Source organism: Urtica dioica, chromosome 5, assembly GCF_054948205.1.
Source record: "Urtica dioica subsp. dioica isolate 48M chromosome 5, U.dioica_male_clone48M_v1_H2, whole genome shotgun sequence".
Classification (NCBI taxonomy): Eukaryota; Viridiplantae; Streptophyta; class Magnoliopsida; order Rosales; family Urticaceae; genus Urtica; species Urtica dioica.
In genome coordinates, this window is record NC_142760.1 from 36,348,330 (window position 1) to 36,492,508 (window position 144,179).

A 144,179-nucleotide genomic window follows, 5' to 3' on the forward strand; every position below is an offset into this window, starting at 1 on the left:
GCCACACATGGTCGAATTTGAAGCCCCTCTTGTATTTGGCATCCTCTACCAATAACATCTTCGCTTGAGTTAACTATTACATATTGATAAAAGAATGATGATAAAAAGTTAGTTGGTACAAATAAAAAAATAAATATAATGTATACATTTATCGACAAAATAAATACTTACAATGTCTTGTTCCGAAGCACCGCTGGGATTCTTATTTTCAATCTGGTTAATACATCCCCTTAGTTTCGAAACAGCAGAAAGAATGGTTGCCATTCTAGTTTCTAAAGATCTTCTTGGTCTAACTTTTTGGATTCCATTTGGTGATACTCTGTTTCAATTCTTGCCCAAAATTGATCTTTTTTTTGGGAAATCCCTATGATTGGGTTTTGAGAAATATCAATATAGGTTAGACACAAGAGTATATCTTCTTGAACTGAAGAACTGCGACTTGAAGTCATGTTTGAAGAAATGAGGTGAAGAATGAATTTGTGAGGAAATGGGTTGAGGAGTAAGTCTTATTTATAGAAATTGAACGGCTAGATTGTAGAAATGCAACAGCTAGATGTTTGTTTTCGATAATGGTAGGAGAGAAGATGTGACAGAAATTGAACGGCTAGATTTTAGATCTAAATTCAATGGTCTGGATCTATTTGTTTGTTTCTGATAATGGTAAGAGAGAAGATGTGACAGAAATTGAACGGCTAGATTTTAGATCTAAAATTCAATGGTCCGGATCTATTTTAGAAAGGATGTGGAGCGTGCATTTGGAGTATTGAAGTCAAGATTTGCAATTGTGGCCGGACCATCCCGCTTTTGGAGTAAGAAGGTGTTACATGATATCATGACTTCTTGTATTATTACATAATATGATAATAGAAGATGAACGCGATGTTAATCCAACCATTGAAGAACGAGCCGAAGTTCCAAATGCTGAAGTTGAGATGGCAGGCGATAAAGATGCTCGATTTCAACAATTCTTAGGTCGACACCGATAAATCAAGAACAGAGACGATCATATTGAACTTCGAAATGCATTAATTGAACACTTGTGGAATGAATATACTAATTCTGATAATTAGTACGATGTAATCTATCTTTCAAATGTATGTTTTTATGTTGAATTATTTAAATGTAATATTTTTAGTAATGTTATTTTTATTTATCTTTTTTTTATTTATCTTAATTTTTGTTAAATATTGGTAAGTACTAAATTTTTTTAATCACTTAATTAAAAAAATATCACCATTATAATTATTTATTGAAATATTTATTAATAAAGAGATTGTTTTATTTTAATAATATAATAGGGGTGAATAGTATTTTTAGTGTGAAATTTGATGTTGTGGTTGGAGTTGGAAAAAATTTTGGTGCTAAATCAACACAAAAGTTGTGTTGAATTAACACCAAATATAAGAAATGGGTTGGAGTTGCCCTAACACTAAGTGGCTTTAAAAACAAAAACAAAAAACCAAAAGGAATCACCTAAACCAATATATTCCTGACTTGAATTTCCCGCAGGAAAAAGAATAGAAAAAAAAAATAGAGGCAACACAGGGACAATTTTCTGGTCTTGTATTTCTGTCGAACGCTTGGAGTGCGTTACAATTTTCAGAACATAAGCAGCGAAATTTAAACTACAAAATTTAACCCACAATAATACCAGGACATACAAAACGTGGTTTTAGAAGAAAACAAACAAAAACGAATAATAAAACGCACCTCAACTAAGTCAAGGTTACAACTCACAATAATAACGAAAATGACCAAGTCAAGGCTCATTTAGCTCTTCTGTTTCACTCAATAATAATTTTTGAAGATATGTTAGCGACCTCTTTCAATTTTGGACATTTCTTTACCTTACCATAAGACAAGGAATCTGCGACGAACTGAGCGCTCTTCAATTCGGGTAAAAAGGTCAAACTGATGCTGCTCAGATTGGGAAGGTTCATTATTATTGCGTCCTCGTTTTCATATGATATTATTTCCTCCAACTCCTCGCAATTCCATATGTCGATCTTTTCCAGACACGGGAACGATGCCTCTTTGCCAACAACAAACAATGTCTTCAATTTAGGACAGCCGTGAATCTTTAGTTTCTTGAGAGAGGAGAATGACCCGAGTGGCAACGCTGGAGAAGCCGTTCCATCGCTCTCTTGACCGAATAACGCTCGCAGGTCTAGCAGCCATTCAAGTTCCAACTCCTTGATGTTTTGAAGCAGCGGAAACACGGTCGGAGAATCATATAACATGTACTCCATCTTCTCACAATATTCAATTTTGAGTATCTGCAAGTTTTTTATGTTTTCGACAGATACGAAACGCCACAAACTTTTTTCAACATTGAAAGACGACACCTTGAGGTTCTCAGTATTATTGGGTACCATGATCGGACCCTCGAGAGAGACTTCGTCTTTGTCTTCGTCATTGTAGTATATGTGCATGGTGTTTGGGGTTTCAATAACATCGACACCTTCATCTATATAGTACTTATAAAGTCCCATTGCAAATCTGAAATCACACCATTGTGTCGTCGTTGCTGCTTTGCTAGGAATCATCCGAAGATACGCTTTGGAGAGGCTGAAATCCATAATATTCACTTTTAAAGTCTCCAGATTCTGCAGAGCTGCCAACTCTTCTGCGCTCTCTATTCCAGCTCCATCAGGAAAAATAATCGAGAGGTAGATTAGGTTGGAGAGCTCGGAGAGAAGCCCTTTGGGATAATTGTCAACCCAGATACCACCTAAGTCAAGGTGCGTCAATTTTAACAACTTTTCTAACCCTTTAGGATATTCTTCCACGCGTGAATTGCACAAATCCAGCCTTATCAAGTTCCTCAAGTTTGACAGATCTGGCGCGCACGTGAGTCCACTATAACTGAGCAACAACACGGTAATATTTTCCAGACCAAGTATGGAACCAGGAAGGGTTCTGATACTCGTGTAGGATAGATCGAGAACACACAGTCCCTTCATCCATGTAAAGAAATCTTCAGAGATAATTTCCAGCTCTCTTGCATTGACGAATAACAATGTTGATAGTTTTGGACACTTTGAGGGCTCGGCAACTGTGATTATTCTGTTTTTTCCCGTGAATGAAACTTTGTCGAGTTCCTCGTCCCATTTCTCTTCCCCTGTCGCCTCCACTAAGAATCGAGATGGAGTCTCGCACATGATCTGTATCGCCATGTCTCTCACCGAGTCGTGGAGCTTCACACATTTCTCCTGGATGTTGTTTACCGCTTCAATCAAAAGGCAATCACGCACGAGCTCATTCAACATAACATGACATCTGTCCTTCCTTACTTTCACCGTCCTGCCGTGATCAACACTTCCTTGAGCTATCAACTGGTCTATCAAAGAACTTCTATTGATGAGATGGTCTTCAGGGTACAACGCGCAATGCAGAACACACTCTTTCATTTTCTCCTCCTTTAACCGTTCGTAACTAAACCTCAAAACTGTAGTAATTTCTTTCAGTGCAGAAAATTCAACATTCTTGAGCTCAGTTAGCGCGACTTTCCACTCTTTTACGTCCGTTTTGTCTCTCATGCTTCCAGCTACAACGACAATCGCTAGAGGAAGACCTGCACATTCTCTAGCGAATTGCTTTGCCATTTCACTAAGTGTCGGGTCACGAGCCACGTGTTTTCCAACCTTATCCAAGAACAACGTATCCGCCTCTTGCACCGACAGAAGCCCCATTGGTATTATCTCATCGCATTCCATCTTGTTGCAAACGTCGAGTGACCGAGTCGTGAGTACCAATGTGACGACCCGACTTTTCGGACCATCTTACTTATCTTACTTTTTAAACTTTAGAAAATTCTTTAGAAAACTTGGAGTAGTTTTTTTTTAAAAACACATCGAAACAAGACGAACTAAAATTTTGAAGATCTTAAAAAGAAACAAAAGCATTTAAGAAAAATATGAAGATTGCATATTGAACACTTCATAAGAAATACTTAAGCAAAATTGAAAATACGAATTTAAAACAAAACATAACAGCAAATATACTAAAACATAATCCATAATCTAAATCTCAACCAAAATATAAAACTCTTTGAAACTTCGAAGTAAATGAAAATAAAAACCTTTAAAAATTATTTCTTAAAAATCGTAGCGGAAGACTTATTTCTTAATAACGAAAACAAAACTTCAAACCTTATTTCTTAATAACTTGTAGCGGAAGACTTAATTCGTGAATGGAATCCATGACCCAACCCTCTCGCTATCGACGCCGCTAGTCCGCCCTGCTCAGTTCCTTGTAGATGTTTACCTACAACACAGACGTATATTTTTTTTCGAAGAGATGAGCTTACGCTCAGCGAGAATAATATAAAGCTCACAAAAAAAAGGGTAATGCAATGCATGAACCGGTTATTAGTATTTTAAACTAATTGATGACTTGATCTTTCTTTTCTTGTTTCTATCAACTTTTAGTTCGGGGTGCCCCTAGGGTAGTCATACCTATTTCAGTGATCACTTTAGAGACGAAGATATGGGGTTGCAAAGCCCACACTTCGCTCAATCTAGCTAATAAACTTATTAGGGCCTCGGCCCGAGAAATTTCCCCATTTGAGCCTCGGCCCGAGAAATTCTCCATAATACCTCTGTAGCTCGAGGCGGTATGACTCCCTTGCTTAACTTTATCTTTTCACTTTGAATCTTACGTTACATACTGATATGAGATGAGCATAAAAAATTTTATATATATTCTCATACCAAAAACATGACTAGAATAAAACATATATCTCAAATATACTTTAACATAACACCACATGGCATACAACACATAAGTCACAAACTACTTCAACTAGTCACGCAATCAAATAACAAATCACATACTCAAACATATAAATCTATAAACAAGTCATATCATGAATAAACACTCATCAAATTTATTTTGAACTAATCTGTGTTGCAGTGAGATTATTCTCACCTGGATATCGAAGGTTACGATCGTAGATCGTCGAAGGAAAAAAGGCGCTCAAAACGACTCGGAACCTAATTGGGATAAAAAGCTACTGGGGATCAGCTAAGAAAAGGATTCAAGACATACTGTAGGTTCTGGAAATTTTCAGAAACGACATTCAACGTGAAATTACGAAAATACCCTTGGCTATTAGGGTTTCGGTGAAAAATTAAAACTCTGAGAAAAATTCTGTAAAAATTCCAGTACGTATAAAACATAACTTGGATCACTTTTTGTAAAGGCATCACGGCCAAAATAATTATTTAACTATTTATTAAAAATAGAAGAAGTGCTAAAATCTAACTTTAAAATTTTTGTCAAAAACTGTTTGCGCACCGTTTTGAAAATAATCAGAAAATATTCTGTATTTGATAAAAATATTTTTCGATTAAAGGGTTATATAGAAGACATTTAAAACTAACTTTTTCAAAAAGAATCAACGCAAAAGCAAATTTGTTGAATCCACGGTAAGCATTTAAAGTCTGAAAATCGGGAATAGATTTCAGGTCTGTGCACTGATTTGAAAATAATCATAAAATATTCTGTATTTCATAAAAATATTTTTCGATTAAAGATTTAGATAGAAGAGACATAAACCTAACTTTTCCAAAAAGAATCAACGAATAAACAATTTTTTTGAAACCAGCACAAGCGTTTTAAGAAATCGTTTTCAAGAAATCCGAACCAGATAGAAAAGGAAGCATACCTAAAAAGAGCTGCGAATTTCTAAACCAACAGAGGGATAAGAGAGATAGAGCAGAGAAAGAGCGTTAAAAGAAGAGGAGGGGATGCTTAAATATGACTTAAATAAACCCTAAAAGCCCAAATCATAAAAGCCCAAACCCTAATCCTACTTTTATTCATAAAAAATTAATTATTATAATAATAATAATTATTATTATTATTATTTGAAAACACACGCTGGTATATAAAAATAAGTAACTATGTATAACTAACTTGAATACATAGTACATACACGCTATATATATATATATATAAGTATATATACAATAACTATATATAATTGTCTTTAGTTACTATTATTACTTTTATTATATATATATATATATATATATATATATATATATATATATATATATATATATATAAACGTATGCACAAATCTTACGTGACTACCAATTATAATATAATATTACCTTATATAATATAATATACTATATTACATAATCATATATATATATATCCATATAATAATTATATATATACATATACGTACAAAAAAAATAATTAATATATATAATCATACTATATATATAACATATATATATATACATAACTTAATTATAATATATAACTTGTATACAATGTATATATATCCATAATTTATATTTCAAAGAGTATACTAAATTAAAAAAAATACCTAAAGCATACATAAAAGAAAAACTTCAAAAACTACAACATAAATAAAATCATTCACTACTACTTTATTAAAAAAAAATACTAACGTCACTCGGACACCAAAATTTTAGCTTTTTATGAAAGCTTAAAATTTGGGATTTCACAACCAACTTGCATCCATTTTCGGGAGTTGGGTTGAGGACTCCGACCTTTTCCAGAGGATAATGTTCCCACAGATCATCGATGATGAGCAGGAACCTCTTGTTTTTTAATCCACTTAACAACTCCACAGCCCTTCCTTCTTCATCGTCGCCGACTAAATCCAAACCAAACTCACGCGCGACTTTATCCTGTAAACCTCTTACACCGGATGCCTTTGACGCAGTGATCCAGACCACCTTGTCGAACTTGTTTCCAATCTTGTCGCCGGCGTTCAAAAGGTCGTTATTGAGATGTTCGAGCACGGTTGTCTTACCAGACCCACCCATCCCATGGACTCCAATCCTCGTAACTTTACCGTCTGCCAAGCAACGCAAGATCTCTTGTTTTGTCTTCTCCGCCGGCGTATCGCCTCCAAACAGCCCTGTTGTCGTCGGCCTCTCTTTCCCACGCTGCTCTAGTGTTCTGACCAAACTGCGTTCTTGTAACTTAGCACCTTCGTCGTATAGAATATTGACTTTGGTTATCATTTCTTCAACTCTTCTCCCCAGCCTTGCCCGTGATAAGCATTTGACTTTGGTCTGTCCAGGAATAACCTCGGTTTCGAATCTCGTTTTTATGTCTGCATATTGACGACTGAGTTTCTCTGATAACTCTTTGAGAGAGTCCATATTCTTTTCTATGTCTCTGTGTTGTTCCCATCGCTTGGTTACGTGAGGCGATACACATCCCACAATAGCGCCAACTGCTGCGGCAAGAATCTCCATTCCTGCGTCATTGAAATTTACTTTTACTGTTACTGTGATTTACTTTTTAAATGTAACAATACATAAACGAAAGATGCATGACAACGACAAAAGAGCTACTGTATCAATGTTTCATATGCTCTATATGCAGTTTTATGAATGTATCATTATATTTTAATTCAAATAATACTTAAAATTTTTGAAATTGCTCAACTCTAATTTATGTTTTTAGGGTCAAAATGTAATTTAATCAGTTTCTTTCAAGATATTTTTTTTTTTAAGGCAGCTTTTTGCTGCAGTGGGAATTGAACCCACGACCTCCACACAGGAGGTGGTGTGGAATTAAAATGACTATCCTAGGTACCACAGTTTCTTTCAAGATATTTTGGCTTGTAAAATATGTTTTTGGTGCTGACTTTCATAAATAAATAAAAATTAAAATGACTAAAATTCTACAAAATTAATGACTTATGTACCAATATTTTTAAGAAAAATTATGGACAGAATGTCACAATCATAAAAATTCAAGGACTATATGTTTAAAGGAATAAGATTAAATAATAAGTTAAAGAACTTACGACACAAATATAAGTCAAGTGCTTGCTTGATGATTCTAAGAAGAACTTTGTATCGCGTTCAGTTCTCTAGATTCATAGTAGATTTCACCAAAGTATACATGTGAGGATCATTGCAAATAGAAAAAAAAAAAAAAAAAAAAAAAAAAAAAAAAAAAAAAAACAATACATTTAAGTTAATATTTTAATGTAGCAGGCATAGCTTTAGGTAAGGGCTAACTGGGGCACGTCCAAAATAAACAAATAAAATGGAGAAAGAATGAATTTATAAGTTAATACACATATATGTGACCAATCAAATATTGTTAACAATCAGATTGTTTTGCTGTATACTTAATTTTAAAAATGTATCATTATATTTAAATTAAAATAATACCTTATACCTTTGAAATTGATTAACATTAATTTATGTTTTTAGAGTCACAATGTAATTTAATTAGTGTCTTTCAAGATATTTTGGTTTGTAAAATATGTTTCTGGTGTTGCATTTCATAAACAAATAAAAACTAAATGACTAATGCTACAAAATCAATGAGTTTTGCACCAACATTCTTAAGAAAAATTAAGGACAGAATTTTGTGAGATTTGCTAGATTAAAATATTTATACATTAAATCATATGAATTTTTTGAGATTCGTGCTAGATTGAAATTCTAAATTACGATTACACTAAAAATTATTTTAAATGGTACCTATGTTGTCAATTATAACTATATATTGTTATGGGCAAGTTCGAAGTTCTCTTTTCTATGGATAAATATCAGTTGGTTTATTTAATTTCAGTATATAATATAGTTTTTTGTTTATACTGTAGTTACATTGGTAATTGGTGAGTTAAAAAAAACCTATATTATTGAAGATGGATAAAGCCACACAAATCCAGTCGGGTTGGCTCTAAATAGATGATTACTTCAATAAATAAATTAAAAAAATTAACGATAACGCCAATAAATTTGAGTAGAATTTTAATAAATACTAGTATTCATGATGCCGTTCCCTTGTGGCACGGAAAATATTTGAATTCGGTATAAATATAACGAAAAAGTATAAGATACACATTTATTTGTTTATTTTGTAAAAATATTTAAAATTAGAAAATCATAATAACTAGATGTATCATATATGTCATAGGTAGAAAGATAAAGGCGTAAATTAACTAAAAAAAATAAGTTGTTGTAATGTTTTTTTTTTTTTTTTTGTTATTAAACATGATTTATTTGATTAAAAAACATAATTTATTTAATAACTTAAATGTTGATTTTTTAATCCAAATGAGGTAATCACCATATACTACATTTTTTTTTTTGGAAAGAGACGGGTTTAATGTGTTGTCTCTCTTTTGATCTATAATAATACTTATGTCATGGTTTATTTTTTGTGCATTGTACACAAAAAACCAAAAGTGATATCAAATTCATTACTCAAACACATAATCCTAAGAGACTGTTATCCATGTGTTAAATACAATATATTTCTAAATTGTACATATATTAGCTAATAATAAAGTACCATAAGAATATATTTTAAAATATTGAAAAATAGCATGACAGAAGAGACTTTATATAGGTGTGACAATTTTGAACACCTTAAAGATATTGCTTGTTAAATAATATAAATTATTAATAATCTAACATTCAAAGCTAAATTAACAAAAGATATTTTTTATTCGTTGTCATAATGATATTATTTTAAATATAAAGTTAATAAGGATACAAAAATAAACGTAAAAATTAAATTTAAATAAAAAATGGGACAAGTATTTTTTCTATGAAGTTTTAAACACTTTATTAATGAATATATGCGAATAAATTATCAAAATAATGTTGTTTAAAGAAACTTTTAGTAATATGCAATGCAATAATATTTTTGAAAACAAAATTTACAAATATAACTATCGTATGATGTATAAAGAATATACCCACACAAAAAACTGTATGAACTTTTTTTTGAAAATGTCACATGAACTAAAACAAAACTTATATATGATAGAAAAATAAAGACAAAATTGAATTTAAAAAATATTCCATAGATATATGTATTCAATAAATTAAATATTTAAGTTCTTTTTATCACAATTTACAAATATAACTATTGTATTATGTATGAAGAATATACCCACAAAAAAATTGTATGACTTTTTTTTTTTTTTAAATGTCACATAAACTAAAACAAACTTATATATGATAGAAGAATAAAAGACAAAATTGAATTTAAAAAATTATTCCATAGATATCTGTATTCAATAATTAAATATTTAAGTTGTATTATCACAATTTACAATTCCAAAATAAACATTTTATGGATAGTTATTATGTAGCATAAATATATGATAGTATTACATACCTCTATACTCTATAGTATTAGTATATTATTGGTTCATATAGTATTAGTATATGAACGTGTGTGTGTATATATTAATACATGTATATATATATATATGTATATATATGAAATATGAGAGAGAGAGAGAGGTCTGTGCATTATGTATTTTATTGAAAAAATAAATAAATAAATAAATAAGATAAGAAAAACCTTAAGTTGCCACGTGGCAAGCCAAGAGGTCTTTTAGGGTATGTAACAGATACAAGGAAATGAAAATGTTGGATAGAGTAATGCTCATTAAAGATCCAACAAAACATCTGCTATATTATATATAGTGAAGGATATACTATATATGCATAAATTTACTGATATGCGTAAATTATATTCGCATATATGCACATATATTTTGTGTGCATAACACAGCATACAATGATATAAATAATTATAGCCTCATCATTAATAATGATTTAATGTATTATAGTATCCGATACAATTTTTTTAATAAAATTTGCTAGACTTCAAATAGTGTTTAAAAAGAAAGAAAAAAAATATTGTTTAAAAAAGAAAATTTTATATATCAAAAGAAGTTAAAAGGGAAATTGACCACAATAATACCAATTGTTCATCACTTATCAAATCAAATCGGTCACGAACTGAGTTGATTTCGTGACATATTGGTCACGAACTGGTTGCAGTTCGTTACGGATTTGATACTAAATATGTTAATATTTAAGTTTTGGTTGATTTTTGGTAAGTGACAAGCAAATTATATTATTGCTGTCAATTTCTCAAGCTAAAATAAGAAGGAAAGCAAATAGTTTATTTTTTAGATTCACAAAATTGTCAAAAACTATTTATAACAAAGTTTAAAAAGATCTATAATAACAATAACAGTAGAAGCCATTTGTTTTATTTTGTTTACAAAATATTCATATGGTTCGAATATGTTATATATTACAACATAATCAGCATTCATCCTTAATTTTTTTTTTTTACAATGAGCTACATGAGGGTTGTAATATGGTTACTCACCTTAGTGAAAAGGGGTGATCCTGATTTTTTTTTTGTCAATGATATTCTATTATTAAAAAAATTAAATACACACCTATAAATTATAGAAGTTAATAAGATAAAAATAAAACATCAAATGAGTCATATGTCCTAAACTTAAACATTTTTAAAATTAAATTAGATTTCTATCAGAATCATAACTAATGAGTCTGGTAACATTGGTTGTTATATATATATGACTATATTAGTTTCAACAATGCGCAACGCGCGAGTCAACAAAATTATTATTGTTTTTAAACAAAAAAATGGAAAATAAAAATAAGGAAAAATAGAGTAAGTTGAAGACTTTTAATTTTATTAAATTAAATTTAGCAAAATCGTTGTCAATGATTTTTAAAAAGTAACAAAAGGTAAAAAAAAAACTCTTTTATAAATCAAAGTTTTTCAAAATATTGCATGTTTTCCTATCTGTCAGATTTCTTATAAGTATTACGAACAAAAAAAAATAGGAAAAATGAAAATTGAAGTTAAATTTTGATAAAAGAAATTAAAATAAAAAATATATAGAGAAATAGAAAGTAAGAAAAGTTTCTTATATTTATATTAATAACATATATATTGTTATGTTAAATTGTAAAAGTGTATTATTATATCAAACAATAACATATAAAATCTACTTGTAATATTAAAACTACATAGTTTTTCCAATAATATATATATATATATATATATATATATACTCAAAATAATGTATGTTATTGATATAATATAATATAATATTAGTAATTATGATTATAATATACATTAAAAATTATACAAAATGTATTGATGAGAGAAGGAAAAAAAAATTTAAGGCTGAAAAAAAAAAATTAAAGGTTGACACGTGTCGCCGCTTGGCGAAACCACGTGACGACCTCTGGATGAAAATGGGAGTGGAAGTCCTCTTTATTATCTATGTTATAGATCTATAGGAAATAGACACAATTTTTTTAAAAAATTGAAAAAGAAAATAGACATAAAAAAGAATTGCAACGAGAGAGAAGTGGGTCCCACACAAAAAAAAAAACCATTATATTATATCTATATACTAAAAGAGAGTTCCACATAAACAATGATCTTTTTTGTCGCCATTTGTTAAAAAATATATATTCAACATTAACCGCGTCTTTGCTCTTTTACATTTGTTGCTAAGAATAACATATGTTTAGTTAGTAATATAAAAATGAGATTACCAAAAAAATAACAGGGGAAGAAACATGAATATTAACGACATTATTTGTAATCAGATACGAAAATAATATAATTTGAAGTTCATTAAAAATAATAGTTAGTAAACTAATAATAGGTGAAAACCTATTATCTGCCAAGGTAAATATATGTCCACTATCTTACTATATGCCAATATAAATATGTCCATTAACCCATTAGGTGAAAACCTATTATCTGCCAAGGTAAATAAATATATATATATATATATATATATATATATATATATATATATATATATATATCAATTAATCTCGAACATTAGCTTATGAGCAAATAGAAATTGTGAACTTCATACTTAGCAGAAACAAACAGAAAGTACCAATTAATTAATATATATAATTGAATCCCATACATCTTAATATAAAAAAATTTAAGACCGTAGGTTAAAATAGGAAAAAAGGCATGTTTTCTTTTTTAACAATTGGGAGAACAAAAAAAATGACACACTGGAATTTTTTTTTTAAAATTAGATAAATGCATATCAAGGATAAATTTTATAAACAAAAAATTGGCTACGTAAGCCACCTAAACTATAGGAATTGTAAATTGGCCAACCTTTAGTAAATACTTGGTAAATAGCCAACTTGCATACGTAGCAGCCTATTAACTACCTTTTTTATATGTTTGGCTGGATTAAATAAGTCTTTTATTAATCTGTTAATAAGTTAACTTGGCTATTTACAAGAAATTAACGAAAAGTGGGCTATATCCCAATTCACTATAACCGTGTGGTTATATAACTTAATAACCCTTTTATAAATAACATGTGAAGGTAGGAAAATGGTTGGCCACATTAGTAATTCAAAGTTTGATTTTATATTGCTTTGAATGTAAGAGTCCATAATTATAATAATAAAAATAGCCGACATATATTTAAAGAAATTGGACAATAAATTACTTACGTGATTTTAAGAGTCTCCTCGGCACTTAATAAGACCTCAGCTTAGAGCTCAAGTATGCTGGAAAAAAAAAAAGAAACGAAAAATTACACATAAATGAAGGTGTTTTATATAGTTATTGTGTATATAAGCTCTTTTTATTTACAACTTTGCTGATATGAAAGTTAGATCAAGACTAATTAAATATACCTTCGACAAATTCAAGCTTAATTAAATATAAGAAATTAATTATGTTTATTTTATTTAGTTTAATGAAAATTAGTATAACATAAGGAAAAAAATCTCTTCAAACAAACAAGTAAAATTATCATCTCATTTATCAAGAAGACACTAAATTTCTATTCTAATACATAAATTTAACGGTATTGACAATCCGAGTCAAGGTGAATTTTCGGTTAACTTCGGTTAATTGTTAGCTGAAATAAACGGTTATAGGTTAACTATTAACCTAAAAAAATCTAATTCAATTATTTGAAATTAACCGATCAAACAAACGTTCAAGTATAAATGTTTGCTTACATCTATTGAAAGGCTTTCTATTGTTTGATCAAAAGAAAAAAAAAAAAGAGGGGGGGGGGGGGGGGGGGGACAATGTCACTGTAGTTTGTAACATTGAAAAGAAAAATTGATAAAAATAAAAAATAAAAAACGGCTAGAAAGAATTGAAAAGGGACGGTTAAACTAAGTTAATTGAAATCACTCGATTAAAATTAACCTGACGGTTAATTTTAACCGAAATTTTGGTTAAAATTAATTGCACAATTAATTTTATCCGGATAATTTCAATTAAAAAATAAATCAAAATAAAATCTTAAACCGAATTTTCTGCTTTAAATCCGCGGCAACAAGCAGGCAAGTGACTCGTTAAAGATAATTGAGTGTATCAACGTGGGATCAAATAGAAACGAAAGGTGGGCCATGCATGTGTCATATTTTTGTAATATCATGTCTATGTAAGAGAGAGAAAAATGACAAGTAGGTGTAAAAATGCCAAAAATAAAAAACTCACGAAACATATTTTGAAATTGTGATTGCCTCTTTTAAGATATCTTAACGATACACAAATATGTTTCCGATCAAAAGCAGCTCATTAGCCGTTCTTTATTTACTTAGTAAGCCACTTGGCAGAGTTTTTTTTTATAATTTAACAACCCTTATTTTTATTAGTTAAGTAAATAATATTTTCAAAATTAAAATATATCCGATTTATTATTCAAATTTCCCTAATTAATGGAATCTATCTCTCTCTCTTTCCAAAATCGCAGTTTTCTCCCTCCCAAATCGCAATCTCTCTTTATCTCTATCTCTCTCCAAAATCGGTCTCTTTCTCATCTCTCTCTTATGCGTTACCGTAACACGAAGTCAGAATTTCAAAAATCAGTACAGATCTTTGCGAATTAGTCGAAATGTCTCCGTTTCGGACTCCAAAACTGTGTTTTTCGTTTTTATCCGATTTCATATTTGAAAAATTAGGACTTTTGATTTCCTTATTTTTTTTTCATGGATTGCTTGTAGGACTCACAACCGAAGATCGAGGCTAGGGTCAAGGTTTGAAGATCCACGCAAAGATCATCAACAACAATTCCGAATTTTTCTTTTAAATCGCGTTCAGTTAATTATTGGTAATAACTATTAGTAGGGTTCGGTGTATGAACTTTCTCCCTCTCACTCATATTTTTCCCTCTCTGAATCGTTTCGGGCCAACGGTATCCCAATCATTTCATACTTGTAACCCTAATTGTTTTATATAAATACTAATGTAGTTGTCATTAATGGTGTGTGAAAAAATGTAGAGAGAAAATAGGTATAGAGAGAGTGAGAGAGAGAATGTGTAAACACCTTTCCATTCTAGTTCATAGTGAAATTTGCAATGACAAAATGGACGTAAAGCTCATGTTGAGGTTGAACGACTATAAATCTTGTGTCTTGTTATTTGCATTTGTTCTTGCTTTTCTGGGTTTGATAAGGATTTGGAGCTCAAATTCTAACAATTGGTATCATAGTTCCTCATGTGCAAGAAGAAGGCACATGGGAGGCGAAAAAGGCACCTCGCACGAGATAGGCAAGTTTGATCTCTGAGCAAGAAGTCAGAGGACATGGACAAGGTGAAGGGGATCTCCTTGTTAGAAAGGTGCTTTTGAGTCAAACGGCTGACATTGAACGTCACGCACAATGTGGCGAAGCAGAAGACCATTGCGAGTATGATGAAGGTTCGTTCTGATATGTATGGGAAACTTTCAGCAAACAACAAGGTCATTCTCAAGAAGAAACATTTCCACCTAAAGATGAAGGAAGGCGCTTGGGTGGCTGCACACGTAAACGAGTTACACATGATCGTCAACCAACTATCATAAGTTCATATCGAGCTTAAGGACGAAGTGCAAGCTCTTATCCTAATCGCCTCTCTACCTAACAGCTGGGAACCAATGCGACTGTTAGCAACTCGGTTGGAAGTGCGAAGTTGAAGTTTAACAACGTACGATATCGTATTCTTGCCGAAGAGGTGCATAGGATAGATTTTGGAAAGTTCACTGTCGAGATAGGCCTTGCACATGGAGAACAAGGGGACAAACCGCGATAGAAACCACAACCAAAGTAAAGGCATGTCGAAGTCACGCAATGGCCGAAGTTACACAGTTTCCAACCTTTCGAGTGTCGGAACTGTAGCCAGTCTGATCACATCAGGAAGTACTGAAAGGCACCACCTAATGAGAAAAGTTGGTGTCAATTCCACCATGGAAGACTTAACCAATGCCTTGCTGCTATCGGTTGAACATTCTCGACTTTTGAGCATTTTTTCACACCACAACCCAACGTGACATTATGGAGAACTGCTTCGCCAAAGACCACGACAAAATATACTTGACTGATGGCGAGCCTCTAGACATCGTTGGTGTCAGTCAGAGGGGTCAAGTTGAAGATGTCAAACGAGCAAGTCTGAAAGATCACCAAGGTCACACATGTGCCAAAGTTAATGAGGAACTTGATCTTGGTCGGACACCTCGACAATGACGGTATCACCACAATTTTTGGGAGCAGCTCGTTGAATGTGATGAAGGGGGCTATGATAGTAGCCCAAAGTCATAAGTTTGGCACACTCTACATGAAGTCGAGCTGCCAAGACATGGTCCATTGATCAACGACGCGGAGAAGATTGAGTTGTGGTATTGTCGGCTTGGTCACATGAGCGAAAAGAGAATGAAGATGCTGAAGAAAAAAAACATGATTCCCAAGTTAAAGTCAGTGGAACATCACACATGAGATAGCTTCATTCTCGAAAAACATAAGCGATTTAGGTTTTCGAAGACGAACAAAAAGTTGAATGCAGATAAGCTAGAGCTGGTACATATCGATGTGCGGAGACTAACTCATGTTCCTTCACTCGGTGGATCTCACTATTGTGTAACATTCATTAATGACTAATAAAAAAAAATTGGGTTTATTTCTTGAAGAATAAATCTGGTTTTCTCTACCTTCAAGAAGTGGAAGGTAATGGCGAGCTGGAGACGAACTCGAAAGTAAAGTGCTTGAAGTTGAAAAACGGAAGAGAGTATGTCAACTCCAACTTCAGGAACTATTGTGATGAGAACAAGATCAAAATGGTGAGGACAATTTCAAGAATTCCTCAACAAAACAAAGTAGCAGAGAAAATAAACCAAACTCTGAACGAGCGATCTTGGAGTATGCACATCCACTTCAACATTCCCAAGATGTTATGGGAAGATATAATCAATATGGAAGCCTGCTTGATAAAACCGAGATTGTTTGTCCCTTTGGGTTTTGAAATTATAGAAGAGGCATGGGTTTTGAAAACATTTCCTATTTTAAGTGTTTGATTGTTTATCGTATGTTCATATTCACGTTTCAGTTTGAAGTAAGCTCGACCCGAAATATAAAATTATTATTTTATTAGTTATGGTGACATTGAGTTTGGTTATCAATTTTGAGATCCCGAAGGAAGAAATATTATTTAGAGTAGGAACGCTGTCTTCAACGAGCATACCATGTACAAAAACGAACTAAAGGGGAGCTTTGAAAAAAGTCTTCCGAGAGCGAGAAATCAATAGTCGATATAAGGATTTTTCAAGGGCCTAACTGAATCAAGACATTTTGATGACCGAACAGAGATCATCTTGAGTTGAACACGTTCAAAGATGAAGATGACGAGAACACCGAGCTCGATGCGTATCAACAAACTCTGATCACCGAGTTTCAGAGATCGACCAGAGTCAGTAAACCGGAGCACAAGTTTCCTTTTTCTCTCAACTACATCCTCATTACTGACATATGAGAGCCAGAGTGCTACGAAAAGGCAATGCAGATCGATGCCTCGACCAAGTGAGAACTCACCATGAAAGATGAGATGGATACGAACAACTAGGAGCTAACCGAGTTGTATAATAAAAGAGCGCTATGCACAACAAGTGGGTGTACTGAATAGAGGAACAAGATGGAAGTCAACACTTCAAGACAAAGTTGGTTGTGAAAGGCTTCAAGCAGAAGGAAGGAAATAACTTCATACAGATCTTATCTTATGTAGCCAAGTTCATGACGATCAAAACTATCCTCGGATTGGTTGTTAAGGACGGCCTCCATCTCCAACAGATAGATGTGAAGACTTTTTTTCTTCACAAAGTACTCGACCAAGAGATCTACATGAAGCAAATTGAAGGATTCAATGTGAAAGAGAAATAGGAGCTCGTGTGCAAGTGCTAGAAGAGTCTGTTCAAGCTGAAACAGGCTCCAAGGCAGTATGTACAAGAAGTTCGACAATTTTATGAAGAAAGCTGAGTTTGACAGGTGCGAGGCAGACCATTATTATTACTTCAAGAGGTTTAAAGACTTCTATGTGATTCTTCTTCTCTAAGTCGATGACATGCTGATCGTAGGTGCCGACCTGTGCAAACTCGATGAGCCAAAGAAAATACTGTCCAAAGAGTTCACGATGAAATATTCGGAAGATGTGAAGAAGATTGTCGGGATGAGCATCATCGACCAGAGAGGGCCTTGAGTTCTAACTAGAGGATTGCGTTAGAAAGGTACTCAGGCGCTTTAACGTGGAGGAGGCGAGGTCGATCATCATGCTTCTAGCAATCCACTTCAAGTTGTCCAAAGAGCACTTGCCAGTGACAGAGGATGAGCTGGCGTACGTGGACAACCACCCTTATGCTTTGGCCATAAAAAAATTTATGTACGCAATAATGTGTACGAGGCTGGACACTGCTCATACAGTGGGAGTCATGAGCATGTTTATTGAGACAAGTGATGAGATTAGTTTTCAAGTAGGAAATTGTTGAGTTGTGGAGCCTAATCAAGGCCGACCTAGCGAGATAAAGGCCGAAGTTGACCTAATGAGTTAAAGACCAATGTCGAGCTACCAAACTAAAGTTAGTAGTCAACCTGACAAGTTGGCGACATCGAGCTGGATACCAAACGAGAATAATGGATGTCATTTCAAGCCAAGGGTATCCATGTCATTTCATATTTGCATTTTTCAGCATGCTTTTCTAGGTTAGACAAGGATTTGGAGCTCAAATCTTAACAATTTATGGAATTTAGGCCTGGCCAATTAAGCTTAGTGAAAGATTTATAAAGCTCCATTTTTTAGATCAATCACCAAAATTTTAGTATCTCACAAAGAAGGGAAGACTAAGCTTAGTGAAAGATTAAAGCTCCATTTTTTAGATCGAATCCCGGGTTGTATCAATTTTGGTATTAGAGCCGAATTTGAAGATGAGGGAAACAATGGAGGAATTTATGGAGCAGATGAAGATGTTCATGGAAGCGCTAACTCAGCAAGCCGAAGGCTAAGCAACCTCCATTGTCTTGCTGAAAGAAGCTTTGAGCGCTCCATATGAACTTGGAGAACCAAGGCGCAACCATGGCACCAGAGAACAACAAGCTTGTTAGCATGGGAGTAGACACATAGGCAAAATCTTGAATTAAACAACTAGTCATATCTAAGGTAGTAAACCTATGTGATTATTTATATACTAATAAAAAATATATTTAACATAATATATATATATATATATATATATATATTTGAAATAATATGTAACATAATATTGAAATTGTAGAACTCACAACACATGTAATAAGACAATTGCTTAATGATTCTCAGAGGGACATTTACTTAAAATTTACTAAAAGTTAAGTATATGGCAAAATTTGAGTTTTTATATAGTTATATATCTATAAAGCCCCAAAAAGTATCATAATATTTAAAATAAAATAATACTAAAAAATTATGAAATTACTTTATTTATGTTTTTAGGGTCAAAATGTTAATTTAATTAGTTTCTTTCAAGATACTTTGGTTTGTAAAATATATTTCTGGTGTGAATTTCATAAATAAATTACTAAAATTCTACAAAATTAATGAGTTTTGTACCAATATGCTCAAGAAAAATTAAAGACGGAATACCGCAATAAAAAAAAAATTCAAGGACTATATGCCTAAAGGAAAAATGTTAAATAATAAGCTCGGGAACTTACTGCACAAATATAAGTCGCCTGATGATTCTAAGGACTTTGGATCACGTTCACAGTAGATTTCACTGCTAATAGAGAAAAAATATGACATTTATGTTCATATGCAAATGTATGTACAATTTATTTAACAAAATAATCAAGTTAGTTCCATATTTATTACTGAACTAGTTCTGAAACGATTGTGAACTATTTTGCAAAATCTTGAATTTTAGACAAGCTAGTCATATCTAACATAATAAGCGTCATAATAATACTTGTTGTCGAACGAAAATGAACAACGATTTAAAGCTTCAGGCGGTTCGACCCAAAGCCGGATCAAGTGGCAGCACCCGCATCAAGTGTGGGAACTCGAAAGTCTCGAGTTGTAGTTCCTCCCGTCGGAGACGTTCTCTGAGGAGAGAATAAGTGAATGAAGGGTGTGACTGCGCTTCTTATAAGCTATCTACGTACATGAGTCCAGCAGGATCAAGTCATAACGTAGTTCAATGTGTGTGTATACACTATTTGAGGCGTGGAGTCTGGAGGGTGTGCTCGACATAGGAAATTATTTAAGAAGACAGTCTTGTACTTACAAATACACAATAATATTTTTAGACCCTCGCAAACAAACCAATGAAACACAATCACATCGCATACCAAACACCGTAGCCATGTACCGCGTGGCACCGAATCACGACTCAAACCTCGATCGCCGTGACCTAATTCCCGTCTCTGATTCCACCAAACCTTTTTTTAGTTTCTTTTATGTCAAGAAAGAATTATGTGGATTTGATTGGAACAAAAAAATGTGGGATGAAATGTGGTGAAGTGGAATGATATTATTTGATCTTGTGTGGTTTCAAATGGAATAAAATTAAAGTATAGCTATAAAAAAAAAGTGGAATAAAAGTGAAGACCTCGGTCTTCAGCATTCCACCTCGTTAGCTCGACGCCGGTCTTCAGCTCGGCAACTAGATTATGCTGTAGACCCCAATAATCTCCCACTTGGAGACTAATCATATCATTTGTCTCCTATTTGCAGCGACGACTCAATACACCAGGCGAGGAGTCCGACTGAGGTTGAGCACAAGCTCAGTTTGTCATTCGGCACAAACTTCATCAACATGTCATTTGGATTCTGTCTTCCCGCAATCTTCTCAAGTACCAACACTCAATCTTATAGTGTTGATCTGATGAAGTGGTATCTCAATTGTATATGCTTCGTCCTAGCAAGATACACCGGGTTCTTCGACAACTGAATGGCACTCTAGCTGTCACTGTACAGCACACTCTCGTCATGGTCTTGATCCAGCTCCCGCAGAAATGTCTGCGGCCATATCATTCCATTTGTGGCCTTGGTGATGGCCACGTGCTCCCTGAGTGGCCCGTTAGCTGTGAGTGCTTAAAAGCAATTGCTACACTTCCACATTGACATAAAATCTAAATTTTAATGTGGATGATGTTGGAATCGATCTAGGGTTTGAGAAAATAATTAACGCTTCGGTAAGCGGCGGAATTTTAAAAATTTTCTTTTACAAGTAAAACAGTTTTTACTAACCTAGACAAGTGCAAGTACATGTAATTAAAAACCAATATGAGCTAGAAGTTTACTAACCTTTCTTGAAGCTTGAACTTTGAAGAAGCTTGTGGAAAGTTTGCAACGCTCGTCTCCCCTCGCATCACATCTCTCTTTCTTTCCTCGGCACCTCGAGCAACCACGAAAGTTTCTATCACTAAATCACTCGAAAAGAAGGAATCAGTGAGTGGGCACTTTTAAACACTACGACTTAAGAACAAGTCTCGAAGTCGCAGAGCTAAACACTAGGTCGAGTGAGGACCTAGGTGCCAAGACAAGAAAAAATCGAAAATAAACTAGAGAGAGAGAGAGAGGAGTTCGGCCAACAATGTCTAGAGAGAGAGTCTCTCAATCTCTAACTTATGTTGGATGAGAAAAATGAGAAGAATGAGGCTCCTATTTATAGGAGAGGTCTCACCTTCAATAAGGTAGTTTCCTCTTCTATAGAATATCACATATTCATGAGCCAATTTCCTCTTTTCCTCTATAATGCACTCGGCCAAGGTAGGCTTCATTAAGCCTTGGATTTGTTTCCTTTTTTTGTTCCTTGCCTTGCTTCTTTCTCAACTTGGGCGCCTACCTCTTGTTTCCCTTAGAGGAAATTTGTTTCCTCTTTTTCTTTTGGCAAGTATCTTCATACATTTATGCACAAAATATTCTCTCTATCTCTTGGGTATGTTGGGCGCCTATAGCCTTCTAGAAAAGGCTTCTAGAAGCTTTTCCATTTGTTCATGACAACATGAAAAAGGCCCAATAAGAATTTTCAATAAAATTCTTATGAAATGAAATTAATTTCATCCTTTGTCTCAAAAGACAAAAATACCCTTTCGACAATTTTCGTTCTTGTTTTGACTTAGCTTCCAGTTTAACAATTCCTATCGATGTGATTCGTGACAGTGACCTCATGGACCCAAATGAACAAAGCTTGAGCTAAACACTTGGACTCAAAAGTTCACAAACCTTTTCCAAGTTTAGCTTAATGCCAACTGACTCCACTAAATAGCTGACACTGAAAATCTCTCGGTTCAAATGAATTTATTTTCTACTCAAGAATTCACCTAATTATAATGAGCGGATCCACTGAATATTATCTATGTTTACCCTTCATGAATGTCATCAGCTAGTCGGGATTTACTAAATTACCATTTTACCCTTCTAGCTGTTATTTCCTCAACTCCTTTGTCGCTTGTGAATAAGTTAGAAACAATGTATTGACGAGGAGCTAACAAGTCACATTGTTTCATCCAAAAGAGTCAGGACTCAATTTGGACACTGGCCAGTTCATTTATTCACACTCCAAGGAACAAAGCATGAGGTGACATACATTGCATTTCAGCAATCTTGTACATGAATTCCATATCTATGAGAACTTCACAAAGTTACTCATGACAGACTCACAACTTAGTACTTCACCAATAGGCCTTGTTCGGAATCACATAGTGAGTCCGAACTTTGACTTTCTCAAATGAGAATACTAAGGTGTGAAATGGCATGTCTCATTTCAGGATTAAGGTAAGCATGATGCAATTCATACATAGTGACTTCGAGACATAAGAGGTTAAATGGTTTGTTCTTATATTGTCTCTAGAAGTGCACTGGTCAATTCAGTATCTTCGGAAGATACCTAGAAGAACTATAGAGTCCCCAACTCTCAATGCCTCATAACCAGACATCATAGATTCTTCTAACAATCATACTGAGGTCAATAGTCCTTTGACCCTAAGATTGCGAATATATCGTTTTAAGCAAACTACGAAGAGTTTGTTCATGCAAATCTACATTTGTCTCTTCGTAAGTTGTTAAGTTTGTTTATGGACTAAAAGACTAAGGTTTTATCATAAAGCTTCAAACAAAGAAAGAATGAATGAACGTTTCAACTTTATTAATGAATAAGCAATTACAAGCAAGAGTCTTCGTAAGACTATATGACATCAAATGTACATAAATAGACACTACTACTCTTCTTGTGGGCACCATTGACAAAAAACTCCCACTTGACTCAAAGAAGATGTGAGTAGTCCTACATGCCTAATCCCTCTCGAAGTTGGTCGAAGACCATGTTCGCTAGGGCCTTGGTGAATGGATCTTCCAGAGATCTACTTCACCTCCACGTCTCCGCGTTGCGCGATCTCTCGAATCAAATGGTATTTCTTCTCAATATGTTTAGAGTGCTTATGGCTTCGAGGTTCCTTTGAGTTAGCGACAGCCCCACTATTATCACAATAAAGGGTCATGGGCTCGTCGACGTTTGGAACAACTTCCAAATACTTAAGGAATTTTCTAAGCCATACAGCCTCTTTGGATGCTTCAGAAGCAGCCACATATTCTGCTTCCATTGTGGAGTCAGCAATGCAAGATTGCTTAATACTTCTCCACACAACAGCTCCACCATTAAGGATGAACACAGATCCCGAAGTGGATTTCCTGGAATCCTTATCCGCTTGAAAATCGGAGTCGGTATATCCCGTCATAGTCAGGTCAGTACCTGAGTATGTAAGCATCAAGTTCCTAGTTCTTCGAAGATACTTAAGAACATGCTTAACAGCAATCTAGTGCTCGGGTCCAGGGTTGGATTGGAAACGGCTAACTACGCCAACGGCGAAACAGATGTCAGGTCTAGCGCAAAGCATGGAATACATGAGGCTTCCTACGGCAGAGGCGAAAGGAATTTTCCTCATGTCTTCAATCTCTTGTGCAGTCTTGGGAGACTGGTCCTTAGAGAGCGAAACTCCATGCCTAAAGGGTGTTTGACCCCTCTTGCAGTCTTGCATTGAGAAGCGATCCATCACCTTATCAATATAAGATGCTTGAGAGAGCGACAGGGTCCGGTTTTTCCTATCTCGAAAGATTTGGATTCCCAGAATGTACGCGGCTTCTCCTAGATCCTTCATATCGAATTGCTTTGCTAGCCAGACCTTAACCTCAGATAACTTACCCACGTCATTACCAATGAGTAGTATATCATCGACATATAGTACCAGAAACACAACTTTGCCTTCGTGTATTAACTTGTAAACACAAGGCTCATCTATTGACTGTTCAAAGCCGAAGCTCTTTACAGTTTCATCGAATCTAATATTCCATGACCTAGATGCTTGCTTGAGTCCATAAATGGATTTAAGCAACTCACAAACCTTGGTCTCTTGACCTTTATCCACGAAACCGTCTGGTTGAGCCATGTAAATGCGCTCGTCAAGATTGCTATTCAGAAAGGCTGTCTTGACATCCATTTGCCAGATCTCATAGTCGAGAGCTGCAGCTATGGATAGGAGTATGCGGATGGATTTAAGCATTGTGACTGGCGAGAAGGTTTCTTTATAGTCAATCCCTTCTTGTTGGGTATAACCCTTTGCCACAAGTCGTGCTTTGAACGTCTCGACGTTCCCATCAGGACCCCTTTTCTTCTTGTATATCCACTTACACCCTACGGGTTTAATCCCTTCAGGAAGGTTTACAAGTTTCCAGACTTTGTTGACATACATCGAGTGCATTTCAACTTTCATGGCGTCAAGCCAAAGGTTTGATTCAGAACAAGCCATTGCTTGGCTATAGGAAACAGGGTCATCCATGTCGGAGACGGCTACAAGAGAGTCTCCATAAGACGTGTACCTGTCAGGCTTTTGAGTAGCCCTCCCACTACGTCGAAGTACTACTTGACGAGATTCTGATGAGTTAGGTTGTGTTTCAGTTGGGGTAAGAACAGTTCTTACAGATGAGGTAGAAGCTTCCTCACCCAACTTTTCTTCAAGCACAATTTTGCTTCTAGGTTTCGCATCCTTCATAAAGTCCTCCTCAAGGAAACGAGCATTCGTGCTAACGAAAGTCTTATCGTCCTCGGGACTATAGAAAGTAAAACCTTTGGTTTCCTTCGGATATCCTACAAACAGGCACAATTCTGACCTACTGCTAGTCTTTTGCCTCAGCACGTGTGCAGGGCAACCCCAAATTCGGATGCGGCCAAGATTCACTTTACGGCCAGTCCATCGTTCATAAGGAGTACCAGGAACCATTTTGGACGGAACTTGGTTCAGAATGTAGGCGGCTGTTTCGAGGGCATATCCCCAAAAGGAAAGCGGGAGTGATGAGTAACTCATCATTGATCTAACCATCTCCATAAGAGTTCGGTTTCTTCTCTCTGACACTCCGTTTTGTTGAGGTGTGCCAGGTGCGGTAAGCTGAGAAGCGATACCTTCTTCTTTAAGAAAGTCATCGAACTCTCCAGACATATACTCACCACCTCGATCAGATCGAAGGGTTTTGATCACTTTGCCAGTTTGCTTTTCCACTAAAGCCCTAAAGACCTTAAGTACGTTAAAGGTCTCGGATTTGTGTTTGAGCAAATAGACAAACCCATATCGTGAGTAGTCATCAGTGAAGGTAACGAAGTATTCGTATCCTCCACGTGCCTGTTGGCTGAGCGGACCACATACATCAGAATGTATTAGTTCCAGCAACTCAGTGGCTCTTCGACCCTTATCGGAGAAAGGTCGCTTAGTCATTTTTCCTTCTATGCAGGATTCACAAGTAGGTAGTGAACCTATTGCAGAGGCTTGGAGTGGACCATCCCTCACAAGTCTCTTAATCCTATCTAGACTGATATGACCAAGTCTTAAGTGCCAGAGGTATGTTGATTTTGTTAGATCGGAGGATTCAGAAAGTTTGATCCTCTTTGGCTCCCTAATTAGATCGTTATCTATTTCGGTGTCTAAAAGAGAAGGTTGAGTGGGATAGATGTAGAAAAGAGCATTCTTCATACATGCATCAGTGATAAAAGAATTATCAGGAAATGAAATACGAATTCCATTCTTAATAAACTTTAAACAATAATCTTGCTCACGAAGACGAGCAACGGATATTAAGTTCTTCCCAAAGGTAGGAACAAAATAAACATTATTCAAGTTTAAAGTGCGGTCTTCAAAAGACAGCGTCACGGATCCCACAGCCTTTGCAGACACCAGGCTCCCATCACCCCATTTGAAACAGAACTCGCCTTCCTCTAAGCTTTTGGTTTTCTTGAAACCATTCAAGGAACAACAAATATGGTTAGTAGCAGCGGAGTCAAGAATCCACGTTGATACATTATCAGCTACTAAGCATGCTTCGGTAACTAGTACAATACTATGTTCCTTTGCTTTGAGATAGGCAGGACAGTTCTTTTTATCGGCTTTGTAAGGTCTGTTCTTAGTTCCAGAGGCGGAGGCCTTTTGCTCAGTAGCATGTGCCTCTCCTTGATTCCTCTTTCTCTTAGTGAGACCTACAGCAGTGTGAAGTTCCTTCATAAGCTTGGTAACAATGTACTCTAGCTTGTTTATGGAGTAGTTCATCTTGGAGGTATCAAGAGATGCGGGGAGAGTTTCTAAGATCATATCTATGACATTCTTCCCATCAGTCTCAGATCCTAGGATTTCCATTTTATTTAGAAAACTAATGATCAGTATCGTAAAGTCTCTAACAGGAGTCCTAGCCTTCATATGACAGTTCATAAACTGTCGGACTGCTTTTTGCCTTGCTTGACGCCTTTGCCCCCCAAATATCTCAAGGAGATTGTAGAGCATTTCGGCGGCAGTCTCGATGTCACGATGTTGCTCTATCAGCATATTGTTCATAGATGCCAAGATATAGCACCTCACAATCTCATCGGATCGAAGCCAGGCCGCTAAGGCGTCATTGTCCTCTTGAGTCGAATCATCATTCGTCAGAGGAGGACACGGGGTGGTGAGTACCCATTTGTGCTTGTTAACGGTAGGTATTATGTCGAGGTTACGTTTCGAGTCTATGTAGTTTTTGTTTTCGAGTTTGTTCGAGGAAAGAATGAAAGAGAGAGAGTTGGGAGACATATTGCCTATAAAAGTTGAAACAAGTTTATGATTAGTCTTTGGTTTAGGATTTAAGTTTGATTAAGACTTTTATAAAATCCAAAGGTGTTATAAACCAAACGATAATTTACTCCCTCAAGAGAAGGCCGCAAAAAATCTCCTTTTATAAGTAAATGACACATCATTAATGCTAAGCCAAGATGTCAATACATCTATTTTGACTAGCCACCTTGTAAATTGGTTTGATCACTCACATCCTTTCGCAGGGCCTCGAGGGAGGATTACTAGGGATTGAGCCTAAGTGTGCAACCAACCACTTAGTCCAAAAGATCAACTTTGAAAAACAATCCCCCAAGGGGAGGCCTTGCCATCATTGTCTCACTCTCGGACGTAGCTCATTGAGCAATGATCAGAGCAAAGCGCCCTTGAGTACTCTCATTTAAGAGAGGGCCACGAGGGTGACTCTTAGTCCGGCGACACTTGCACTTTTCATTAGTGTTGGGGATCGTGGGTTATAAACAACAAGTATAACCCTCCCACTTAGTTTTTGGAGTTGGTTCATCGACTCTTATAAGTTCGGAAACAGATTTCCTAGTTAGAGAGCGACAGAGCGGACAACTAGAAGAGAATCCTAGATCGACATGTTCAGAGTAGTATTAGTGCATAAAGGCACAAGGTACATACTCGATCTTTTCCTATTTTCTATTTCGGGAAAGTGCGTGAGGGAAGTGTGAACTTCAACTCACTCGAACACTTGAAAGTTTGAGATTACACATCTATTTATTTTTCGGCTTGTCTACAAAGAGACCTCCCACTCAAATTTTCAAGAGCATATAGATTTTGAACATATGTGATATAGATATAGTTTTGAAAACATTTTGAAAACTTATTTGATTTGGATGACAAAATATTTTCAAGTTTGAAAGTGAAAACGGTTTTTCAAAATTCAAACAAGTTTTGTAAAAATTCAATTTCAATTAATCTTTCAAAAATCAAAACTTTTAATCTTACACATCATGTTTATAATCATATGAAAAACATTTTTGCTCAAGAAAATTTTCTCATTAGAGTTCTATAACTCATGGTAGTGGGGTTTGAAAATCCGGATTTCTAAAAAACTGGAGTTTCAGACAGCCACGCACCTCGGAGTAAAATCGCCATATCTGGCGGCTCCGATGTCCTTTTGAGCCGAAACCGGTGGCATTGGACAGAGGACAGACAGAGCTTTAATTTGATTCAAGAATCATTAAATTTCGATTTCTGAGCAGAGAGTTATGCCACTTTTAATTCGGGTTTACTCCAGCTCGAAGAAAAAGAAATAAATTAAAGCTTGGTCCTTTTTAAGTGCGAAAAAGAATCGAGTGTAACGGAACGTTTTAAGATGTTGTTTAAAGCTTTTATTTGTGTTTTATTAGCAGGGTAATAACATAGAATAAAAGAAATAACAACATGCAAAAAACGATTCAAGTAAAAATAAGAAACTAGCAAGATATCAAAACTAGTCACAAAATTTTACTCGAAATTTCTCAAACCTTTAAAACACGTTTTTCAATATAAAAAATTAAAAAATTTTAGAACTGATTCTAATGTGTTTTAAAAACATCCCAAACTCATAGAAAATCAACATGCTTTTTAATTTAAAGACAAGAGCATTAAATTAAAAAAAAATCTAAGATTACAATTCTAACTTGTCACAAAATTAGTAAACTTTCGAAAACGATTTTCAAGCTCATAATTTTAAAAACATGTACATGCATATCTTTGACCATAGCTCTGATACCATTTGTTGGAATCGATCTAGGGTTTGAGAAAATAATTAACGCTTCGGTAAGCGGCGGAATTTTAAAAATTTTCTTTTACAAGTAAAACAGTTTTTACTAATCTAGACAAGTGCAAGTACATGTAATTAAAAACCAATATGAGCTAGAAGTTTACTAACCTTTCTTGAAGCTTGAACTTTGAAGAAGCTTGTGGAAAGTTTGCAACGCTCGTCTCCCCTCGCAGCACGTCTCTCTTTCTTTCCTCGGCACCTCGAGCAACCACGAAAGTTTCTATCACTAAATCACTCGAAAAGAAGGAATCAGTGAGTGGGCACTTTTAAACACTACGACTTAAGAACAAGTCTCGAAGTCGCAGAGCTAAACACTAGGTCGAGTGAGGACCTAGGTGCCAAGACAAGAAAAAATCGAAAATAAACTAGAGAGAGAGAGAGAGAGGAGTTCGGCCAACAATGTCTAGAGAGAGAGTCTCTCAATCTCTAACTTATGTTGGATGAGAAAAATGAGAAGAATGAGGCTCCTATTTATAGGAGAGGTCTCACCTTCAATAAGGTAGTTTCCTCTTCTATAGAATATCACATATTCATGAGCCAATTTCCTCTTTTCCTCTATAATGCACTCGGCCAAGGTAGGCTTCATTAAGCCTTGGATTTGTTTCCTTTTTTTGTTCCTTGCCTTGCTTCTTTCTCAACTTGGGCGCCTACCTCTTGTTTCCCTTAGAGGAAATTTGTTTCCTCTTTTTCTTTTGGCAAGTATCTTCATACATTTATGCACAAAATATTCTCTCTATCTCTTGGGTATGTTGGGCGCCTATAGCCTTCTAGAAAAGGCTTCTAGAAGCTTTTCCATTTGTTCATGACAACATGAAAAAGGCCCAATAAGAATTTTCAATAAAATTCTTATGAAATGAAATTAATTCACAAGGCCCAATGATCAAGTCATGGCCGAGTGAAACATGTCATAAAATGACCTTGTCAAAAATTTATTGACATTCATTTCATCCTTTGTCTCAAAAGACAAAAATACCCTTTCGACAATTTTCGTTCTTGTTTTGACTTAGCTTCCAGTTTAACAATTCCTATCGATGTGATTCGTGACAGTGACCTCATGGACCCAAATGAACAAAGCTTGAGCTAAACACTTAGACTCAAAAGTTCACAAACCTTTTCCAAGTTTAGCTTAATGCCAACTGACTCCACTAAAGAGCTGACACTGAAAATCTCTCGGTTCAAATGAATTTATTTTCTACTCAAGAATTCACCTAATTATAATGAGCGGATCCACTGAATATTATCTATGTTTACCCTTCATGAATGTCATCAGCTAGTCGGGATTTACTAAATTACCATTTTACCCTTCTAGCTGTTATTTCCTCAACTCCTTTGTCGCTTGTGAATAAGTTAGAAACAATGTATTGACGAGGAGCTAACAAGTCACATTGTTTCATCCAAAAGAGTCAGGACTCAATTTGGACACTGGCCAGTTCATTTATTCACACTCCAAGGAACAAAGCATGAGGTGACATACATTGCATTTCAGCAATCTTGTACATGAATTCCATATCTATGAGAACTTCACAAAGTTACTCATGACAGACTCACAACTTAGTACTTCACCAATAGGCCTTGTTCGGAATCACATAGTGAGTCCGAACTTTGACTTTCTCAAATGAGAATACTAAGGTGTGAAATGGCATGTCTCATTTCAGGATTAAGGTAAGCATGATGCAATTCATACATAGTGACTTCGAGACATAAGAGGTTAAATGGTTTGTTCTTATATTGTCTCTAGAAGTGCACTGGTCAATTCAGTATCTTCGGAAGATACCTAGAAGAACTATAGAGTCCCCAACTCTCAATGCCTCATAACCAGACATCATAGATTCTTCTAACAATCATACTGAGGTCAATAGTCCTTTGACCCTAAGATTGCGAATATATCGTTTTAAGCAAACTACGAAGAGTTTGTTCATGCAAATCTACATTTGTCTCTTCGTAAGTTGTTAAGTTTGTTTATGGACTAAAAGACTAAGGTTTTATCATAAAGCTTCAAACAAAGAAAGAATGAATGAACGTTTCAACTTTATTAATGAATAAGCAATTACAAGCAAGAGTCTTCGTAAGACTATATGACATCAAATGTACATAAATAGACACTACTACTCTTCTTGTGGGCACCATTGACAACAGATGACCTGAAGGTGAGGTCTCTAATTCCATAATGATTTGGTACATTTTGTGAACGTCTTGACTTTTGAATGCCATACTTGTAATTTGTTGTGGAAGTTTTGGAATTTGTTGTGTGTTTGACATACTTGTAATGAAATGAGATTTATGATTGATTTATTGAAATATGAGTTTTTTTTTTTTGGAAATTATTAGGTGTTTTTTGGATATTTATTTATTATAAATGTATTTTATTTATATTTATTTAAATATATGTTTTTAGAAAAAAAAATTCTCTACATAAATAAGATGTAGTCTATATTGTTAAAATATAACTTCATGAATATAAACTACACGTAAAAGATGTAGTCTGTCAAATTCAATTAATTAAAACTACTTTCTAAAGCTGTAGTGTTTATACACTCTTAACTTCAACAACTACATTTTAAAGATGTAGTCTTCTACAGAAAAGACTGGAGTCATAGGCAAAGAGATAAGACTCCAGTGCAATAGATGCCACAAAAACGCCGTAGTCTGTCTAATTGACTCAATTAAGACTACTTGTTAAAACTGTAGTTTTTTTTATCTTATGTAATTGAGTTCTATATAACTACAGCATAACGTTGTAGTATTTATAGATGCCACTAGTAAGACTACATCTAAACAATGTAGTTATATATTTTAACTACAGTCTTATAAAACAGATACACTACGGCCAAACACTGGAGTCATAATCAAAGAGATAAGACTCCAGTGCAATAGATGACAGTCAGTAAACTGTAGTGGATTTAAAATGACTACAGCGTTCGGCAGTAGTTAGAGGCCAAATTTCTGGTAGTGTGGGCTGCGTTGACGAAGACATTCGTGTATTGGTGTCTTCTCGGATACTGCGTCTGTGATTGAGATGTTTGTGCTCGGTATTGCGGTAGGAGTTTCGCCTCGTATACCTTGAAAAGATCAAAAAAAGCTTCCACGATCCTCGAGAGATCAAGTGCAATGTAATCTTGGTCCACAAAATGGTTTCTAATGTACTTCGGAAACTTTTTTAAACCACCAATTTTACATCGGACGTCTAGAATGGCTCCAAAACCGTATAATAATGGAGCCTTTCCAGCCCCCCAATATTTTAAAAACTTGGCTGTCATTGCTTGAATAGAATCTTGAAAAATTGTTACGTTTTTATATTTATCAAGATGCACAGCAATTGCGGTCATAGTATGAAGACCGAGAAAAGAAGTAGGAGTGTAAACAGCAGAGAGATAACAAGTTTCTTTGTAAAAAATGTCGAGAAAAGAAACAAATGATTCAGCCATCCTAATATCATATTCGGATATAGCGTTTTCGCCATGTTCGCTGTTAATGTAAGAAACAATAACATTGACGTAATGCTCGGATAAGAAGTTGGTCAACATGAGAAAGGTAGAATTCCACCTAATTTTGTTATCTAGGTGAAAGGTGCGTTCTTGGAGACCGTTTAGTCTAAGGCGTCTCTTAAGCTCATCTACTCTAGAGGTTGAACTATTTATCCAACTAATGTAATTCCTAATCTTGTTGATCGAAGGGTCATAACTAGCGGCTCCGGCTTGAACTATGAGGTTTATGATATGGGTAGCACAACGTTGATGCAAAAGGGTATCGTCAACGTTAAGTTTCTCCTTTAACTCCCTAATCATGGCGTTGTTGCTTGTGGCATTATCTAAGGTTACAGATATAATCCTATTGTTCAAACCCCACTCACCTATAACACTAACTATGATGTCTAAGATGTTTTCACCAGTGTGAGAACCTTCTATCCTCCTAAAGGCAATGATACGTTTGTTTAGGTTCCAATCGTCATCTATATTGTGCACTACAACGCTCATGAAATCCATCTTAGATTGACCAGTCCATATATCCGAGGTTAAGGCAACGCTATATCTACCAGATGATATTGTGTCTTTCATTTGTTCCTTTTCTCCTAAAAACCATTTTAGGATATCGGATCTCAAGGCTTTCCTAGACATAATTTGAACATTTGGAATTATAGAACTAATGAATCTAACGAAGCCTTGAGATTCGATATGACTAAAAGATTGATCGGTGGAAAAAAAATATTCTACTAAATCACGTCTAAAACTTACGGGATCGATGTGACTTACCTGGCTTGACGAGGCTCCAGATGGTGTCCCCTGGCAGTGCCTGTGATGACTCCACAATAGCGACGTCCCGACTCTTGTGTTGTGAGCGCTGAATATTTTGCCACAACTGTGACATTTTCCGGCTTTTTCGCCATTCGCAATCACCTCTTCAAAGAAGGTCCACACAACGGACCTAGCACGACGTCGTGGTGGTTGTTGTTGTTAAGGTGGTTGTTGTTGTTGTTGAGGTGCTTCACGTTGTTGTTGTTGTTCTTGTTGTTCTCGTCGTTGTCGTCGTTGTCGGGTCTCCTCTTGTTGTTCACGTTGTCGAGGTCGTGGAACTTGAGTTCGAGGTTGAGGTGGTGGTGGCGGTGGTGGTGGTGGTAGGTCTTGTTCTTCTTCCTCCTCCTCCTCCTCCTCTTCTTCATTTGGATTTTGGGTTTCATCGTCATCTTCTTCTTCATTTGGATTTTGGGATTCACGATAATGTTGCTCGAATACTTGAAATTCTTGAAAAGCCACTTCGGATAGCGGAATTTGAGCTTGATAGGCTTGCTCGGGATCCATTTGAGGGTAGTATGGCACTTGGGTGTTTGGAATTTCGGTGAATTCTGAATGGTTGAAAGTAGGAGCAACGTAATTTGGATCGAAAGAGTATTGGGTGTTTGGGTCGGGGGCGTTTTGAGATAAGTGCAACCAATTTTCTTCAAAACGGTGCATTTGTTGACCTCGGGAAGCTCTTCCCCTTCGACCTCCTTGGTTGCGGGATGATGAGGCCATGAAAAAATGAAAGCGTTAGAGAGAATTTGAGATTAAAATCGAGGGAGTGTGAGAGAATTTGAGATTGAGATTGAGATTGAGAGAGTTTGAGAGAGTTTGAAGGAAAGGTGTGAAGAAAATGAATGAAATGGGGGGGTATTTATAGATTTTAGAAATAAGTGGGTAAAAATAAAAAATAAAAAATTCGGCCGAAAGTCTTTAAACGGCTCTATTTTAAACGGTAAAAAAAAACGGCTCTTTTTTTTGGGCCGTTGGATCAAAGATCCAACGGCCGAGATTAAAAAAAAAATAATAATAGCGGGACTAACGGGATCACCGGATCCCGTTAGCCAAAGTAACGGGACGGGAGTCCCGATATTCACCAGCGTCTAATCGCTGTCAGCAGTCAATGTACAAGGGACAAAAATGTAAATGTTAGTAATAAACTAGGGCCCAGAAATAATGTGTGTGTTGGTTGGTAAATGGTTACGAAAATCAATGATCTCTCACATTGATGTTTGTGTGCCAAAAAACAAAAATCACGTTTATGTTGTTAACCTCGTTGAATCTTCAGACTTCCTCAAATTATTGTAGAAAGCAATCATGTACTGACAGATACACGATAATATTTTTTAGACCCTCGCAAACAAACCAATGAAACACAATCACATCGCATACCAAACACCGCAGCCATGTACCGCGTGGCACTGAATCACAACTCAAACCTCGATCGCCATGACCTAATTCCTGTCTCCGATTTCACCCTGTGGATTCGATTGGAAGAAAAAAATATGTGGTGAAGTGGAATATCGAGATATTATGTATTTAGTGTTTCAGCAGTTGGTTGAGTGAGCTTGCGTGTTGTGCAAGTCACTACCTTGGTTGATGTCGTTTTGTTTCTTGGTCCGTCGTTTAGTCGTTTAGTCTCTTATCAGCGTGTGTTGCAGACTGTACAGAGTCGTGCCTTGCTGGCATGACTATATATCTTGTACCTTGTTTTCTTTTCTGAATAATCAGTCAATCAAATCATTCTTTTCAGAGAATATTCCTTCATTATCTCGTTTGTTCCTTTCTCCACAATTCGCCCCAATTCCTAGGTCAGTGGAACTCGATATGGTATCAGAGCGCTGACTTTGCGCACCTCTTGTGAAATCAGCTGATCGTTTTTCCTTCGCATCACCATGGATCCTAAGATAGAAGAATCGAAGCAACTTGCAGAATCCGAATCCAACGCCGAAGGAATCATCGCAGAAAGAACTCAGATGGAAGATCCGATCGAGAATCCGTACTATCTTCACCACAGCGACAACCCTGGGGCAATCCTCGTCTCACAGCTGCTCACCGGCGATAACTATGCATCGTGGAGTAGATCGATGCTCATCGCGCTGTCCGTGAAGAACAAGCTCGCCTTCATCGACGGAACCATCAAGAAACCCAAACCTGATAATCCAAGGTTGAATGCGTGGAAAAAAAGCAACAACATTGTTGTTTCATGGATCCTCAATGCCGTCTCAAAAGAAATAGCCTCCGATATTCAGTTTGGTGACTCTGCAGAGGCGGTGTGGAAGGATCTTCAAGAAAGCTTCCAGCAAAGTAATGGTCCGCGTATCTTTCAAGTTCTAAAAGAGTTGGTGAATCTGACTCAAGATTCAAGGTCCATAGCCTCTCACTTCACCAGGATCAAGTCTCTATGGGAAGACTTCCAGAACTTCAAGCCTAGCTGCTCGTGTGGAGGATGCAAATGTGGAGCCGCTAAAGATCTTGCTGCGTTTAACGACAACATATATGTGATGATCTTTCTTATGGGGCTGAATGACTCTTATGCCAGTTCTAGAGGCCAAATTCTTCTCATGGATCCGATTCCCCCAATCAACAAAGTGTTTTCTCTCATCACTCAAGAAGAGAAGCACATAGCAGTGGGATTAGGGTCAGCAGCGCAAGATCAATCAAACACTATGGCGATGACGGTGAAAGAGGAGTCCAACTACAAGAAAACCTCCAATAAAGATCGTCCATACTGCACTCACTGTAAGATCTTGGGCCACACAATGGAAAAATGCTTCAAAATCCATGGGTACCCCCTGGATATGTGCCAAAATCCAAGAATCCCAGCAATGAGCAAGAAGGGAAACAAGAAAATGCCTACAGTGCATCAATCAATGCTCTGACCAATGAGCAATGCCATCAGCTCATAGAGATGCTGTCCACGAAGCTCACCACCTCCACATCCAGTTCTGCCAAACCAAACACGGATGTCAATCAGGCATCTCATCACATAGGTTTTTGTTGTTTAGTTAAGGATTTGCATTCATCTAGTAGTTTCAAGAGTTGTTTCACATGGATTCTTGATTCTGGTGCCTCAAAACACATCTGCAATAAAAAAATCCATGTTCCATTCTCTGACTCCTACATATAGATCCACTGTGACTTTACCAAACAACAGCACTATCCCTGTTCATTTCTTTGGAGACATTAAAGTAAACTCTTACCTTACTCTTTGTGATGTCCTATATGTCCCCTCTTTCAAGTATAACCTGTTGTCTGTTAGTGCTTTAACTAAAGGCAACAAAATTGGAATAGGCTTCACTGACAAAGGCTTTGTTATCCAGGATTTGCAGAGCAAGAGGATGATTGGGAAGGGTGAACAAGTCAATGACCTATATGTGCTGACTGAGGGCACAAACGAAGCTGTCAACTCAGTATCAGCCACAGTTTGGCACAGTAGGCTTGGACATCCCTCTAACAAGAAGATCTTATCTCTAAAAGAAGTCCTGAATCTCCCATCTTCTAGTTACCCTTCTCAACCCTGTAATGTGTGCCCTCTGGAAAAACAACACAGGTTACCTTTTCCTATATCTACAACTACTAGTAAGACTTGTTTAGACCTCATACATGCAGATATATGGGGTCCTTTTCATACTACTTCTTACAATGGTTACAGATTTTTCTTGACTTTGGTGGATGACTTTAGTAGATTCACTTGGGTATATCTCTTAAGAAATAAATCTGATGTTCTTGATATTGTGCCCAAATTCATTACTTTTATTGAAAATCAGCTTGATAAATCTGTTAAGTGTTTCAGATCTGACAACGCAAAGGAACTTATGTTCACTAACTTCTTTGCAAGTAAAGGTATTATGCACCAATACTCGTGTGTTGAGACCCCACAACAGAACTCTGTTGTGGAGAGAAAACACCAGCACCTCTTAAATGTGGGATGTGCTATTCTCTTTCAGTCTCATTTGCCCATTACATACTGGTCTGAAAGTATACTAACTTATGCTTACTTAATCAATCGTACTCCCTGCATGTGCTTCACAACAAACCACCATATTCAGTTTTGTTTGACAGAGATGTTGATTACTCCAATCTAAGAGTGTTTGGTTGTCTTGCCTTTGCATCTACTCTTCACAACAGGAGAACCAAATTTGAGCCTCGAGCACGAAAGTGTGCTTTCATTGGCTATCCCTATGGTGTAAAAGGGTATAAACTCCTAGACTTAACCACTCAGGAAGTGGTTATCTCAAGGAATGTTGTCTTTCATGAAATGGTTTTTCCTTTCATTCACACTAACTCTAATTCTCAGTCTCAGCTCAATGACCCCTTCAGCGAGGTTATCCCATCTAGTACTACTGACATGGTCAATATACCTGTTAGTATGTCATCTAGTATTCATCATGATAATGCAGCTAATGATCATCAAGAGCAATCACACCAAGGAGATGATGAAGATACCATGAAGGCTATTGTTATTGTTGAACCAGAATGCAGTCCCAACTCACAGGAAGGTGAAGAAGAGCCTGCCAGAGATCAAGACACTATTCATCTCAGAAAGTCTTCAAGGGCTACCAAACCTCCAACATACCTTCAAGATTACCATTGTGATCTTGTTCAAGCTAACAAATTACCAACTTCTCCACATCATCTCAATCTTGTGCTATCTTATGAGAGATTATCTCCATCTTTTAGAGCCTTCACCTTAACTGTTGCATCTACCTTTGAACCAGAATACTATCACCAAGCAGTGAAATACAAAGAGTGGAGGTCAGCCATGGAAGAAGAATTGAATGCCATGCTTGCCAACAAGACATGGTCCATTGTACCATTACCAAAAGGAAAGAAGGTAGTTGGATGCAGATGGCTATACAAGAACAAATTACATGCCGATGGGACCCTAGCTCGAAGGAAAGCTCGATTGGTGGCAAAGGGGTACACTCAGCAAGAAGGACTTGAGTATACTGAGACTTTTTCACCAGTGGCCAAATTAGTCACAGTGAAAATGCTCTTGGACTGGAGTCTTGCTCAGATGGACGTGGACAACGCTTTCCTCAATGGAGAGCTCGATGAAGAAGTCTACATGACCCTGCCCCCAGGCCTTCATACTCAGGGGGAGCCACATCAACAAAACCTGGTCCGTCGGCTCCATAAGTCCATCTATGGCCTCAAGCAGGCTTCTCGTCAGTGGAACCTGAAGTTCACTGCAGTTCTCCTCGATTTTGGCTTCACTCAGTCAAAGGCAGATTACTCTCTATTCACCAGGGGCATGGATAAACAATTTGTTGCGATTGTTCTATACGTCGACGACATTGTCATAGCTAGTCCAACCCCGCAGGTCGTTGATGAAGTCAAGTGTTATTTGAAGACCAAGTTCAAAGTCAAAGACCTTGGTTGTCTCAAATATTTCCTTGGACTGGAAATAGCAAGATCAAAATCAGGCATGTTAGTCACACAGCGACAATATGCCCTTAACATCCTCAGTGATGCAGGATTTTTGGAGTCCAAACCTGCTAAGACACCTATGGATCCCAAACTGGTTCTTACTGCCACAGATGGAGAGCTACTCAAAGATGCCACTCCATACAGGAGACTAGTTGGGAGACTCCTTTATCTCACCATCACACGTCCTGACATCATGTATGCTGTTCATCAGCTCAGTTAGTTTGTCTCAGCACCGCGTCTCCCTCACCAGCAAGCAGCTCATCACTTGTTGCGATACTTGAAAAGTCAACCTGCCCTAGGACTGTTTTACTCTGCAGCTTCATCGATACAACTGCGAGCCTTCTCTGATGCGGACTGGGGTACGTGTGGTGACACTCGAAGGTCCATAACTGGATATTGTGTTTTCTTGGGTGATTCTCTAGTTGCTTGGAAATCCAAGAAACAAGTCACAGTTTCTCGCTCCTCTGCTGAATCTGAGTATAGAGCGATAGGGTCAGCTACAAGTGAACTGTTGTGGCTACAACAAATTTTGCGTGACTTGGGGTTCAAGCAACGAGTTCCCACCGTGCTGTACTGTGATAATCAAGCAGCAATGCACATTGCCTCAAATCCCACGTTTCATGAGAGAACTAAACATTTGGAAATAGATTGTCACTTCATTCGAGATCATCTCAAGAGAGGAGACTTGAAGTTGCTACAGGTTCGCTCTGCTCTGCAATTAGCTGAAATTTTTACAAAACCCTTATCTTCTCCTATTCTGCATGGTTTGCTGAGCAAGATGGCTCTTAAGAATGTTTATTTGCCATCTTGAGGGGGAGTATCAAGATATTATGTATTTAGTGTTTCAGCAGTTGGTTGAGTGAGCTTGCGTGTTGTGCAAGTCACTACCTTGATTGATGTCGTTTTGTTTCTTGGTCCGTCGTTTAGTCGTTTAGTCGCTTATCAGCGTGTGTTGCTGACTGTACAGAGTCGTGCCTTGCTGGCATGACTATATATCGTGTACCTTGTTTTCTTTTCTGAATAATCAGTCAATCAAATCATTCTTTTCAAAGAATATTCCTTCATTCTCTCGTTTGTTCCTTTCTCCACAATTCGCCCTAATTCCTAGGTCAGTGGAACTCGATATGGAATGATATTATTTGATCTTGTTTGGTTACAAATGGAATAAAATTAAAATATAGTTATAAAAAAAGTGGAATAAAAGTGGTGATTTGCAACGCAATTTGGAACATATTATGTTATGGATAATGTGCAATCCTTGTTTCTTATTTTGAAGATTAAAGCAGCTGCTTGTTAAAACGGGGTGATAGAGGATTTCTTTATTAAATAACTACTACAAATGTTGGATTGTACAACCCATTTTCTACAACGCTTAAAATAAGTGTTGTAGAAACTAGGGATTCTACAACGCTTAACATAAGTGTTGTAGAAAGTTGGTGTTTCTACAACGCTTATGGCTAAGCGTTGTAGAAACTGGGTGTTTCTACAACGCTTACGACTAAGCGTTGTAGAAATTTGGTGTTTCTACAACGTTTATTGCAAGAGTTGTAAAATTTCACCATGTTTTAGATCTCCCACAACGCTTAGCCGATCCGTTGTAGAATCTTCGCTGCAGCGACGTGTTTTTTTCGCCGCGGCGAGATCTTTCTACAACGGATCAGCTAAACGTTGTAAAAGTATTGACATTTTGTGAACCTCGCCGCGGCAAGAATCCTTCTTTGCCGCGGCGAGAATGTCCTACAACGGATAGGATATCCGTTGTAGGAGTATTGACATTTGGTGAACCTCGCCGCGGCAAGAATCCTTCTTTGCCGCGGCGAGAATGTCCTACAACGGATATGATATCCGTTGTAGGAGTATTGACATTTGGTGAACCTCGCCGCGGCAAGAATCCTTCTTCGCCGCGGTGAGAATGTCCTACAACGGATAGGATATCCGTTGTAGGAGTTTATGAAATCGTGGTTATTAATATTAGTTTTTCCTGAAGCAATTACGCGAATTCGGCCGAGAGAGAAAGAGAGATAATGAGGACAACGCTGGGGTTCGTCTCCATCTCGCGAGGTTCCGAGGTGAGTCCTTGGGGAAGACACGGGATTTGCTTCTCTTCAAGGTTTCAGCGTGTGTTTGTGGGAAAGAACGAGCTGAGCGTCACAGGAGTTTCGTTCGTCAACAAGGTATGAGACTCGACCTGTTCTTCCTCTTCCAGATTTTTGAATTTAGGGCTTGCTGATTTGTGATTTTTGTTTTGTTGACAGTTTCCGTGGTTTGTGGTCAGTTTGTGCTCGTTTTGGGTTGGAATTGTACGCTAGGGTTTGAATTTCTGATGTTTCTTAACTTTGGCTGAAAATATGAGATATAATTTGGGGGTTTTCAATTGATATCTGGGTCTTGGATTTTCAGTGTTACATTGATGAATGGGTTTTCAATTGATATCTGTGTCGAATTCTCTTCGCCGCGAGAACGACGCTCTCCGATCGAATATCTGGCCCTAATCCAGTCCATTCTCCACCAGAAACGCCTCGATTCTTGAGAATCCGAGTGATTCGTGTTTCCAAAGAGCATCTCCTTCAAGACTGACGAGTACGTGAAGACTGAGAATGGTCATCGGACTCGCACGAAGAGCAATTCCCGAACCGATAACGCATATCACATTATCAAAGTAATTTCAAGCTCGTCATTCATATTTTTTCAAATCTTAAATTCAGTGAATCCACAGCTCACAAAGCCAATTAATCCTTCTTTCTTCTATCAGCGCAATAATTTATAGATTGATTTGTTGATTTATCCATCAAACTCTTATTTATTTATCTTGTTCAGAAAAAAAAAATTCAATCCATAGCTGTAGAAACTTACGACAAAAGGTTTGATAATTTCGAGCTCTTACAAATAGTATATTTTTTTTCGTTTAAAAAAAAGAGGTCAGATCTCAGTGGTCGCTCTTTGGGTCTCCCGCTGTCACTAAGCATCCAGGTTGTTCCCGAGAAAAGGTAAATCCTTCTAATTCGTTGACATTTTAGAGCTTGAGTTGCTTTTTCTGTTGTTTCTCTTAGCTTAGCTCCAAGTTTCTCTCAAACAACTAGGTGTTATGTGTCCTCTGATATTCCATTCTGTTATTGGTGTCTCATTCTGAACTTACTCTGATGTTTATTGTTGGATTTCAATACGTTGATTTTTATTATCTGAGTGTGAGGTATTCTGGTATTGATTTGCATAATGTTCAAAGTCTGATGTCATTTTCACAGGCTCAATGAAATAGATAGTACATTCCCTAGCTTCGGTTTCAGACCCAATTGTTCCGGTTATAGGCTAGAAAAATTGGAAAACCGAACTGATAAAGTTTCAACCCTAAAAAATAACATATGAATCAAACATTGGTCATCTTCAACCCTAAACACTTAATCTAATTTCTCAATTTTTAATGTTGCCGACCAAGTGTTTGATGAATTAACGGAGTGAGATTGACAGTAAAAAGTGTACGTGAAGCGAAGGAAGAGCGAGGAGAGATCGACGGTGGAGAGGCAGGGCTCGACCTAGACGGAGCTTTGCGAGAAGTGGCAGCAGAGCGGCGAGTGTCCGTACGGAATGCGTTGCCGGTGTGAAACTCCGAAGTCTAGACATTACGGAATGATAAATTTTATGATGTGAGTTTTAAGACGAAATTCTTTGTTATGTGCTAGGAAGGGTTTATTCTTTCTTTCGGTGATTTGTGTTGTCGCTGTTTTTCGGACAACTATTTAGGAGCCAAAGACGGTTAGACCCAAGGCCGGACCAAGTGGTCTCGTCTTGACTCGAGCGTGTCGGACCCGGTATCCCGAGTCGTCCCTTAGCTGTGGATGTCCCTTGAGTTCGTCGGAGTACCTGAAAAGAAGTAGAGAACACGTGAACTACAAAGGGGAAACAGGGGGGGTGCCCCTGTTTACCTCTCCGACGCTCAACATTAGTGGGATTGAGGTGGAGTATAGAGGTTTTAGGGGTGGTGAGAGGCCAAAGATGAGCGAAACGAGCGAAGTACGAGTTCGGCAGCGTTTCGGGACTCAAAAATGGATTACCTGGGTCAAGGGACCCTTGTATTTATAGGCAGCCAAGGGGTGGTTGGGAGCCCCCTTGGCCGAGTGAACTTGCTTGGTTCGGCCATTGAGTGGCTGGGTCGGCCAATGGCCGAGTGAACATGGTGGTGAGGTTCACTCGGCCATTGGCCGAGTGAAAAGCTTGGGCCGGCTGAGGTTCACTCGGCCATTGGCCGAGTGAACTGCTGGAAGGTTCACTCGGCCAATGGCCGAGTGAACTGCAGGGGCGGCTGGAAGGTTCACTCGGCCATTGGCCGAGTGAACTGCTGGAAGGTTCACTCGGCCAATGGCCGAGTGAATTGCAGGGGCAGCTGGATGGTTCACTCGGCCATTGGCCGAGTGAACTGCTGGAAGGTTCACTCGGCCAATGGCCGAGTGAACTGCCTTGGCGGCTGGAGGGTTCACTCGGCCATTGGCCGAGTGAACTGCTGGAAGGTTCACTCGGCCAATGGCCGAGTGAACTGCAGGGGCAGCTGGATGGTTCACTCGGCCATTGGCCGAGTGAACTGCTGGAAGGTTCACTCGGCCAATGGCCGAGTGAACTGCCTTGGCGGCTGGAGGGTTCACTCGGCCATTGGCCGAGTGAACTGCTGGAAGGTTCACTCGGCCAATGGCCGAGTGAACTGCCTTGGTGGCTGAAGGGTTCACTCGGCCATTGGCCGAGTGAACTGTCCAATGGCCGGGTGAGCCATTTGACCCAGCCAATGGCCGAGTGAGCCATTGACTCGGCCCATGGCTGGGCTTTGACTTGGCCATTGGTTTGGGCCGGCTCCTGGTTGAGTCGGGGTTTCGCCGCCCAAGACCTCGTACTAGCCATGTGGGTCGAATAGATGCCCTTGTTCCCGTTGGCCCTAGACGGGCCAACAACATTAGCCCCCCGAGTTTCCGGTCGAGCGTAGGTCGAGTGGAAACTCAAAATCTACACTTTTATGCGGACGCGGGATGAATGCTCTCGGGTTTGCATCATGAGGAATGGCCTTCGCGCGTCGCGAGGGACGACTTTTTGTTTCGGGTTGATCGTGCGTGGCTCATTTTCTCGATCTACCAATGAGGGCGTGATCGATTAGCACGGCTTTATTGTGTTGTGCGCGTCTTATTTTCTCGACTTGCCAACGAAGGCATAACCGATTTGCACGTCTTTGTTATCTTGTGCGCGTCTTGTTTTCTCGATTTGCCCACGAAGGCATAATCGATTTGCGCGTCTTTGTTGTTTTGTGCGCGTCTTGTTTTCTCGATTTGCCACCGAAGGCATAATCGATTTGCACGTCTTTGTTGTATTGTGTGCGTCTTGTTTTCTCGACTTGCCACCGAAGGCATAATCGATTTGCACGTCTTTTTTGTATTGTGCGCGTCTTATTTTCTCGATTTGCCAACGAAGGCATAATCGATTTGCACGTCTTTTTTTTTCTTGGACGCAAACCTTGAACCCATTTGTAACTCGTTGCCTGTCGGCCGACGAGCTGGGCGGCGAGCGCGATGCCACATTTGTGTGGCGAGGTTTCCCGTGGACGCTGGCTAGACCAGATACGCCCTGCGGACGCAGACCTTAAACCCATTTGTAACTCGTTGCCTATCGGCCGACGAGCTGGGCGGCGAGCGCGATGCCACATTTGTGTGGCGAATTTTCCCGTGGACGCTGGCTAGATCAGATACGCCCTGCGGACGCAGACCTTGAACCCATTTGCAACTCGTTGCCTTTCGGCCGACGAGCTGGGCGGCGAGCGCGATGCCACATTTGTGTGGCGAGGTTTCCCGTGGACGCTGGCTAGACCAGATACGCCCTGCGGACGCAGACCTTGAACCCATTTGTAACTCGTTGCCTGTCGGCCGACGAGGTGGGCGGCGAGCGCGATTCCACATTTGTGTGGCGAGGTTTCCCGTGGACGCTGGCTAGACCAGATACGCCCTGCGGACGCAGACCTTGAACCCATTTGTAACTCGTTGCCTTTCGGCCGACGAGCAGGGCGGCGAGCGCGATGCCACATTTGTGTGGCGAGGTTTCCCGTGGGCGCTGGCTAGACCAGATACGCCCTGCGGACGCAGACCTTGAACCCATTTGTAACTCGTTGCCTATCGGCCGACGAGCTGGGCGGCGAGCGCGATGCCACATTTGTGTGGCGAGGTTTCCCGTGGGCGCTGGCTAGACCAGATACGCCCTGCGGACGCAGACCTTGAACCCATTTGTAACTCGTTGCCTATCGGCTGACGAGCTGGGCGGCGAGCGCGGACTCAAGACTCAACTCGAGGGCTCATGTAGAGCCTGCACGAGGAATAGTTAGTTGACTTGTGGACTTGGGACTCAACTCGAGAACTCACGTAAAGCCTGCAAGAGGAGTGGTTAGTTGGCTTGTGGACTTGGGACTCAACTCGAGGGCTCTTGTAGAGCCTGCACGAGGAGTTTCGTGAAGAGTCGTCGCGAGGAGTATCGGTCGACTCGCGGACTCGGAGCTCGACTTGAGGAATGAATTCATCTCGAGGAGACATGCGAAGAGTCGGCACGAGGAGTATTGGTCGACTCGTGGACTCGAACTCGACTCGAGGACTCACGTAGAGCTTGCACGAGGAGTTTTGTGAAGAGTCGGCGCGAGGAGTATCGGTCGACGCGCGGACTCGTAGTTCGACTCGAGGAATGAATTCATCTCGAGGAGACATGTGAAGAGTTAGCACGAGGAGTTTCAGTCGACTCGTGGACTCGAACTCGACTCGAGGACTCACGTGGAGCTTGCACGAGGAGTCTTGTGAAGAGTCGGCGCGAGGAGCATCGGTCGACTCGCGGACTCGTAGCTCGACTCGAGGAATGAATTCATCTCGAGGAGACATGTGAAGAGTTGGCACGAGGAGTATCAGTCGACTCGTGGATTCGAACTCGACTCGAGGACTCACGTAGAGCCTGCATGAGGAGTCTTGTGAAGAGTCGGCGCGAGGAGCATCGGTCGACTCGCGGACTCGTAGCTCGACTCGAGGAATGAATTCATCTCGAGGAGACATGTGAAGAGTTGGCACGAGGAGTATCAGTCGACTCGTGGATTCGAACTCGACTCGAGGACTCACGTAGAGCCTGCACGAGGAGTTTCGTGAAGAGTCGGCGCGAGGAGTATCGGTCGACTCGCGGACTCGTAGCTCGGCTCGAGGAACGAATTCATCTCGAGGAGACATGTGAAGAGTCTCTCTTATTTTTATTTTTTGAGTTGTTGTTGAATTGTTTTTTGATTGAGCGTTGGTCCCTGTTAGCCCCCCGAGTTTCTTGCGTTTGTGAGACAAAGGTTGAGAAACTCTCGTGTTAGAGGTATACAATAGTATGCGTTACATTTTTTCATTTGTGAAATAACTCTTTATTGCAATAAGGGGGTCATTACAGTTTGTCATGGCACTTGGCCTTCTTTGAAAAAAGGAAATTACATTTTTGAAATGAAAGTGACCACGAAGCCGATCGAGTTCGGGCGTGAATGTCGAAGTCGCGACCATCATGGCTTGCTAGTAGACGCGACGAATTCCCTGAGATTCCCAACTCGAATTAGGGAATCAATTCGCTTCTTAAGCTGCTTGCATTCGATCGTCACGTGCCCGTGATCTTTGTGGTATTCGCAGAATCTGCTTCGATCTCGCTTTGCGGGGTCCTTTGTGAGTGGAGCGGGGCTTCCCAGCTTATCGCGGCGTAAGCTCAGGATCCGGTCGGGCGTTGTGTTGAGCGGGACGAAGGATCGCTTCGGAGCTGGAGAAGGGTGGTCGTTAGGGACTTGACCCTTCCGGCGCCTTTTCCTTCGTGACTCGGGACCACCGGCCGGCATCACAAGCGTGGCTGCGCGCTCTTGGTCGAGTGCTCGATCAGTGTTGGGTGGTTGCTGCCCCAAGATGATCGCGGTCTCGCGTCGGGCGTTGAGCTTTTCTCTCAAGTCGAACTCGGGATCCTCTCTTTGAGAGTTGAGGCGGTCTCTCAAGTCTCCGGAGGCCGTCCCTATCACCCTTGTTAAGGGCGCATCATTCAGGCGACGCCTTTGGCGGAGGCCGAGACCATCGACGTTGTCACCTTCACAAGGGTTTTGGACGCGGATGGTGAGCTTGGAGCGTCCCTTTCGGGACCTCGAGGCCGAGCGTCCTCGGGCATTGTGCGAGCTTTGATGCCTTGACGTGGTCGCCCGAGGGTGTCCCCTCGAGGGCGCGTGTGCGTGCTCACCAGAAAGTTGACGTTTTGACGCGGCCGCCCGAGGGTGTCCCCTTGGAGGCGTGCGCGCGTGTCCACTTTCGTGAATAGCGTGGTCGAGGTTGGTCTCGTGGTTGATGTCATCGACATTGTTGGAGTCGAGGAGGTCGGCGACGAGCGCGCCGGTGACGCCGGGGCGGTCTAGGAGCTCGGCGAGCCTTCGAGCCGTGTCCTCTCGGACTGCGGCCTCGGGGTCATTCGCCGGGTCTCGGGGCTGGCTCTCGTTATCACGAGGTTGCCCTTCAAGACGGTGCGCAGAGCCTTGGAGGTCGCGCCTCGAGCTAGTCGCTCGGGCACCCATGGAGGTGGCGGGGCTACGACTCATCTCTCGAGAGTCGTAGAAGTGAGAAGAAGACTGGTAGAGGGGATGTGTTGCCAAGGTCGAGAGATCCCCTCCTTCTAGCGCCAAAATGTTGTCGCTGTTTTTCGGACAACTATTTAGGAGCCAAAGACGGTTAGACCCAAGGCCGAACCAAGTGGTCTCGTCTTGACTCGAGCGAGTCGGACCCGGTATCCCGAGTCGTCCCTTAGCTGTGGATGTCCCTTGAGTTCGTCGGAGTACCTGAAAAGGAGTAGAGAACACGTGAACTACAAAGGGGAAACAGGGGGGGTGCCCCTGTTTACCTCTCCGACGCTCAACATTAGTGGGATTGAGGTGGAGTATAGAGGTTTTAGGGGTGGTGAGAGGCCAAAGATGAGCGAAACGAGCGAAGTACGAGTTCGGCAGCGTTTCGGGACTCAAAAATGGATTACCTGAGTCAAGGGAAGGACCCTTGTATTTATAGGCAGCCAAGGGGTGGTTGGGAGCCCCCTTGGCCGAGTGAACTTGCTTGGTTCGGCCATTGAGTGGCTGGGTCGGCCAATGGCCGAGTGAACATGGTGGTGAGGTTCACTCGGCCATTGGCCGAGTGAAAAGCTTGGGCCGGCTGAGGTTCACTCGGCCATTGGCCGAGTGAACTGCTGGAAGGTTCACTCGGCCAATGGCCGAGTGAACTGCAGGGGCGGCTGGAAGGTTCACTCGGCCATTGGCCGAGCGAACTGCTGGAAGGTTCACTCGGCCAATGGCCGAGTGAACTGCAGGGGCGGCTGGAAGGTTCACTCGGCCAATGGCCGAGTGAACTGCAGGGGCAGCTGGATGGTTCACTCGGCCATTGGCCGAGTGAACTGCTGGAAGGTTCACTCGGCCAATGGCCGAGTGAACTGCCTTGGCGGCTGGAGGGTTCACTCGGCCATTGGCCGAGTGAACTGCTGGAAGGTTCACTCGGCCAATGGCCGAGTGAACTGCAGGGGCAGCTGGATGGTTCACTCGGCCATTGGCCGAGTGAACTGCTGGAAGGTTCACTCGGCCAATGGCCGAGTGAACTGCCTTGGCGGCTGGAGGGTTCACTCGGCCATTGGCCGAGTGAACTGCTGGAAGGTTCACTCGGCCAATGGCCGAGTGAACTGCCTTGGTGGCTGAAGGGTTCACTCGGCCATTGGCCGAGTGAACTGTCCAATGGCCGAGTGAGCCATTTGACCCAGCCAATGGCCGAGTGAGCCATTGACTCGGCCCATGGCTGGGCTTTGACTTGGCCATTGGTTTGGGCCGGCTCCTGGTTGAGTCGGGGTTTCGCCGCCCAAGACCTCGTACTAGCCATGTGGGTCGAATAGATGCCCTTGTTCCCGTTGGTCCTAGACGGGCCAACAACAATTTGAATAGATTCTTTTTAATTATTTTTTTCAAGGCAAAGTTGTGAGAATTATCACCCAATATATTACAAAAAAAAAAAAAATCTTAATATAGATTTATATCATATGAATATTATTAAGATGGTTTATGGTGTAGCATATAAATACCAGGGATACCAGGGATACGTTTAATATCTTAATATAGATTTATATCATATGAACTTTTAACTTAATACCAGGGATACGTTTAATAGCTTAGGAAAAATATATATATATATATATATATATATATATATATATATATATATATATATATATATATATATATCAATCAGAGATTGACATTGGCGTCAAAAAGTTAATAATTCATCAAGTCCTATATATTGTTTAAAGCATAACTTTTTAAGCTACCAAAATAGGCAATAAATTTTTATATATTATGTAGTTCTTTAAGGGAAAACAAATCTTCCTGATTCTTTTGGTGACTAAAATATTTTGATAAGATAAAAGTTGACGTTTGGTTTTAATCCCTTTACATTTATAGCACGGTAATATTTTTTTTTATTAAGGAATAATAAAAAGTCTCGTGCATTCATGGAATTCTTTTGTGTGAATGCCTTTACTACAAACATGTATTAGAGAATAAATATATACAAATATAGCTTTTACTTTAAAAAAAAAATTTAAGATGCGTTTAAGGTGGGTGGGCTGGCAGTTTTTAATAAAAGGAAAGTAATAGATCAGAATAAGTTAGAGTGTTTTAATTTTTATACGTGATTGTTTAGGAGATATTTTCAAAACTGTCTACGAATGTTCATTTCAATAGGGATGAATTCAGAGGTGTTCTTTGTGGATATTTCTTATACGATATCTCCATCTTTCTAGCCTAAAGAAAAGAAACAAAAAAAAAAAAATAGTAATAAAGAGAACTTTTTCTCATAACTTTCATCATCCTTTTCTCTCTATCTATCCCCCACACTCATATCCCAAAGAAAATTTTATAAACACCAAAGCTTTCCAATCCCTTGACTGTCGGTGTTCTAAGTAGCACGCGAGTTTTCTTTTCCAACCATTTCAAAGGTATTCTTTTCGTTAGTAATTCATGGTCTGCAATTGCAAAATGTTCATGACCATAATATTATTTATATATGTTTTTATGGAAACCAAAAATCTAATATTTTATTTTGATTTCCCTAATGTATGAATGACGAGTAAAACAATATTATTTTGAGATCAACAACCTTCGTGTTTTAAGTTTTTCAAATTTTGTTATTATTTTTTTGGGTTGTCAATTGTTCATTTAGAATGATACAAGTTTATGTTTAAAAGGAAAAAAAATATTTTGTTTCTTCTACTATTTGTAAAACCGTTTGTAACCTAATTATAGAGCATTTAAAATTAAATATAGTTGATTTTAACCTTTTGTAGGTTTTTGAAATGTATAACTTTAAATGGACTGTTTTATGAATATGAGTTTTAAGAAATAGTAAAACGCTGTTTTTGAGAGCGTCGCTTTAGGAAAAAAAATGTTCAAAAGCTTATTTTATATTTTCTAGAATTTTTCCAGAATTTATCGCAACGGTTTTATTTCAGCGAGATTTCATAACTAAGAGCATTTTAGTAGTTTCTCCAAGCTATGAATCCTGTTTTTTTTTCACATACTTTTCATGTCCAAAATAGTATTTTTTTTTTAGTGGGTATTAAGTGTTGTACTAATTATTAATTATTCCTTCTAGGCTTTTGAACTGAGTAGAGCGTTTAAGCTGTTCACGATCAAAGATCGTAATTTTCAACTTCAGATGAGAATAATCTCACTACAATACGGATTAGTTTAAAATTAATTGACGATGAGTGTGTGATCTGAATTGGTTAATATGTGTTATATGATTGATTGTGTGATATCTCTTATGTGCATGTATATGTTATTGAGTGAATTGTGATTTTTGTGTTATGTCTTATTACGATGAGTTTATGTGTATGAGTTTAGTACAATTTTGGCATAACATGTTCTATTTATTAGCATGTTTCATTTATGTTTATGTCATATGTCATCTTTGTATGTAACGCAAATAATCAAGTGATAAGATAAGTAAGAGAGTCGTACCGCCTCGAGCTACGGAGGTATTAAGAGAATTCTCTCGAGCCGACCTACGGGCTCATAAAGGGAGTTTTCTCATATGATATGTTTATTAGATGGTGTGAACTATGGGAGGTCGCAGCCCCGTAGTTCGTTTCCAAAGTGTACACTGAAATTGGTACGACTACTCTAGGGGAACCCCGAATAAAACATGATAAGATTTATTATACGAAAGACCATGACACCGTTAGAACTAAAACACTAATAATCGGTTCATGCATTGCATTACTCATATTTTTGTGAGTTATAGTTATTCTCGCTGAGCGTTAGCTCATATTATGTGTATTCGTCCGTATTGTAGGTAAGCAACAAATAAACAAGTGAGGAGGGTGGATCAGCGGCGTTCGATGGCTAAAGGGTTGGGTTGTGGTTCCACTCGCTTATTTAAAAGACTTCCGCTACGAAATTTTCTAAACACTCGGTTTGAGATTTTTTATGCTTAAGGTATTTTTGAAGTTTAATTAGTTTTTCAAAATTGAAGTTGAATTTTTATGGTTTTATTTCCGTTGAATATTCCAACCATCTAATTTAGTTTAGTATTCCGAATTAACTATTTCTCTTATTTTCATCAAATGTTTTTATAAGATTTCAAATGTTGGTTATCTTCAATTTATTTTATTTTAAAGTCTAAACTTTATAATTAAATGAAATGATGTTTAAAAAAAAAATTATCCACTTTTTTTTTCGAAGTAAAAGAATTAAGCTTAGCATGACGGTCCGAAAAGTCGGGTCGTCACAGTTGGTATCAGAGCAATGAACCTGCGACCCCCCTTTGCTATTCGATCGCACGGTTGTCCCCCCTACTCAAGTAAGTTTAATATGTTGTAGTTACATTTTTTTTATTATTGAATTTAAATTAGTAGTTTAGTTTACGGAAGATCTAGAAGTCAAGATGTTTTTCGTTATTTTATTGACAAATAAAGAGTTGTCTATTTTATGGATGATTGGATCGTGGTCCTTACCAAACAAAACCCCACTCTTTTTTTCCTTATTTATAAGATGTTATTACCTTCGTTCCGATTGTATTACAAGATGCCATCTTACGTTATGATTATGTCTTATTTCATGTTCAAATGAAATCTTCTACGGCAATATGTGAACAACTTTTTTTTTAAGTGTAAATAGAAATACCAGTAGTGTGTCTCAGTTGAGTTGGTACTTCTAAATGATTACTAAGAGCACTATCTAAGTTTCATGCCTTGATAGCTCGACCAAAGCTAGTGGTTCTAGACACCACTTTACTCAATCGGTTCAAAGCTCAAGAAACTAAGATATAGGAATCGAGGAACAAAATACACCAAGGGAAGAAGATGCAAAAGGATGATGGTGTTTTTAGTTGATTCGGATAAATCCAATGTTAAAGGGAAGTAACCCATCTTCCACCATCTTAGATTTTATCAAATCCTATGAGTACCGAATACCACATGATCCAAGTAAAGGATGAACGAGCTCAGTTTTACAAAGCTCGAAAAGAGGAGAAAAGTCAAAACAAGGGTCCCGACATCAATAAAAAGCCAAATCGACCAAGTAACCACAAACCTAACTGCAACAATTACGGCTTCAGGGCGCAACCCCATGGATATGCGAATGGAAAGAAAGAGACCATCTAAAAAAAATGAGAGTAACGCCGACATCAAGGTCAAGATGGAGGGAGATATTTTTTTTCTTCTTGTATGCAGAACTTATGGAAAGTTGCATCCTGGAGAGTGCCAGAAGGGAACCTTTACCTGCTTCAAGTATGGTCAACCTGGTCACTATCTCGGAGATTATTAGAAATCGAATTTTGTTCAGAGTGGACAGTACCAGCTTCAGAATCAGAACGGGCGACTCAACTATATGTCGACCGCACTAGAAGGGCCACTAATCTCTTTGGGTCGTTTGGAAGCACCTACATCCACCCAAATGCCACTACCAGCTCAAGCTTGTATCTACGCCTACACCAACGTCGATGCCTTAGCCAACTCTTCGAATGTAGTAACAGGTCAGCTTCCTATAGCTCATCTCGATGCTTTGGTTTTATTTGACTCTGGTGCTACGCATTGCTTCATTTCGCTAGAACTGGCTAGGAGATTAGGCGATAGTGTAGTGAAGACCAATAAGGTTTTCAGGACAGCTTTGCCGTCTGGCGATGTGTTGTTATCAGAATACTGTCTCAAGGGAGTATCGATAATTATATGTGGGCAAGAGCTAACAAGTGACTTCATCGTCTTAGAAATGAAAGACTTTGATGCCATCTTGGGTATGGACTTCCTAGTGGAGAATAATGCAGTGATTGATTGTCGGCGAAAAAGAGTAACCTTCAAACCGGTAATGGGGAAAAGGTTCACCTTTATAGGACGACCACTCAAGAAACCAAAGATGATGGTGTCAGCATTGCAAGCTAAGAGGTTGATAAGTAAAAGGTGTTACAGATATCTAGCGTCAGTGGTGGACAAGACGAAGAAGGCCGAAGCAAACCCACAAGATGTGCTAGTGGTGAGGGAATATGTTGATGTTTTTTCCGAAGACCTCCTTGGTTTAGCGCCCGAACGGGAAATTCCTTTCGCCATCGAGTTTCTACCTGGAATAGGTCCAATTTCCAAAGCACCATATCGTATGGTTCCCGCCGAGCTCAAAGAGTTACAATCACAACTCAAAGAGTTGTTAGATAAAGGATTTATCCTCCCTAGTCATCCACCTTGGGGAACACCCGTTCTATTTGTGAAAAAGAAGGATGGGTCTTTCCGCATGTGTATTGACTACCGAGAGCTAAATAAGGTAACAGTCAAGAACGAGTATCCTCCTCCAAGGATTGATGACTTGTTTGACCAACTCAAGGGGCGAAGGTATTTTCAAAGATAGACTTGCGATCCGGCTAACATCAATTACGGGTCAAGGAGGACGATATCCCGAAGACAGCTTTTCGCACCCACTATGGTCATTACGAATTCACTGTCATGCTTTTTGGACTCACTAACGCTCTAGCAGCATTCATGGATATGATGAATAGGATCTTTAGCGACGTCTTGGATAAGTTTGTTATCGTCTTCATCGATGACATACTGATTTACTCTAAGAGCGCTGAAGACCACGGGGGTCATTTACGAGTTGCACTCCAGACGCTAAGACAACATCAGCTGTATGACAAATTCTCGAAGTGTGAATTTTGGTTGGATAAAGTGCATTTTCTCGGACACGTGGTTTCTAAAGACGGGATCTCCGTCGATCCTTCTAAGATAGAATCTGTGAATGATTGGAAGCAACCTCGAAGTGTGACAGAGATAAGGAGTTTTCTCGGTCTAGCAGGTTACTATAGAAGATTTGTGGAAAGATTTTCTACGTTATCTGCTCCACTCACCGCCCTCACCAAGAAAGATAAGAAGTACGAGTGGACCGAGAAGTGTGAAGAAAGTTTACACGAGTTGAAGAGAAGACTCACCACCGCGCCAATCCTCATAGTCCCTGAAAGTGGAGAACCTTTGTCTATCTACAGTGATGCATCGAAAACAGGTCTTGGTGCAGTGTTAATGCAAAATGGAAGAGTAGTGGCTTATGCGTCACGACAACTCAAGAATCACGAGAGGAATTATCCTACTCACGATTTGGAATTAGCGACAGTGGTTTTTGCTCTCAAGATGTGGAGACACTACTTGTATGGAGTTCGATGCGAGATATTCACCGATCATAAGAGTTTAAAGTACATTTTTACTCAGAAAGAGTTGAACATGAGACAAAGAAGGTGGCTAGAATTGGTTAAGGATTACGATTGTGGTATCCATTACCATCCCGGAAAGGCGAACGTGGTAGCTGATGCGTTAAGTAGGAAAGATGAGACTTGGCTATCGATGATGCATGCATTATCTCCTCGAATCGTTGATGAAATCAACAACATGGAAGTTGAAATTGTCACCCGGTGACTAGCCAACATGACCTTAAAATCAGATCTGTTCGAGAGAATCAAAGAAGCGCAAGGACGTAATCCTGAGATGTCAAGGCTGAAGGACAGTGAACTGGATGGTCAGGAGTCAAAATTTTCTCTTACGGAGAATGATGTACTCTTTTTCGATGGAAGGATCTGTGTACCCAACGAAAATGAGTTACGAAGACAGATTTTGACCGAAGCACATGAGACTCCCTATTCAGTCCACCCAGGGTCCACGAAGATGTATCAAGGCCTTCGAGAACACTTCTGGTGGAATGGAATAAAGGGCGACGTTGCAAAGTTTGTCAGTAAATGCTTTACATGCCAGAAAGTGAAGGCCGAACATCAACGACCAGCTGGAGAATTACAACCAATCGAAGTTCCTGAATGGAAGTGGGAACAAATCACAATGGACTTTGTGGGTGGGTTACCTAAGACAAATGACGGTTATGATGCTATATGGGTAGTGGTGGACCGTTTGACCAAATCTGCTAGATTCTTACCGATGAAAGTCACGTACTCCGTGGAGAAGTTGGCAGAACTATACGTTAATAACGTAGTGAGACTGCATGGCGTTCCTTTGTCCATCATCTCAGATCGTGACGGTCGTTTCACTTCTAATTTCTGGAGGTGTGTGCAAAAGTCTATGGGATCGCAACTGAAGTTCAGTACTGCTTTTCACCCCCAGACGGATGGCCAATCCGAAAGGACTATTCAGACCTTAGAGGATATGGTACGAGCATGTGTCATGGATTTTGGTGGGAGTTGGAATAAGAGGCTACCACTTATTGAATTCTCATACAACAATAGCTACCAAGCTTCAATCGGCATTGCCCCATAAGAAGCTCTTTATGGTAAAAAGTGTCGATCTCCGATTCACTCGTTCGAATCCGAAGAAAATAGCCTCGAGAAAACATATTTTATTCGAGATACCACTGAAGCCATCAAGAAGATACGAGATCAAATGGGAACTGCCCAAAGCCGACAGAAAAGCTACGCTGACAAGAGGAGGCGACCACTGGAATTTCAAGTAGGAGACTTCGTATTTTTGAAGGTAGCACCTCTCAAGGGTGTGATGAGATTCGGCAAGAAGGGAAAATCGAGCCCGAGGTACATTGGCCCTTTCAAAATCATAGAAAGAATCGGATAGGTAGCCTACCGTCTAGCTCTGAATCCCGAGTTAGCATCGGTGCACAATGTGTTTCACGTCTCGATGCTCAAAAAGTACCTACCCAATCCAAATCATGAACTAATTCAAGAGCCTATCGAAGTACACGAAGACCTGACCTATGAGGAAAAGCCGGTTCAAATTCTTGATCGTGAAGAAAAGATCATTAGGAACAAGGTGATTCCATTGGTCAAGATACTTTGGCGGAATCATAAAATCGAAGAAGCCACTTGGGAGCGCGAGGATGATATGAGATTGCGTTTTTCCGACCTTTTCCTAGAAGTTTAGTGTTGTCAAGTAAGAATTTTTATTTCTTTCGTTTTTTTTTCTCTCTTCACTTATATTAATTTTCGGGACGAAAATTTCATAAGTAGTGGAGATTGTGAAACTCCGAAGTCTAGACATTACGGAATGATAAATTTTATGATGTGAGTTTTAAGACGAATTTGTTATGTGCTAGGAAGGGTTTATTCTTTCTTTCGGTGATTTGAATAGATTCTTTTTAATTATTTTTTTCAAGGCAAAGTTGTGAGAATTATCACCCAATATATTACAAAAAAAAAAAAAATCTTAATATAGATTTATATCATATGAATATTATTAAGATGGTTTATGGTGTAGCATATAAATACCAGGGATACGTTTAATATCTTAATATAGATTTATATCATATGAACTTTTAACTTAATACCAGGGATACGTTTAATAGCTTAGGAAAATTATATATATATATATATATATATATATATATATATATATATATATATATATATCAATCAGAGATTGACATTGGCGTCAAAAAGTTAATAATTCATCAAGTCCTATATATTGTTTAAAGCATAACTTTTTACGCTACCAAAATAGGCAATAAATTTTTATATATTATGTAGTTCTTTAAGGGAAAACAAATCTTCCTGATTCTTTTGGTGACTAAAATATTTTGATAAGATAAAAGTTGACGTTTGGCTAAGGGGTTGGGTTGTGGTTCCACGCGCTTATTTAAAAGACTTCCGCTACGAAATTTTCTAAACACTCGGTTTGAGATTTTTTATGCTTAAGGTATTTTTGAAGTTTAATTAGTTTTTCAAAATTGAAGTTGAATTTTTATGGTTTTATTTCCGTTGAATATTCCAACCATCTACTTTAGTTTAGTATTCCGAATTAACTATTTCTCTTATTTTCATCAAATGTTTTTATAAGATTTCAAATGTTGGTTATCTTCAATTTATTTTATTTTAAAGTCTAAACTTTATAATTAAATGAAATGATGTTTAAAAAAAAATTATCCACTTTTTTTTTCGAAGTAAAAGAATTAAGCTTAGCATGACGGTCCGAAAAGTCGGGTCGTCACAGCCGGTTCACCCACGGCGTGACGTCGGAGCTCCGTCCGGTGATCCTAGCTTCCTGGCACGCTTTAGTTTTTGTGGATAACAAGCAGGTATGTTTCACTAAATGTGTCTTTTTAGCAATAATAATAAATAAAAAAATAGATGTACTAGACAGTGCTATGTACTTATACGGTGTCACTTTGAAAGAGTAAGATCTAAGTTTATCTACTTCCAGTTCTGATTCATCTTTAGGGGAGAGTCTATGGCAATATGTATCCAGTCAAAAATTAAATTTATTTTTCCTTGCGATTATTTCCCGATTTTGTAATTGATGAATGATATATTTTCAAGTTGGCTACTTTTGGTTGATCAACATGTAAAGAGCATTTTTTGTGCACTGACCTCTCAAATGTCCGATGTCGAGTTTTGTACTTCTTTTTTTGTTTATAATTCAGATCAATTTATAAAAATACGAGTTCGTATCAACATGGGATTCATAATAATTAGTACAGAATTAGGAGTCGAATAATAGAATAGTTGAAAGAATAATTGAATTTTTTGTTTTGTTTTGGAGAGAGCGGACTTCCCGAAAGTCTGGAACCTATCTTTGTTTATTGTTTATCCTATTTTTTTTATTTATTATTAGTTTGCATAAACTATGTGTGACTAAATTATATGACGGTTTTGTACATTATATATTCTTAGCGTTTTTGAAGCAAACTGCAGTGAACCGACGCACAAAAAACGAGATATTGAGAAGACTTTGCTCTTTCAGAAGCTCGAAACTTGCCTGAGGATGTGAATACTGGTGAACGAATTTACACGTACGGGATTTGATCGAACTGATTCTATAATTTTTATCTACAGTTGTTTTAGACTGGTTAATTAAACATCAGGGACCTCCATCATTAATTGCTCGAGTATCGCAAGCGTAAAACACCGAAATAAAAAAACAACAAAGTCGGTTTCAAGCTCTCCAGTCAGAACCCTTCTCCCATTGTATGAGCTTTCGCTTATCTTCACATAGAAGAGCTTGGATTCGAGTACGATGAAGATGTTGATGTGAGTTTGCAGTCGGTGAGCGAGCTTCTTCAGCGGGGCAACAAGCGGCCGAGGCGCTAATTCATGAACTTCGTTTCCTTCATGCAATGCTAACTGGTAAGTTTTAGTCTATAGAGGATCGAGCAATATAAAAAAAGACCCGGAATTTCTCTCAAGAGATTTTAACCTTTATATGTTGTTATCTGGCGAATACAGAAATTACAGAGCACATTTCTTCAAGATCTCAACTTGTGAAAAAAAAATGTTAGCTTTAGTATAGGACTGTTGGAAAGAGAGTGTGTGTATAAGAAGATTATGGAAATTTGTTGAATAAGCTATATAGATTTTGATTGCATCCTAGTAGTACTTGACTGCTGTAATTGCTACCTGAACTTAATGCGAAAAGAGGAAAGGAAAATGACACATATATACTTTGTATTTTAGTGAAATATCGAGTTTAACTTTTGGTATTCAAAAATATCGAGTTCATATCCTCAGTTGAATTAAAATGACGAAATTATACGTTGAAATAGACAACAGTACCACAAATTTTCTTTTTATTGAATTTTTGTTGACTTTTCATTATCGTTGACTATAATATTTATATGTAAACATTAATTATCTTTATTCATTCACGCCATATATGTAATTTATTTAAAAACTAAAAAATAAACGACAGTCTATTAATCGTGAATAACACAGAAAGAGACAAAGAGATATAAATCGATATTTGAACAGAGAATCCATGATTTAGAGTTGCAATTCGAACACGGACTGAAGTCATCCATTGAGAGATATGAATTCAATTTAAGGCTATTTTTATTTCAAATTGGGAATTTGGACGTTAGGGTACTTGTTTGGATTTGATTCGGTTTTTCTTATATAAGAGTTAATATCAATGAAATGGAGATTCGTGACACTGTTATCAATTTCATGGTATAAATTCGTCATTATAATTAAATAGAATGTATGAACTCGACATTTTTTATAACTAAAATTAAACTCAACATTTCACTAAAATATAGTATATATGTGTTATTTTCCCAAAAAGAAATGAGCTCTTCCACTATGAAAATTAAGACATACAGCTAAATGTTACAAGATAAAGTTAAAATAAATTCTAATGGCTAACCTATTTTTCATCTTCGAAATATTCATATATTTTGGTAACCAATCACATTATGTTATGTTGTAGACCTCGAAATCTTATGGTGTTTCGTTAACTTTTCCAAATTTATTTTTTGCTTTCTGATTCTAAATTCTAGAAAACAGTTTAGAAAACTTGTTTGCTTATGAATTTAGAAAACAGATTTAGAATCATGTTTCTGTTTTCTTTGAAATGTGTTTAGAAAACGTAAAACAATGAAAAAGTGTTTTCTATTTTATCTTTCTTATATTTTAAAACAATTGAATGGAAAACATAACCAAACAACATTTAAAATATTCTGAAACTATTCTGAAACGTAATTCTAAATCTATTTTTTAAATTTAAAAATTAGAATTAGAAAACATAATCTAGAGTTTAAAAAACTAAACCAAACACCACCTTAACTCGCTTTCTTTTTCGCTAGAACGTTGAATCTCGAGTCCTCCTCAAATTATCTCCATTCTCAAGTCTTTCTCAAACTATTGAAGTAAACAATCCTGTACTCAGAGACACAGAGCAAACAAACCAATGAAACACAATATCATCGCATATATACCAAACGCCGTAGCCATTTACCGCGTGGCACCGAATCAAAACTCAAACCTCGCACGCGTAAATCCGACTCCTGTAATCCGAGCCTCAATCAACCATTCCGTCTCGATTCCGCCAAAATTGCCGTCGATTTCTCGCCACGGCGAAGGAAAGCTCCGACGCGACGATGCTCATCTTCGCTGGAAGCTTGCGAGGACATTGATGCGCTTGAGTAATTCTTATTTGGGATTTTGGGAACTTTTTTAGTTTCTTGCGATAGAGAAATTATGTTTGTTTGATTGGAAAATAAATTAGGATCGAAGCGAGACTCTTTCATCTTAGTTAGATATTTAATTTCTAGTTTTGTAAGACGAAAAGTGGAACGAAATGAAATGGGGTGAAATGGAAAGACATTATATAATCTTGTCCGGTTTCAAATGGAATAAAATCTACGTATAGCTCTAAAAAAAAAAAAAAAAGGTGGAATGAAAGTGGCTATTTGTTGCAACGCAGTTTGGAAAATTTTATGGTGATGTGCAATCCTTGTTACAAGAATGACTTTGAAGATTAAATCAGCTCAATATAACTAGTTCAACCGAGAAGACATAAGATTTTGTCATTAAAAGTTCTGGTTATTTTGAGTTCTGTTTCTTGGTTATGAAGTCTAAGCAAAAATAGAATATTTTTCAATTTGTTTGAAGTTTAAATAAAGCAGTCAAAGCTATATTGAGTCCACTATATATCTTATTTTTTTTATCGCTAAAATCTCAATAAGTATAACAGAACTGGTGTTTTGATTCTCCACATCAGTTACACTAGAAGTTGATTAAACTACATATCGATATTAATCTTCTTTTTTGCTTTGCCGAGTTGGACTCTTTTGTCGAGATATTAATTTATGTACCGCAACTCGACTGGACTGCTTATGAAGAAGCTCGCAAAACCAAACCAATTTCGTCCGAAACTGTGATCAGTGGAGTTGTGTAGTCATAAAAGATTGGATAGCACAGGTCTTTAATACCCCCAACTTATCTTATTTCTGGGAAATTCTTAACTGGAATACATTTGTGTTATCATTTTTTTTTTTGGCAGTGTTATGAAGGAACCCCATCTTTTGAGTTCGACTGTGCAAGAGTGTTCATATCAGGTCTCATTGGGTTTACTCTGCCAGTTCTACGAGGTAATCGTTGTGGTTTATGCTATGCCTTTCACAAATTACTAATTCCTTATCCAATTCATATCTTATCAAACGTCCAGGCACTATATCCTTTTCAAGACTTGTGGGCGGTTCCTGTAAAGTTAGAATATTACCAACCTTTTTGAGGTAATATTGATTCAGGTGCGTATTGATTCTGTTGCATTTGATCATATTAACTCGGGATTAGTCTTTGCAATTAGATCAAGGGGGTTGAAAGGGAAAAGCGCAGATCTTTGCATATTTTTGCATTTCTAGATTTTGACTGTTGGATCATGTTGTAAGTAACTTGGTGTGTAAGTCACCGATCCACGAGTCTATTTAAAGGACCATTGAGAGTTAGGTTAGACACAAGAACATCGAGAGAAACTTGTATGACCCAGAAACATTCTGACTGAGAGATAATTAGAGAGAATTCTGGGATTGGAGTGGTTAGGTGAAATTTGTAATCGGTTCTCGTAGAGCATTGCTCATTGATAGTGGATTGGCTTCTAAGGCTGGTCGTAGATCAATCTAGATCGAACCTGGATAAATCGCCCGTCTCTTTCATAATCTCTTTCAACGTTTGATCTTGATTAAACGATTCGATCTTGGTTTGGTTTATCAGGGTTTGCAGAAAGCAATTGTGACAACAGATTCAGGTGTTCCAGTATTAAGCTACCATCAACCATTTCTTCAAATTCTTTTAAATAGACAATAAATTCAATATAGAGCAAAGTTCACTCCTCCACACAGTGAGTATTTGTTCTTACAAAGAAAATATATCCAAATGAATGTACGCTATCGTTTACAGGGTAAATATTCACATTGTGTACACTGTCATTACAGAAATGCTTATTACTCCTAAATAAACGAAAAATAAATACGCATAAACTAATGCCTTTTTATTGGAACTACTTCGATATGATAGCACAAATTATTGTCTTCGATATTTCAATTTAATGATTAGGGTGAAAAATTGAGAGCAAAATAATGATTTCAATAAGAAAACAGGAAAGAAGAAGAAAAGAAAAGAAAAAAACAAAAACAAAAACAAACTTTAAATCATGCAAAACAATATATATATATATATATATATATATATATATATATATATATATATATATATATATATATATATAAAGCATGCAAAACAATAGGACGTTTTAAAGCCGTAGGATAACATATGCTCTACAATTCCAACCACTTTCAAGGCTCTGAGTTGATATTGACGTAAATTGCAGAGAAGGGTTAACATCTTTTAACTCTTCTAGGCAACGAACAAAGCTGAAACATTCTTAATGAAATCGGCGGTGAGAATCATCGAGAGGTCCCTTCAATCAGACCGAGCAGGTTTGGAAAAGCATGTGGACTCTGAAGATTCGTGAAAGCAAAATTTTGTCGTCGTGGAAATTGGCTCAGAATGGCTTTCCATTGAAACAAACTCTCGTTATGCCCTTAATCGTGTGCGCACTTGTTTGGATCTGAGGTGGGTTTGGGATAAGGATGTGGATGGAAAAATAATTGTGAATACCATCAATGCAGCTCACATCGCAGCTTGAGGTACCAAAGGAATTCCTTATTTGACGTGTAAATGGGCGACGAGTGACAATAAGCTTCGGGATTTGTAAATATAGCTTCGATGAGTGACAATAGCTTCGGGGTTTGAGTAGAACCTTATTATATCGGAAGCTAGTTAAAACGATGCAACGGCCACTCTAAATGAGTACCGTTTTCTCTTCAAAAATAGAAGCCATGACTTCAGAGTCACCACTTGAACTCAATTCATGTTCCTTAGCTCAAATCTGAATCTTCCCAAGGTATGTATGTCCAACAACTTATGACTCACTCAGTACGTGTAGTTTGTGTATGATGTTGAGTGATGTTATTGCCATTGACTCAATATTTTTTTTCGTTCACGATCATCAGGAGTAATTCTCTTTGACAAATATTATGTCATCCGTATTAGCTTCGTTCTTTCTCTATTATGTACTAGATCAGAAAAAAAGTTGATTACTCTCTTTTCCTCGGTAAATTTAAAGAATCTACTGGCTACAATTGAAATCAAAATATCTGTTATTATTGTTTTATTAAACAGGGATAAAAGTACCCTCCAAATTAATTTTCAGTGTTTACAACTCTCAAACTCCATCGAAGAAGAGAGAAAATGATGCCATCAGAAATTTTTTATTTTATCAAAATAAAAACCTGTTTATATCAGTGAATGTTATTATTATAAATTACACGGAAAATAAGTAAAGGTAAAATAATAATCCCAGTAAGAGTACAGGTAGAAACACTACTACAAATGTTGGATTATACAACCCACTTTCTACAACGCTTAAAATAAGTGTTGTAGAAACTAGGGATTTTACAACGCTTAACATAAGCGTTGTAGAAACTTGGTGTTTCTACAACGCTTATGACTAAGCGTTGTAGATCCGGGTGTTTCTACAACTCTTATGGCTAAGCGTTGTAGAAACTTGGTGTTTCTACGACGCTTGTGGTTAAACGTTGTAAATTTTCACTATATTTCAGGTTTCCCACAACGTTTAGCTGATCCGTTGTAGAATTCTCGCTGCAGCACCGTGTTTTTGTCGCTGCGGCGAGATCTTTCCACAACGGATCAACTAAACGTTGTGGGAGTATTGATATTTGGTGAACCTCGCCGCGGCAAGATTACTTCTTTGCCGCGGCGAGAATGTCCTACAACGGATAGGATATCCGTTGTAGGAGTTTATGAAATCGTCGTTATTATTAGAGTCTTCTCCTTATGCTTAATAATACTTCCAAAGACTCCAAACTTCTCAAAGTCATGGGTAAGCAAAAAAAAGAAAGAAAGCAAGTTACGCGAATCCGACCGAGAGAGAAAAAGAGATAATGTGGACAACGTTGGGTTTTGTCTCCGTCTCGCGAGGTTTCGGCATGAGTCCAGACACGGGATTTGCTTCTCTTCAAGGTTTTAGCATGTGTTTGTGGGAAAGAACGAGCTGAGTGTCACCGGAGTTTCGTTCTCAACAAGGTATGAGGCTCGACTTATTCTTCCTCTTCCAGATTTTTGAACTTAGGGCTTGCAGATTTGTGATTTTGGTTTTGTTGATAGTTTCCGTGGTCTATGGGTCAGTTTGTGCTTGTTTTTGGTTGGAATTGTACGCTAGGGTTTGAATTTCTGATTTTTCTTAACTTTGGCTGAAAATATGTGATATAATTTAGGGGTATTCAGTGTTAAATTGATGATTTACACTTAATTTTGGATTGTGTTGGTTCAGAATATTTGCTCGGCTTAGTAACAATTCTGATTGGATATTGGTTCTGTTGAGTTGTGGTTTAGGGTTCTAAGCAACTGAACATCAAGCGAAGGAGACGGCATGAGAAGAAGAAGACAGTGAGGACGACGGCCGGCGCTTGTCCAAGGTGAGGAAAATTTTCTTCTCCTGCCTTCGCCTTCTCCAAAACCTTCTGATTCACGTCACTCTCAGGCACTTCTCCATATGCCCCCAACATACCCAGGAACTCCACTTTAACTTCTCCGAGCGAGCCAACGAGTTCGTCGATTTCCGCTCGCCGGAGAATCCAGACCGCTTCGTCAGAAGAATCCCGACATTGCTCTTCACGGAGACTGAGAAGACGTCGCCACAAGGTTGTTCCAGAGAAGGTCCTTCTCTGATAAGATTTTTCCACAAGATAACATCATATTCTCGAGTTACTTTTACTCTTGCTCTGCGTGTCGATTTTGATTTCACACAATCTGGGTTATCGCTGTAGGTGTGTTGATGGGATTCAGGAGCCTTCCACAATTGTTTGACGATACACCTTTTTGAGCTTACACTACCTAGTAACATTCTCAACTCAATTTACCCCTTTTTAATTACGCTTTGTAATGTCTGGCATGTACCCTGTGATATTGTTTATTTTTACTTGCATAATCATGGGCTAAAGAAAAATAAAGTTTCATTTTTCTTATTTTTCATAATACTAATTAAATTCATGCCCACTTTCATCTCAAAAGAATGAAAAGGCCTCTGAGATCTTCACAAAAACTTCATTGCTGGTTGTCTATAATAAAAAAGCTTACTGCTAGAAAAAAAATGTTTCATATTGAACAAAACACACTGCCTTATAAACTTTTGACACTCAACCACTATATTACGATTGACTTAATCATGGTATTGTTCTTTTTTCTGATATGGTAGGCCGTGGTATGTGTTTGAAATTATATATGCGTGATTTTTATTTGATTATATTTTTTTTGCTCAAACAAAAATCTTCAATAGTAGAGTCTGAGTTGTGTGGATGTATTTAGGTCTTCTTCTGTGGAACCAGTCAAGGCAGCAATGGCATTCTTTCTATCTAGTTATAAGTCAAATTTTTTAATTTAGGTTCTGTCCCATATCAAGAATGGGGTACCTCTCTTATTTAACTTACTAGCTAATTATTATTTTGGCCATTATTCCATCCGCCATCTTACGATTGGCGATGAATCCTAGTCTTTTGTGCATTTTTGGTTGTTTTGTTTTGTCTAGTAATTTGACTAAAATTTTCTTAACGTTGTGCAGTTAGAAAATTATGCAAAAACATAAGAAGCTAAGGTTGTGGAGCTCATCAAAGCAGCTGCAAATTCAGTGTCTGCTTGTTATTTTTTTTTTAATATATGTGGATAACATCGCTAAACCAACGGCTAGACCAATAACACTCTTGAAGAGCATCTAAACAAGGCGATTCACTGGTTGAGGAGGCTCCTACTGATATTACATCTCTCTTGGTCAATTATATGTCTCTGGTTACTACTATGAACCATATGATAAGGTACACGGCTTTGTGTGGAACCTTCATATTTTAGATATTTCATTAGATATTTTAGGAAATTGGATATCTGTTAGTCAACTTTGTACCGCTCATTGGCTTTGTTTCCAAAACAATATATCAACTGATGTCGATTGTTTTAAATTAACCTTTCAGGTACCATTCACACAAAAACGATTATCTTGAATTTTGCCAATGCTACAAGGCAATATACTATATTCCAGCCATCAAAGAAAACCCGTCAGTGTGGATACCGGTAACATCTTGTTCAGCCTCTTTCATGTGACGATTCTTTTGTGTAAAATTTTCTCTGACAATTCTCAATGTATGTATTCTTTTCCACGTTGTTGGTGTAATATAAAATGTATTCTTTTAATTGCTGTGACATTCTTGAAAATATTGGGGTTGAAATAAAAGCAAAATTAAGTTTGTAAAACAAATATTTCAAGTCGTTCTATTAAAAAGCGACATCTAATCCTCGCCGCGGTGATGTACAACTCTCGCCACAGCGAGACTTTCTACAACGGATCAGGTGTAGAACAGCTCGCCGCGGCGAGAAATGTACATCGCCGCGGCGAGATATTTTGGACTTTTTGGGAATTGAACAATGGAACTCTACTGTTGTAGAAGCTTCTACAACGGATCCGTAAGCGTTGTAGAAGCCTTGAAGCTTCTACAACGGATCCCTAAGCGTTGTAGAAGCTTTGAAGCTTCTACAACGGATCCCTAAGCGTTGTAGAAGCTTCTACAACGCTGGATTCTACAACGCTTAATAAGCATTGTAGGATCATTCTACAACTGTTTTTAAGTGTTGTAGGAGCCCAGTTTTGTAGTAGTTTAGAGCATTAGCGATTAATTTATGGGTAACCAATATTAGTATTTTATTATTATATACCTTCGCTTTAAAATATTAGTAGTTGACATGCAAGCTCTTTTTTCGATCTCCAATGCATCTCTATTTTAGGGATAGGGGCGGATATGGTGTTTCAATGCATCTTCATTTGCATTTTGAAGATGAAATAAATAGATTTTCTTTAAATTTTAAGATGCACTATTCATGATATATAAATTTTTATAAAATATTATTGTTATGTGTGTTGTTGGCTTATTTTTTACTGCAAATTTGTTCGGTAAGATATCTTGCAACGTGTTCTGGGATATGTTGAGACATCTTGATCGTTGTGTGTAGAACTGTAATTTCGAAAAGTTTCATTTTTCGCGAAAATTGTCAAATGAAGACTTTCTTCATATATTTTATCCGCGTGAATAAGTAAAGAAATTATATTTCTACTTCCAGAGATGTAAGACCACTATAAAAGATAGTCTCTGTCCTTAGTGATCATTTGAAGCATTCATTCATACTATTAGAGTTCTTAGACGTGCAAGACCATTTAGTAGCGAGGAAACAAAATGTCATTTGTTTTACTTCAATTACTATTTCTAGAGGGCTGTCTGATAACTAAGTGCTTAACCATTTATTAATTTGTCACATCATTTTAAGTATTTCCCTATAAATTATAAACTAAGGGTCATTGAATCCAAAAATATGAGAGAAAATGAAAATTTGAAGAAAAATAAAAAAATAATAAGGAGAAAGCATGAAAAAATAAAAACTATTTGTTATGTTTGGAAAATCAAATTTTTCCCTTATTTTTCTCAAATCAAATAAAACTAGAAAAACACAACGTATTCTCATATTTTTCCCTCACATTTTTCGGGTTTCAAGCGGACCTTAAATGCTTGGTATATTCAAAACGTTGGTACTAAAATTTCTAGATAATATACCTTTAAACAAACAAGATATAAAATTCTTTTTGAATGATTATCTTTAATGCTCTCAAATGATCGGTTTAAATTTAATCGATTTTAAAACATAACAGGATTATGTTGTCATTTTAGGGTCAAGACTTAAGCGTGGAGTTAATTATGATATGGTTTAAGCTCTCATCGTACATCATTTCTTCGTGTGAAAAGTCTTTCCATATCATGGATGATTTTTTTTTTCTCATCCTCTGTTTAAATAATTCAAAATTAGATGTAAATGTACCGTCAAATATTTATTTTGCATTATTTTATTATCATTCTCTAGATATGAGTCTCAAAATTTGAGTAGTATTTTTTTTCTTTTTCTTATATGTGCGTTAATCTCATTCGGAAATGCTATGGGAATGAATGTCTATGAGAATGCAATAATCTGCGACATAAAAAGGTAAAAAGATTTTTTTTGGTTGTTTGTGCTAATTGGAAAAGGTAAAAAGATTTTGTTGGTTGTTTGATTGTTTGTGGTAATTGTTACAATTTTGTTTGTGAACTCAATTTTCATATTATTTTAAGAATTTTTGACGTTATCTTAAAGTTTATTATTGTTTTATACAAAGCTTCGCACATAAATATATTGATAAAAATTATAAAGATTTAAATTATAAAAAGTAAGCTCAACGGAAAATTTCAAACTCCTTATTAAAAAGAAGAGAAAAAATAAATCACAAACGCAACCATAATAATACAACAAGAATAATAAGTTATCAGTCTCTTGTAACACGTATCACCACTTGTTGTCCGGTTGCGTTTTAGATCTATATGCCCAAAAAAACAAACCATCTCAGATTTAAGGTTCAGATCTAAATAATCGAAATTAAACCCACATTGATCGAAAATACAGTGATAAAAATTCCAGATTCATGTTTGGATTATTGTAACAAATAAATATTTAAATTTATTTTTTAAACCAAGTCTTTTTGAATTTTATCAATATATATATATATATATATATATATATATATATATATATATATATACTTTTTGATGAGTCTTTTCATTAAAAAAAAATACTTAAAAAAACTTTTAGAATTTTTTATTTTAATTTTTAATATGTCATCCGTTTTACGTAATGTAGTACATATACAATCAACACTTAATTATATTATATTGGATATTGAAATATAAAGTATAAGGATAATCAATAAATTTCACAATATGAACGCAATTTTACATTTGTGTGATTTATACTCACACTTTCAAAGACCTCGCAAAAGAATAATAAAAATAAATCGAAACACACTTTGTGAAAATAAACTTTTAGACTTGGAAAGCTAACAACTCCCCCGGAATACTAGGGCAAAGTAATAATTATCATACTATATAGTTTTAAATATCATTACCCTTGTGACGACCCGACTTTTCGGACCGTCATACTAACCTTAATTCTTTTACTTAGAAAAAAAATAGTGGATAATTTTTTTTTTAAACATCGTTTCATATATTTATAAAGTTTAGACTTTAAAATAAAACAAATTTAAAAATAACCAACATCTGAAACCTTACAAAAACATTTGATGAAAATAAGAGAAGTACTTAATTCGGAATCTCAAACTAAAGTAGATGGTTTGAATATTCGACGGAAATAAAACCATAAAAATTCAACTTCAGTTTTGCGAAACTAATTAAACTTGAAAAAATATCTTAAGCATAAAAAAAAAATCTCAAACCGAGTGGTTAGAAAATTTCGTAGCGGAAGTCTTTTAAATAAGTGAGCGGAACCACAACCCAACCCCTTAGCCATCGAACGCCGCTGATCCACCTCCTCACTTGTTCATCTGTTGCTTACCTACAATACGGACGAATACACATAATATGAGCTAACGCTCAGCGAGAATAACTATGACTCACAAAAAGATGAGTAATGCAATGCATGATCCGGTTATTAGTGTTTTAAATTCTAATAGTGTCATGGTCTTTCGTATAATAAATCTTATCATATTTTATTCGGGGTGCCCCTAGAGTAGTCGTACCAATTTCAGTGTACACTTTGGAAACGAACTACGGGGCTGCGACCTCCCATAGTTCGCACCATCTAATAACATATCATATGAGAAAACTCCCTTTATGAGCCCGTAGGTCGGCTCGAGAGAATTCTCTTAATACCTCCGTAGCTCGAGGCGGTACGACTCTCTTACTTATCTTATCACTTGATTAGTTGCGTTACATACAAAGATGACATATGACATAAACACAAATAAAACATGCTAATAATTAGAACATGTTATGCCAAAGTTGTACTAAACTCATACATAAACTTATCATAACCAAACATGAAATAATAATCACAAATCACTCATTAACATATACAAGCACATATGAAATATCAAACAATCAATCATATAACACATATTAACCAAATCAGATCACACACTCATCGTAATTAATTTTAAGCTAATCCGTATTGTAGTGAGATTATTCTCACCTTATTGAGCCGGGGAAAAGTTCTTAGACTCTCGAACGATTGGAAAAGCTATTCGGCTCGGTACCTATTCGAACGGGTAGGAATTAGGTTCTTAGAAGACACTTCTAGACTAACAAAGTTTCTGGAAAAAAATCAGAGAAGGAACAGGGACGTCAAAAGACGAAAATACCCTTCGTCCTCGGGTTCCGGAAAAAAAAAAAAATATAATCTCAGAGAAAAATTCTGGAAAAATTCCAGAGACTATAAAACATAAATTTGAACATATTAGTCTTCAGTGATAAGACCAAAATCGGGCTCCAACATGAAGAAAACTAATTTAAACATATATTGTCTAAAAATTGGGTTTTAGAGAAAACGAGACGGATCTGCGCACTTGTTAAAATAAAATACTAACAAAAATACTTCCGGTAATTTAAACCTCATACTTATTTTTCTATGTAACAACAACATATATAGGTATCTCGTATACAAAATTCCAGCCAAAATACGATTTGCAAGTATTTTAAAAAAATATAAAATCTCGCTGTTTGAAACAGGAATAAAACTTCGCGCAATAATTTTAATTTATTTTTTTGAAATTAGATCGTTAATCCAAAAATTATAAGATTTTTATGACATACTATAAACATTCTGAATATATGGGTATAAAAAAAACAAGTCACCATTCCTTTGTTAGCTATTTTTTTTTAAATCAAAACCTTGCTGTTTTGAAACTGAAAACAAAAATATGCGCGCTGATCATAATTGAATTTTAGTAAAAAAACTGTTTGTCCAAAAATTATGAAATTTAATATACATATTATGAACATCTTGATTATTTCGGTATAAAAAAATCAGACTAAAATAAAATCGCAAGCCTATTAGAACTGATAAACACGTTACTTTTCAAAGACTCACGCATAACAGAAAAACATTTCAATAATATAGTGCATAAGAAAAATCGTAACAAGCAAAGTCATGACAGACTAATGAAAAGATATCTTAAATAGAGAAGTACCTCAGAAAGAATGAAAAGAAAAACTCCTTAGTGTGGAATAGGACTCCCGAAAAATAAAGAAAATTCTAAAGAGGTTTATGTGTTTCTTTTGTTTTGTTTGAAAAAGGGAGAAGATGATGGAGTTGAAAAGATATCAGATCAAGAGTGTGCGATAGACAAAAAAAATTAAGCACGTCCATTCAAAGTCATAGAGCTATAGAGAGAAAGCATTTTTAATGAAAATAAATATTAGACTGTTATAAACGTCCAATATATAATGCCATTTACTCACCTCTTTATTTCTTTCAAAAAGTAAGCATCCAAAAGAATTGCTATGCACACACTTATTGCATGTATCCGGATACACATATTCATTTCTATATGAATCCACAGATACCACAATAAAAATATACTACTCTTTTTTTTATCATTATTACTTTTATATGCATCTATTATCAGATCTCTTTTTATGCCTTATATATATACCTATATATATTTATATAATATTCGTATGATTAGATGTATAAGTAACATTATACACAAGGGATAAAAATTAGATATGATGATACTGCTACTATTGATTAAAAATTATTATTAAAAAAAATAATTGTCATACATAAATTTGATTATGGAAGATAAATTCTCAGACTAAACATATATAGCACATAAAAATAATTCAAGCTTACGGTATTACGTCGTAATGTTAAATTTTTATATGGCTAAACTTCGGGGCTTCACAATCTCCCCTACTTATTGGAATTTTCGTCCCGAAAATTAAAATAAGGGTTGAAATATAACATAAAGATTCTTACTTGACAACACTAAGCTTCTAGGAATAAGTCCGGATATCGCGATCTCATATCATCCTCGCGCTCCCAAGTGGCTTCTTCGATTTTATGATTCCGCCAAAGTACCTTGACTAATGGAATCACCTTGTTCCTTAGGATCTTTTCTTCACGATCAAGAATTTGTACTGGCCTTTCTTCATACGTCAAGTCTTCGTGTACTTCGATAGGCTCTTGTATTAACTCATGATTTGGATCGGGCAGGTACTTTTTGAGCATTGAGACGTGAAACACATTGTGCACCGATGCTAACTCGGGATTCAGAGCTAGACGGTAGGCTACTTTTCCGACTCTGTCTGTGATCTCGAAAGGACCAATGTACCTCGGGCTCAATTTTCCCTTCTTTCCGAATCTCATCACGCCCTTGAGAGGTGCTACCTTCAAGAATACGAAGTCTCCTACTTGGAATTCCAGTGGTCGCCTCCTCTTGTCAGCGTAGCTCTTCTGTCGGCTTTGGGCAGTTCCCATTCGATCTCGTATCTTCTTGATAGCTTCAGTGGTGTCTCGAATAAAATCTGTCTTCTCGAGGCTATTTTCTCCGGATTCAAACCAGTGAATCGGGGATCGACACTTTCTACCATAAAGAGCTTCATATGGGGCGACGCCGATTGAAGCTTGGTAGCTATTGTTGTATGAAAATTCAATAAGTGGTAGCCTCTTATTCCAACTCCCACCAAAATCCATGACACATGCTCGTAGCATATCCTCTAAGGTCTGAATAGTCCTTTCGGATTGGCCATCCGTTTGGGGGTGAAAGGCAGTACTGAACTTCAGTTGTGATCCCATAGACTTTTGCACACACCTCCAGAAGTTAGAAGTGAAACGACCGTCACGATCTGAGATGATGGACAAAGGCACGCCATGCAATCTCACTACGTTATTAACGTACAGTTCAGCCAACTTCTCTACGGAGTACGTGACTTTCATCGGTATGAATCTAGCAGATTTGGTCAAACGGTCCACCACTACCCATATAGCATCATAACCCTCAATTGTCTTAGGTAAACCAACCACAAAATCCATTGTGATTTGTTCCCACTTCCATTCAGGAACCTCGATTGGTTGTAATTCTCCAGCTGGTCGTTTATGTTCGGCCTTCACTTTTTGGCATGTAAGACATTTACTGACGAACTTTGCAACATCGCCCTTCATTCCGTTCCACCAGAAGTGTTCTCGGAGGCCTTGATACATCTTCGTGGAACCTGGGTGGACTGAATATGGAGTCTCATGTGCTTCGGTCAGAATCTGTCTTCGTAACTCATTTTCGTTGGGTACACAGATCCTTCCATCGAAAAAGAGTACATCATTCTCTGCAAGAGAAAATCTTGACTCTTGACCTTCTAGTGCATTGTCCTTAAGCCTCGATATATCAGGATCACGTCTTTGCGCTTCTTTGATTCTCTCGAACAAATCTGATTTTAAGGTCATGTTGGCTAATCCCCAGGTGACAATTTCAACTTCCATGTTGTTGATTTCGTCAACAAGTTGAGGAGATAATGCATGCATCATCGATAGCCGAGCCTCATCTTTCCTACTTAACGCATCAGCTACCACGTTTGCCTTTCCGGGATGGTAATGGATACCACAATCGTAATCCTTAACCAATTCTAGCCACCTTCTTTGTCTCATGTTCAACTCTTTCTGAGTGAAAATGTACTTTAAACTCTTATGATCGGTAAATATCTCACACCGAACACCATACAAGTAGTGTCTCCAAATATTGAGGGCAAACACCACTGCGGCTAACTCCAAATCATGAGTAGGATAATTCCTCTCGTGGTTTTTGAGTTGTCGTGACGCATAAGCCACGACTTTGCCGTTTTGCATTAACACAGCACCGAGACCTGTCTTTGATGCATCGCTGTAGATAGACAAAGGTTCTCCACTTTCAGGGACTATAAGGATTGGAGCGGTGGTGAGTCTTCTCTTCAACTCGCGAAAACTCTGTTCACATTTCTCGGTCCACTCATACTTCTTATCTTTCTTTGTGAGGGCGGTGAGTGGAGCGGCTAATGTAGAAAATCCTTCCACAAATCTTCTATAGTAACCTGCTAGACCGAGAAAACTCCTTATCTCTGTCACACTTCGAGGTGGCTTCCAATCATTCACTGATTCTATCTTGGCAGGATCGACGGAGATTCCGTCTTTAGAAACCACGTGTCCGAGAAAATGCACTTTATCCAACCAAAATTCACACTTCGAGAATTTGGCATACAGTTGATGTTGTCTCAACGTCTGGAGTGCAACTCGTAAGTGACCCTCGTGGTCTTCGGCGCTCTTAGAGTAAATCAGTACATCATCGATGAAGACGATAACAACCTTATCCAAGACGTCGTTAAAGATCCTATTCATCATATCCATGAATGATGCTGGAGCGTTAGTGAGTCCAAAAGGCATGACAGTGAATTCGTAATGACCATAGCGGGTGCGAAAAGCTGTCTTCGGGATATCGTCATCCTTGACCCGTAATTGATGATAGCCGGATCACAAGTCTATCTTCGAGAATACCTTCGCCCCCTTGAGTTGGTCAAACAAGTCATCAATCCTTGGAAGAGGATACTTGTTCTTGACCGTCACTTTATTTAGCTCTCGGTAGTCAATACACATGCGAAAAGACCCATCCTTCTTTTTGACAAATAGAACGGGTGCTCCCCAAGGCGAATGACTAGGGCGAATAAATCCCTTATCTAACAATTCTTGAAGTTGAGATTGTAATTCTTTGAGCTCGGCAGGGGCCATACGATAGGGTGCTTTGGAAATTGGACCTGTTCCAGGTAGCAACTCGATTGCGAAAGAAATCTCGCGTTCGGGCGCTAAACCAGGTAGATCTTCAGGAAAAACGTCAACATATTCCCTCACCACTAGCACATCTTGTGGTTTTGTTTCGACCTCCTTCGTCTTGTCCACCACAGACGCTACGTATCCATGACACCCTTTACTCATCAATCTCTTAGCTTGCAATGCTGACACCATCATCTTTGGTTTCTTGAGTGGTCTTCCTACAAAGGTGAACCTCTTCCCCGTCACCGGTTTGAAGGTTACTCTTTTTCGCCGACAATCGATCACTGCATTATTCTCCACCAAGAAGTCCATACCCAAGATGGCATCAAAGTCTTTCATTTCTAAGACAATGAAGTCACTCTTTAGCTCTTGTCCACTTATAATTATCGATACCTCTTTGAGACAATATCCCGATAATAACATATCTCCAGACGATAATGCCGTCCTGAAAACCTTCTTAGTTTTCACTACACTATCGCCTAATCTCCTAGCCAGTTCTAACGAAATAGAGTAATGCATAGCTCCAGAGTCAAACAATTCTAAAGCGTCAAAATGAGCTATAGAAATCTGACCTACTACCACATTCTAAGAGCTGGCTAGAGCATCAGTGTTGGTGTAAGCGTAGAGGCGAGCTTGTTGTGGTGGTAGCATTTGGGTGGTTGGAGGTGCTTCCAAACGACCCAATGAGATTTGTGGCCCTTCTAGTGCAGCTAGTATATATGTAGTTGAGTAGTCCATTCTGATTGTGCTACTGATCCTATCCATTCCGAGCAAAAATTGGTTTCGGACAATCTCTGAGGAAGTGACCAGGTTGACCACACTTAAAGCAGGTCATGGTTCCATTCCGACACTCTCCAGGATGCATCTTTCCATAAGTCATGCATACCAAAAAAAAAATCGTTCCCTCCATCTTGACCTTGATGTTGGTGTTACTCTCATTTTTTAGATGGCATCTCTTCTTTCCATTCCCATTTCCATGGGGTTGCGTCCTGAAGCCTTGATTGTTGCAGTTAGGTTAGTGGCTACTTGATCGATTTGGCTTTTTATTGGTGTCGGGACCCTTGTTTTGACTTTTCTCCTCTTTTCGAGCCTTGTAAAACTGAGCTCGTTCCTCCTTTACTTGGATCATGTGGTATTCGGCACTCGTAGAATTTTTTTATAAAATCTAAGATTGTGGAAGATGGGTTACTTCCCTTTAACAATGGATTTATCCAAATCAGCTCAAAACACCCTCATCCTTTTGCATCTTCTTCCCTTGGTGTATTTTGTTCCTCGAGATTCCTATATCTTAGTTTCTTGAGCTTTGAACCGATTGCGTAAAGTGGTGTCTAGAACCACTAGCTTTGGTCGAGCTGTCAGGGCATGAAACTAAAATAGTGCTCTTAGTACTCCTTTATAAGAGTACTAACTCAACTCATATCACGCTATTGGTATTGCTATTCACACTTAAAAAAATATTCTTCACATAGTGCCGTAGAAGATTTCATTTGAACATGAAACAAAACATAATCATAATGAAAGATGGCATCTTGTAAACCATTGACAAATTCGTAAAAAAAATATATAAATACAAACGGAAAGAATGTAATAGCATCTTATAAATAAGGAAAAAAAAAGGAGTGGAGTTTTGATCGGTAAGGACCACGATCCAATCATCCATAAAATAGACAAGTCTTTACTTGTCAATAAAAAGAAAAAAAAAATCTTGATCTCTAGCTCTCCCATAAACTTAACTACTGATTTAAAAAAAAATTGTAACTAAAACATATTAAACTTACTTGAGTAGGGGATGCAGCCGTGCGGTTGAATAGCAAGGGTGGTCGTAGGTTCGTTGCTCTGATACCAACTGTGACGACCCGACTTTTCGGACCGTCATACTAACCTTAATTCTTTTACTTAGAAAAAAAATAGTGGATAATTTTTTTTTTAAACATCGTTTCATATATTTATAAAGTTTAGACTTTAAAATAAAACAAATTTAAAAATAACCAACATCTGAAACCTTACAAAAACATTTGATGAAAATAAGAGAAGTACTTAATTCGGAATCTCAAACTAAAGTAGATGGTTTGAATATTCGACGGAAATAAAACCATAAAAATTCAACTTCAGTTTTGCGAAACTAATTAAACTTGAAAAAATATCTTAAGCATAAAAAAAAAATCTCAAACCGAGTGGTTAGAAAATTTCGTAGCGGAAGTCTTTTAAATAAGTGAGCGGAACCACAACCCAACCCCTTAGCCATCGAACGCCGCTGATCCACCTCCTCACTTGTTCATCTGTTGCTTACCTACAATACGGACGAATACACATAATATGAGCTAACGCTCAGCGAGAATAACTATGACTCACAAAAAGATGAGTAATGCAATGCATGATCCGGTTATTAGTGTTTTAAATTCTAATAGTGTCATGGTCTTTCGTATAATAAATCTTATCATATTTTATTCGGGGTGCCCCTAGAGTAGTCGTACCAATTTCAGTGTACACTTTGGAAACGAACTACGGGGCTGCGACCTCCCATAGTTCGCACCATCTAATAACATATCATATGAGAAAACTCCCTTTATGAGCCCGTAGGTCGGCTCGAGAGAATTCTCTTAATACCTCCGTAGCTCGAGGCGGTACGACTCTCTTACTTATCTTATCACTTGATTAGTTGCGTTACATACAAAGATGACATATGACATAAACACAAATAAAACATGCTAATAATTAGAACATGTTATGCCAAAGTTGTACTAAACTCATACATAAACTTATCATAACCAAACATGAAATAATAATCACAAATCACTCATTAACATATACAAGCACATATGAAATATCAAACAATCAATCATATAACACATATTAACCAAATCAGATCACACACTCATCGTAATTAATTTTAAGCTAATCCGTATTGTAGTGAGATTATTCTCACCTTATTGAGCCGGGGAAAAGTTCTTAGACTCTCGAACGATTGGAAAAGCTATTCGGCTCGGTACCTATTCGAACGGGTAGGAATTAGGTTCTTAGAAGACACTTCTAGACTAACAAAGTTTCTGGAAAAAAATCAGAGAAGGAACAGGGACGTCAAAAGACGAAAATACCCTTCGTCCTCGGGTTCCGGAAAAAAAAAAAAAATATAATCTCAGAGAAAAATTCTGGAAAAATTCCAGAGACTATAAAACATAAATTTGAACATATTAGTCTTCAGTGATAAGACCAAAATCGGGCTCCAACATGAAGAAAACTAATTTAAACATATATTGTCTAAAAATTGGGTTTTAGAGAAAACGAGACGGATCTGCGCACTTGTTAAAATAAAATACTAACAAAAATACTTCCGGTAATTTAAACCTCATACTTATTTTTCTATGTAACAACAACATATATAGGTATCTCGTATACAAAATTCCAGCCAAAATACGATTTGCAAGTATTTTAAAAAAATATAAAATCTCGCTGTTTGAAACAGGAATAAAACTTCGCGCAATAATTTTAATTTATTTTTTTGAAATTAGATCGTTAATCCAAAAATTATAAGATTTTTATGACATACTATAAACATTCTGAATATATGGGTATAAAAAAAACAAGTCACCATTCCTTTGTTAGCTATTTTTTTTTAAATCAAAACCTTGCTGTTTTGAAACTGAAAACAAAAATATGCGCGCTGATCATAATTGAATTTTAGTAAAAAAACTGTTTGTCCAAAAATTATGAAATTTAATATACATATTATGAACATCTTGATTATTTCGGTATAAAAAAATCAGACTAAAATAAAATCGCAAGCCTATTAGAACTGATAAACACGTTACTTTTCAAAGACTCACGCATAACAGAAAAACATTTCAATAATATAGTGCATAAGAAAAATCGTAACAAGCAAAGTCATGACAGACTAATGAAAAGATATCTTAAATAGAGAAGTACCTCAGAAAGAATGAAAAGAAAAACTCCTTAGTGTGGAATAGGACTCCCGAAAAATAAAGAAAATTCTAAAGAGGTTTATGTGTTTCTTTTGTTTTGTTTGAAAAAGGGAGAAGATGATGGAGTTGAAAAGATATCAGATCAAGAGTGTGCGATAGACAAAAAAAATTAAGCACGTCCATTCAAAGTCATAGAGCTATAGAGAGAAAGCATTTTTAATGAAAATAAATATTAGACTGTTATAAACGTCCAATATATAATGCCATTTACTCACCTCTTTATTTCTTTCAAAAAGTAAGCATCCAAAAGAATTGCTATGCACACACTTATTGCATGTATCCGGATACACATATTCATTTCTATATGAATCCACAGATACCACAATAAAAATATACTACTCTTTTTTTTATCATTATTACTTTTATATGCATCTATTATCAGATCTCTTTTTATGCCTTATATATATACCTATATATATTTATATAATATTCGTATGATTAGATGTATAAGTAACATTATACACAAGGGATAAAAATTAGATATGATGATACTGCTACTATTGATTAAAAATTATTATTAAAAAAAATAATTGTCATACATAAATTTGATTATGGAAGATAAATTCTCAGACTAAACATATATAGCACATAAAAATAATTCAAGCTTACGGTATTACGTCGTAATGTTAAATTTTTATATGGCTAAACTTCGGGGCTTCACAACCCTAATGCACTAGAAAAATATCAAGACCCTAGTTTCGCATCAACAAGAATAATAAGTTATCAGTCTCTTGTAACACGTATCACCACTTGTTTTCCGGTTGCGTTTTAGATCTATGCCCAAAAAAAACAAACCATTTCAGATTTAAGGTTCAGATCTAAATAATCGAAATTAAACCCACATTGATCGAAAATACAGTGATAAAAATTCCAGATTCATGTTTGGATTATTGTAACAAATAAATATTTAAATTTATTTTTTAAACCAAGTCTTTTTGAATTTTATCAATATATATATATATACTTTTTGATGAGTCTTTTCATTAAAAAAAAATACTTAAAAAAACTTTTAGAATTTTTTATTTTAATTTTTAATATGTCATCCGTTTTACGTAATGTAGTACATATACAATCAACACTTAATTATATTATATTGGATATTGAAATATAAAGTATAAGGATAATCAATAAATTTCACAATATGAACGCAATTTTACATTTGTGTGATTTATACTCACACTTTCAAAGACCTCGCAAAAAAATAATGATAATAAATCGAAACACACTTTGTGAAAATAAACATTTAGACTTGGAAAGCTAACAACTCCCCCGGAATACTAGGGCAAAGTAATAATTATCATACTATATAGTTTTAAATATCATTACCCTAATGCACTAGAAAAATATCAAGACCCTAGTTTCGCATCATCATTGTATTTGCTAATACAGGTGCGTACACAATGGGTCCCTAATGGTCCATCGCTTATTTTGAAAAAAGAATTTACAAATGTTAATATTTTTCATTTTGAAAGGAAGAATTTACAGAAGTTATTGCCATATGAAGATTATCGACATAAAAGTTGCTCGTAAAACCATGAAGTTCTTACTATTCTCACACGATTATGATCAATCATTAATGTATTGTAGAGAACTTGAAATGTCCAGAATAATCAAAAGGGTGTTACATGTAGTATATTAGCTAGGGAAAATAGTTTTAAAATTCAACATATAAATAATTGGCACGAACAAGCCTCAAATGTATATTATATTGTCTTGTCACTCGATCCAACAGGAATACTAGAATAACATTTTTATTTGAGACAATATACGCGAGTGAATAGAACAAAAGCTTTTCTTCCACACAGTTTGTTCCATTTAAGCGACAATTGTGCTTAAACCTTTATGTTATTTTTTATACCATATATTTCGGTGTTGATTCATTAAAAAGGTCTCCTCTAGCACTATTTTATTTGAACAGAGACATCATATAGCTCGATTAATCTAATTTTGTACTTATAATGATGCTTACCATGTTACAATAACTATGGTTATGATTTCAATTTTTTGAAAGCCGCACCATACTGTTTTATTAGACTACATAAAACTAACGAAGATCAATTTAATTATAATAAATTTTAATTTTACCCCCTAAATTATATAATTTGTTTGTACCAACTTCTATCCTACTTTTTTTTTTACAACCATTTACTATGTACTTATTAATTTTTCAAAACTCATCATTCCATCAATTATTTAACAGAATTTAAGGGTAAAATGATATTTTCATTTTTTTTAATTATTTTTTAATATTATTCACTAACTACTATTACTCTCTCTCTCTCAAAATAAAAGTCCGACTGAACACTAAACAAGTATTATGTTTATAGGTATTGTTATGCCGTTATTTTCACATGGTGTAAATAACACCCCGAGAGCAAAAAAACGAAACATCAAGCCCATACACAAGGCTCAAGCCCACAAGCAAATTCACGCGCCAAGCTCCGAGTCAACACTCATAAAATGTCGTTCAAAAGATACTCTCAAAGAATGTTTTCAAGCGAGACTTCTTGACAAATCTTCAAGACAAAGCCACAAAAATGACCACCCGGTCGGCCAAAAAAGAAGACCATCCGGCCATCTTCACTCGGCCAAAGACCACCCGGTCATCTTCACTCGGTCAAAGACCACCCAGTCGTTTTCACTCGGCCAAGACCACCCGATCATCTTCACTCGGTCAAAGACCACTCGGTCAAAATGCGATGGTACAAAACAAGGAGAGGTTTCAAAGCTGTAAAATTTCAAGGGTCTGAGTTGATACCGATGAAAGGTAGAAGAGAAGAGGCCACCACTTTCAGGTTTGGACATTCAAAGAAATCAGCTCGAGACAAGGAATCTGCGACGAACTGAGCGCTCTTCAGTTTGGGTAAGTTGAGCAATCTAATACTTTTTAGAGTGGGAAGGTTCATTATTATTGCATCCTCGTTTTCGAATGATATTATTTCCTCCAACTCTTGGCAGTGCCAGATATCGATCTCTTCGAGACTAGGAAACGAGGTGTATTTGCCAACAACAAACAATGTCTTCAATTCAGGATAGAATTTGATCTTTAGTTTCTTTAGAGAGGAGAATGCCCCGACTGGCAGTGCTGGAAAAGCTGTTCCATCGCTCTCTGTCGAATAACGCTCGTAGGTCTGGCAGCGATTCAAGTTGCAACTCCTTGATGTTTTCAAGCAGCGGAAACACGGCCGGAGAATCATATAACATGTACTCCATCTTGCGACACGCGTCAATTTTTAGTCTATGCAAGTTTATTATGTTTTCGACGGATACTAAACGGCACAAACTTTTTCAACATAGTACACCACACTAAGGTTCTCAACATTATTGGGTACCAAGATTGGACCATCACCATCCTTGGACTGGACGCCGCATTGGTGCAAGGTGTTTGGGACTTCATCTAATTGAAACACACATCCTATTGTAAATACAAAATCACACACTTGCGTCGTTGCCGCTCCGCTGGGAATCATCCGAAGATACGCGTTAAAAAGGCTGATTTCCGAGAACTCTACTTTTAGATACTCCAGCTTCTTCATAGCTGCCAACTATTCTGCGAACTCTATTCCAACACCATTTGGCATAATAATCGAAAGGTAGCTAAGGTTGGAGAGCTCGTAGAGAAGCCCTTTGCGGTAATTCTTAGTCCAGATACCGCTTAAGTCAAGGTGCATCAATTTAACCAACTTTTCTAAACCTTTAGGAAATTCAGTGATTCCAGCATAGTTCATGTCCAACCTTATCAAGCTCCTCAGTTCTGACAGATTTGGTACGCACTTCAAGTTTTTGCCATCTCTAAGCGATAGCACGGCAAGATTTTTTAGACCAGAGACGAAACCAGGAAGGGTTCTGATACTTGTGTGGGATAGATCGAGAACACACAGTCCCGTCATTCGCGTGAAGAAATCATCATAGATAGTTTCGAGACCGTCTGCATTGGAAAACAACAACGTCGACAATCTTGGACAATTTGGGGGCTCTGCGACGGGTATGATTATGTTTTTTCCCATCAATGAAACCTTCTCCAGTTCCTCGTCCCAGTTTTCTCGTCCCAGTTTTCTCCTCCCGTCGCCTTCATCAGGAATCGAGATGCAGTCTCGCGCATGATCTGTATCGCCATATCCCTCACCGAGTCATGGAGCTTCACAAATTTCTTATGAATGGTGTTAGCTTCGATCAACAAGCAATCACGCACGAGCTCATTCAACATAACATGACATTTGTCCTTTCTATCTTTCACTGTCCTACCATGATCAACACTTCCTTGGACTATCAACTGGTATACCAAAGAAGTTCTATCGATGAGATGGTCTTCAGGGTACAACGCGCAATGCAGAAGACACTCTTTAAATCTCACATCCTTCAACCGATCGTAACTGAACCTCAAAGTCGACGTAATTTCTTTCGATGCAGAATGTGTGACATCCTCGAGCTCCGTTAGCGCGACCCCCCACTCTTTTACGTCCATTTTAGCTCTCATGCTTCTAGCCACGGTGACAATCGCAAGAGGAAGACCCGCACATTTTGCAGCGAATTGCTTTGCCATTTTAGCAAGTATCTTTCTTCATCGTCTTTCTCGTCTAGATCCAAATCAATCTCACGCGCGATTTTGTCTTGTAAAACTCTTACACCGGATGCCTTTGACGCAGTGATCCAGATCACCTTATCAAACTTGCCTCCAATATTATCGCCGGCTTTCAAAAGGTTGTTAAGGAGATGTTCGAGTACGGTTGTCTTTCCAGCCCCACCCATCCCGTAGACTCCAATCCTCGTAGTTTTCTCGTCCGCCAAGCAATGCAAGATCTCACCTTTTGTCTTCTCCGCCGGCGTCTCACCTCCAAACAGCCCTGTCGTCGACGGCTTCTCGTTCCCACGCCGCACTAGTGTCCTGAGCAGACTTCCTTCTCGGAATTCAGCGCCTTCTTCGTACAGTTTTTCTACATCCGGTATCATTTCTTCAATTCTCCTCCCCACCCCAGCTCGGGATAAGAATTTGACCTGCCTCACTTCGTTTCTGATTTCTTTTATTTTGCAAGTCATTTCTTCCACATGTTCCAGCCATAATTTGAGTTCCTCTATCTCTTCGGTCTCTCCTGGAACGACTTCAATTTTGAGTCTCGTTTTTATATCTGCTTTTCGACGGTTTAGTTTCTCCAAGTCTTTTGAGAGAGAGCGCATGTTCTTTTTTATGTTTCTGTGATGTTTCCATCGCTCGGCTGCTCCAGACGATGCACATTCCACAACAGGGCCAATAACTGCGGCAACAATCTCCATTCTTGCCTATATACTTGTCACTGGATCATTGACATTTATATTTAAAATTAAGATATATAACTATATGAAAACTCAAGTTTTTTCATATAACCAACTTTTAGTAATTTTGAAGTAAATAGTCACAAGATTTTATTAACAAAGTTCACAAGACATTAATAGTTGTAAATAATCTATAATAATTGTAAGTAAATCATCAAACTCCAATGACATAAATAGAATGCTAAAAACGTTCAAACAATACCACATCACTATAGTGACTATTTACTTAAAATTTACAAAAAGTTGATTATTTAACAGACAAAAAATTAGGTAATTAGCCAACTAAAACTTTTGGAATTGCTATATAGCCAACGTTTCGTAAATCTTAAGTAAATAGTCACAAACATGACGTTGCATTCCTGATTTCCTCTTTCATTGAAATAAAATGGTGGATTATTTACGTCAATTTACGCGTGTAAATATATGGATGTGACTATTTATCTAAGATTTACGAAACGTTGGTTATATAGCAATGTGAAATTGTATATATGGCTATATACTTAATGGACTCAATCTCCAAATTTTGAGGGTTTTATTATAAATTTGTTAAAGTAATACCTTAGAACTTTAAAATTCCTTAGCTTTAGTTTATGTTTTTGGGGTCAAAATGTAATTTAATTATTTTCTTTCAAGATACTTGGTTTGTAAAATATGTTTTTGGTGTTGAATTTCATAAATCAATAAAAGTAAAAATAAACTGAGTAACTAGCTAAAAAAACTTAATGAGTTTTGTACCATTTTATGCTCAAGAAAGATTAAGGACAGAATGGCACAATCATATATTGAAGGACTATTTGTTTCACTAAAAAAAAGCCTAAATAAGTTCAAGAACTTACAACTCGAATATAAGTTGATTGTCTGATGATTCCCCAGAAGGAATTTGGATAGCAGATTTCAACAAAATATACATGTGTGGATCACTGCGAATAGGTAAAAAAAATGACATTTAAGTTCATATCTAATAATATGCAACCAGGATACATTTAGGTAGGGGTCAGAAGGAGCACTCAACTAAAAAATCGAGATAAAAAATTAATTTATATGTATTTTTGTGAAACCCCAAAACCTCGCCACCAAAGAATTAGAATTTTAAATTAGTTTTTATTTATTTTTCTTGTGTTATGTATATGTATATAGTAATAGATGTTTTAGTTGTATTAAACATAGCCTTATTTAAATAACATGTGTATAGTAACTGTATATATAAGTTTTTTTCTATGCGCTACATAAGTAAAACTTCTTATATACATAAATATATATATATATATATATATATATATATATATATATTCGATAAGTTATGCTCTACAGTAGTTTGTGATGGCAAGGTTATATAAAACATTTTATGCTATGACGTAGAATATTTATGAGTGTTTATGTAAAAGATGTGAAGTGTTTATTATAAAGATACATACATATATATATATGTATATAGGTATATATAATAATTGTGGGGAGTGGATTTGTGAATCCTGGTAATTTGTTCCAGTAACGCATTATATATATACAAATATATATAGCAACTGTTTAGGCGTAAGTTATGGTAATGAGTATATATGTATATACATATCGTGATAATTCATAAGTTGACCAATTTTTGATATCAAATTTATGAATGAATTAACTAACCAATCTTTTGAAAACTGATTTAAAAAAAAGAATAGGGCAAGTTTCATCCAATACATCATAGACTCTTTTCCCCTTAGTTTTTCTTTCTGAATTCCTCATCTCACACGTTCAGACTATCTTTCACTACTCTCTCTTTTTTTTCCTCTCATCTCCATACGAAAAAAAAAAAAAAAAAAAAAAAAAAAAAAAAATAGTAACCCTTAGCCACCAACATAGAATTCCACGTAGTTTCTATTGAGAGGCTCAAAGGTATACCAGCCCAATTTTAATCTCTCAAGGTATTCTTTTTGTTCATCTCTCTTTTGGTGTTCAGCCATTTGTTTTTTTTTTTCATATATAAGTTTTGTTTGTGGAAAAGATAGATTTAAGCATGTTCAATTCTATCAAGATTATAGGCAGTAAGAAAACGTTTTTGTATTAATTAGTCAAAAACATTATTTTAGTCTGATTTTTTTATACGGAAATATTCAAGATGTTTATAATATGTATATTAAATTTCATAAATTTTGGACAAACAGTTTTTTTTCTAAAATTCAATTATGATCAGCGCGCATAATTTTGTTTTCTGTTTCAAACAGCAAGGTTTTGATTCAAAATGAAATAGCTACAAAACGAATTTTTATTTGATATTTTTATACCTGAATAGTATAGATGTCTTCGGTATGTGTTTAAAATTTTATGATTTTTAGTTGAATGGTTTATTTTATAAAAAAACATTTACCATCGGTGCGCATATAGTTTCACATTGATTCAATCAGCAATGTCTTGTTTTTTTTAAAATACCTAGAAGATGTATTTTTGAATGAAATTTTTATACAAGATAATTTTATGTGTTTATATTATATGATAAAATTTTTATGAGTTTTTAATTAGTATAACTATTTCTAAACCGAAATTTTGGACCCGTGCGCAGATAGGTTCCAGAAGTTTTTTAAAGCGTCTTTGTACATTTTATACTTTTAATTTAGTTCTGTTGTTTGGGATCCGATTTTGGTAACACCACTGAAGATGAAAACGTTCAGTTTTTATTCTCTAGCTTCTGTAATTTTTCAGAATTTTTTTTCCAGAAAACATTTTTCCTCGATACTTTACGATTAAGGGTATTTTGGTCTTTTCATGTCCAATTTTCAGTTCTGGAACTCTCTTTCCAGCAGCCTTGTATGTTTTTTTTAAGAGTACTAGAGATAGTTAGTGATAAACTTTATTCATTTTTTTTTCTTTCGTCTAGGTCCCGAGCCAAATACGTTTTCCGATCGTCCGATAGTTTAAAGTCGCACGTTCTCGAAACAAGGTGAGAATAATCTCACTACAATACGGATTAGTTTAAAATTAAGTTACGATGAGTGTGTGATCTGAATTGGTTTATATGTGTTATACGATTGATTGTGTGATATCTCTTATGTGCATGTATATGTTATTGAGTGAATTGTGATTATTATGTTATGACTCGTTATGATGAGTTTATGTATGAGTTTAGTACAATTTTGGCATAACATGTTCTATTTATTACCATGTTTCATTTATGTTTATGTCATATGTCATCTTTGTATGTAACGCAAATAACCAAGTGATAAGATAAGTAAGAGAGTCGTACCGCCTCGAGCTACGGAGGTATTAAGAGAATTCTCTCGAGCCGACCTACGGGCTCATAAAGGGAGTTTTCTCATATGATATGTTATTAGATGGTGCGAACTATGGGAGGTCGCAGCCCCGTAGTTCGTTTCCAAAGTGTACACTGAAATTGGTACGACTACTCTAGGGGCACCCCGAATAAAATATGATAAGACTTATGATACGAAAGACCATGACACTATTAGAATTTAAAACACTAATAACCGGATCATGCATCGCATTACTCATCTTTTTGTGAGTCATAGTTATTCTCGCTGAGCGTTAGCTCATATTATGTGTATTCGTCCGTATTGTAGGTAAGCAACAAATGAACAAGTGAGGAGGTGGATCAGCGGCGTTCGATGGCTAAGGGGTTGGGTTGTGGTTCCGCTCACTTATTTAAAAGACTTCCGCTACGAAATTTTCTAAACACTCGGGTTGAGATTTTTTTTATGCTTAAGATATGTTTTCAAGTTTAATTAGTTTCGCAAAACTGAAGTTGAATTTTTATGGTTTTATTTCCGTCGAATATTCAAACCATCTACTTTAGTTTGAGATTCCGAATTAAGTATTTCTCTTTTTTCATCAAATGTTTTTGTAAGGTTTCAGATGTTGGTTAATTTTAAATTTGTTTTATTTAAAAGTCTAAACTTTATAAGTTGAAATGATGTTTTAAAAAAAAAAAAAAAAATTTATCCACTATTTTTTTAAAGTAAGAGAATTAAGATAAGTATGACGGTCCGAAAAGTCGGGTCGTCACAGTTGGTATCAGAGCAATGAACCTACGACCACCCTCGCTATTCGATCGCACGGCTGCATCCCCTACTCCAGTAAGTTAGTTTGTTTTATTTTGTTTATTTCTTAGTCTTTTTTTTTCTTTTCACTTAGATGCCTATGTCGAAGAATTTGAGGACAACCACCCGAGAGGTTCAAGCCGACCGTAAGGCCTTTGAGGCTTTCATGAACTCGAATCCCCCAACACTTTTCGGAGACGGAAGAGCAGATGATTGTGCACTTGCTTGGTGTACAAACATGGAGGAACGTTTCCACCTGTTGAAGATACGTGGTCCTCTGCAGCTCAGTATGGCAGCATGTCAACTTAAGGTGCCAGCACTCTCCTATTGGAAGGAGAAGCTCAGGAAACACCCAGATGCGGAGTGGAACATAATGAAGGAAGGTATCCTGCGCAACTTCACCCCAAAAGGATTTGAGGAAAAGATCACGAGACAGATCTACCGTCGAAACTCTGAGACGTGGAGGATGATGCCCGAAGAAACGTTCGAGGATTACTACCACCGGTTTAATAACACTTTTAGCCGCCGACCAGAATCAATTACCGACGAAGAGCTGATTCAGCTATTTTGGGATAAGCTATCCGATTTCGAGAAAACTGTGGGGAAGGCTAAATTTTACAAACTCCCTTCGAAACCTTCTGGATTTACGCTTGAAGAATTCCTTTCAGACATGGAATTCCTCATATACCCCGCGGCATGGCTTAGAAGAAATTTTCCTTCTGGGAGTGATGAAGAAGATGAAGATGGAGACTCACTGGATGATTGGAGGATGGGATCACCCGGGGAAGAATCGGAGGAAGACCCTTCTGAAGATGATCCAGACGAGGATTAAATTCCTCTTGCTATTCTAGACTTATGATTTATTTGTCTTTCCTTAAAGTTTGAGATACCTTTTTTACTTTTGTTATGGTTTTGGTTTTGTTTTAATTTGAGTGATATGCTCGAATTGGATTGCTTATTTTAGTAATATTTATTTTATGGGAAATGCACTCTTCTTTAAAGAGTTTTATAAAGTTTTATGTATGGAGTATGTACGTGTTTTTCTTTCTTTTCATAATCGATCCCTTCTAGTAGCCAAAAGAAAAAACCCTAATCACGGCTATGTCTTCGAGTTTTTAGATGGAAAACGTCCCTGCTGCTCGTGGACGGGGTAGAGGAAGGGCACGAGGCCGAGGAAGAGGAAGGGGCAGAGTTGCCACTGAGGTTCCTAATCAAGATGCCCCTCAGGCTGCCCATTTTCCCGCACAACAAGAAGCCGAACATCCTCAAGGCCCTGCCCCTGCTGCTCAGCCAGCTGGCCAACCTGATCTGGCAGTTCTGGTTACTACCTTACTACATCGCATCGAAGCTCAAGAAGCTGAGATACACGATTTAAGGAACCAGCTTCACCAGGAAAATGAAGAGGTCGAAGAAGGGGAACAACCGCCACCGCCACCGCCACCCTATGTTCCCATGCATGAGGCAGCACAAGCCGTTCCTCATGGTGTACCTCAAATGGGTCAAGTCAATGTTGTTGTTGACCTATTCGAGAGGTTCAGGAGGATGAGGGCTCCGGAATTCGAAGGATCGACCGACCCGTTAGTAGCTGACGAATGGATATCGGAGATCAAGACGATATTCAACTTCATGAACATAACCGAGCAGGAGAAGGTCATATGTGCCTCATTTGTCATGAAGAAAGACGCGCGTTACTGGTGGGAAACAGTGGCAACAAGGAGGGATGTGCGAACTATGACTTGGGATGACTTTTTGGAAGAGTTCACCAAGAAGTATTTCAACATGAGGGCAATGAATGTTCAACAGAAGGAGTTTGCGGAGCTGAAACAAGGCTCGATGACCGTGACTGAGGCAGTTAGTAAGTTCAACCAATTGGCGAGACTGTGCCCACACTTGGTTCCGACAGAGGCCGAAAGGGTCAGACGTATGATGAGCATGTTTCGACCAGAGTTGGCTTTAGCCATTGATAGTGGAAGTCAGCCACCTACCACGGTTGCCGATTGTCTCGAACGTGCCATGCGAGCTGAGTATCACTTGATCCAAGTGAAGGAGGAACGGGCCCAATTTTATAAGGCTCGGAAAGAAGATAGGGCTCAAAACAAGGGTCCCGACACCAATAAGAAGCCAAACCAACCAAGTAACCATCACCTCAACCGCAACAATCACGGCTTCAGGGCGCAATCCCATGGAAATGGGAATGGGAAGAAAAGGACTCATCCCGGTAATGGAGGTAATGCCAACAACAAGGTCAAGGTAGAGGGGACAAATTTTCCAGTATGTAAGACTTGTGGAAAGATGCATCCTGGAGAATGCCGGAGAGGGACCGTGACCTGCTTCAAGTGTGGTCAGCCGGGTCACTTCCTCAAGGACTGCCCGAAGCCGAATTTTGTTCAGAGTGGACAGTACCAGCCTCAGAATCAGAACGGGCGACTCAACTACATGCCGACCGCACTAGAAGGGCCACAAATCTCTTTGGGTCGTTTGGAAGCACCTGCATCCACCCAAATGCCACCACCTGCTCAAGCTCGTATCTACGCCTACACCAACGCCGATGCCTTAGCCAGCTCTTCGAATGTAGTAGCAGGTCAGCTTCCTATAGCTCATCTTGATGCCTTAGTATTGTTTGACTCTGGTGCTACGCATTGCTTTATTTCGTTAGAACTGGCTAGGAGATTAGGCGACAGTGTAGTGAAAACTAAGAAGGTTTTCAGGACGGCATTACCGTCTGGCGATATGTTATTATCGGAATATTGTCTGAAAGAGGTATCGATAATTATAAGTGGACAAGAGCTAAAGAGTGACTTCATTGTCTTAGAAATGAAAGACTTTGATGCCATCTTGGGTATGGACTTCTTGGTGGAGAATAATGCAGTGATCGATTGTCGGCGAAAAAGAGTAACCTTCAAACCGGTGACGGGGAAGAGGTTCACCTTTGTAGGAAGACCACTCAAGAAACCAAAGATGATGGTGTCAGCATTGCAAGCTAAGAGATTGATGAGTAAAGGGTGTCATGGATACGTAGCGTCTGTGGTGGACAAGACGAAGGAGGTCGAAACAAAACCACAAGATGTGCTAGTGGTGAGGGAATATGTTGACGTTTTTCCTGAAGATCTACCTGGTTTAGCGCCCGAACGCGAGATTTCTTTCGCAATCGAGTTGCTACCTGGAACAGGTCCAATTTCCAAAGCACCCTATCGTATGGCCCCTGCCGAGCTCAAAGAATTACAATCTCAACTTCAAGAATTGTTAGATAAGGGATTTATTCGCCCTAGTCATTCGCCTTGGGGAGCACCCGTTCTATTTGTCAAAAAGAAGGATGGGTCTTTTCGCATGTGTATTGACTACCGAGAGCTAAATAAAGTGACGGTCAAGAACAAGTATCCTCTTCCAAGGATTGATGACTTGTTTGACCAACTCAAGGGGGCGAAGGTATTCTCGAAGATAGACTTGCGATCCGGCTATCATCAATTACGGGTCAAGGATGACGATATCCCGAAGACAGCTTTTCGCACCCGCTATGGTCATTACGAATTCACTGTCATGCCTTTTGGACTCACTAACGCTCCAGCAGCATTCATGGACATGATGAATAGGATCTTTAGCGACGTCTTGGATAAGTTTGTTATCGTCTTCATCGATGACATACTGATTTACTCTAAGAGCGCCGAAGACCACGAGGGACACTTACGAGTTGCACTCCAGACGCTGAGACAACATCAACTGTATGCCAAATTCTCGAAGTGTGAATTTTGGTTGGATAAAGTGCATTTTCTCGGACACGTGGTTTCTAAAGACGGAATCTCCGTCGATCCTGCCAAGATAGAATCCGTGAATGATTGGAAGCCACCTCGAAGTGTGACAGAGATAAGGAGTTTTCTCGGTCTAGCAGGTTACTATAGAAGATTTGTGGAAGGATTTTCTACATTAGCTGCTCCACTCACCGCCCTCACAAAGAAAGATAAGAAGTATGAGTGGACCGAGAAGTGTGAACAGAGTTTTCGCGAGTTGAAGAGAAGACTCACCACCGCTCCAATCCTTATAGTCCCTGAAAGTGGAGAACCTTTGTCTATCTACAGCGATGCATCAAAGACAGGTCTCGGTGCTGTGTTAATGCAAAACGGCAAAGTCGTGGCTTATGCGTCACGACAACTCAAAAACCACGAGAGGAATTATCCTACTCATGATTTGGAGTTAGCCGCAGTGGTGTTTGCCCTCAAGATTTGGAGACACTACTTGTATGGTGTTCGGTGTGAGATATTTACCGATCATAAGAGTTTAAAGTACATTTTCACTCAGAAAGAGTTGAACATGAGACAAAGAAGGTGGCTAGAATTGGTTAAGGATTACGATTGTGGTATCCATTACCATCCCGGAAAGGCGAACGTGGTAGCTGATGCGTTAAGTAGGAAAGATGAGGCTCGGCTATCGATGATGCATGCATTATCTCCTCAACTTGTTGACGAAATCAACAACATGGAAGTTGAAATTGTCACCTGGGGATTAGCCAACATGACCTTAAAATCAGATTTGTTCGAGAGAATCAAAGAAGCGCAAAGACGTGATCCTGATATATCGAGGCTTAAGGACAATGCACTAGAAGGTCAAGAGTCAAGATTTTCTCTTGCAGAGAATGATGTACTCTTTTTCGATGGAAGGATCTGTGTACCCAACGAAAATGAGTTACGAAGACAGATTCTGACCGAAGCACATGAGACTCCATATTCAGTCCACCCAGGTTCCACGAAGATGTATCAAGGCCTCCGAGAACACTTCTGGTGGAACGGAATGAAGGGCGATGTTGCAAAGTTCATCAGTAAATGTCTTACATGCCAAAAAGTGAAGGCCGAACATAAACGACCAGCTGGAGAATTACAACCAATCGAGGTTCCTGAATGGAAGTGGGAACAAATCACAATGGATTTTGTGGTTGGTTTACCTAAGACAATTGAGGGTTATGATGCTATATGGGTAGTGGTGGACCGTTTGACCAAATCTGCTAGATTCATACCGATGAAAGTCACGTACTCCGTAGAGAAGTTGGCTGAACTGTACGTTAATAACGTAGTGAGATTGCATGGCGTTCCTTTGTCCATCATCTCAGATCGTGACGGTCGTTTCACTTCTAACTTCTGGAGGTGTGTGCAAAAGTCTATGGGATCACAACTGAAGTTCAGTACTGCCTTTCACCCCCAAACGGATGGCCAATCCGAAAGGACTATTCAGACCTTAGAGGATATGCTACGAGCATGTGTCATGGATTTTGGTGGGAGTTGGAATAAGAGGCTACCACTTATTGAATTTTCATACAACAATAGCTACCAAGCTTCAATCGGCGTCGCCCCATATGAAGCTCTTTATGGTAGAAAGTGTCGATCCCCGATTCACTGGTTTGAATCCGGAGAAAATAGCCTCGAGAAGACAGATTTTATTCGAGACACCACTGAAGCTATCAAGAAGATACGAGATCGAATGGGAACTGCCCAAAGCCGACAGAAGAGCTACGCTGACAAGAGGAGGCGACCACTGGAATTCCAAGTAGGAGACTTCGTATTCTTGAAGGTAGCACCTCTCAAGGGTGTGATGAGATTCGGAAAGAAGGGAAAATTGAGCCCGAGGTACATTGGTCCTTTCGAGATCACAGACAGAGTCGGAAAAGTAGCCTACCGTCTAGCTCTGAATCCCGAGTTAGCATCGGTGCACAATGTGTTTCACGTCTCAATGCTCAAAAAGTACCTGCCCGATCCAAATCATGAGTTAATACAAGAGCCTATCGAAGTACACGAAGACTTGACGTATGAAGAAAGGCCAGTACAAATTCTTGATCGTGAAGAAAAGATCCTAAGGAACAAGGTGATTCCATTAGTCAAGGTACTTTGGCGGAATCATAAAATCGAAGAAGCCACTTGGGAGCGCGAGGATGATATGAGATCGCGATATCCGGACTTATTCCTAGAAGTTTAGTGTTGACAAGTAAGAATTCTTATGTTCTGTCTCAACCTTTATTTTAATTTTCGGGACGAAAATTTCAATGAGTAGGGGAGACTGTGAAACCCCAAAACCTCGCCACCAAAGAATTAGAATTTTAAATTAGTTTTTATTTATTTTTCTTGTGTTATGTATATGTATATAGTAATAGATGTTTTAGTTGTATTAAACATAGCCTTATTTAAATAACATGTGTATAGTAACTGTATATATAAGTTTTTTTCTATGCGCTACATAAGTAAAACTTCTTATATACATAAATATATATATATATATATATATATATATATATATATATATATATTCGATAAGTTATGCTCTACAGTAGTTTGTGATGGCAAGGTTATATAAAACATTTTATGCTATGACGTAGAATATTTATGAGTGTTTATGTAAAAGATGTGAAGTGTTTATTATAAAGATACATACATATATATATATGTATATAGGTATATATAATAATTGTGGGGAGTGGATTTGTGAATCCTGGTAATTTGTTCCAGTAACGCATTATATATATACAAATATATATAGCAACTGTTTAGGCGTAAGTTATGGTAATGAGTATATATGTATATACATATCGTGATAATTCATAAGTTGACCAATTTTTGATATCAAATTTATGAATGAATTAACTAACCAATCTTTTGAAAACTGATTTAAAAAAAAGAATAGGGCAAGTTTCATCCAATACATCATAGACTCTTTTCCCCTTAGTTTTTCTTTCTGAATTCCTCATCTCACACGTTCAGACTATCTTTCACTACTCTCTCTTTTTTTTCCTCTCATCTCCATACGAAAAAAAAAAAAAAAAAAAAAAAAAAAAAAAAATAGTAACCCTTAGCCACCAACATAGAATTCCACGTAGTTTCTATTGAGAGGCTCAAAGGTATACCAGCCCAATTTTAATCTCTCAAGGTATTCTTTTTGTTCATCTCTCTTTTGGTGTTCAGCCATTTGTTTTTTTTTTTCATATATAAGTTTTGTTTGTGGAAAAGATAGATTTAAGCATGTTCAATTCTATCAAGATTATAGGCAGTAAGAAAACGTTTTTGTATTAATTAGTCAAAAACATTATTTTAGTCTGATTTTTTTATACGGAAATATTCAAGATGTTTATAATATGTATATTAAATTTCATAAATTTTGGACAAACAGTTTTTTTTCTAAAATTCAATTATGATCAGCGCGCATAATTTTGTTTTCTGTTTCAAACAGCAAGGTTTTGATTCAAAATGAAATAGCTACAAAACGAATTTTTATTTGATATTTTTATACCTGAATAGTATAGATGTCTTCGGTATGTGTTTAAAATTTTATGATTTTTAGTTGAATGGTTTATTTTATAAAAAAACATTTACCATCGGTGCGCATATAGTTTCACATTGATTCAATCAGCAATGTCTTGTTTTTTTTAAAATACCTAGAAGATGTATTTTTGAATGAAATTTTTATACAAGATAATTTTATGTGTTTATATTATATGATAAAATTTTTATGAGTTTTTAATTAGTATAACTATTTCTAAACCGAAATTTTGGACCCGTGCGCAGATAGGTTCCAGAAGTTTTTTAAAGCGTCTTTGTACATTTTATACTTTTAATTTAGTTCTGTTGTTTGGGATCCGATTTTGGTAACACCACTGAAGATGAAAACGTTCAGTTTTTATTCTCTAGCTTCTGTAATTTTTCAGAATTTTTTTCCAGAAAACATTTTTCCTCGATACTTTACGATTAAGGGTATTTTGGTCTTTTCATGTCCAATTTTCAGTTCTGGAACTCTCTTTCCAGCAGCCTTGTATGTTTTTTTTAAGAGTACTAGAGATAGTTAGTGATAAACTTTATTCATTTTTTTTTCTTTCGTCTAGGTCCCGAGCCAAATACGTTTTCCGATCGTCCGATAGTTTAAAGTCGCACGTTCTCGAAACAAGGTGAGAATAATCTCACTACAATACGGATTAGTTTAAAATTAAGTTACGATGAGTGTGTGATCTGAATTGGTTTATATGTGTTATACGATTGATTGTGTGATATCTCTTATGTGCATGTATATGTTATTGAGTGAATTGTGATTATTATGTTATGACTCGTTATGATGAGTTTATGTATGAGTTTAGTACAATTTTGGCATAACATGTTCTATTTATTACCATGTTTCATTTATGTTTATGTCATATGTCATCTTTGTATGTAACGCAAATAACCAAGTGATAAGATAAGTAAGAGAGTCGTACCGCCTCGAGCTACGGAGGTATTAAGAGAATTCTCTCGAGCCGACCTACGGGCTCATAAAGGGAGTTTTCTCATATGATATGTTATTAGATGGTGCGAACTATGGGAGGTCGCAGCCCCGTAGTTCGTTTCCAAAGTGTACACTGAAATTGGTACGACTACTCTAGGGGCACCCCGAATAAAATATGATAAGACTTATGATACGAAAGACCATGACACTATTAGAATTTAAAACACTAATAACCGGATCATGCATCGCATTACTCATCTTTTTGTGAGTCATAGTTATTCTCGCTGAGCGTTAGCTCATATTATGTGTATTCGTCCGTATTGTAGGTAAGCAACAAATGAACAAGTGAGGAGGTGGATCAGCGGCGTTCGATGGCTAAGGGGTTGGGTTGTGGTTCCGCTCACTTATTTAAAAGACTTCCGCTACGAAATTTTCTAAACACTCGGGTTGAGATTTTTTTTATGCTTAAGATATGTTTTCAAGTTTAATTAGTTTCGCAAAACTGAAGTTGAATTTTTATGGTTTTATTTCCGTCGAATATTCAAACCATCTACTTTAGTTTGAGATTCCGAATTAAGTATTTCTCTTTTTTCATCAAATGTTTTTGTAAGGTTTCAGATGTTGGTTAATTTTAAATTTGTTTTATTTAAAAGTCTAAACTTTATAAGTTGAAATGATGTTTTAAAAAAAAAAAAAAAAATTTATCCACTATTTTTTTAAAGTAAGAGAATTAAGATAAGTATGACGGTCCGAAAAGTCGGGTCGTCACAGTTTTCATATAGTTATGCATATTGTTTTAAGTATTTGCATCAAATACCACAGTTTGACATTATTTATCCGTTCATTAACGTAATTCTCTTGAATATATTCTTAAAAGAGTATTAGTAATTATGAAGTCCCTTAGCTTTCAATCTTTGGTGTCGTCGCTTCCCCTGAAAGACAAAGACTTTGCTAGTCTCGACTATTGGAGAACTCTCGATGTAAGGGAAGGTACTACTTATCTTTTATTTTATTCTTCATGTTTTGCTTTTTTTATTTTTAATTATTATGTTTCAATAATCTAGACATATTAGATTTTGCTTTTGTACCGCTCGATCTTTAATCGGAGTGGTTTTGAATGTTTCTTCAGATCTGAATCTTAGAATTAAGATATGGTTTTCTTTGGGCGTGGATATCAGTCGGGCAAGACCCCTTATACAACAATCTACAATAGACGAAGACCAACGTTTCCGCTCATGATTTGTGTAATAATCTGATAATGACTAGTTACCTGTATAGACGAGTAACCCGCAAGTTATTTTGTGGTATTTATGATTGTTTGTGATCTACTTTTCATCTTCTTCTTGTAGAAGTTTTTGAATTTTTTTTGCACTATTCTTGTAATCTAAGCAAATGACTTTTATCAATGATGACCCATTTATCAATGCAAAAAATTATGGTCTCCTAAGTATGCAAACAATCAAATAATAGGATCATATTAAATATTAGTGGGAGAGCCTATTGTTTAATTTTTTTATTCAAATTGGAATTCTTCACAGCTTCCACTTCTGGACATCCTCTCTCCATGCTAGCCCTCTTCGTACGAAGTCAGCTTGGGTTCGTCCGTCATCCCCTCCACTTTGGCAACGGTCTCCTCTTGTACTTGGACCTACATCTTGTGATTCATAGGTGGCTCGGTGGCTCGCGGTAGGAGATATTTAGTTTCTATCGGTGGATTGTTGTGTGTGGCACGCAACAACGAGGTCCGAGTGTCTCATTGAGGGATCTACAATGGTGGGCAAAGGTGTAGCACCGGCGAGCACGGGGATGATAACTTTACCCGCGTATGGCATAGCCACGTAGCCGCAAGACCCGATTTTACCGTAATAAATAGGTAATGGATAGGGTACAAATATTACCCATTATAAAAATAATATGGGTATGGATAGAATATGATTTTTAAATACCCTACCCCGAACTCTACCCATACAATACCCAATATTTATGAATTTAAGGAAAATTTTGGCATATGCTTTTAATAATTTAAGTATTTTTATTAAATTTGCTCTTAAAAATACAATATTAAATGACCAAAACTGCATGTGAGTTACCTTGAACCCTATAAGGTCTTACCCACACCCAGACCTGGACTCATTACAAATAAATGAGTATGTGTATGGTATAATTTTTTTCGTGGGTAGGGTCGGATTTTGCACGACCATACCCATTGTCATCACTAGGGGAGTGATGGTAGACCGGATGTGGTATTGTAGTGACGCTCATTGGCGGGAGTGTTGGGACCTTGGTTCTCGTCGCTGGTGTTTTGGCGAGATTCGCCCTCGGTACTCGTATGGCTACTAAATCTCCATCTTTCACCAGCATTCTCTATTTTTATTCATGTTTTTCTTTTATGATTTCAATTTAATTTTTTTTATTGGAGATAAATTAGCCGCCTTCATTATCTCAATTTGGATTTCCTGTAAAATTGTTATCTATATAAGCTGAAGAATCATAAGTTGGAATATTTGTTAATGAAGAGTATTTATGAACATATGAGTGGATGATTTGTGGCTCATATTTGAGTGAGGTCCACACATTAGAATTGAATAGTTCCAACATATTCGTAATTCTCATAGCTGAGGGGGATAAGATCGAATATTTATTTTCCAAAATCAGAGCTAAGATGAATAAGAATGATTATCTAAGTGTGTTGGAAAACTGTAAAAATTGTGAAGTAAATATGAAAGTGTTGTAGTTGGTAGTGCATTTACAAAATTCCTATATGTAAGAGATACGTGACTTTTGTAATGCTTGTACATGCAAATTTTTAATAAACTTTGGGCTCACGCAGAGTGACCCAGTTTTGTAGAGAGTATAGGGCGTAAGCAAGTCCAAGTCCACCATACACATGCGCCGCTGTCTGGCCGGGGTGGGCGGGGTTGATAAAGTTGGCCTAACTAAATTGTGTCCTTCCATAATTTTTAATTTTAATAAAAAAAATATTCTTTGTATTAAAGCTACGGTTTGAACGCGTAACCGAGCAATTATGAGTATCAGTTGGAAAAGTAGATAACATGCGTTAACCATGTAATAATTCTCTGAACGTTTTTGTCTATTTGGCTCTGCCTATAAAAGGAGACCTTATGCTCTCATTCGTAACATACTGAAACCAACTAGTTTCTAAGCTTTCACTTTCTCCCTCCTAAATTGTTGTTTTTTCCCTTTGTAGTACGGTGATTTATTCTGACCATGGTCCTATTTTGCCAAAGTTGAACCTTGTGGTGCAAAGCTCGCTTTATACATCGTTGTACCATGGGACGCTTTTACTCTAGTAATTCAGCACCCGTGAGGGGGCGATAAAAATCTTCAAAGAAATCGTCAAACAATTCTCGACGCTTCCCTTTCTGTTTTGCTGTACCAGTTAAACTTTATCCAATTTTTATTTATTTTCGTATCTCGTTTTGTTTTCCACAATATTCTTGTGTACTATTTTTCTTTTATTAAGTTTTTTGAAATTAATTATTTATAAAAGTTGTTTATATCCTGCAAATATTATGTCTAATATTAGTGTAATATCATATTCTTCACAGTCAATCATCAGATCTCTTGATCAATCATTATGAATTTTTTGAAAGAGTACTCAAATGAGTGCTTGAATTTCCACGCTCTACGTCGCTTTCTTTGTCATAAATTTGCATAAAAGGAGCGAACACACATTATCTTAGTATTAGATTAATTATATTTACATAAGTCTGTATTGTATCTCATATATTGTTCACTTATATCCATGAGTTTATACCATTCTAATGAAAAGCCTCGTGTAAATCTAAAAAATGTATGAATTCCTTTAGAGTTTTTCCAGGCTCTCCTTCTCAACTCAAATTCCCCTTACCGAAATGTTGAGAGAAAGCCAAGAAAAGAAAGGAAATGTAAGGGTTGTTTTCTGTTATGTCATCTTTTTCATGAAGTAAAAACGACACCTCGAGAGCAAAAAACGACATAAAACCGGAATATTCTTTAGCCGAAACATCGAGACCAAAGGATCCCTCTGCAAAGACTCCCGAAACCGGAGGATCTCTCTGTCAAAGGTCTCAAAACCAGAGGATCCCTCCGCTGGCTTGTCCAAAATCAAAAGATCTCTCCACCAGGACTTACAAAACCAAAGGATTCTTATGCTAGAATCCACAAAACCAGAGGACCCATCTTCCAGGACTCTCAAAACCGGAGGATGCCTCCACCAAAATCCTCAAAACTGGAGGATCCCTCCGGCAGAACCCCCAAAACCTCACACCTCCGCCAAAATCCCCAAAACCGGAGGATACCTCCTGTAGAACTCGCAAAATTGAAGGATCCCTCCGGTAAAATCCACAAAACCAGAGGATCCCTATGCCAAAATCTTCAAAACCGGAGAATCCCTTCGACCAAGTGTCCAAGACTTTGCACACTCAAAATCCTATAAATACCCCCTCATTTTTCACAATTTAGGAAAGGTCATTCTCTACCAAGAAAAAGAGACTACAACTTCTCTCTCTAAAATTCTCTCTAGAGTTAAACACTACTACAAATGTTGGATTATACAACCCACTTTCTACAACGCTTATGACAAGCGTTGTAGAAACTAGTGATTCTACAACGCTTATGACAAGCGTTGTAGAAACTTGGTGTTTCTACAACGCATATGGTTAAGCGTTGTAGAAACTTGGAGATTCTACAACGCATATAGTTAAGCGTTGTAGAAACCTGGTGTTTCAGATTTCCCACAACGCTTTAAAAATCCGTTGTAGAATCCACGCCGCGGCGTCATGTGTTTTATGCTGCGGCGAGAACTTACTACAACACACAGTGAAAGCGTTGTAGAAAAATGTAATCCGTCGCGGCGAAATTCATACCTCGCCGCGGCGGGTGGTTTCTACAACACTAAACAAAAGCGTTGTAGAAACTCGTCGCCGCGGCGAGGTATATATCTCGCCGCGGCGAATATATCTCGCCGCGGCTAGACATATTCGCCGCCACGGCGAGGTGGATACCGTGGCCAAGCAGTTTTTTAAGAAACTGTCTCGCTGCGGCGAGTGAGGAATCTCGCCGCGGCGAGATGTTCCTACAACGGTTATAATATCCGTTCACTACTACAAATGTTGGATTACACAACGGAAATTCCACAACGGAACACAGTACCGTTGTGGAATCTATATGCTTCCACAACGGTACAGTTGTATGTTGTCAATGGTGCCCACAAGAAGAGTTGTAGTCTTTATTTTGTACATTTGATGTAATAAAGTCTCATGAAGACTCTTGCTTGTAATTGCCTATTCATTTATTAATAAAGTTGAAACGTTCATTCAATCTTCCTTGTCTGAAGCTTTATGATAAACCTTAGTCTTTTAGTCCGTAAACAAACTTAACAACTTACGAAGAGACAAATGTAGATTTGCATGAACAAACTCTTCGTAGTTTGCTTAAAACGATATATTCGCAATCTTAGGGTCAAAGGACTATTGACCTCAATACGATTGTTAGAATAATCTATGATGTCTGGTTATGAGGCATTGAGAGTTGGAGACTCTATAATTCTTCTAGGTATCTTCCGAAGGTACTGAATTGACCAGTGCACTTCTAGAGACAAGATAAGAACAAACCATTTAACCTCTTATGTCTCGAAGTCACTATGTATGAATTGCATCATGCTTACCTTAATCCTGAAATGAGACATGCCATTTCACACCTTAGTATTCTCATTTGAGAAAGTCAGAGTTCGGACTCACTATATGATTCCGAACAGGGCCTATTGGTGAAGTACTAAGTTGTGAGAATGTCATGAGTAACTTTGTGAAGTTCTCATAGATATGGAATTCATGTACAAGATTGCGGAAATGCAATGTATGTCACCTCATGCTTTGTTCCTTGGAGTGTGAATAAATGAACTGGCCAGTGTCCAAATTGAGTCCTGACTCTTTTGGATGAAACAATGTGACTTGTTAGCTCCTCGTCAAATACATTGTTTCTAACTTATTCACAAGCGACAAAGGAGTTGAGGAAATAACAGCTAGAAGGGTAAAATGGTAATTTAGTAAATCCCGACTAGCTGATGACATTCATGAAGGGTAAACATAGATAATATTCAGTGGATCCGCTCATTATAATTAGGTGAATTCTTGAGTAGAAAATAAATTCATTTGAACCGAGAGATTTTCAGTGTCAGCTCTTTAGTGGAGTCAGTTGGCATTAAGCTAAACTTGGAAAAGGTTTGTGAACTTTTGAGTCCAAGTGTTTAGCTCAAGCTTTGTTCATTTGGGTCCATGAGGTCACTGTCACGAATCACATCGATAGGAATAGTTAAATTGGAAGCTAAGTCAAAACAAGAACGAAAATTGTCAAAAGGGTATTTTTGTCTTTTGAGACAAATGATGAAATGAATGTCAATAAATTTTTTGACAAGGTCATTTGATGACATGCATCACTCGGCCAATACTAGTCTTATTGGGCCTTGTGGATTAATTTCATTTCATAAGAATTTTAAATAAAATTCTTAATGGGCCTTTCTCATGTTGTCATGAACAAATGAAGAAGCTTCTAGAAGCTCCTTCTAGAGATGAAATGGGCGCCCAACCCTAAGATAAAAAGAGAGATTATTTTGTGCATAAATGTATCAAGATACTTGCCAAAAGAAAAAGAGGAAACAAATTTCCTATGCATGCCATAAGGAAATTCGGCCAACTAAGCCAAAGAGGGAGAAGATAAATGAGGAAACAAATCCATGTGGCATAGGTAATGCCTTACACGCCCAAAGTGAAAAAGGGAAACAAGGGATTTGTTCATGAATATGTGATATTCAATATAGAAGAGGAAACTACCTTATTGAAGGTAAAGCCTCTCCTATAAATAGGAGCCTCATTCCTCTCATTTTATTGATTCCACATAAGTTAGAGATTGAGAGCTTCTCTCTCTAGACCTTGTGGTGGCCGACTCCTCTCTCTCTCTCTAGTCAATTTCGTTTTATTGTTTTGGCACCTAGGTCCTCATTTGACATAGTGTTTAGCTCTGCGACTTCAAGACTCGTTCTTAAGTCGTAGTGTTTAAAAGTGCCCACTCACTAATTCCTTTTATCTCGAGTGATTTAGTGATAGAAACTTTCGTGGTTGCTCGAGGTGCCGAGGAAAGAAAGAGACACGTGCTGCGAGGGGAGACGAGCGTTGCAACTTTCTAAGAGCGTCTCAAAGATCAAGCTTCAAGAAAGGTTAGTAAACTTCTTAGCTCATATTAGTTTTTAATTACATGTACTTGCTCTTTTGTCTAGGTTAGTAAAAACCCGTTTTTACTTGTAAAATAAAATTTTTAAAATTCCGCCGCTTACCGAAGCGTTAATTATTTTCTTAAACCCTAGATCGATTCCAACAAATGGTATCAGAGCTATGGTCAAAGATTAGCATGTACATGTATTTAAAAATATGAGCTTGAAAATCGTTTTCGAAAGTTTACTAATTTTGTGACAAGTTAGAATTGTTTTCTTAGATTTTTTTGATTTATTGCTCATGTCTTTAAATTAGAAACCATGTTGTTTTTCTATGATTTTGGGATGTTTTTAAAACAAATTAGAATCAGTTCTAAAAGTTTTTAATTTTTTATATTGAAAAACGTGTTTTAAAGGTTTGAGAAATTTCGAGTAAATTTTTGTGACTAGTTTTGTTGTCTTACTAGTTTCTTATTTTTACTTGAATCGTTTTATGCATGTTGTTATTTCTTTTATATCTTGTTATTACCTTGCTAATAAAACAACAATAAAAGCTTTAACAACATCCTAAAACGTTCCGTTACACTCGATTCTTTTTCGCACCTAAAAAGGACTAGGCTTTAATTATTTCTTTTTCTTCGAGCTGGAGTAAACCCACATTAAAAGTGGCATGACTCTCTGCTCAGAAATCGAAATTTAATGATTCTTGAATCAAATTAAAGCTCTGTCTGTCCTCTGTCCAATGCCACCGGTTTCGGCTCAAAAGCACATCGGAGCCGCCAGATATGGCGATTTTACTCCGAGGTGCGCGGCTGTGCTGAAACTCGAGTTTTTTAGAAATCCGGATTTTCAAACCCCACTACCATGAGTTATAGAACTCTAATGAGAAAATTTTCTTGAGCAAAAATGTTTTTCATATGATTATAAACATGATGTGTAAGATTAAAATGTTTTTGATTTTTGAAAGTTTAATTGAAATTGAGTTTTTACAAAACTAGTTTGAATTTTGAAAAACCGTTTTCACTTTCAAACTTGAAAATATTTTGTCATCCAAATCAAATAAGTTTTCAAAATGTTTTCAAAACTATATCTATATCACATATGTTCAAAATCTATATGCTCTTGAAAATTTGAGTGGGAGGTCTCCTTGTAGACAAGCCGAAAAATAAAAAGATGTGTAATCTCAAACTTTCAAGTGTTCGAGTGAGTTGAAGTTCACACTTCCCTCACGCACTTTCCCGAAATAGAAAATAGGAAAAGATCGAGTATGTACCTTGTGCTTTTATGCACTAATACTACTTTGAACATGTCGATCTAGGATTCTCTTCTAGTTGTCCGCTCTGTCGCTCTCTAACTAGGAAATCTGTTTCCGAACTTATAAGAGTCGATGAACCAACTCCAAAAACTAAGTGGGAGGGTTATACTTGTTGTTTGTAACCCACGATCTCCAACACTAATGAAAAGTGCAAGTCTCGCCAGACTAAGAGTCACCCTCGTGACCCTCTCTTAAATGAGAGTACTCAAGGGCGCTTTGCACTGATCATTGCTCCATGAGCTAAATCCGAAAGTGAGACAATGAGACAAGACCTCCCCTCGGCGGATTGTTTTTCAAAGTCAATCTTTTGGACTAAGTGGTTGGTTACACACTTAGACTCAATCCCTAGTAATCCTCCCTCGAGGCCCTGCGAAAGGATGTGAGTGATCAAACCAATTTAAAAGGTGGCTAGTCAAAATTGATGTATTGACATCTTGGCTTAGCATTAATGATGTGTCATTTACTTATAAATGGAGATTTTTTGCGGCCTTCCCTCGAAGGAGTAAATTATCGTTTGGTTTATAACACCTTTGGATTTTATAAAAGTCTTAACAAACTTAAATCCTAAACCAAAGACTAATCATAAACTTGTTTCAACTTATGTAGGCAATATGTCTCTCAACCTTCTCTCGTTCATTCTTTCCTCGAACAAACTCGAAAATAGAAACTGCGTAGATTCGAAACATAACCTCAACATAATCCTTACCAAGCACAAAAGGGTACTCACCACCCCGTGTCCTCCTCTGACGAATAATGATTCAACTCAAGAGGACAAAGACGCCTTGGCGGCCTGGCTCTTCTCCGATGAGATTGTGAGGTGCTATATCTTAGCATCAATGAACAATGTGTTGCAACAAAAACATCGTGACATCGAGACTTCCGCCGACATGCTCACCAATCTCCATGAGATGTTTGGAGGGCAAAGGCGTCAAGCAAGGCAAAAAGCAGTCCGACAGTTTATGAACTGTCACATGAAGGCTAGGACTCATGTTCGAGACTTTATGATATTGATCATTTGTCATCTGAGTAAAATGGAAATCCTAGGATATGAGATTGATGGGAAGAATGTCATAGATGTGATCTTAGAAACTCTCCCCGCATCTCTTGATACCTCCAAGATGAACTACTCCATAAACAAGCTAGAGTACACTGTTACCAAGCTTATGAAGGAACTTCACACTGCTATAGGTCTCACTAAGAGAAAGAGGAGTCAAGGAGAGGCACATGCTACTGAGCAAAAAGCCTTCACCTCTAGAACTAAGAAGAGACCTCACAAGGCCGATAAAAAAAACTGTCCTGCCTATCTCAAAGCAAAGGAACATAGTATTGTACTAGTTACCGAAGCATGCTTAGTAGCTGATAATGTATCAACGTGGATTCTTGACTCCGCTGCTACTAACCATATTTGTTGTTCCTTGAATGGTTTCAAGAAAACCAAAAGCTTAGAGGAAGGCGAGTTTTGTTTCAAATGGGGTGATGGGAGCCTGGTGTCTGCGAAGGCTGTGGGATCCGTGACGCTGTCTTTTGAAGACCGCACTTTAAACTTGAATAATGTTTATTTTGTTCCTACCTTTGGGAAGAACTTAATATCCGTTGCTCGACTTCTTGAGCAAGATTATTGTTTAAAGTTCATAAAGAATGGAATTCGTATTTCGTTTCCTGATAATTCTTTTGTCACTGATGCATGTATGAAGACTGCTCTTTTCTACATTTATCCCACTCAACCTTCCATCTTAGACACCGAAATAGATAATGATCTAATTAGGGAGCCAAAGAGGATCAAACTTTCTGAATCCTCCGATCTAACAAAATCAACATACCTATGGCACTTAAGACTTGGTCATATCAGTCTAGATAGGATTAAGAGACTTGTGAGGGACGGTCCACTCCAAGCCTCTGCAATAGGTTCACTACCTACTTGTGAATCCTGCATAGAAGGAAAAATGACTAAGCGACCTTTCTCCGATAAGGGTCGAAGAGCCACTGAGTTGCTGGAACTAGTACATTCTGATGTATGTGGTCCGCTCAACCAACAGGCACGTGGAGGATACGAATACTTCATTACCTTCACCGATGATTACTCGCGATATGGTTTTGTCTATTTGCTCAAACACAAATCCGAGACCTTTAACGTATTTAAGGTCTTTAGGGCTTTAGTGGAAAAGCAAACTGGCAAAGTGATCAAAACCCTTCGATCTGATCGAGGTGGTGAGTATATGTCTGGAGAGTTCGATGACTTTCTTAAAGAAGAAGGTATCGCTTCTCAGCTTACCGCACCTGGCACACCTCAACAAAACGGAGTGTCAGAGAGAAGAAACCGAACTCTTATGGAGATGGTTAGATCAATGATGAGTTACTCATCACTCCCTCTTTCCTTTTGGGGATATGCCCTCGAAACAGCCGCTTACATTCTGAACCAAGTTCCATCCAAAACAGTTTCTGGTACTCCTTATGAACGATGGACTGGCCGTAAAGTAAATCTTGGCCGCATCAAAATTTGGGGTTGCCCTGCACACGTGCTGAGGCAAAAGACTAGCAAGTTGGCTAGTAGGTCAGAATTGTGTCTGTTCGTTAGATATCCAAAGGAAACCAAAGGTTTTACTTTTTATAGTCCCGAGGACGATGAGACTTTCGTTAGCACGAATGCTCGTTTCCTTGAGGAGGACTTTATGAAGGATGCAAAACCTAGAAGCAAAATTATGCTTGAAGAAAAGTTGGGTGAGGAAGCTTCTACCTCATCTGTAAGAACTGTTCTTACCCTAACTGAAACACAACCTAACTCATCAGAATCTCGTCAAGTAGTACTTAGACGTAGTGGGAGGGCTACTCAAAAGCCTGACAGGTACATGTCTTATGGAGACTCTCTTGTAGCCGTCTCTGACATGGATGATCATGTTTCCTATAGCCAAGCGATGGCTTGTTCTGAATCAAACCTTTGGATTGACGCCATGAAAGTTGAAATGCACTCGATGTATGTCAACAATGTCTGGAAACTTGTAGACCTTCCTGAAGGGATTAAACTCGTAGGGTGTAAGTGGATATACAAGAAGAAAAGGGGTCCTGATGGGAACGTCGAGATGTTCAAAGCACGACTTGTGGCGAAGGGTTATACCCAACAAGAAGGGATTGACTATGAAGAAACCTTCTCGCCAGTCGCAATGCTTAAATCCATCCGCATACTCCTATCCATAGTTGCAGCTCTCGACTATGAGATCTGGCAAATGGATGTCAAGACAGCCTTTCTGAATGGCAATCTTGACGAGCGCATTTACATGGCTCAACCAGACGGTTTCATGGAAGAAGGTCAAGATACCAAGGTTTGTGAGTTGCTTAAGTCCATTTATGGATTAAAGCAAGCATCTAGGTCATGGAATATTAGATTCGATGAAGCTGTAAAGAGCTTTGGCTTTGAACAGTCAATAGATGAGCCTTGTGTTTACAAGTTAATACACGAAGGTAAAGTTGTGTTTCTGGTACTATATGTCGATGATATACTACTCATTGGTAATGACGTGGGTAAGTTATCTGAGGTTAAGGTCTGGCTGGCAAAGCAATTCGATATGAAGGATCTAGGAGAAGCCGCGTACATTCTGGGGATCCAAATCTTTCGAGATAGGAAAAACCGGACCCTGTCGCTCTCTCAAGCATCTTATATTGATAAGGTAATGGATCGCTTCTCGATGCAAGACTCCAAGAAGGGCCAAACACCCTTTAGGCATGGAGTTTCACTCTCTAAGGACCAGTCTCCCAAGACTGCACAAGAGATTGAAGACATGAGGAAAATTCTTTACGCCTCTACCGTAGGAAGCCTCATGTATGCTATGCTTTGCACTAGACCTGATATATTTAGCCGTTTCCAATCGAACCCTGGACCCGAGCACTGGATTGCTGTTAAGCATGTTCTTAAGTATCTTCGAAGAACTAGGAACTTGATGCTTACATACTCAGGTACTGACCTGACTATGACGGGATATACCGACTCCGATTTTCAAGCGGATAAGGATTCCAGGAAATCCACTTCAGGATCTGTGTTCATCCTTAATGGTGGAGCTGTTGTGTGGAGAAGTATTAAGCAATCTTGCATTGCTGACTCCACAATGGAAGCAGAATATGTGGCTGCTTGTGAAGCATCCAAAGAGGCTGTATGGCTTAGAAAATTCCTTAAGTATTTGGAAGTTGTTCCAAACGTCGACGAGCCCATGACCCTTTATTGTGATAATAGTGGGGCTGTCGCTAACTCAAAGGAACCTCGAAGCCATAAGCGCTCTAAGCATATTGAGAGGAAATACCATTTGATTCGAGAGATCGTGCAGCGCGGAGACGTGGAAGTGAAGAAGATCTCAACGGTGGACAACCTCGCAGATCCATTCACCAAGGCCCTAGCGAACAAGGTCTTCGACCAACATCGTGACGGATTAGGCATGAAGGACTACACACATCTTCTTTTAGACAAGTGGGAGTTTGTTGTCAATGGTGCCCACAAGAAGAGTTGTAGTCTTTATTTTGTACATTTGATGTAATAAAGTCTCATGAAGACTCTTGCTTGTAAGTGCCTATTCATTTATTAATAAAGTTGAAACGTTCATTCAATCTTCCTTGTCTGAAGCTTTATGATAAACCTTAGTCTTTTAGTCCATAAACAAACTTAACAACTTACGAAGAGACAAATGTAGATTTGCATGAACAAACTCTTCGTAGTTTGCTTAAAACGATATATTCGCAATCTTAGGGTCAAAGGACTATTGACCTCAATACGATTGTTAGAAGAATCTATGATGTCTGGTTATGAGGCATTGAGAGTTGGAGACTCTATAGTTCTTCTAGGTATCTTCCGAATGTACTGAATTGACCAGTGCACTTCTAGAGACAAGATAAGAACAAACCATTTAACCTCTTATGTCTCGAAGTCACTATGTATGAATTGCATCATGCTTACCTTAATCCTGAAATGAGACATGCCATTTCACACCTTAGTATTCTCATTTGAGAAAGTCAGAGTTCGGACTCACTATGTGATTCCGAACAGGGCCTATTGGTGAAGTACTAAGTTGTGAGAATGTCATGAGTAACTTTGTGAAGTTCTCATAGATATGGAATTCATGTACAAGATTGCTGAAATGCAATGTATGTCACCTCATGCTTTGTTCCTTGGAGTGTGAATAAATGAACTGGCCAGTGTCCAAATTGAGTCCTGACTCTTTTGGATGAAACAATGTGACTTGTTAGCTCCTCGTCAAATACATTGTTTCTAACTTATTCACAAGCGACAAAGGAGTTGAGGAAATAACAGCTAGAAGGGTACAATGGTAATTTAGTAAATCCCGACTAGCTGATGACAGTCATGAAGGGTAAACATAGATAATATTCAGTGGATCCGCTCATTATAATTAGGTGAATTCTTGAGTAGAAAATAAATTCATTTGAACCGAGAGATTTTCAGTGTCAGCTCTTTAGTGGAGTCAGTTGGCATTAAGCTAAACTTGGAAAAGGTTTGTGAACTTTTGAGTCCAAGTGTTTAGCTCAAGCATTGTTCATTTGGGTCCATGAGGTCACTGTCACGAATCACATCGATAGGAATAGTTAAACTGGAAGCTAAGTCAAAACAAGAACGAAAATTGTCAAAATGGTATTTTTGTCTTTTGAGACAAAGGATGAAATGAATGTCAATAAATTTTTTGACAAGGTCATTTGATGACATGCATCACTCGGCCAATACTAGTCTTATTGGGCCTTGTGGATTAATTTCATTTCATAAGAATTTTATTGAAAATTCTTAATGGGCCTTTCTCATGTTGTCATGAACAAATGAAGAAGCTTCTAGAAGCTCCTTCTAGAGATGAAATGGGCGCCCAACCCTAAGATAGAAAGAGAGATTATTTTGTGCATAAATGTATCAAGATACTTGCCAAAAGAAAAAGAGGAAACAAATTTCCTATGCATGCCATAAGGAAATTCGGCCAACTAAGCCAAAGAGGGAGAAGATAAATGAGGAAACAAATCCATGTGGCATAGGTAATGCCTTACACGCCCAAAGTGAAAAAGGGAAACAAGGGATTTGTTCATGAATATGTGATATTCAATATAGAAGAGGAAACTACCTTATTGAAGGTAAAGCCTCTCCTATAAATAGGAGCCTCATTCCTCTCATTTTATTGATTCCACATAAGTTAGAGATTGAGAGCTTCTCTCTCTAGACCTTGTGGTGGCCGACTCCTCTCTCTCTCTCTAGTCAATTTCGTTTTATTTTTTTTGGCACCTAGGTCCTCATTTGACCTAGTGTTTAGCTCTGCGACTTCAAGACTCGTTCTTAAGTCGTAGTGTTTAAAAGTGCCCACTCACTAATTCCTTTTCTCTCGAGTGATTTAGTGATAGAAACTTTCGTGGTTGCTCGAGGTGCCGAGGAAAGAAAGAGAGACGTACTGCGAGGGGAGACGAGCGTTGCAACTTTCTAAGAGCTTCTCAAAGATCAAGCTTCAAGAAAGGTTAGTAAACTTCTTAGCTCATATTAGTTTTTAATTACATGTACTTGCTCTTTTGTCTAGGTTAGTAAAAAACCGTTTTTACTTGTAAAAGAAAATTTTTAAAATTCCGCCGCTTACCGAAGCGTTAATTATTTTCTTAAACCCTAGATCGATTCCAACATTGTACCGTTGTGGAATGTCCGAGATTCCACAACGGTACCACAGTACCGTTGTGGAATCCCGGACATTCCGCAACGGTACGGTGACCCGTTGTTGGATCTCGCCGCGGCCAAGGCAAGAACTCGCCGCGGCCAAACTCTTCCACAACGGTACGCTGTACCGTTGTGGGAAAGGTATAAAGTCAGAGATCTCGCCGCGGCAAAGTCAATGCTTCGCCGCGGCGAGTTGATTCCACAACGGGACAATAACCCATTGTTGAAATTTTTTACGACATTTCACCGCGGCCAAGGCTTCAACTCGCCGCGGAGAATTGTCGTAAAAAATTTTAGGGCTTCACTATAAAAGCCTCATTTCGATTTCTTTTTTCATTTTTACACTTTCACTCGCCTCAGACCTTCATTTCGGCCGATTCTGTGCAATTTCTCCTCCAAAACCCACCTTGAAACTTCGCCGCCATTTCGCCGCCGCCAAATCTCGCCGCCCTCCTCGCCGAAGCAAAATCTCGCCGTGTCTCTTCTTTCTTTCTCTCAGTGTCGCCTCCCTTGCTCTCTCTCCCCCCGAATTCTTTTATCAAGGTATGTTTTTATCTCAATTTCATATCAAAATCTTAATTTTCATGAATATTTTGTGTGATTTATAAACTAATTTTTTATTTTGGTTGATTTTGGTTGTAATTTATGATATTGGGGGTGTAGATTTGGCTGAAATTAGGGTTTTTTATTTTGGGTTTTTTGTTCTAATTTATGATTTTGGGTAAAATGTTATTTTAGATTGAAAATGAGTTGTATTTTGATATTGTAGTTAAATTGAGTTCGGATTTGAGTTTGAATTTGTGTTTGTGATGAGTTTTATGTTTTATTTATTTGAATATAATGTGTTTTTATATGTATTTAGTGTTGAATTGAGTTTAATTTTGTGTTGAAGATGATTTATTGTTTGAAAATGTTGTTGAATTTGAGTTTGAAATGATTTGTTCAATTAGGTGAAAATGGGCCGTTCAAAGACCCCCGCCGGTCACAAAGAAGCCGCCCCTAGCTCTTCTAGGCCCCCCACAAAAAAAATAAGAGGTCTCGTCAAGCCGAACCCGAACCCGTAGTGGATTATAATAGTCGGGTATTCACTAGCAAGGCCGCAGAAGATCGCTACGACATCCTCGTTCAAGGAACTCCGATCTTTGAACGAGGGTTGAAGGTGAGCTCAAGCATGACTATAGGGGCTCAAATCAACAACACCATCGAAGGTTTCTCTTGGAGAAAATTTTGTGACACACCCGAGCACAAAGCAAACGTCACTCTCATGTACGAATTCTACGCGAACTTACAAGATCACGAGGATGATGTGGTGACGGTTCGTGGTGTAGACGTCGATTGTAGTGTCGGAGCCATCAACGCATGGCTAGGAACCCCGGACATCGAATTCGAGAATGAGGGTTACCGACAATGGTTGAGAAATCCTAATCTCGATGAAATGTTGAGTTTGTTGACTACACCAGGAGAGAATTGGGTCATGGACAAAGGAGTTAGAAAGCTTTTCCGTGAATCATTGACGAGGTTAGACTTTTCTTCTTTTTTGTGTGTATTATTTTATCTATTGTATGTTTTAAATAGAACGGTGTTTATTTTTTCTATTAATTGCATGTTTTAAATATAACGGTGTTTAATTTACAGGCTCGCAAAAACGTGGATTTATTTCATTTGCTCCCGTCTCTTTCCGATAAAGCACTTCACCCGTCTCGACGAGGAACATGTCCATCTTTTGTTTTGTATCATTCGTGGTAACACCATCAACGTCGGTCGATGCATCTACAATTGGATGAAGAGAATCGACTACAAGAATATCAAAAATGGGTTGCTGTATCCGTCAATCATCTACGGCTTGTGTCTGAATGCCAGTGTTGGAGGCGCAAAACACGACACAACCAAGAAGTGTGGGGCGCCTATTAATGACAAGACGATCGAGAGATACATTGTCAAAGAGCCGGAAGAGGAGGAAGAGGATGAAGAAGAGGAGAACGAATCGTCACTCAACGAGCCACTGTTGTGCTTACAACCACCTCCGGGGTATGATCCCGCCATCCAAGACTACATTGCTCGGTGTAACCACTATCTCGTCGGTGGGTATCAACACACCCAAGACTACATGCACCGACAAGGAGAATATGGCGCCGCGGCTTTTGAGGGATTAAACGAGCTCATAGGTCGGTGGGACATCAACCAGGAGAATCAATTTCAGTTCCCTCCATATCCTCAATACACATACTATCCGGCCCAAGCACCGCAATGGCCTCCGCATATGGCACCTCCTCAGAACCCGGGACCACCACCACCACAACCACCTGGGAATAACAACGACGGCAACGACTAAATTTTATTTAATGTGTTTTTTGAACTCTTCTTAGTTTAATATTTGTTTTCAAGTTTTTTTTATATGTGTGAGACTTAAATATTTATGTTTTTATGTGTTTTATGAGATTGTTTGATACTCGGTTCAGTTTTTATTTGTTTTCAAGTTTTTTTTATATGTGAGACTTAAATATTTATGTTTTTATGGTTATCTGAATTTGTGTTTGCTGTTATTTGTAAGTAAAATAACTCAGAAATCATTTCCCGGTGGACTTTGGAACTCTTTCGCCGCGGCCACATATAAATTCCACCGCGGCTTGAACCTTTCGCCGCGGCCAACAACATACGTGGCCGCGGCGAAATGAGTTTCTAAGAATTCGAGGTCTCTGGAACTCAGTTCGCCGCGGCGACCGGAATACGTAGCCGCAGCGAGATGAATTCCCAGGAATACACGACCTCTGGAACTCAGTTCACCGCGGCGACGTATGAAGTTGGCCGCGGCAAGATGAGTTCGCCGCGGCCAATACTATACGTTGCCGCGGCGAAATAGTTACAGAGTCTCGGTATTTCTGGGGTGCAATCTTGCCGCGGCGACGCCTTATGTTCGCCGCGGCAAGATGATGTCGCCGCGGCCAACGAGATACTGTGCCGCGGCGAGATGTCACAACGGGACGGTTTGTCCCGTTGTGGAATACCCTTCGCCGCGGCGACATATATACTTGGCCGCGGCGAGATGGATTCCAGATAATGCATGACCTCTGGAACTCAGTTCGCCGCGGCCAACTAGTACACTCACCGCGGCGTCGTTTAAAGTTGGCCGCGGCCATACTACTTAGCCGCGGCGAAATTATACTTGGCCGCGGCTATGTGCAGTGTTGGTCGTGGCGAAATAACATCTACACAAATAAATAACCTTACAAAATATATATCATAGAAGAAAACATGAATGTATCATAATCTGAATCTTAAAATACATATAGTTTTTTGGTGTTCAAACAAAAATAGGATTGATATCCGAACGAAGTAAATGAGAAACATCATCATCATCAAAATTTTCAATCTCTTCATCAACAAGTGGTAAGCCGGATGTGAATGGGGGTATATTAGACATGTCTTCGTCTTCATCTTCGTCAATATTTCTCGCTTTCATGTGAACTACCAATGACAAGTCTGGATTGACGGGTTCTGATATGTAAAACACTTGAGTTGCTTGTGAGGCCAAAATAAATGAATCATTCTCGTAACTTGTACGCCGAAAGTCAACAATTGTAACTCCGTCTTTATCAACTTTAACATGATTGTTGTCGGCCCATTTACACTTAAACAAAGCGATTCGCAACCCACAATAATCAAGTTCCCAAATGTCTTCAATGTAACCATAATAGTTCATGAAAGCTTTTTTTGGATTTTTATCCTTTGCCGAAGAAACATGTAATGCTTCAGCAAGTAATGTGACACCACTATTTTGAACGGGATGTTTGTTGTCTCTTTCTTTGGTGTAAAAAGTAAAACCATTAACAGACCAAGCAGTGTACCTTGTAACCATTGAGGAAGGCCCGCCAGATATTTTGCTCAACGTTTCCGAATGTCCAGATTCTCGAAATAATCGTTTTCCAAGCCACTTCTGAAACAAACGATTGTGCTCTTCTTGTAACCATTTTTCATTTTTAGCATTTTTTGGATCATTTTCTCTCAATTCACCCAAATGAATATCCACAAATGGCGTGACTTCGGAAACGTTATGCAAAACATGGAGACTGGCTTGCTCTCACTCTTTCCGATTGACGCTAGAATAAGTACCTACAAATAACCACTCATATAAATAGTTGTCCTTTCATTAATAAGTTAAATACACAAAAGAAAGTGTCACAAAAAATACCTATAGACAGAGCTTTTGATTCATGACTTGTGTTGTTTGGCAACCCAATCGCGTCTGCATTAGCTAAATACTCCTAACAAAATTCAACGGACTCCTCTGCTATATAGTTTTCCACTATGCTCCCCTCCGGCCTATTGTAGTTCTTCACATAACTCTTCAACACTTTCATGTAACGTTCGATTGGATACATCCAACGTAAAAATACAGGCCCACATAATTTCACTTCACGTACCAAGTGAACAGTTAAGTGAATCATGATGTCAAAAAACGAAGGTGGGAAAATCTTTTCTAGCATGCAAAGGGTTTTAACCAACTCCGATTGCAGTGAATCCAAGCAAATAGGATCGATAACCTTCGAGAAAATCGAGTTGAAGAATACACATATCTTGGATATTGCAAATCTCACATCGGGTGACAAAATCCCACGCAAGGCGAGAGGTAACATTTGTTGTAGAAGCACATGACAATCGTGAGTCTTCATTCCAATAAGTCTCAAATCTTTCATAGATACAAATCTCGTATAGTTTGAAGAATGACCATCGGGAACTTTGATAGACGCAAACCATTTACACAACTTCTTCTTCTCCTTCCGATCTAGAGTGTACTTTGCCGCTGGTAATTTTGTTTTTTTTTCCGCCCTCCTCGTCGGCATGCAAAATACTTCTTATGTTCAGCTCCTTGAGATCCATTCTAGATTTTATTCTGTCTTTCGATTATGTGGATCATCAAGAAGCGTACCTATAAGGGATTCGCAAATATTTTTCTCGATATGCATAACATCAAGACAATTCCGAACGTAGTGCGTCTTCCAATACGGAAGGTCATAGAATATCGATTTCTTCTTCCAAGGATTCTCTTGAAACGACTCTTTAGTACTAGCACGACGCTTTCTCTTTCCAAGGACTTCATTTACGTTTTTTACCATCTCGTACACATCTTCACCAGACAAAATTTGAGGAGGAAACCGTTCTTCTGTGTTGCCATCAAATGCTTGTTTTAACCTTCTAAACGGGTGGTCTCTTGGTAAAAATCTTATATGCCCGAGAAAAACAGTCTTCTTCCCATGCTTCAACCGGAGGGAAGATGTGTCTTTCATGCAAATAGGACAACCAATCGAGCATTTCACAGAATATCCTGACAAATTCCCATAGGCCGGAAAGTCGTTAATAGTCCACATTAATATTTCCCGTAAGTTGAAAGAATCTTCACGATAAGCGTATTTGACCTTGACACTCGTCTCCCATAACATCTTCAAATCATCGACAAACGGTGCCAAATAGACATCTATATCATTACCTGGTTGACTCGGTCCTGATATTAGAAGCGTTAACATCAAGAACTTTCTCTTCATACACAGTTTTCAAGGGAGATTGTAGTTCACCAATATAACCGGCCAAACACTGTATTTACTACTCATCATGCTAAACGGGTTCATACCATCAGTGGCTAAACCAAGACGAAGATTACGGGGATTAACACTGAAATCCTTATACTCTAAATCAAATGATTTCCATTGGGCAGCATCGGCAGGATGTCTGAGAACACCATCATTGACACGTTTTTCGGAGTACCAAACCATGTTCTTGACGTGTTTGGCACTATTAAACATTCTTCGGAAGCGTGGCATAGGAGGAATGTACCATAACGACTGTAGTCATTAAAAAAACAATAAAAAACATATCATTATAGACTATATATGTATTTGATAATAGAGTAGTAAATACATACCTTAACTGGAACTCCTTTGACCCCATCACGTGGCATTTTACCCTTCTTCCACCTCGACTCTTTGCAGGTCGGACATTCATCTAGATTTTCATGCTCGTGTCTGTATAGAACACAATCATTCGGGCATGCATGAAACTTCTCGTACTTCATACCTAATGTTCCCAAAGTTTTCTTTGCCTCATGTTGTCGCACGAAAATGAACAACTATTTAAAACCTCGGGCGGTTCGATCCAAGGCCGGACCAAGTGATCGCACCCGGGCCAAGAGTGTGAACTCGATAGTCTTGAGCTAGGGTTTTCTCCGATCAACCCGCCTCTCGGGAGAGGTAGGGGGAGTGACCGTGCCTTGGTTGTCGGCTGCCTACGTACCCGCGCGTGGGATCAGGTCAGAACGTAGTTCAAGCGTGAAAGACGCAGTATGAGGCGTAGAACCTTGGTGGAGAAGCGTGCTCGACGAAGGAGACGGGGCGCGAGGAGTCCTCGGCAGCGTCTCAGAACCTCGGAGATCGCGTACGCGTCTAGCGTGTTAGACGCGCGAGGGGAACTCTAGTCGAGAACCCTAGGGGCGTGCTTGAGCACCGGAGAACGTTCGGTCAGAGGGAGCGACGTCCGGGAAGTCCCCGTGAGTGCTTCAGAACCTCTGAGAACGGGGGAGAGATAAGAGAAACTGCTTCAGGCCAAATATGGCATCCAGAGAAGCAGATAAGAGTAAGAAATCGAGCGTGTCGATATGAGATGAAGGGATGATTTTCCCCTCAATGGGAGGGGGTTTATATAGGTGTTAAAGGACCCTAAAGGGGTCATTCGGCGTCCATGTGGGACTAGGAACGCGTCTCTTTTCAAGAAGAGGCGCACAACCCGCGGCGCGCAACCCGCTGCGCGCGGTGCCAAAACCCGCGGCGCACAACCTGCGGTGCACGACCTGCGCGGCGCGCGGCGCGCGGTGCCAAAACCCGCGGCGCACAACCTGCGGCGCACGACCTGCGCGGCGCGCGAGCCTTGGCGAGCGGCGCGCGGTGCAGAACCCGCGGCGCGCGCTGGGCTTCATTTCTGTGGGCTTTTTGCGACCGTCTCGCTTCCGGGCCCGTTGAACTATTGTGGGCATGGTATTTTGGGTTATGACACAAATGTTTGTTTGACGGATAAGACTCGAGTTGGTGCTCGACTCGAGGAGCGAAGCTCGACTCGAGGCTCAACTCAAGGAGCGATGCTCGACTCGAGGAGACCGACTCGAAGCTCAACTTCAAGGAGCGAAGCTCGACCCGAGGAAACCGACTCAAGGCTCAACTCGAAGAGCGAGGTTCGATTCGAGGAACAGACTCAAGTCTCAACTCGAGGGGCTAAGCTCGACTTAAGAAGTCAAGAGTTTGGGCGACGGCTTGAAGGCTTGCCGCTCCTCAGGACCTCCGGCCTGACCATCGGCCCTTTGAGCGACGTACCTTTCCGGTGTTTCGGATTTTCCGAAAACGACCGACAACACCTCATACATACTTAAAGGAACTTTATTGCCTTTCGGAAAGGCTTCTTTAAGCGTTTCCAACAATTTTTTAAAGCTAGTGTTTGTCCAACCACCCGACGCCTTCAAATGGAACAATGTGACTAAAAACGACAACTTCGAAAAGCTTGTACACCCTTCATATAATGGTGTCTCCGCATCCATCATCATCGACTCAAACAACTGCGGGCTGTCAACAAAATCGTCTTCCAAATCATTCATCATCCCGGGCATATCATCAACATCATCTTCCATATCATTGTCGCTATTGTTTATTGTTGAACGAAAAACCTCACCATGGTAATACCATCTTTGATAGGAGGTCATTATTCCGTAGACAAACAAATGAGTTCGAACAACATCAAGCGAAAAATGCCTATGATTTCCACATCGAACACAAGGACAACGAATAGATTTCACGTCCTCTATATTCTCTCTAACGAATTTACAAAACTCATCTACACCTCCTCGATATATCTCATTTAATCTATTCTCCCACATCCATTTTTTCATCTTCAATGATAGAAAACCCTAGATTTAAAACAAAAACCCATTCTAATTATCATATTATACTAGAGAAGCATATTCAAAGCAAGTAGGAGAAAATTACTTACAAGACTTGGATGTGTAGTTGAGAGTAGTAACCAAGGATAGTGCAGAAAGGGTCGGAATTGTGTTTGGAGTGATTTTCCGAGTTAGGTTTTGAGATAAAAAATTGAAAATGACGATAAAATATAATAAATCTAACCAGCTCGCGAACTTTCGCCGCGGCCAAAGTAATACCTGGCCGCGGCGAACTATTACACAACGGGTCAACTGGCCCGTTGTAAAAACTAAGGAAAAAGTCTCACCGCGGCCAAGGCTTACTTTGGCCGAGGCACGAAACTTTCGTCGCGGCCATCAATATACGTTGCCGCGGCGAAATAGTTACAGACTCTCGGGATTTCTGGTGATCAATCTTGCCGCGGCGACGCATTCTATTCGCCGCGGCGACATGAGTTAATATGATCAGCTCGCGAACTTTCGCCGCGGCCAAATATATACCTGGCCGCGGCGAACTATTACACAATGGGACAACTGTCCCGTTGTAAAACTATGGAAACAATCTCGCCGCGGCGACGTATGATGTTGGCCGCGGCAAGATGAGTTCGCCGCGGTCAATACTATACGTTGCCGCGGCGAAATAGTTACAGAGTCTCGGTATTTCTGGGGTGCACTCTTGCCGCGGCGACGCCTTATGTTCGCCGCGGCAAGATGAGGTCGCCGTGGCCAACGATATACTGTGCCGCGGCGAGATTGCACAATGGGACGGTTTGTCCCGTTGTGGAATACAATTCGCCGCGGCGACGTCTGACGTTCGCCGCGGCGAAATGTCGCAGACTGGACACTTATACATTTCCCTCTCGATTTTTTTTCAAAAATTTCAGAAATTCTTTCTCTCTCTCTCTCTCTCTCTCTCTCTCTCTTTCTCTCTCTCTCTCTCCAACCCTTACCGCCGCCCCCTCCTTCTTCCTCCGCCGCCGTCGCCGCCCCCTTCTTCTTCCTCTGCCGCCGTTGCCGACATCACACTCTCCTCTCTCTTCTTCTTCCTTTGCCGCCCTCACTCTCTCATCTCTCTTCTTCTTCCACCGCCCTCACTCTCCCCTCACTCTTCTTATTCCTCCGCCGCCATCACTCTCTCCCCTCTCTCTTCTTCTTCCTCCGTCACTCTTCACAAACCCACTCTTCACAACCCGTCGCCGCCACTCTTCTTCTTTCAAACCCACTCTTCACAAACTCATCCTTCACAAACGCCAAACATTCCCACCTACACAAGCCGACATCTCCGACCACAACACACAAACTCCATTGACTCCCACGCCCCGTGCTCGTCGTCTTCACTCCAGGTAAGTGTGTTTTTTTATTTAATTTGTAATTTTATGTTGAAATTAGGTTAGAATTGTGTATTTGTGTCTAAATTAATGTTGGATTTGAGTTAGAATATTTGATTACCTTGAGTATGAGTTGGAATTGAGTTAGAATATTAGATTGAATTTCGGTTTGAGTTTGTGTTGATTTGTTTTGAATTGAAATTGAATTTCGCTTTGAGTTTGTGTTGGAATATTAGATTGAATTTCGGTTTGAGTTTGTGTTGATTTATTTTTTCATAGATTATGTCTACTACTAGTACCGTTAGCGGTAAACGGACATCCACCAATATCGATGGTCCCGGAAAAGAAGAAATACTCTTATGCCCAAGGTTAATAAGTGTAAAACTCTTGGTAGGAAAATAAATGTATTATTTGATGAAAAAAATCAACCAATGAATAAGGAGGGAGATGAGTTGTCGAGTTATTTCGGCGTTTTAGCTAGAGAACACGTTCCGATTACGATGCTCGATTGGAGACTAAAAGAGCATAAACAACTAAAAGAAAGGATTTGGAATGAAATATGTGAAGCTTTTACGGTTCCTATAATATATAAGCATAATTGTCTTATGAGAGTTGGAGAAGCGGCGAGATTATTTCGACACGAGCTATACAACGATCATGTCAAAGATATCCTCAATGATCCAAGCGCCTTGAAGAGACCGGAATACGTTTTAAAACGCTATGGAAATATCACCGAAGAGGATTGGATAAAATTCGTTGAGTATAGACGTTCCGAAGTGTTCAAAAAATCATCGGAAAATGGGAAAGAACTAGCCGGGAAGAACGTGTACAAATCTAGAACCGGTCGTAATGGATATCGCAAACTTGATCAAAAAAAGGTTAGATTTATTACATGTTTCATTTTGTTATCCTTGTTTTGTAATATAGCATTTAATTAATAAATTAATTTGTGGATTGTTTGATATATAATATATAGTACGAGGAAACGGGCCAATGGCCTACAAAGGAGGTATTATGGGTTGAGTCGAGAATGAAGGACGAAATCAACTACAAGGATGATAAATATAAGTCAATGGGAGAAAAAATCGTAAGTTTTTTCATTTTGAAATCATCAATTAAATATTATAATCTTATTATGAATTATATGTGAAGGGAAAGTTAACTCAAGAAGTTACGGATGAGTCAATGGGAAGTGTCTTGCAAGACGCTTTGGGAACTAAGGAACATTCCGGTCGTGTTCGTGGACAATCTAAATACTCGTCAAGTTGCAATTCCGTATCTCGCCCTTCAAACTCGACCGATGGGGTAACTAAGTTACGTCGAGAAATGTGTGAGTTAAAAACTTTCAACATGAAAGCTTTAACTCAAAATGGTTTGAGCCTCAAAGATGCTAATGACGAGTTGCCGAGTGTTCTACGTCCCACAAATGAAGATGTTGAGTATGAAAACATTGTTGACGGTGAAGAGATAGCTAAAGGTGATGATGAAGAGATGGCTAAAGGTGGTGATGAAGACATGCCTAAAGATGGTGATGATGACATGGGTAAAAAAGCGACGTCTTTAGGTAATTTAAAATTTTTAATACAAGGAATAAAGTTAAATATTTTTGTACTTTTTTTTAATAACATTAGTGAATTTATTAGATAAACAATCTCAACATGACGTTGCCGTGGATCTCAATGTTGGTGTCGTAGAGCGTTCGCGTGTCGATCCTCTAATTATCGACAAAATCGATAGTGTTCGAGCAAGTTGCTCAATGAATCCAACCACGCCGGTGACACCGTCTTCGGATGACAGCATCGAATGCCTTCTCCTCCTTGATGATTTTGCAAATGGAGGCACGGTTCATGTAGCAAATGGGCGAGCGTACATGAAAGCCGAATCCGTTCATTTCTCATCTTTGGAGGATGTAAACGTACGAGTGAGCGTTGCGGCGGCTTTGATTAAGAAAGCTTTTTTGCCGATCTCCACCGATGAAGCCAAGACTATTGAAGAAGCCGTAGGGGGGTTCGTTAAGTGGCCAAAGAGATTAGTAGAAATCGAAATTGCAAAAGAGAGTCGCGGCCCGGTGGTCACACAAGCGTTGAAGGTCGGTGGTGATAGTGAACCTAGCCCCGAAGACGATAAGAAGATTTCATACAAATTGATTAATCCAAAGTTTCGATTGCTAGCACAACATGCCAACCGAATAATGTTACCGAAAGGGGATTCAATCAATGTCAAAGTTTGTGCAAGTATCGCCGTAGTGCCTATTCCGGTGACGTTTGAAGATGTTAGAGAATTCCTTAGATACGAGGAAATTGGCGCGTCGTGCATCACAGTTTACATGGGGTAAATATTTCTTTTATATGTTTTATCTTCTATCAATATATAATATTTCATTTTATTAACTAATTCAATAATTTTTTTTCGTAGTTATCTACAATTCATATTACGCAAAAATAAGCGGAGTGAAGTAATGTGTTTTGTAGAAGCGGGTTTGAGTTGCTACCTCCAAACCAACAACGATGAGGCCCATTTGTCCGAACGAGTCAAGCAAATCGGCAAAATGGTTAGAAATGTAAAACCAAGACAACTAGTTTTGATGTCGTACAATTTAAATGGTCATTGGATGCTTGTTGTCTTCGATCTTTGGAAAGATCAAGCGATGTTCTTCGACCCGTTGAAGAATAAAATCCCAACCGATTTAAAAAACTTGATAAAAAGGTAAATTAATAACATGTTATTTGACATATTTCATTTACACCAATATTTGTTTTCTAATTTTTTATTGTTGTGCGTATAAGGATTTTTTCGGATTTCAAGCTTGAGAACCAAGACGCTCGAGACAACGGCCAATCAACTTTAATCACTTGTGCTTCGGCTCCTAGACAAATCGGAAACACGGAATGCGGGTATTATGCCTTAAGTTATATGCGTGATATTGTTGGAGTTGGTCTAGATAAACTACAATTGAAGAAGTCATATACACCGGATAACTTAGAAAAAGTTAGAGAAGAGTGGGTATTTTACGTACAAACTTTTATAGAATGTGAATATTAGTTTGATTTTGGATGATATAGATATTTTTTTTTATCTTTTGGATGTTTTTGGATATATACTTTGTTTTGGATGTAATTGATATGTTTTGGATGTTTGGATATTTGGTTTTGGATATATTATTTCATTTTCAGGTTTTTTAATTGGAAAACTGTAAAAATAGCTCTCAGATACAATTTGGCCGCGGCGTGTGATATGTCGTGCAGCGGCAAATTTTCCTGGGAATACAATTCGCCGCGGCGAAACATGTACCTTGCCGCAGTGAAGTTTTAAAAAAAAAATCAACATTAACTCGCCGCGGCCACGTTACGTGTTCGCCGCGGCAAGATATTCCACAACGGGACAATTGTACCGTTGTGGAATACCTCGCCGCGGCGAACACGTAACGTGGCCGCGGCGAGTTAGGCGAAAAAAAAACTTTGTCGCCGCGGCAACAAATTCCACAACGGGACATTTGTCCTGTTGTGTAATAGTTCGCCGCGGCGAACGATACACGTTGCCGCGGCGACTGAAATAAATTTGTGGAATTTTTCCACAACAATATAGTCCCGTTGTGAAATCATGGAAATTTCCACAACGGGACGAGTCCCGTTGTGGAATCATTACTTTTCCACAACGGGACGAGTACCGTTGTGGAATCATTCCACAGCGGAGGATTCCACAACGGTACAGAACCGTTGTGGAAGCTTTCCACAACGGTTCTTTACCGTTGTGGAATCCCCAGTTTGTAGTAGTGGTTGTAGGAACATCTCGCCCCTGCCCCGCCTCCACCTCGCCACTGCCCCGCCTCCACCTCACCTCTCGCTCGCCACGTCCTCGCCTCCACCTCGCCTCTCGCTCGCCACGTCCTCGCCCAGCCCCGCCTCCACCTCGCCCAGCCCCGCCTCCACCTCGCCCAGCCCCGCCTCCACCTCGCCCCCTGCCGCTGCCTCCACCTCGCCCCCAGCCCGGCCTCCACCTCGCCCAGCCCCGCCTCCACCTCGCCCCTGCCCCGCCTCCACCTCGCCTCTCGCTCGCCACGTCCTCGCCTCCACCTCGCCCCTCGCTCACCACGTCCTCGCCCAGCCCCACCTCCACATCGCCCAGCCCCGCCTCCACCTCGCCCAGCCCCGCCTCCACCTCGCCTCTCGCTCGCCATGTCCTCGCCTCTCGCTCGCCACGTCCTCGCCCAGCCCCGCCTCCACATCGCCCAGCCCGGCCTCCACCTCGCCTCTCGCTCGCCACGTCCTCGTCTCCACATCGCCCAGCCCGGCCTCCACCTCGCCCCCTGCCCCGCCTCCACATCGCCCAGCCGGCCTCCACCTCGCCGCCTCCACCTCGCCCAGCCCCGCCTCCACCTCGCCCCTGCCCCGCCTCCACCTCGCCTCTCGCTCGCCACGTCCTCGCCTTCACCGGGTATGTTATTTCCCAACTTGTTTTGAATTTAATTTGATTTATGTTATTATTTAGTTAGAATTTGGTATTTAATATTCTCCGGCGCGGCGAGGTGGATACCGTGGCCAAGCAGTTTTTTAAGAAACTGTCTCGCCGCGGCTAGTGAAGAATCTCGCCGCGGCGAGACGTTCCTACAACGGTTATAATATCCATTGTAGGAACACCTCGCCGCGGCGAGGTTTTTTAGGTTTTCACTATAAAAGGCCGTTTTCAATTTTTTTTTCTCATTTTTTCCAATACCCACACACGAGACAACCATTTTCGGCCGCATCTCTCCAGTTTTTTTCTTCCAAAATCCCTCGCCACGTCCTCGCCGCCCCAAAATCTCGTCGTCGCCTTGTCCTCGCCGCCAACTCTCTCTCGCCTTGTCCTCGCCGCCATTTTTCTCTCGCCGAGTCCTCGCCGTGCTTCCTCTCGCGCCTCTCTCTCTCTCTCTTGCCGCCTCATTGTAAGGTATGATTTTAAAAGTTTTTTAAGGTAGTTATTGATTTAATTTCGTGTTGTTGATATGGATTTCTTGTTGTTTACCCGAATTGCATATAGTTTGATTTTTTTAATTCACAAATTTAGGGTTTTGTTTGATTTTCTCTTTTTAGAACAAGAAATTAGGATTTAGGTTAGTGGAATTTGAATGAGTGAATTTAGGTTAGTGGAATTTGAATGAGTGAATTTAGTGAAATTAGGGTTTTGTTGATATGAATGAATTTGAATGAGAATTTGAGTTAAATTGAAATGTCCGGGTTGTGTTTGACATATTGTTACATAGGTTAGTGGTTAAAATGGGTATGTATATTAATGTTGAGATTGAATTGTTTATGAATTTGTGATTGGTCGAATTGTTTATGAATTATTTGTGATTGTTGGAATTGTTTTAATTTGTCATGTTTAAATATATATTGTTGGAATTGATATATAATTTGTTATATGTTAATTGTAGAATTGTTTATCATTATGTTTTGTAGGAGCTTGAAAATGCGTCGAACTAAAAACACGGCGGGCTCCAAGGCTCCGAGCTCTTCCAGAGGTCAGAGTAAAGGAAAAAGCAAGCGACCTCGTCAACAGTCTCCCGAAGAGGAATACAACTCGAATATCTTTACTAGCAAGGTCGCGGAGGAACGCTACGACAAAATCTTGCCGCGTAACATTATCCATGAGAGAGGATTCAATGTAAGGAATACGTCGAACGTCAACTTCGTGTACGAATTCTACGCAAACTTGCCGGACTCCCAAGGTGATGTTGTGACGGTCCGTGGGAAACCGATCGATATGAGTGTCGAAGCTATCAACGATCTTCTTGGGACCCCAGATGTGCCTTTCGAGAATGAGGGCTATCGAGAATGGCTAAGAAGTTGCAGCCATCAGGAGATGTCGCAGGCGTTGTGCATTCCGGGAGAGGATTGGGTCACTGAAAAAGGAAAAAGGGTACTCAAGCGTGACCAACTCACCAAGATCACTAAAGCGTGGATTTACTTTGTTTGCGCTCATCTCTATCCAATCAAGCACTTCACCACTCTCGACGAGGATCGTATCCAGGTGTTGTTCTGCATTGTTAAAGGCCTTTCCATTAACGTCGGTCGATTCATCTATACTTGGATGAAGAAACTCGACTATACTAATGAACGACACGGTTTGCCATATCCTTCTATCATTACCAGCCTTTGTACAAATGCGGGGGTACCACGCTCGAAAAGGGATACGATCAACAGTCCAATGGGAGATTGTAGTTCACAAGTATAACCGGCCAAACACTGTATTTACTGCTCATCATGCTGAACGGGTTCATTCCATCAGAAGCTAGACCAAGGCGCAAATTTCGAGTATCAACACTGAAATCCTTATACTCTAAATCGAATGATTTCCACTGTGCAGCATCAGCAGGATGTCTCAACATACCATCATCGATACGCTTTTCGGAGTGTCAAACCATGTTCTTCGCGTGTTTGACACTATTAAACATTCGACGAAAGCGCGGCATTGGAGGAATGTACCATAACGACTGAAATATATTTAACGAAAATCAGTAATAAATAATGAATATGAGCTACATGTATTTCCTAATCAAGTGATGAAAATGTACGTACCTTAACTGGAACTCCTTTAACCCCGTTACATGGAATTTTACCCTTCTTCCACCGTGACTCTTTGCACGTCGGACATTCATCTAGATCTTCATACTCGTGTCTATATAAAACACAATCATTTGGGCACGCATGGAATTTCTCGTACTTCATGCCTAATGTACCCAAAGTCTTCTTTGCTTCATACATACTTAAAGGTACTTTATTGTCTTTCGGAAATGCTTCTTTCAGTGTTTCCAACAATAGAGTAAAACTAGTGTTTGTCCAATCCCCCGACGCCTTCAATTGAAATAATGTAACTAAAAATGACAACTTCGAATAGCTTGTACACCCTTCATATAATGGTGTCTCCGCATCATTCATCATGGACTCAAACAATTCCGGTCGCTCAACAAAATCGTCCTCCAAATCATTCATCATTCCGCACATATCATCAATATCATCTTCAACATCATCCTCATTTGCCGTAGAACGAAAAACCTCACCATGGTAGAACCATCTTTGATACGAGGTCATTATTCCATATGCAAACAAATGGGTCCGAACGACATCAATCGAAAAATGTCTATGATTTCCACATTTAATACAAGGACAACGAATAGATTTCACATCTACCATGTTCTCTCTAGCAAAATCACAAAACTCATCTACACCTTTCCGATATATCTCATTCAATCTATTCTCCCACATCCACTTTCTCATCTTCATAGAAAAACCCTAATCATACAAAAAATTGCCCATTCTAATTAGTAAACTATCAAGAGAACAACAATTAGAACATGTTAAAGAAGAACTTACAAGATTTGAATGTGTAGATGAGACTAGTAAACGAGGACGCTCTAGAATGAGTAGGAAAGGTACTGGAAATATTTTTTCGAGTGAGGTTATGAGAGAGTTCAAAGTGAAAAAGTCCAGAAATGAGAATTTATATCACCAGTCTCGTGTCACTCGCCGCGGTGACATTTCTACTTCGCCGCGGCGAGAACATTCTACAACGCTTCCATAAGCGTTGTAGAATGTCCTCGCCGCGGAAAAAATATGGGTTCGCCACAGCGACAAAATCACGCCGCGGCGAAGTACAAATCTCGCCGCGGCAGGAGTCCTGCGCCGCGGCGGGAACACGTCGTCGCCGCGGCGAAAATCTTACCGAGAGCACCATGTTCCAGACATATAGTCTCGCTGCGGCATCATACATTCTACAACGCTTGTTTAAGCATTGTAGAAAGGTGTCGCCGCAGCGAAAATTGTATACTGCCGCGGCGAGGACATCTAGGGTTACCTCGCTGCGGCGATGGCACATTTTCGCCGCGGCGAGAATTTTCTGGGTAACTCTCGCTGCACCGAGAATTTGGTTTCGCCGCGACGAGGCTCCTACAACGCTTATTATAAGCGTTGTAGAAGCAGCTCACCGCGGCGAGAAATATACATCGCCATGGCGAGCTCCTACAACGCTTAGAATAAGCGTTGTAGGAGCGTTTTAAAATCTGAAAATTTCAAATTTTTTTAACTACCCGCCCATTTCATATTCTATACTTAGCGTTTTTTTTCAATTTTCCCTCATTCTCATTCCTTATTCTACTTCATTTCTTCTCATCTCTCTCTCCACTACTCATCTCTCTCGTCCCTCTCTCTTTCTCCGCCACTCTCTTGCCGCCCCGCCCCTCTCTCGCCACCACTCTCTCTCTCTCGCCGCCACTCTCTCTACTCCTCTTTCTCGCCGTCGCTCTCTCTCCGCCCCTCTCTCTTCTCGTCGTCGCTCTCTCTCCGGCCACCACCCTCTCTTCTCGCCGCCCCTCTCTCTCCGGCCCTCATACTCTCTTTTCCCCGCCCCTCTCTCTCCGGATTGCCTCCGCCTTGACCCCGCCCAGCCTCCACCTCGCCCAGCCCCGCCTCCACCTCGCCCCTGCCCCGCCTCCACCTCGCCCAGCCCCGCCTCCACCTCGCCCCCTGCCTCGCCTCCACATCGCCCAGCCCGGCCTTCACCTCGCCCAGCCCCGCCTCCACCTCGCCCCTGCCCCCGCCTCCACCTCGCCCAGCCCCGCCTCCACCTCGCCCCTGCCCCGCCTCCACCTCGCCTCTCGCTCGCCACGTCCTCGCCTTCACCGGGTATGTTATTTCCCAACTTGTTTTGAATTTAATTTGATTTATTTTATTATTTAGTTAGAATTTGGTATTTATTTGAAGTTAGGAAGAATTTGTATTGGATTTTAGTATATTGGATTTGAATTCGTTGTATTTGAGTTTGATATTGATTTGAAGTTGTATTTAAGTTGGAATCGGATTGGATTTGAGTTAGAAATTGAGATTATGTTTTGAATTTTGTATATTAGATTCCATGTCGTCCACTACTACTACTTCTAGCGGTAGTGGTAAAAGTAAAATTAGAAGATAACTAGCGCTTAACTCCGATGAACAAGGAAAACGAAGAAGCACTCTTATGGGTCGGTTTAATAAGGCTAAAACACTTGGTAAAAAAATCCCGGTACAATTTGATGATAAAGGGCAACCAATCGGTAAAGAGGGTGATGAGTTGTCGAGTTACTTTGGCGTGTTAGCAAGAGAACACGTTCCACTTTCGATGCGTGATTGGAGATGTAAAGACAACGCCCAAATTAAAGAACGGATTTGGAACGAAATGCAAGAAGGATTTACGATTCCTATCGAACATAAACACGATTACCTTATGAGAGTCGGAGAAGCGGCAAGGTTATTTCGTCATGAGATATACAACGATCTACTCAAAGACATAATCAACGAACCAATCGCCTTAAAGAGACCCGCTTGTATTTTGAAATTCTATACAAGTATCACCGAAGAAGATTGGATAGCATTTGTTGAGTATAGACGAACCGAAATTTTCAAACAAACATCGGAACATGGGAAATCATAAATCGGAAAAAGTGTGTACAAATCTCGAACGGGCCGAAATGGATATCGAAAGCTTGATCAAGAAAAGGTTAGATTCATTTTTTTCTTTTAGTTATTCCAAATGTTGCAATTATTTTTTAATTTATTATATAATTACTTCTTACTAGCATGACGAAACGGGGGAATGGCCTACGAAAGAGGAACTTTGGATTGACTCGCGAATGAAAGACGTAGATAACTACAAGGATGAGAAAGACAAATTGATGGGAGAAAAAATCATAAGTTCTTTACCTTTGTTATAACAATTAACCTTGTAATTTTATTTTCAAATAATTTTATGTGTAGAAAACGTTATCACAACAAGCATCGCAAGGGACATGGTTGCCGGAATCGGGAAAGAGTGTTTTGCAAGAAGCTTTGGGAACGTCACGAGTTTGCGGTCAATCCAAACATACGTCGCGTTTTAAGTACTTTGTTCCTCCAACGCCCAACGAAGAAGTAATGAAGATGCGTCGGGAAATGAGCGAGTTAAAGTCTTTGGTGATGAAGGCCTTCGGTGGAAATGGTAGCATTAATGTCGAGTCGCCTAGTGTCGAGCAAGTGGAAGAGAATCTCAACGCAAAGGTTGTTGATGATAAAGAGATGGCAAACGTTGAAGAACACGTCAATGAAGCGGTCTCTTTAGGTATGTTTAATTTTTTTTATCTATTTATTAATAAAGATAAATGTTTTGGTATTAAGTTATTGATAATATTCTTGATTTGCTTAGAACACGACGATGTTGATGATCGTCCGAAGATCGATCCTATCATTGTTGATGATCGTCCGAAGATCGATCCTATTGTTGTGGAAAAACCCAATATTAGTGTTCGTGCTAGTTGCTCATTGAATCCAACACTACCAGAAATATGGGATACAACTACAGTTTTTTTTTTTAACTCCAGTTTAGCCTTTTAATGGAGTCTTTCAATACAGACTACGGTCACCTTTTTTTAGGCATATATTAGACTCCAGTCGAATATAAAGCTGTAGAGAATGGTCTATTTTTCTCTACAGCTAATATAGAAAAGTAGTGGTAATACTCAAAAAATTAAAAATGATCAAAATTTCACCATTTTTAAATGGAGGGAAATTTTCCACAAAATTTTGGCACATTTACACTACAGTCAAAGATAAAGAAGGAGTTGTAATACTTAAAATATAAAAAATTAACAAAATTTTAGTATTTGAGTGTGAATGGGAAATTTCCCGTAACAAAATTGGTTTCCCACCAGTATGAAAATTAAGAAGAAATGACCAAGTATACGTTCCCTCTCTTTCATCTTCGTATATCTCTCTCTCCTTCTCTAAAAAAAATGTTTCTCTCTCTCCATCTCTTCGTATACACTCACCTCCGATCTACAGAACTACAATCCTCACCTCCGACCTCCCCTCTCAAATACCTCATTCAGTCCTCACTACTACAAAACTAGGATTCTACAACGCTTAAAAACAGTTGTAGAATGATTCTACAACGCTTCTTAAGCGTTGTAGAATCCTGCGTTGTAGAAGCTTCTACAACGCTTAAAAATCCGTTGTAGAATCCAACAGCTTTCTACAACGCTTAATTATCCGTTGTAGAAACTAAGATTCTACAACGGATTTTTAAGCGTTGTAGAAGCTTCTACAACGGTTAGAATCCATTGTGTAATTTTTAAATATTTTCAAACATCTCGCCGCGGCGAAGTATATTTCTCGCTGCGGCGACATATTCTACAACGGATCTTGAATCCGTTGTAGAATCACTTCGCCGCGGCGAGAAATATACGTCGCCGCGGCGAGTTATTTGCCGCGGCGAGGTACGTTCCGAGCCGCGGCGACAACGTTCTACAACGGATTGCCAAGCGTTGTAGAATCAACTCACCGCGGCGACGTTAAATCTTAGCCGCGGCGAGATTATTCTACAACGGATAATTATGCGTTGTAAGAAGGCGATGAATTTTTTTTTAAAACTCGCCGCGGCGAGACTAAGATTTCTAATTTGCCTGCTCTCGGTATCTTTTCTCGCCGCGGCGAATAATATTTCCCGCCGCGGCTCGAATTATTTGCCGCGGCGAGAAGTATAGTTCGCCGCGGCGAGAATCATTTATTTTCAATCCAAAATCTGTTTTTACACGATACTAGCACCTGAAAATAATCTTCAATACAAAAAATATCTAATATATACATTCATCTTCAAATATCCTCATCTTCAAAACATTCAAAATCTAATATATACATATACAACCAATCCATAATTCAATAAAAAAAACTAGCTAATCATCACAGTTAATAAATGTTTGTACATAACTTACTCATTCTTCCCTAACTCTCTCTAAATCCTCCTTTGTATAGGATTTCTTATTTTCTAATTTTCCTACACCTCCTACGACTATATCACGCATATAAGAAATCACAAAATACCCGCATTCCGTGTTTCCCGTTTGTCTCGGAGCGTCCCAAGCCTTGATGTACGTTGATTGCCCGTTACTATGGGCGTTTTGATGCTCGAGCTTGAAATCAACAAGAACCCTATATAACACGGAGATTATAAGAGAAAAAACATCTAGAACGATTTATAATAAAAATTATTTAAGAAATCAAAATATTACCTTTTTATCAATCGATTTAAATCGATTGGGATTTTATTTCTCAACGGGTCAAAGAACATAGCGCTATTTCTCCAAAGGTCGAGGACAACGAGCATCCAATGCGCACCTTTGTTATACGGCATCAAAACTAATTCACCAAATTTGCAATCTCGTACCACGTTTCCAACGTCCTTGACTCGTTTTGACAAATAAGCCTCATCGTCGTCATTTTCGATATACGAACTTAAGCTCGGATTTATAAAACAATAATTTCGAGTCTTCTTCGCCTTTTCTAGCCTCGAGCGTAGATAGCTATGACAAACAAATATTTAGTTGATCAAAACACTAAATATTGAATATTGATATTAAAAAACGCATATAAAGAAAACTCTTACTCCATATAAACCGTTATGCTCCCCGCGCCAATTTCCAAGTATTGCAAAAAATCGGAAATGTCTTCAAATTACACCGGAATCGGGATATCCGCGAGACTTGGACTAAAATTGACCATAATCACATCCCCTTCCGGTAACATTACTTTGTTGGCATGTTGAGCTAGCAATCGATACTTGGGATTAATCACCTTGTACGGAATCTTCTTAGCATCATCGATGCTAGCTTCACTCTCAAAACCGAGCTTTGAGAGTTGTTTGACAACCGGACCGCGACTCTCTATTCCCGTGTCCATTTCCATGAGTCTCTTCGGCCACGAGACAAACCCGCCTATAGCATCTTCAATGGTTTGAGCTTCTTCGGTGGGAATTGGCAATTTTGCTTTTTTAATCAAAACCCCCAAAACGGCCACGCGTAAATTTCCTTCCTCCAAAGGTGAGAAATGAACTACGCCTCCATTCATGTACGCTCGCCCATTTGCAACATGAATTGTGCCTCCGAACTCGGTGTCATCAATGAAAAGAACACACTCGACGCTTTCATCCGAACTCGGTGTCACCGGCGTGGTTGGATTCAAAGAGCAACTAGCACGAACACTATTGGGTTTTTCCACAACAATAGGATCGATCTTCGGACGATCATCAACAATGATAGGATCGATCTTCGGACGATCATCAACATCGTCGTGTTCTAAGCGAATCAAGAATTTTATCAATAACTTAATACCAAAACATTTATCTTTAATAAATAGATAAAAAAAAAAAATTAAACATACCTAACGAGACCGCTTCATTGACGTGTTCTTCAACATTTGCCATCTCTTTATCATCAACAACCTTTGCGTTGAGATTCTCTTCCACTTGCTCGACACTAGGCGACTCGACATTAATGCTACCATTTCCACCGAAGGCCTTCATCACCAAAGACTTTAACTCGCTCATTTCCCGACGCATCTTCATTACTTCTTCGTTGGGCGTTGGAGGAACAAAGTACTTAAAACGCGACGTATGTTTGGATTGACCGCAAACTCGTGACGTTCCCAAAGCTTCTTGCAAAACACTCTTTCCCGATTCCGGCAACCATGTCCCTTGCGATGCTTGTTGTGATAACGTTTTCTACACATAAAATTATTTGAAAATAAAATTACAAGGTTAATTGTTATAACAAAGGTAAAGAACTTATGATTTTTTCTCCCATCAATTTGTCTTTCTCATCCTTGTAGTTATCTACGTCTTTCATTCGCGAGTCAATCCAAAGTTCCTCTTTCGTAGGCCATTCCCCCGTTTCGTCATGCTAGTAAGAAGTAATTATATAATAAATTAAAAAATAATTGCAACATTTGGAATAACTAAAAGAAAAAAATGAATCTAACCTTTTCTTGATCAAGCTTTCGATATCCATTTCGGCCCGTTCGAGATTTGTACACACTTTTTCCGATTTATGATTTCCCATGTTCCGATGTTTGTTTGAAAATTTCGGTTCGTCTATACTCAACAAATGCTATCAAATCTTCTTCGGTGATACTTGTATAGTATTTCAAAATACAAGCCGGTCTCTTTAAGGCGATTGGTTCGTTGATTATGTCTTTGAGTAGATCGTTGTATATCTCATGACGAAATAACCTTGCGGCTTCTCCGACTCTCATAAGGCAATCGTGTTTTTGTTCGATAGGAATCGTAAATCCTTCTTGCATTTCGTTCCAAATCCGTTCTTTAATTTGGGCGTTGTCTTTACATCTCCAATCACGCATCGAAAGTGGAACGTGTTCTCTTGCTAACACGCCAAAGTAACTCGACAACTCATCACCCTCTTTACCCTTTGGTTGCCCTTTATCATCAAATTATACCGGGATTTTTTTACCAAGTGTTTTAGCCTTATTAACCCGACCCATAAGAGTGTTTCTTCGTTTTCCTTGTTCATCAGATTTAAGCGCTAGTTGTCTTCTAATTTTTCTTTTACCACTACCGCTAGAAGTAGTAGTAGTGGACGACATTGAATCTAATAAACAAAATTCAAAACATAATTTCAATTTTCAACTCAAATGTAATCAAAATTTCAACTCAAATGTAACAAAAATCCAATATAAACTCAACTCCAATCACAATATAAACTCAAATCCAATCCGATTCTAAACAAAAACACAATTTCAATCCCAATTCAATCTAATATCAAATATATTTCTCCTAATTTCAATAAACTCAAATCCAATACAATATCTCCTAATTTTAAATCAATATCGAATTCACACTAAATAAGTCTATGTAAAAATGTTCAAAAACATTACCCGGAGTTGGACGAGCACAAGGGCGGCGAAGAGAAGGTGGTGAGATGAGGGCCGGAGAGGTAATGGCCAAAGGCGGCGAGGTGAGGGCGCGCGGCGAGGGTGGGCGCGAGCGAGGTGAGACCGGAGGGCGCGCGGCAATGTGAGGGCCGGAGGGCGGCGTGGGCGCACGGCGAGGTGAGGGAGGGGGCGGGGGCGGGGGCGCCGAGAGAGATGAGTGAGGTGAGGTGAGGGAGGGGGCGGGGGCGTGGGCTCCCGGCGAGGTGAGGGAGAGCGCGCGGGGCGAGGGCGCGGGGGCTCAGCGAGGTGAGGGACGGAGAGAGAGAGAGGGGCCGAGAGAGAGAGAGTGGTGGCGAGAGAGGGGCAGGGCGGCAAGAGAGTGGCGGAGAGAGAGAGAAGGACGAGAGAGATGAGTAGTGGAGAGAGAGATGAGAAGAAATGAAGTAGAATAAGGAATGAGAATGAGGGAAAATTGAAAAAAAAAACGCTAAGTATAGAATATGAAATGGGCGGGTAATTAAAAAAATTTGAAATTTTCAGATTTTAAAACGCTCCTACAACGCTTATTCTAAGCGTTGTAGGAGCTCGCCATGGCGATGTATATTTCTCGCCGCGGTGAGCTGCTTCTACAACGCTTATAATAAGCGTTGTAGGAGCCTCGCCGCGGCGAAACCAAATTCTCGCTGCAGCGAGGGTTGCCCAGAAAATTCTCGCCGCGGCGAAAATGTGCCATCGCCGCAGCGAGGTAACCCTAGATGTCCTCGCCGCGGCAGTATACAATTTTCGCCGCGGCGACACCTTTCTACAACGCTTAAAAGAGCGTTGTAGAATCCTCGCCGCAGCGACAGCTAATTGTCGCCGTGGCGAGGAATACATTCGCCGCGGCGTAAAATCTATGATGCCGCGGCGAGACTATATGTCAAGAACATGGTGCTCTCGGTAAGATTTTCGCCGCGGCGACGATGTCTTCCCGCCGCGGCGCAAGACTCCTGCCGCGGCGAGATTTGTACATCGCCGCGGCGTGATGTAGTTGCCGCGGCGAACGCATATTTTTGCCGCGGCGAGGACATTCTACAACGCTTTTGGAAGCGTTGTAGAATATCTCGCCGCGGCGAAGTAGAAATGTCGCCGCGGCGAGTGACACGAGACTGGTGATATAAATTCTCATTTTTGGTCTTTTTCACTTTGAACTCTCTCATAACCTCACTCGAAAAAATATTTCCAGTACCTTTCCTACTCATTCTAGAGCGTCCTCGTTTACTAGTCTCATCTACACATTCAAATCTTGTAAGTTCTTCTTTAACTTGTTCTAATTGTTGTTCTCTTGATAGTTTACTAATTAGAATTGGCAATTTTTTGTATAATTAGGGTTTTTCTATGAATATGAGAAAGTGGATGTGGGAGAATAGATTGAATGAGATATATCGGAAAGGTGTAGATGAGTTTTGTGATTTTACTAGAGAGAACATGGTAGATTTGAAATCTATTCGTTGTCCTTGTATTAAATGTGGAAATCGTAGACATTTTTCGATTGATGTCGTTCGGACCCATTTGTTTGCATATGGAATAATGACCTCGTATCAAAGATGGTTCTACCATGGTGAGGTTTTTCGTTCTACGGCAAATGAGGATGATGTTGAAGATGATATTGATGATATGTGCGGAATGATGAATGATTTGGAGGATGATTTTGTTGAGCGACCGGAATTGTTTGAGTCCATGATGAATGATGCGGAGACACCATTATATGAAGGGTGTACAAGCTATTCGAAGTTGTCATTTTTAGTTACATTATTTCATTTGAAGGCGTCGGGGGGTTGGACAAACACTAGTTTTACTCTATTGTTGGAAACACTGAAAGAAGCATTTCCGAAAGACAATAAAGTACCTTTAAGTATGTATGAAGCAAAGAAGACTTTGGGTACATTAGGCATGAAGTACGAGAAATTCCATGCGTGCCCAAATGATTGTGTTTTATATAGACACGAGTATGAAGATCTAGATGAATGTCCGACGTGCAAAGAGTCACGGTGGAAGAAGGGTAAAATTCCATGTAACGGGGTTAAAGGAGTTCCAGTTAAGGTACGTACATTTTCATCACTTGATTAGAAAATACATGTAGCTCATATTCATTATTTATTACTGATTTTCGTTAAATATATTTCAGTCGTTATGGTACATTCCTCCAATTCCGCGCTTTCGTCGAATGTTTAATAGTGTCAAACACGCGAAGAACATGGTTTGGCACTCCGAAAAGCGTATCGATGATGGTATGTTGAGACATCCTGCTGATGTTGCACAATGGAAATCATTCGATTTAGAGTATAACGATTTCAGTGTTGATACTCGAAATTTGCGCCTTGGTCTAGCTTCTGATGGAATGAACCCGTTCAGCATGATGAGCTGTAAATACAGTGTTTGGCCAGTTATACTTGTGAACTACTATCTCCCTCCAAAGCTATGTATGAAGAGAAAGTTCTTGATGTTAACGCTTTTGATTTCAGGACCGAATCAACCAGGAAATGATATTGATGTCTATTTGGCACCGTTGGTCGATGATTTGAAGATGTTATGGGAGAAAGGGATGGAAGTTAAAGACGCTTACCGTGGAGATTCGTTCAACTTAAGGGCAATGATAATGTGGACTATTAACTATTTTCCGGCCTATGGAAACTTGTCAGGATACTATATGAAATGCTCGATTGGTTGTCCGATTTGCATGAAAGACACATCTTCCATTCGTTTGAAGCATGGTAAGAAAACTGTTTTTCTGGGTCATAGAAGATTCTTACCAAGAGATCACTCGTATAGAAGATTGAAACAAGCATTTGATGGAAATTCAGAAGAACGACCCCCTCCTAGAATTTTGCCTGGTGAAGATGTCTATGAGATGGTTAAAAACGTCAATGAAGTGCTTGGGAAAAGAAAGCGGAGTGCTAGTACTAAAGAATCGTTCAAAGAGAATCCTTGGAAGAAGAAATCGATTTTCTACGACCTTCCTTATTGGAAGACACACTACGTCCGGCATTGTCTGAATGTTATGCACATCGAGAAAAATGTTTGCGAATCGCTTATTGGTACACTTCTTGATGATCCAAACATTATTTTTAAGTATTTGTTTCATTATAGGTACTTATTCGATCGTCAACCGAAAAGAGTGGGAGCAAGCAAGTCTCCATGTGCTACACAACGTTTCCGAGGTCAAGCCATTTGTGGATATTCATTTGAATGAGTTGAGAGTGAATAATCCAAAGAAGGGTAGAAATGAAAAATGGTTGCAAGAAGAGCACAACCGTTTGTTTCAAAACTGGCTTGGAAAACGCATATTTAAAGAGGCAGGACATTCATCTACGTTGAGTAAACTATCTGGCGGGCCTTCCTCAATGGTTACAAGGTACACTGCTTGGTCTGTTAATGGTTTTACATTTTACACAAGGGAACGAGACAATAAGCATCCCGTACAAAATAGTGGTGTTACATTGTTTGCTGAAGCTTTACATGTTTCGTCGGCAAAAGATAAGAATCCAAAACATGCTTTTATGAAGTATTACGGATACATTGAAGATATTTGGGAACTTGATTATTGCGGGTTGCGAGTCGCATTATTCCAGTGCAAATGGGCAGACAGTAGTCACGTTAAAGTTGATAATGACGGAGTTACAATTGTCGACTTTAGACGGATTGGCTACGAGAATGATTCATTTATTTTGGCTTCGCAAGCAAGTCAAGTGTTTTATGATTCGGATCCAGCAAATCCTGAGTTATCGTTAGTGGTTCATATGAAAGCGAGAAACGGTAACGAAGAAGAAGACGAAGACATGTCTAGCATTCCTCCGTTCACATCAGGATTACCGCCAATTGATCAAGAGGTGGATGATTTTGATGATGACGATGTTTCACATCTACTTCGTAAGGATATAGATCCTATTTTTGTTTGATATTGAACATTTAGATAATGTATTTTCATTTTGGATTTTATGTTATTCTCCTGTGGACAACGTTATTTTTTGTTGTTGGCCCGTCTAGGGCCAACGGGAACAAGGGCATCTCTTCGACCCACATGGCTAGTACGAGGTCTTGGGCGGCGAAACCCTGACTCAACCAGGAGCCGGCCCAAACCAATGGCCAAGTCAAAGCCCAGCCATGGGCCGAGTCAATGGCTCACTCGGCCATTGGCTGGGTCAAATGGCTCACTCGGCCATTGGACAGTTCACTCGGCCAATGGCCGAGTGAACCCTTCAGCCGCCAAGGCAGTTCACTCGGCCATTGGCCGAGTGAACCTTCCAGCAGTTCACTCGGCCAATGGCCGAGTGAACCCTCCAGCCGCCAAGGCATTTCACTCGGCCATTGGCCGAGTGAACCTTCCAGCAGTTCACTCGGCCAATGGCCGAGTGAACCATCCAGCTGCCCCTACAGTTCACTCGGCCATTGGCCGAGTGAACCTTCCAGCAGTTCACTCGGCCAATGGCCGAGTGAACCATCCAGCTGCCCCTACAGTTCACTCGGCCATTGGCCGAGTGAACCTTCCAGCAGTTCACTCGGCCAATGGCCGAGTGAACCTTCCAGCCGCCCCTGCAGTTCACTCGGCCATTGGCCGAGTGAACCTTCCAGCAGTTCACTCGGCCAATGGCCGAGTAAACCTCAGCCGGCCCAAGCTTCTCACTCGGCCAATGGCCGAGTGAACCTCACCTCCATGTTCACTCGGCCATTGGCCGACCCAGCCACTCAATGGCCGAACCAAGCAAGTTCACTCGGCCAAGGGGTCTTCAAACCACCCCTTGGCCGCCTATAAATAGAGGGGCCACTCCCCTACTCCAGGTAATCCATTTTTGAGTCCCGAAACGCTGCCGAACTCGTACTTCGCTCGTTTCGCTCATCTTTGGCCTCTAAACACCCCTAAAACCTCTATACTCCACCTCAATCACACTAATGTTGAGCGTCGGAGAGGTAAACAGGGGCACCCTCCCTGTTTCCCCTTTGTAGTTCACGTGTTCTCTACTCCTTTTCAGGTACTCTGACGAACTCGAGGGACATCCATAGCTAAGGGACGACTCGGGACGCCGGGTCCGACACGCTCGAGTCAAGACGAGACCACTTGGTCCGGCCTTGGGTCTAACCGTCTTTGGCTCCTAAATCGTTGTCCGAAAAACTGCGACAACATTTTGGCGCTAGAAGGAGGGGATCTCTCGACCTTGACGACGCATTCCCTCTACCAGTTTTCTCCCTTTGTTTTCACGACTCTCGAGAGATGAGTCACATTCCCACTACCTCCGCGGGTACCCGAGCGACGAGCTCGAGGTACGGTCTCCGACTCCTCGCACACCGTCTTGAAGGGCAACCTCGCGATAGCGAGAGCCAGCCCCAAGACCCGGTGAACGACCCCGAGGCCGAGCTCCGAGAGGACACGGCCCGGCGGCTCGCGGAGCTCCTTGACCGTCCCGGCGTTGACGGCTCCCTCATCGCCGGTCTCCTCGGCTACGACGTCGAGGATCGATCTGCTCAGGATTACTCCGACCCCGAATACGTGGAGGAGTCGAGGACCGACGAGGCCACCCCTAGCCTCGCTCAAGCGCGACCCGAGAGGGCCAACGGTGCGTTGGCCGATCCTTTGTACCCGGCGCGACAACAGGCACGGTCACAGTCCCGGGGACTCACCCCCTCGGTTTCAAGAGGTGGCCGGACACGGCCCCTCGCCGAGGAGAGAGCGACTCTGGTCGACGATGGAGCCGATAGCCGAAGCGCTCGCCGGACGACCCGACCAAGGGCGACCTCGCCTCGTCACGCACCAAGCGTGGACCTTAGAGAGCGCTTGACGGCGCAGAGAAACTCCCGAGGGGAGGATCTCCGCCAAAGGCTAAATTCTCGAAGGGACGCGCTCCCCGCCGCAACTCTTGGCCGACCTCAAGCCAATGTCATGGACCAAGCATCCAACGAACGCCAACCGGTGACTCCCGTGGCCCCGACGGTCGGCCCTGCTAACGGGCTTGACGTGGTCACGATGATTCAGAGCCTCCAGAATCAAATCATCGAGATGAGGGAGTCAGGGAGGCAAAGGCCGTACGGAGGGATCGAGGAATCATACTCTCCCTTCGCCGCACAGGTCCTCGCGCAGCCATGCGTGGGAAACTTTAAGTTATCGTCCATTCCCCCCTATGATGGACGTACGGACCCCCACTTCCACGTCCAACACTATGAGACGTGGATGACGATGCAAGGGCAGACGGACGCCACCCTCTGCCAAGCCTTCAGCCTGACCCTCACAGGGTCGGGCTTTGAGTGGTTCCAAAGTTTGAGGCCTGGAAGCATCCCGTCCTTCCGGGCCTTGCGAGAGGCTTTCCTCGCTCGCTTTGCCACGCTTGTGGCACAAAAGAAATCGAAGACCCACCTCCTCTCCATTCGACAGGGGAGAGATGAGACATTGAGACAATACCTCGCTCGCTTCACCGAGGAGTCTCACAAAGTCGAGGGCTTCGATGACAAGGACACCATCACGGCGATCACCGAGGGAGTTCGCACGAGCGACTTCCTCAAGTCCATTGTCGGGCAAGTCCCGCGAGACATGGCGGAGCTGATGACGAGAGCCCGCACACATATGGGAATCGAGGACTATCTCGATGGCCGCGATGGCCGAAAGTCAGGAGGACAAGGTAGTCGCCACCACGAAGAACAGGACGAAGATTGCCCCGACCCTCAAAGCAAGAGGAGCAAGGGAGGCCGGGCCCCTAACGGTCGCCCCCTCTCCGGTCCAAGATCGTCGCACGTTGATAGCTTCCGAGCGTCATCAACATACATCCCTCTGAACACTCCGCAAGAGCGGATCCTAGCTCTGCACCGCGACAAGCTAGGAAGTCCGGCTCCTCTTGCGAAGGATCCCGCGAAGAGGGATCGGAACAAGTTCTGTGAGTACCACCAGGATCACGGGCATCTGACGTCCGAGTGCTATCATCTTAGGCGTCAGATCGAGGCCCTGATTCAGGACGGGAAATTAAAAGAGTATGTCCTGAGAACGGTCGGGACGGCCGCTGTGCACGAAGGCCGTCCACGGCAAGGAAGGAAGGGTCCGGCGACGGTGACTGTCGCGGACCAGGCAGCGATTGAAGAACCGGAGAGCTCACAGCTGCATGTCGTGGGCTCGATCATGGGTGGCCCGGAGTTTGGGGACTCGTCCACGCAAAGGAAGAAGTACGTGCGCGAAGTTTCCCGAGGAAAAGTTGCGCACTACATCAACCACACGTACGAGGCTCCCCATCCGGCCCCGTTCGAGTCCATGTTCTTCACCGGCCAAGAGGCGACACGAGTTCTCCACCCGCACAATGACGCAATGGTCGTCTCGGCCCCGGTCGCCAACAATCTCGTCCGAAGAATCCTGATTGATAACGGCAGCTCGGCCGACATCGTCTTCAAATCAGCGTTGGACAGGATGAAGCTGACCGGACTGAAACCGACCCCAATCTCGACCCCACTCTTCGGCTTCTCCGGGGAGAGGGTCATGACGGAGGGCACTATCGACCTCCCGGTCACCTTCGGGACTCCGGGGGGGCTCGAGGTCACCCGCATCGTGTCCTTCCTAGTGGTGAACCAGCCTTCGGCGTACAACATCATCATCGGCCGCCCGACTCTCAACCGACTGAAGGCTATAACGTCTACCTATCACCTGATGATGAAGTTCCCGACTGAAAAGGGGATTGCCATCATGTTGGGAGACCAGTCGATAGCGAGGATGTGCTACATCCAAGGCGTGGACGCGAAAGGGAAGGAAAAGATGGTGAGCGCCATCCTCTAGCTCGGTCAAGCTACTGAAGCCGGCACTGCAGCGGAAGCCCGTCCCCATTTCTCATTATGTCATTTTATTTCCGGTTTTAAGACAATCTCGAATTTCAGTAAGGCCAATGGCCCAGGGATGTAATTTTGACTATTTGTGCATGATAATTGTATCACATTTCACCTCGAAGTCTTTATCTTGCTGCATTATAATTTCTAGTCTCCTCTACGAGTACACGAGAAACTCGGGGGGCTAATGGGAAACAATGCTCAACGAAACTAGAGCTCGCTCGCTCAAAAAAAAAAAGGTACAATAAAGTCGTGCAAATCGATTATGCCTTCGTTGGCAGGTCGAGAAAATAAGACGCGCACAACAAAACAAAGACGTGCAAATCAATTATGCCTTCGTTGGCAGGTCGAGAAAATAAGACGCGCACAAAACAAAAAAGACGTGCAAATCGATTATGCCTTCGGTGGCAAATCGAGAACATAAGACGCGCACAATACAAAAAAGACGTGCAAATCGATTATGCCTTCGTTGGCAAATCGAGAAAACAAGACGCGCACAACAAAACAAAGACGTGCAAATCAATTATGCCTTCGTTGGCAAATCGAGAACATAAGACGCGCACAATACAAAAAAGACGTGCAAATCGATTATGCCTTCGTTGGCAAATCGAGAAAATAAGACGCGCACAATACAAAAAAGACGTGCAAATCGATTATGCCTTCGTTGGCAAATCGAGAAAACAAGACGCGCACAAAACAAAAAAGACGTGCTAATCGATTATGCCTTCGTTGGCAGGTCGAGAAAACAAGACGCGCACAATACAACAAAGACGTGCTAATCGATTATGCCTTCGGTGGCAAATCGAGAAAACAAGACGCGCACAAGACAACAAAGACGTGCAAATCGATTATGCCTTCGTTGGTAAATCGAGAAAACAAGACGCGCACAATACAAAAAAGACGT

At 39.2% G+C, this 144,179-nt stretch overlaps 7 protein-coding genes and 2 long non-coding RNA genes across 9 annotated transcripts; 5 read left to right on the forward strand and 4 right to left on the reverse strand.

Annotated features, from left to right (window-relative positions):
* Nucleotides 1-1,544: 1,544 nt before the first annotated feature.
* On the reverse strand, nt 1,545-7,049 carry LOC149398170 (putative disease resistance protein At1g61300). The gene is made up of 2 exons (XM_089614492.1): nt 6,493-7,049; nt 1,545-3,768 (listed from the first exon to the last, which is right to left on the reverse strand). Exons 1-2 carry the CDS (start codon nt 7,008-7,010, stop codon nt 1,785-1,787), a joined length of 2,502 nt encoding a protein of 833 aa, XP_089470618.1. The 5' UTR covers nt 7,011-7,049; the 3' UTR covers nt 1,545-1,784.
* Nucleotides 7,050-40,506: 33,457 nt separating this feature from the next.
* On the forward strand, nt 40,507-42,294 carry LOC149398171 (uncharacterized). Its single transcript, XR_016296996.1, has 3 exons — nt 40,507-40,879; nt 41,106-41,364; nt 41,622-42,294. It is a non-coding gene; the product is annotated as an uncharacterized LOC149398171 (long non-coding RNA).
* Nucleotides 42,295-52,353: 10,059 nt separating this feature from the next.
* On the forward strand, nt 52,354-55,713 carry LOC149398172 (uncharacterized). Its single transcript, XM_089614497.1, has 7 exons — nt 52,354-52,416; nt 52,458-52,514; nt 52,570-53,535; nt 53,835-54,454; nt 54,830-54,987; nt 55,147-55,284; nt 55,490-55,713. The coding sequence occupies exons 1-7, from the start codon at nt 52,354-52,356 to the stop codon at nt 55,711-55,713; spliced, it is 2,226 nt and encodes a 741-aa protein (XP_089470623.1).
* Nucleotides 55,714-57,205: 1,492 nt separating this feature from the next.
* On the forward strand, nt 57,206-58,437 carry LOC149398173 (uncharacterized). The gene is made up of 3 exons (XR_016296997.1): nt 57,206-57,285; nt 57,881-57,983; nt 58,072-58,437. It is a non-coding gene; the product is annotated as an uncharacterized LOC149398173 (long non-coding RNA).
* A 13,474-nt stretch (nt 58,438-71,911) lies between these two features.
* Nucleotides 71,912-72,403, reverse strand: LOC149398174 (uncharacterized). Its single transcript, XM_089614498.1, has one exon. The coding sequence runs from the start codon at nt 72,401-72,403 to the stop codon at nt 71,912-71,914; it is 492 nt and encodes a 163-aa protein (XP_089470624.1).
* Nucleotides 72,404-82,241: 9,838 nt separating this feature from the next.
* Nucleotides 82,242-82,586, reverse strand: LOC149398175 (uncharacterized). The gene has a single exon (XM_089614499.1). The coding sequence runs from the start codon at nt 82,584-82,586 to the stop codon at nt 82,242-82,244; it is 345 nt and encodes a 114-aa protein (XP_089470625.1).
* Nucleotides 82,587-82,702: 116 nt separating this feature from the next.
* Nucleotides 82,703-83,967, reverse strand: LOC149398176 (disease resistance protein RPS5-like). Its single transcript, XM_089614500.1, has 2 exons — nt 83,299-83,967; nt 82,703-83,230 (listed from the first exon to the last, which is right to left on the reverse strand). The coding sequence occupies exons 1-2, from the start codon at nt 83,965-83,967 to the stop codon at nt 82,703-82,705; spliced, it is 1,197 nt and encodes a 398-aa protein (XP_089470626.1).
* Nucleotides 83,968-89,159: 5,192 nt separating this feature from the next.
* Nucleotides 89,160-93,204, forward strand: LOC149398177 (uncharacterized). The gene is made up of 4 exons (XM_089614501.1): nt 89,160-90,564; nt 90,697-91,466; nt 92,004-93,085; nt 93,186-93,204. The coding sequence occupies exons 1-4, from the start codon at nt 89,160-89,162 to the stop codon at nt 93,202-93,204; spliced, it is 3,276 nt and encodes a 1,091-aa protein (XP_089470627.1).
* Nucleotides 93,205-93,506: 302 nt separating this feature from the next.
* LOC149398178 (uncharacterized) lies at nt 93,507-93,998 on the forward strand. Its single transcript, XM_089614503.1, has one exon. It carries the CDS (start codon nt 93,507-93,509, stop codon nt 93,996-93,998), a length of 492 nt encoding a protein of 163 aa, XP_089470629.1.
* The last annotated feature ends 50,181 nt before the right edge of the window (nt 93,999-144,179 follow it).

What these genes read in the sequence shown, in the direction of transcription:
- LOC149398170 (XM_089614492.1), bottom strand. Translation starts at nt 7,010, where the DNA reads ATGATAACCAAAGTCAATATTCTATACGACGAAGGTGCTAAGTTACAA. An exon ending in ACTCCCGAAAATGGATGCAA is followed by an intron (nt 3,769 to 6,492) that starts GTTGGTTGTGAA and finishes TGGTCCGAAAAG; the next exon opens with TCGGGTCGTCACATTGGTAC.
- LOC149398172 (XM_089614497.1), top strand. Translation starts at nt 52,354, where the DNA reads ATGGATATGCGAATGGAAAGAAAGAGACCATCTAAAAAAAATGAGAGT. An exon ending in AGAGTAACGCCGACATCAAG is followed by an intron (nt 52,417 to 52,457) that starts GTCAAGATGGAG and finishes TCTTGTATGCAG; the next exon opens with AACTTATGGAAAGTTGCATC. An exon ending in CATCATCTCAGATCGTGACG is followed by an intron (nt 55,285 to 55,489) that starts GTCGTTTCACTT and finishes ATACAACAATAG; the next exon opens with CTACCAAGCTTCAATCGGCA.
- LOC149398174 (XM_089614498.1), bottom strand. Translation starts at nt 72,403, where the DNA reads ATGGGAACTGCCCAAAGCCGACAGAAGAGCTACGCTGACAAGAGGAGG.
- LOC149398175 (XM_089614499.1), bottom strand. Translation starts at nt 82,586, where the DNA reads ATGACGGGACTGTGTGTTCTCGATCTATCCCACACAAGTATCAGAACC.
- LOC149398176 (XM_089614500.1), bottom strand. Translation starts at nt 83,967, where the DNA reads ATGGAGATTGTTGCCGCAGTTATTGGCCCTGTTGTGGAATGTGCATCG. An exon ending in GAGTTTTACAAGACAAAATC is followed by an intron (nt 83,231 to 83,298) that starts GCGCGTGAGATT and finishes AAAATGGCAAAG; the next exon opens with CAATTCGCTGCAAAATGTGC.
- LOC149398177 (XM_089614501.1), top strand. Translation starts at nt 89,160, where the DNA reads ATGGAAAACGTCCCTGCTGCTCGTGGACGGGGTAGAGGAAGGGCACGA. An exon ending in GCCACCACCTGCTCAAGCTC is followed by an intron (nt 90,565 to 90,696) that starts GTATCTACGCCT and finishes TTATTTCGTTAG; the next exon opens with AACTGGCTAGGAGATTAGGC. An exon ending in ACCAACTCAAGGGGGCGAAG is followed by an intron (nt 91,467 to 92,003) that starts GTATTCTCGAAG and finishes AAAGATAAGAAG; the next exon opens with TATGAGTGGACCGAGAAGTG.
- LOC149398178 (XM_089614503.1), top strand. Translation starts at nt 93,507, where the DNA reads ATGGGAACTGCCCAAAGCCGACAGAAGAGCTACGCTGACAAGAGGAGG.